The sequence below is a fragment of the Rhea pennata genome, chromosome 4 (assembly GCF_028389875.1).
Source record: "Rhea pennata isolate bPtePen1 chromosome 4, bPtePen1.pri, whole genome shotgun sequence".
Classification (NCBI taxonomy): domain Eukaryota; kingdom Metazoa; phylum Chordata; class Aves; order Rheiformes; family Rheidae; genus Rhea; species Rhea pennata.
The window spans coordinates 3,130,348-3,274,526 of record NC_084666.1 but is presented as its reverse complement, the minus strand read 5'-3'; the positions used below and the strand labels follow the sequence as shown (position 1 = coordinate 3,274,526).

The 144,179-nt window shown below is 44.0% G+C and overlaps 2 protein-coding genes across 2 annotated transcripts; both read right to left on the bottom strand.

Moving 5' to 3' along the window:
* Window positions 1-45,778: 45,778 nt before the first annotated feature.
* On the bottom strand, window positions 45,779-54,122 carry LOC134139890 (5-hydroxytryptamine receptor 7-like). Its single transcript, XM_062574672.1, has 2 exons — window positions 53,614-54,122; window positions 45,779-46,550 (listed from the first exon to the last, which is right to left on the bottom strand). Exons 1-2 carry the CDS (start codon window positions 54,120-54,122, stop codon window positions 45,779-45,781), a joined length of 1,281 nt encoding a protein of 426 aa, XP_062430656.1.
* A 10,537-nt stretch (window positions 54,123-64,659) lies between these two features.
* SLC4A11 (solute carrier family 4 member 11) lies at window positions 64,660-137,120 on the bottom strand. Its single transcript, XM_062574489.1, has 18 exons — window positions 136,778-137,120; window positions 126,524-126,570; window positions 121,266-121,497; window positions 119,941-120,022; window positions 111,265-111,388; window positions 107,876-108,082; window positions 102,828-102,912; window positions 94,994-95,119; window positions 94,188-94,301; window positions 93,122-93,254; window positions 92,743-92,816; window positions 88,160-88,409; window positions 87,256-87,362; window positions 85,958-86,126; window positions 82,405-82,578; window positions 77,311-77,506; window positions 75,087-75,256; window positions 64,660-71,596 (listed from the first exon to the last, which is right to left on the bottom strand). The coding sequence occupies exons 1-18, from the start codon at window positions 137,118-137,120 to the stop codon at window positions 71,533-71,535; spliced, it is 2,697 nt and encodes an 898-aa protein (XP_062430473.1). The 3' UTR covers window positions 64,660-71,532.
* Between the last annotated feature and the right edge of the window lie 7,059 nt (window positions 137,121-144,179).

Here is a 144,179-nt window from a genome sequence, read left to right as displayed (position 1 = left end):
AAAAAAGGAGGCTAGGGCTCTTGATAGAAGAACTGACTTTTTCCCATCTCCTGTCACACCCAGGGAGACATTTTCATGATGATTTGCTTATGTACAGGTTTCTGTATTTATGTATGAATTACATATTTCTATTCTAACAACCCATTTTCCTGCTACTGAAAGAGACAGCGAATCCTGAATGTTGACTAACCGATCAAAAGGAGTTAGGAGCCATGGCCCAACCTTTCAGAGCAGGCTGCAAGACTTTTCTTTGCAGTGTGCTTTGAGATCCCTAGAACAGGCCAGGGGAGGGAGACAGTAAATGTACTTGGCTAGTTGCCAATGTGGAGTATGAACTCACCTCTTGTTGTTGCTAGTGCTTCTTTTAGCTGAGATTCCAACCCAAAACCTTGATTTTTTGCAGTCCAGTAAACTCTAGTTCACTTTGAGGGGCAACTTTCAGCCACCCTCTCTAAAGAAGCAGGCACTTAAAATAATAATTTGGGCTTAAAGATTTCATAGATAAATAGCTGTTTCTGTGGGACATCTTCATGCTGTTGCTTGTCACTGTTATGTGCGATGCCCATCTCTCTAGTTTGGGGAGAGAGATCCTCAGTCACCTTCCAGATGCTGATCCATTGCTGAGCCCTGGAATCACTGTGACTGCTCGTCTCAAAACCAGAAAGGATCAAAGAAGCCTGCAGCCATGAATGAAAGCATTTGTAGACCTTTACACGTGACTCTCTATTTGCCACCCTTTGAAAGCTCATGAAGCCTAAGGCACAGTTATCCTAGACAAGTCCTACCTAAGTGTCCTCTCTTCAGCCTTAGTAGCACTCTCCTCTCTTAAAAAGGAGGAGAAATAAGGACACGCAAAAAGCTTGCAGCTTTGGGAGCTGCATTCAGGTGCCCAAGGCTCTGTGCCATGTTTAGGCTTCTCCAGCAAGCAGTGAGGACCTTCCTTTGTCTCGTGCCCTCTCCTTGCTTCCCCACAGGGTTCATGCTCCCTTGGTCACTTGAGGTCTGGACGTGGTCTCATGTCTGATCAGTCCTCCTGTGGAAACTGCTTTTCATCTGCAGGCAAGCTCTGCCAAAGCACAGACATCTATATTTCACTTCAGCTGCCCCAAGCTGGCAGTGCCTGGAGATCTTTCTTTTGACTGATAGCTATTCATGACCAACATGGGAAGAAAGGTTGACCTTCAGATATGAATAGTCTACAGAACAGTTCATCCTTCTTGGTCCTTCCATATCAAAGAGACTTGGAACAACACCTCAGGACCTGCTTTGAAAACTCCCTGCAAAGGGAAACGTTCCTAATTTATCAATGCCAAACTGATCATGCTTCATTTTGAAGACATTCCTCCAATCCTGGCTCCTGGCTCCTGGCTGAGCTGCAGGGTCTATTAGCACATTACACAGGCTGATCCAATGTCATCACCAGCTCAGAAAGATGCAATAGTTTTCTCTTTCCTCTTAGCGTCACACCTCAGGGCCCAGGTTTCCAAAGCACTGAGCATCTGCCGAGCCTATTAGTGCCAGTGGGAGCTACTGGCACTTTGCCTTGTTGAGAATTGGGCCCATTTAATATGACTCAACTGAAATTAAAAATTAGCCAGAAAGGTAGAGCTGAGTTGGAAGATTTGAGCTGTTCTGCCTTTATATTAATTCTGGCCACGCATATCCTCGCAATGTTACAAATGCTATTTTACAGATTGCGGCAGGCAGAGACACATGCGCATCTGATTTGCACAGTAATACAACAGACAAAGGGAAGGCTGGGTCACACTGTCCCCCAAAAGAAAACGTTGTTCCAAATGACTCAGCAGTGTCCTAGAGATCAGCTTTATCTATTTATATAGTTACTCTGGCTGGCATCCATGAATCACTGCTAATAGCAAGGGGTTGCATAATTGTGAGGAAGATGCTTTTGTGATGGCTTTAACCAAAGAAAATACATCTATTTTGGCTTGTGTCTATGAATAGGTACCCTGCTCTGCTCTCTGAATTTGCAAACCACAGATACTACTGAAAATAAAGTATGATTGACAGGTATAACCTGATTAGCATATACAAATTGCTATGGCCTTTCTCCAAGCAATCATTTGTACAAATTGTTTCTTCTATCTCATATCTGAAAAGAAACAGAGCTATTAGGTAAGTCAAGACTTTAAAAGAGTCTGCATATGGCTAATGCTCATGCCATCTCATTTCACACCCTTTTGAATGTTCAGCTTTTTTCTGAGCAATATCTTTTTCCCCTCCTTAAGAAAAAGGGCAAAAAACATGGGCTTTGAGTGAAGACGTGCTTTTCCCCTTAAGAAAATTCTTGCTTTTCCTTTTTTCACATTTTTTTTTTGTTACAGCAACTGTTCCTAAAATATTTGCTCATTGTGGTTTTCAAACAGATGAAAAATTTCTATAACAATTTGGAATATATATTTTTTAAATCACATCAAAATGGAAAAAGAGGCTTGCAAGAGAAAGAAAACCTTGCATGATGAGAAGTGCTTCAGAGTGGGCTGGGATTAATCCTCCTTCTTCCCCTCCGTTTTCAAGCCAGGAATAGGTTTTGTGGTATTTTCGGAGTATATTACTGCACGTTCCTCTTAAGACATTTGATATTGTCAGTCATGAGGGTTCAAGCCATAAGTCAAATATACCGAACAATCGAGAGCAGCTTCAAAGACATGCAAGCCCCCGTCACTCCAGACAAGCACAATTTGGCTTTTTTGCTTTGCTTTCTGCACACAGATCCTGGAGACTCTATTCTTGCACCATTCCCTGTAACATGAGCATTTGGCCACTGTTATTTATATGGTAGCAAAGGTTCCCATGACTCCAGAAGCCAGGGATTTGAGACACTCTGAAGACCTTGCCGGTCACTACAGGCCGTAGAAGGGTCAACCAGAGAGTGAGTCAATGAGACTTCTGTTACTGACTCCTTTTGAGCGAGGGCATCTCTCCGGGAATTTTATCCTACCCAATTTAATTACAATAACAGCAGCACTTTGTAAAACAGCCTACCCAAATTTCGTAGACTTTTGAATTGATAATTAGGCATTTTAACTCTGGTTGTGAATACCAGACCGAGTTCTGGCTGCAGCCATAATTAAAAACATCTCACAGCAGGATAAATAAATAATTCCCTTTTAAGTCTGAGGCCATTTTGTGCCTCAGACTCTGACGGGCTGCAGGAGGGCTGGTGTGTGGGAGAGGCGTGATAACTCTGCCTCGATGAGATAAGCAGAAGAGAAGCAATATGCATCTTCTGATGCGGTACGAACCACAGGCCTTTCTGAGTTCTGCAAACTTTCTGGCCAGAATTGCTTTCCTTTTTCTACACTCTCTCAGAGATAAATTTTTCTTTCCTGGTCTATTCTCTGGAGGCTTAAGTAAGTAGAATGTGTGTGAGGGTGTGGGTTGGTGAGAGGAAGAGGCAATATTAGAGAGCCAGGGCAAGTATGTCACTTCAACATGATTATCATCTTCTGTTTATGTAGCAGCATCGCATGGTGCTATCTGTCTCAAAATCATAGGTCATTTTCCAGTACCACCACTGCATGGGAAGAGGTGAGGTCACAGATTTGCTACTTGATTTTCCTGTGGCAGAGGAAATCAGTGCAGAACCAATGCGGAAATAACATATGGAAATTTTAGATCTTCCTAAAGGGCTCTTTCTAGCCATGACATTTTTGCCAATAATATAGCCAATAGTATAAAATCATTGACAATGGTGTTTTCAGTTAAAAAAAAAGATTACTGGTCCAACATGTAGTGAGGTGGGGCAGGTTAGTATCACAGTGAGCCACAGAGGCAAAGGTATTTTGGACTTTGTTTTGGAAACAAGGGAAAAGGTTTTAGAGACCATGACAGAAAATGATCTTTGAACAAATGTTCATTTGTCAATTCAGATCAAGTTAGGTAATGAAAACAAAGCAAGACCACAAACTTAAGGTTAACTTTAAGGTTTTTTGAAGGCTCAAGAAGTCAGTAAGACCATAAACAGGTTTTACGTGCTGGAAACTCTCTGAAAATGGGTATCCAGGTGACATTAGAGACTCCACTGAAGAGATCAGCACTTTGGAAGGGTTACAGGGAGTATATGGGATCTAGAGATGGGGAATATAAGTGAAGGAGTCTCCCAATGTCACTCTGAAAGGCTCAGAGCAGTCTCTCGGAGGGCTAGTAGAAGAACAGCTACAAACCAAACAAGGGTGAAACCAGCTGAACTGGACTTGGGAAACTAAGGCCCTAAGGAATAAAAACAGGAACAAGCCAGACTGTTGCAGAGGTGCCATCAGAAGTGATCTGTGCAGCTACAGGTCTGCTAGCCCAACTTTGATCACTTGGGGGGAGCAGTGCTCAGGCTGGAAGGGGTGCTGGTGGGAGTAAGAGGGATGGAGAAGAAGCCTCAGGAGAAGAAGCCACTCAATCACAGCTTTAATCTGGCGCAAGCTGGGGTGAACACAAAGAGGAAGGTTTCCATCACATATTGCTGGCAGCTCTGTCACCAGAGTGGTTTGAAGTAACCAGGTAATAGATGCATAACCCACAGAACCTGCAATCTGCAGTTTCAAATACCTGGTCTTGCAGAAAATGGTGCTGTGACAAACATCATTCTTCTACCCAGAAGAGAAAAAGCCACAAAAACATACCTCTTGCCACAGGGAAAGATAGGAAACCAGAGCTGTTGCCAAAGTCTAAAGGACGGCATTTAGCGAGAACATCCAGTTATCTGAGGAAGTGGATCACTCTCTGTGCTATGCAAGGAACCAGACTTCCCTGGAAATCACACAAGGCCTGCTTATCTCTGTGGAAATTTCATTCATGATCATACACCTGGTGACTGACCAAAGCCAGTGGTTTTGAGCAAGACACGCGAAGCAGGCACGTAAAGGAGGTTTTCCACGACGGCAAGATGCTCTCCCTCGCAGGCTAGCTATAAAGCTGAGCAGATCTCCAAAGGATGGCAATTCTAGTCCTTTATGTGCTAATTAATCCTAGAACACAGTACCTGTGTGTTTAGCTGGCTGTGGGATTGGTGGGAAGAGGACACAATCTCCCGAGCTGCTGAAAGCATTGACAGAGGTTGGTCATTGATGCTTTGTGCCCAGATCTAAAGGGACTGGTATCATCCTAAGCCTTTCTTGTGGGCTGGAAGTACATGCTCACTCTCCTGCAATATTAATACCTTGCTACGGATCCCGAGGAGTATCTGCTCGCTTGATCATTATAATTAATAATAACACCATGCTGCAGGGGAAAAGACTTGGCTAAATGCTTTCAATTGTTAATGACTCAGACCTTAAGGCTTAATTCATCCTATTCCCTGCTTGTTAATTAAAGGCACTCAGTCTCTCATTGTGTCAGCCAGATTAAGAAGAGGAGATACAGAACAGCTGTTACTGCCATGGCAGGGAAATTAAATAAAAGTTATCTCAGCCCTGGACACCCTGGGAACAGGGATTGCTGTGGACAGTAGTTTGCTTCATCTGACTGACTGCAAAGATGGAAAATGTGCAATGTGGTGATAAACGTCTTTTCTGAGCTTCTTATGTCTTTTTCTTTACAACCCAGAGATTATGGTTATAGCTAGATTTCTGCTCCGATTCCTTGATAGCCAGAAATTATTTATTTTGCAGCTGTCACGTTGTATTTGTCACATGTAGCACTCTGCTACTTTGTCTGCCTGAAATATCCTGGGGTTTTATACCTGAGTTAACGTTCTCTGCAGTTCTCTTAGAAATGCAATGAAAACAAGAATAATTGTGTTTATTAGAATTCATACTGAAGTTTTTCTGCCAAGGGGTAGAAGAGTTCAGGACCAGGTGGGATGGTTTCCAGGTAGAAAAAGAGTCAAATGACAAAATCAATATATCTCTAAGCATAGGTCATTTATTTGCAGCAGTGCTGGAACCAGGATGGTTGTACAGCAAGTGAAAACTGTCCTTTTATAGCATTCAACTGGATCATAACTTCCCTGATCCAGGATAGAATTCTACCTAAGATCCACTTAAATTGCAAAATTACTCTAGTTAGAAAAGTTAGGGTAGAAACCAAAGTCTCCATCAGTTGACAACACCTCCCTTGCCTCCCATTCAGTGTAACATCATACAGTTTTATTCCTCCCAACCATGTAGTGGTTTTGTGCAGAAGCCAAGATGTTCTTGAGTAAGGGAAGATTTAGTCAATCCCTCTAGGAAAAATATGTAAATAAGGAAGGTTTGGCATGGAGACAAAATGACAGCATGTTCCTTGGGCAGTGAACAGAGGAGAAAAAAATCCCAATAAAGTTATTTTTCTCTGCTTGAAAAAATAGTGCTTTCATGTTAGGTTGAAAATATCCTTCTGGTATTCTCATATCTCCAAAGTAGCTTGGAAATGAAAGCAGCTTTGCAGAAAGGGTTTCTGAGGAGAATTTGTAGCAGTTTGAATTATCTCCCTCAGTCCTGCCTGGATTCAGGCAAAATTTGTAATTTCTGCTGAAGAAGTTAAATTCTGCTCAGGGATGTGAACCTGCCTCCTATCCCCTGCTGCCATGGGAGAAGCAAAGTGCCTTTCCCCTTTAGAAGCAAAAAACCACAAGACAAATCGATTCATCCTGTAGCACTTGGAGGGGAAAGAAAAAGTTTTTAAATCTCCACACATTTCACAAGACACAATTTCTACAGTTTAACTTACCTCCGTACAGCAAGTGCTACTTAAAATGAACTCAGAGCAGCAAGAACCATATTTTATTGTTGATGAAGTCTGTTAGAGGAGACACAAGCTTAGGGATTTCAGTGACTTTCTCTTCTCCATCTGTTACTATGTCTGACAAGTCATAGGACGCTGTTATCTCTAAGACCTTTTCCTTGTGTGACCTTTAATTGAAATTTTGGCTGGTCACCTGGTTCAAAAGTTATTAGGAGAGGAAAAGGACAAACAGATGGACAGAGACCTCACCCAAATGTTTTTTCTGCATTTCTTTTTAAAGGACAAAACAAAAAAGATCAATGTTTGTATTGTTTTAAATTGATCTGAATGCACACATGTGCAGTATTGCCTATGCCTACAGCCAACCAGTGTGTAGGAATCTTCAACTTTCTTTGATTTAGTTTTATCACTCTGTATAAATAGCTTTAATTTAGAAGAGACCTTTCTTATCAAAAACTCAGTCATGATTTGATGCTGTATACCACATTTTAAATTCATGCCAGCCATCAAAAAGGTTTTCTTGGGTGCAATCTCATAAATACATGAGAATCAAATCCAAAGTGTCTTTCAGTCCAGCATTTTGCAAACAATACACAAGGCAAATACAGGGACCCTTGAGTAAAACAACTGGTGAACATATCCCAAGGGAAGATTGTTTGGGCTATGAAGATGATGGGAGGGCTGGAGCATCTGCCCTATGAGGAAAGGCTGCGAGAGCTGGGGCTGTTCAGCCTGGGGAAGAGAAGACTGAGAGGGGATCTTATCAGTGTCGACAAATACCTTGAGGGATGGTGTCAAGGGGATGGGGACAAACTCTTTTCAGTTGTCCCATGTGAAAGGACTAGAGACAATGGGCACAAACTGAACCACAGGAAGTTCCGCCTGAACGTGAGGGGGAATTTCTTTACTGTGAGGATGCCAGAACACTGGAACAGGTTACCTCGGGAGATTGTGGAGTCTCCTTCTCTGGAGATATTCAAAGCCCACCTAGATGCAACCTCATCTAACATGCTCTAGGTGACCCTGCTTGAGCAGGGAGATTCAACTAGATGGTCTCCAGAGGTCCCTTCCAACCTCAGCCATTGTGTGATTCTGTGTGATTCTGTGATCTGGAGAAATCAGGGAGTTCAGTGGAGCTCTGATGGGCATACAGGGGTTAAAAGGAAAGTCAGGATCCTATTTAAGAGCTTTTACACCAATCACACAACTCAAAGGTCCTTTTCCTGAGGCATAGAAGTACAGGAAGAAATGAGAGTGACCTAATTTTCTTTATCTGCCTTTCCATAAGAACAACCTCAGTGGCCGGGGGGGTGGGGGAGAAGCAAAAAAGCCTCCCCACTCTAAGCCTCCTCCAGACTTAAGGGTTGACGACTTTTAGTGATGAAGCCAGAAGGATGCTTATCCTGTACCTGAGCATTTGGGACATGTGTGTGAGGGAAGACTTTGGCGAGTGGGTATCTCCCAGCCAGGCAGGCTCTGAATGGGAAGCAGTTGGACTGCTGAGGTATTGGAGCACCAGGGTGGCCTGGGACCTCCTGCATTAGAGCACCTCTTTAAGGGTTGCAGGATGCTGCATTTGTGGGTGGCAGCAGTTTTGTGTGGTCAGGATTCTTGATTTCCCCCAGTGGTGGAGCTAGGACCAGGCGAGAGGCAGACCTCAGAGCCACAGACCCAGTCTTCCCTCTTCCACTTCAAGATCTGCAAGCAAGTGATTGTTTAATGGAAAATGTGTAACCAGATGGGCAAAGATAACCCAAGTACACAGCTGAATCTTGTCTGAGAGCCAGTTCAGCAGAGCCCTGAAAAGCACCCCGGGAACCCAAGCCTTTTCCATACACAAACACAAGTCTCTTTTGGAGACAGACAAACTTTGGGGACAAGAAGGAACTGATAAAAATCCAGGGCAACTATGCTGAGGGAAGTACTGTCAGAAGTCAAACCATACCTCAGTTTTCCTAGGGACCCAGTCTCCTCAAAATACTGTGAGGCACTTCTGCAAGCAGTTGCTGAGGTGATACAAGCTGTCTGCAGCTAAATGGGACCTCCAGACCTTTGAAGCTCCAGTCCTACTGTCCCAAGTGTATTCTCAGGTCCACCACAACCAAACAGATGATGCTTCTCAGAGCACTGTAACAGACATATGTACATGTGACATGGGAGGACAGATGGAAACCCATCTTGCTCACCAAACCCCCAGCCCAATGTGGAGATAAAGCAGCCTCCCTCTTCAAACACAGCAGTTCTGGACCCGTAAAATGGTGCTTGGCAATTCACTCCCCATCCAGCGTCATGTCATCCACATGATTCATTGCCGGCACTCATGTTTTTAGTGTGCCATGAAAAGCAGATGTTCCAATCAAATAGTTCCACTAAAGCCCCCAACACTTTTGTATTTTCAGTCATTATAGCATCAGGAATGCATTCTGCACAGCTGTTTTAGTACATTACAGGGTGGAAAAGAAATTGAAGAGAAAGGAGGATTTCTTTAAAGATTTTGAGTGCAAGAGAAAGACATGCAGAATTTAAGAGAAAGCAAGATATATGAATGTGTAAGGGAGATCCAGGCATGATCTCGCAGTCATCTCACTCTGGCATTGTAGATTGGTGGCCAGCTAGCCTTGGTCCCCAAAATGACACAAAATAAGGAGGCAGAGCATCACAGGTTAACACTCCATTTAAATTTTCCTAAGAGTGAAATCCATAATCATGTTCAGCAAGTGCCAGGAGGGGTTTATGTTCAGCGTGGGGCTCTTTGCACCTCTGTCCTGAAGGACTTAGATCAAAGAGGCAGGGAGGACTGCCACCTCTTTGCAAGAAGTGCCGAGGGACTTCCTGCAGTTGCAAGTAATATGATGGGGAAGCCATCACATCAGCTCTTGTAATGGGCAAGATACCACCACTCCTATTCTCTGCACTTCAGCCTCTTTCTCCCTTGCCCTGGGAATATCCATGACAGACCATGCGTGACCAGACAAACTAACCAATGCTATCTGACTTGGGCATCTTGGAAGAGAAGGTTGTGAAGGCACGGAGAATTGCATGAAATCAGACTGATGAGAACAGGAATTGAGACATGACAGTTTGGTGCTGGGCTCTTTTACCTGCCTTGGACCGAGAATAGATGAGCAGAAATGCAGTCTTGGAAGAGATCCTGGTCCAATGCATGCTAAAGGCACACACCAGGACAGTTTAGGTCCTATGTAAAGTTGCGAGAAGAGGAGTCCCTCTGCTCTCCTCCAAGAGAAAGGTTTGCAGAAAAGATTGTTTCAAATGTGTTCAGTGAGCTCTGAAGAACATGGGCTGTTTCTAAACTGCTCCTGTTGGAGCAGGCACAGGGAGACGCAGGAGAACAGAGGAAAAAGACAACCCATCTCTTAAAGGCCAGCTTGTTTTGGGGGACAGACCCCTGAAACACCGCATTTGCTGGACTGAAACACTTTCAGAAGCAATCTAGAATTGCTCACAGCTTATGTGCCATGAGATATGAGAGAGGATGACTTCAGAAATCCACTCATCCTCCCTCATACATCACTGCATTCATCTTAAATACTTTACCACAGTGGTCCTGAGTTCCCAGTACTGTGGGAATCCCTGGGGCACGAGAAAGCATGAGGAAGGAAAGAAGTTGTTTTACCACCATTATACAATTCTCTCGAGGCCTCTTTTGCATTCGCCTCATTGTCTCTGTTGTAAATATTTCTAGGGAAAGAAAGAATGTCACCTTCTTCAGGACAAACTCTCCCCTTGCGAGAAAGAAAAGCCCTGAAGGGCAGGGAGTCTGTCTGAGGAGCCGGATGCTATTATGCCTGTAGAGAACTTGCAGTGCCTCAGGCATGCAAAGAAGAGCAGTCTCTGCTAAGTGATGGTTTCGGTAATTGCTGAGCAGCTTTTCCCCTTCACTGCGCTTCTGAGGTTTGGCAGCAGCACTGGGTGGAGATCACAGTTTTTCCTCTGGAAGTTCAGAGTGAGGTTTTGCTTTGCTGAAGGATGAAAAAGCAGAAAGTTTCCCCGTGGAATGAATGTCCTGCGGAAAGACCAGCCTGGAAATGCTTTTAAACAACTTCTTTCTGATAGTATTTAACTGCCACTAAGAGATATACCCTAATATAATAATACTGACATCAAATGAGTGTGATAAAACCCAGAAGCAAATAACTTCCAAGTGGAAGTTGTCCCTCATTTCATTTTATGGATCCAAACATTTCCAGGGGAAAGCCATCTTTTTTATTATTATTATTATTATTATTATTACCCTCCCCACGTTGAACATTTGCAGTGTTTCCTTTGAAAGCCTGTGATGAACCCAAACCATTCCCCAAAGAGAAACAGATCCAGGAAAAATGATTTCAAGCAGCTTTAGCTAGGAAGCTTGATAATCCAGTTACCATACTTGGCTCCATCACACACAACCCCTGGCACTCAAAAACAGAGCAAGAGCCCAGCAAAGAGCAGGTTCAGAGTAGTTAGGAGAACATATACGCTTGTATCCAGCCCAGTGAAAGACAGTATGGGCTACTTAAGTGACAAACTCACCTTTTTTTTTTTTTTTTTTTTTTTTGTTTTGTTTCCTGGTCCCTCTTCTACATTTCTGTTCCCCAGCATTATGGTCTGGAGGCAGGAAGTTGCAGCCTAGACAGTTGCAGTTTTTTTCAGCAAGCTAAAGGAAGAGGAGATGCTGTTTTACACATGAAGATGTACATACTTGCTGTACAGCCCAGGAGGAGAAGAAAGGTGGATGAAGGTAAAAGTGGAAAGAAACACATAGGGATGTGGCTGGCTAGAGCTCAGACATCATGACAGAAGGTGTTTTTTCAAGCAATTAGCAGAAGCATCCAAAGCAAGGATTAGTGGAAATGGGAGTCCTTGGGCATATTAGCATTTACTGACCACTTTAATCGAATGGCTGACAGAATCAGCTGCTCCGGAAAGGACTGACCAGGTTATCGCTTCAGAGACTTGGCCTGGGTCTCCTTTGGTCCTGTGTAACAGTGCAAAGATATGTTTATTGCTGCTGTGTGTTTGATGGACTATAACATGGTGTCTGTGCTACCTGGGTGTGGCGTTAAGGTGCTCGAGGTAGTTTTGAGTGCAAAGTGGCTGGAATGGAGGTGGAGGGCTTTGCAGGAAGCCAAATCTGCTGTGGTATCATTTGTCCTGCCCAGTAACAGTCACTGAAGGTCCCATCTCCTGAACCACATGCATGTGAGTTTGTCTCCAGAGGAACTGGCTGTCTTACTATAAAAAAAAAAAAAACACCCAGGGAGTGAAATAACATAAAGGCAATATGGGCAACTGAGGACCCAGCTCTCTGGTCTTCTCCTAAGTTACCTTTGGAGTTAGATGAACCTTTTAAATTATCTGGGCACCTGTTGGTAAAACGATCTAGCAGGATTTTGACAAACCCTTCTTCTCAATCTCCAGGCCAAACAATGGAGATATTTGGGCTGGCCTGTATTAGCTGCTCCTACTGCAGGGTGGAGGTGAGCAGCCTGGGCTGTCCTACAAGACACAGAGGACTGTCATTGACTTCATGCTGGACCAGTCTTGGCTGGAGTTCGTTGTCCAGACTCAGGTCCCTCCTACTGAAATGGAGTTAGAGAAACTGAACAGTCTGTTCGGATGGGAACAAGACTAATACATCTAGAAAGCACAGACAATGAGGAAAGGTTAAAGTGAGCTGGGCTAACTTATTTTAGAAGAGAAGTGTCTAGGAGGTACAGAAAAGATCAACTTCCTAGTACCTAAAGCATTGTGACATGTAGGACTGACTGAATGCTCTTGACATCCACAAAGGAAAAGCAGGACAGCTGAATTCAGAAAAAAAAAAAAGAAAAAAAAATAGCCTAGGAGTTAGGAAACAGTCAAGTCTGGGAAAGGCTTGGATTTGGCTCTGAATATTTAAGGCCTTCTCTGGGAATAGGAGTCAGAAACAGGTTTGGCAAAAACTTACAAGGGATAGTCTAGGAATTGGGCTTGCCTCTGAGCAGACACTGCAGTCCTTTCTTCCAGTCCTGCAGATCTCCTGTGGTGAGAAGCGCTATCTGACAAGCTTATCTTGTGGTCACTTGTTTTTAGTAAAGGAGATGCCATTTCCCCTCCTGCTCCGTTTCAATGCCAGCCATATGCAGTTAATATCAGCCCACAGATTCAGGGCTGACAGTGGGGGCAAACTGTACTGCTCTCAGCTCTCAGAGGAGCACTTCCATCCCAGCAAGAAACCAGAGTGCACAGATGCCTCTTCTGGGCCGTCCAGATGGTTGAGTTATGCAAAAGGCATAAAGAAAGCTCATAGCCTACAGCAGCTTTCAAGTGACCAAATTTATCTAGAGAAAACAATATTCTTTGTAAACCCACTTGATGAAAAATACATCCTTAGAGCAGGGTGAAAAGGAGGAAGAATCTCTGACTCTTCTATACTGCAGATGTTCCAGCCGTGCAAACATTTTGGAATTAGACCACCATACAGTTAGCACTCACCACCGGAGACTCCACTTTTCTACCCCAAGCTCTGCATTCTAGACAGCTTGCCAAGTGATATATGGCAGCTAGCTCATGGGACGCTGCTCCTAATCACCTTTTCTAGAGGGAAAGCACTCGCTCAAGATGGGCAATGACATTGCAAATCAAGGAGAATGTGGGTTGATCTCACCAAGGGAGATGGGCAAAAATAGGTGTCTGAAACTTACTATAGCAGAAATGGCATCTTTGGTGTCCAAATGCTTATCAGACACAGTAAAGAGATGACCTGGAGATATTCATAGAAACACTGAGTGAATGGGACCTCTGTAGGTCTCTAATCCAACCTCATGCTTGAAGTGGGACTTTGCCAGCTCTAGACCAGGTTGGCTAAGGCTTTGTCGCAGTCTTGAAAACCTCCAAGGATACAGAGCCCACCAACTTCCTGGCAACCTAAAATATGAGTCATGGTGGTGTCCTCAATGGCCACAAGATTTTTCATTTTCCACTGACTTGTCCTTGGTTCGGACGCCCCCATGTCTTCATGGAAAGGAGTCACACTAGCACTGTAATTTAAAAGCAGGTGATAAATCTTGATGGTGAAATTGGCCTCTCCCATGGACCTGCTTTTAAAATAAATGATAACAATATACCTAAACATTCCCTACCTGTCTAATTTTTAGAAGGACTTATATTTAAATTTATTAGTGCTGTGATCAATAGTGAGGTGAGGAGGGTGGTGCAACTCTATTCAGCAGTGTGTTGTGTCATGAATAATCCAAAAAGCATTTAAAAATATGCAGAAACAGAGCTTTGGAATCTCCTAACTTATATATTTAAGTGTCTTCTGCATAAAATATTCCTCATTAAAAAGTCATTTCAAGTTCCCTTCTCTGAAAGCTTTTGAATGTAAGCTTTATTTTACACAAAGCAGCATTTTCCACAGGAAAAAAATATGGCATTTCAGCAAAAGATGTCCAGCCAGCTCCCATGTCGAATCTCATCTGAATGACTGATGTGCCACAAAGTGCATTCCTGTCTGCAATGAAATGCATGTAACTGAATTTACTTTTACAGAAGAGAAAGGACTTGTTAACTATGCAAAGGTGACTTAATAGTTAGCTTTTGTGAGGGAATCTTGACTATTAGAGTGTAGACTCAGAATACAGGTGCTCCTTGTGAAATGTCGAATGCTTTTGTGCTTACAGGGCTCCTAATATAAATGAGGACAGGGCTGCTGATGGTAAGTTAGGACTTTCACTTCTGAATCTGGCAGCAGGCAACGAATGAAGAAGTGCATGAAATGGAAAAGACAGGAACGTTCCTTTTCAGAAAGGAGGGGAGAACCTCTGAAGATGTGAGGTTTCAGAGCGTGCCAGTTTGAAGCAAAGCCACAGGAGTCTTATTTGATGTGAGCAGACTCATCCTACTGATGCACTTAAAAGGGAGATAGAAAAATAACAGTCTGGTCACTCCCACTTTAAATTATGCATCTTCCATATGCTGACTAGAGCACAGGCATGCGTACAGTAACCGTTGTGCTTAAAATAACCTCCTTGCTGCATCTTATGGAGACGTTTTGCACATCTCTGATTTGCCCAGTCCAAGCTCTCCTAGTTCATCTCCCTGACCTCCCTTCAGGTAAAGCTTTGCTGTGGTTTGACCATCTCCAGGCGTAGGCCAGGCCAGCCAAGATGCTGTCATGGCAATGAACACTGACCCTTCTTTCAGCCCATTTACATCCTTTCCTTTGTCTGTTCCAAGAGGCCTTTTCTACTGCACAGAGGACCTGTCGATACAAGACCCCTAAACCTTCCTGAGGGATCAGAACGCACCACACTGTGTTTAATTTCAGAAGACTCTGTTCCCTAGGCCACAGGACTCCTTGCAATAGGTCTTGATACCCTCAGGAGATGACTGCAGCCAAGCCTGACTTCCCACCTGAGCAGCTCAGACCAGCCCTGGATGCAGGTGCAGGAGTGTTGGATCCATAGTTCACTGGAGCAGAGCCAGGGGTTAGCATTTGAGGAGGACTCCTAACTTACTCAGGTCACTTACAGACAGCTCTCACATCCCTGCCAGACATTTCCCACCAAATTGAACATGTTCAATTTTTTGCCTCCTTCTTTGAGCTTTAAATCAATTCTGTCAGCTCCTTAATTATTTTAATTTTTCTTCTTTCTCCAAATCTCACAGATATATATTATATATAGGGTATAGGCTTAAAAAAGAAAGCTCCTACTATGCCCTTGCCTGTGAAATACTACCAGAAAAATGTATGTATTTCATCTCTGCCTTTCATTTTTCCAGACATTTTTTTTTGCTTTGAAGAAGCTTGAAACTGTAATAGGCTGATGGCTACACTCCAATTTTATTGATTAAGAGAGCGGTCAAGCTCTTCAGTGCCTTAGAATATATCCAGAAATGGGAGCAGGTGAATTATTGCCTTTTTTTCCTGTGAAGAGAAGGAGAGGAGGAAAGTAAGACCTACAACTGGGAGTTTAAAAGACAAGCTTACCCCTGTCCAAATTCCAATTGGCATGAAGTCCTAACTTAGGGAAGAATCACTGATAATTTTAGTGGCTCGGCACAGCATAGGATTGAATCATTTACAAACAGTGCAAAGCTCACTCTAAAGCATCCCTACTTTAACAAGAGGAGAGCAGAGAAGGAAAGCAAGTGGGAGCACTTTTCTGAAGTTTTACTCAAAAGCTAAGTGCTGAGAATAGAAATCATGTCTCTTCCTAACCAGTGCCATCCTCACCAGTGGCTTCTTGTCAATGCATTTTAGAAGAAAAGGCAAAGATCCCTCAGAATAAAGGAAGCACTGAAGGCTGCAAGATCTGATGGAACCAAAGACTGTGAAGCTCCAGCCAGACAGTAGGACAAATGCCCCATGTCCGTTGCTGGCTTTCTTATGCAAGACCAGCTCCTTACAATCCCTGGCAGCTCCTGGAACAGCTGAGTTACTCCCTAAAAAGATCGTAGGGTCACAGGATCTTAGGATCATCCAGCCAACCTCTTGCTCAAAGCAGCCTCAGCTACAATGTTAGACCGGGTTAATCAGGGCTTTATCCAGTCTGGTCTTGAAAACCTCCAAGTCTGGAGATTGCACAGTCTCTCTGAGAAGCCTGTTGCACTGCTTGGCTGACCTTGTGGTGGAAAATTTTTACCTTCTATCCACTCTGAATCTCACATTTGACTCAAAGGAATCACTAGTGGGTGCGAATGCAAAGGGATCACCATCAAAGCTGGGCTTTTTGGAACTGGACAAATTTAGTAATGCTAATCTTTCTCCAAGCAAGAGGCAGATTTGATGTGGGATTACAGTCTACAGGTACCTTCAAACTTGAGGCAAAGAGGAGGAGTAAAGCTTGGATGCAAACAGAGTGGAGGTCTCACTCTTGATTTCCACCACCATGTCTTTCCCTGTCCCCCCATCCCATACATCACTGGGGGGAGGTGTGGCTTTGTACCAAAACTCAGTACCTTTTGCCTTCAAGAAGATGAGGAACATTTTTGAAATCATGATTGTGATGAGCAATAGATCACTCCAGATTGCAAGATGAGTCTGTGAGAAGTCAGAAGACTTTGCTCCTTCTCCGTTGTAATTGTGGCAGTGATCACTGCTGCGGAGTGTTTCTGTGCCATCTTTCAATCAGACTTTCAACCAGTTCAAGGCTGTCCTAAGCTTTAGAAAACTGCCATTTCCAATCCTCTGCACTTAATAATGAGTGATGCTTGCTTTTCTGATATACATCATGAAACTTGGGTCTTGACAGGATTAATGCACTATAAAAAGGACTCAAGACCTTCACTGAGGCAAGATGTTCTTTTAATGTATCAACATGAATGAGCTGATGTGGGGCCAGTTTTGGAGGAATTAGAAATACTTAAATGAAAAGAAGTTTAGTGAAGAAAAATAGCAGCAACAACAAAATGAATAAGCAATGGTAGAAAGTAAGCTATGAAGAATTTTTTTCGTCTATAAATATGCTTATGTCAATAGTTGGATGAGAGTTAGCAATATTAACATATATTTGAAAGCTGTGAACTCCATAGGAAAATAGATATTTGGGTACAATAAACTAAAGGAGATTACTGTGATAGCTAAACAACTTGTAGCAGCTAAAATGCTACAAGAAAGCAAAGAAGTAAAGGGATATTCTTCTTCTTCCTACTTATCTTTTTATATGATGAGTTTTAAGTTATATTATCCCCATTAAATTCAAGAGACTTTGCCAAGGGGTTTTCATCTGTTCTGTGGGGATCTAAACTACCATTTCAAGGTATGATGTTTCCCAAAGCATTTTTTGCAGTATGAACAATACACAATCCTTCCAGGAGAGCAAAGATCTTAGCATCTTTGTGACAGAAGGTGATTCATTCTTGCGAAATATTCTGACCTCTACATCTCCTTGTTCTTTCTCACTTCTCTATTTGCACATCTTTTCTTTTTCTGTACTTTTGTTTTAGTCAGAATTTAATAACTCTTATTTTAAGAACTGTGAAAAGAGTATGTATTGAGTCATGAGAAATCTGTCACCTAAGTAGCTTTCCTAATACCAAAATATTTTTAAAATTTTATTAGTATTGGTATTTATAGGAATCAATATTTGCCACAGCTCCACATCGTATGTTCTGACTGTATACAACTTGTGAGGGTACCTGCTTGTTTTTTACGTACACAGGTAGCACAATGAGATCAGGAATCTAAATATTCACCCTGGCTTGGGCTTACTCTGCTCTCTTCATTTCTCTCCGTTGATTTCAACATGATTTGGGTCAAACCCCCGTGAAGCCCTTGGGATCTGAGTGCTACGGATTGAGTACTCAGATCATATTAAAACTGTTTAAAATTAAGCAATACACAGCAATAAACTGGCTATGCAACTTTAACATCAGTAGTCAAGAAGCGTTGCAGAGTACAATTTCATTGATTTCAGTGGAATTATGTCACGCATTAATTTGAGCCAAAACCACAATATATATTTCAGTGCTTCTGAAAACCCCTTTGGAATTTATTCTCCAGTGGAGGTTCCATTAAAAGAAAAAGACACTAATTTTAACCATTGACCAGAATATATTGTAACACATCTGAATGGGGAGATTACAAAAGATCTTACTAGAGATGGACCTTTTGATATGTGGTAGAAAGGCTGCTGGAAACAAGGGAACAATTCAAGAGTTATTAGGTTAGAGCACCTAGGGGCATTAAAATCACTGTATTATGGTGAGCTTGGACTGTCGTTATGCCCGTTATATACAGCTGAGAGAGACTTGCAGAAGAAGCTCCACTTAAGAAATAGATATAATATTTTTGCAGCTGGTGACAAGAGAGCCTTCACAAATTTTAGATAAGCTCACTTGGAGGGAACAAAGGCTGCTAAAGTGAGTCGAGCTCACTCTTCAGTAGTCATGACAACACTTTAAAGAACTCACAGTTTAAAGAAGAAAGAGAAATAAATACTGGTTGGAGACACAAAGCAATCCATTATTGCTCATACATTATATCTAACCATCTGGACAGTTCTGAAGTTATGAAGTCAATGCTTGGTGGCATCCTGGAGGCCAGACAGTATACAATATATCACACTGGAAGTCAAAGCTCAGCAGCTACCAGGCAAAGGTAGTGCTGCACGTTGTCACAAGTGATGCAGAGGGTCCAGTGGTTGGAGTTCATGGCGTTACGGACTAGCCACAAAGCAGTGAGAGAGATGAGCACCAGCCCCTTCCAGCTCTTCACCTGGGTCATTCTGGGAGATGTTACTGCCCCTATAGTTGCATCAGAGGAGCAAAGTGGATATCCTCAGATGCTTCAGGGCAAAGTCTGGGGGATAAGTTTGCACTGCTGCAGGAGCTGGCACAAGCAGAGCAGTCAGACTTTGCACTGAGTAGGATGAGAAATGCCCAGCATGCTCCACCCTGCTGTGCCTGTGCTGAGAAGGGCAGGTTCTGACCATGACATGGCTACAGGCAACTAGAGGACAGGAATATCATAAATGACTGCAACCACTTGCTAAATGGAAGAGCTTCGGTGCAAGTGTTTGTCTTGTGAGTCACATCTGCTTTTTGAAAGTCTGTTTCCCTTCTTTCCATTCCCTGAGGAAGTTTGATAGTATTTTATTAGGTTTTATTATTATTATTATTTTGGATGTAATAGCTGCCCTCCAGCTACATCTCTTCTTTGCTTCTTTTCCAGACAGTCCATTACACTGCTAATAACTGGAGTAAGTCAGAATCCTCCCTGGACACTGATGGACCACTGGAAGACACAGACACTCCATGGCAGGGGAAAAGCATGTGACATTGACAGTGTCAGTGCCTGGATTGCTTTTGCAGCCACCATATGGGTTCAGCAAGGCAGGACGCAGTCTAGTGTACCCTGTGCTCTCCTGAATATGTGTCTATACAGGCCAGAGGGACAGGAATTGAGGTGACAACTACAGAGGAGCTGAGGTGAGATTCATCTGGCAGATTTAAACACAGGCACATACTGAGAGATTCAGCACATCCTAAAAGACCTTGAGCTGTTTACCCATGCAGAAGTGTCTGAGCAACCTCAACATCTGCAGGGGGCCTGCAGATAAAATGCAGGACTTTTGGGAGAGTGATACTCATTAGAGTGGCAGCTGGAAAGCAGGAGAGTTACCCCAGAGCATCTCAAATGCTCCCTTTTCCTGCATATGTGCACAACCTTCAGGGCTGGGTGCCCAGGCACTGCTTTCTCCCTTTGCTTTTACTCCAAGAAAGCCATAATGGGGTCCTGTGCCTGGATTTTGTGAATAGAGAGGTCTGCCATGTCTTAGAGGAAAATGCCTGCTTTAACTGCATGTCCAACTCCTTCTTACATCTCTCAGCCCAGTCTATGTGCCAGGGCTGTTACCTGAGTAACTCCTGAGGAATAATTTTCTAGCTCTGAGTAGATGACTAAATAATCAACCACATCCAGCCTAGTGCTTATCTTTCTCCAAGAAGCCACATCTGGTACATGGCTGGGATAACGTTCCCAAGCTCTGGGATAGCTTACAGACATAAAGCACTGAAATCTCCTTTTCCATGCCCTGCAAACTCCCCAGATGTAACCACCACTTCTGTTGACATAAATTGTATTTACTATTGTATTCATCTAGAACAAGAAATCTTGATTAATTCCAAAATATATAATCACAGTGGATTTTAATCTATTCCTTAGTCAAACAAACAAAGCTTGCCTGTCCTTGGGAGTCAGCAAAGTTTGTCTTTGGGAGAAAGTCTTAGTACCAGGACAGGCTGTACATGGAGGTAATTTTCATCACCATGCTGAAAACTAAAGAGAATTATTGCCTTTAACTGTGCAGGAAATTGAGATTTCAACACAGTTTGGTTTCAAATAGGATCAAGTCTTCTAGTGTCAAACTTACCCACTGACAAAAATGTGAAAGTCCAACAGCCCATTCCATCAGCCCAACAGAAATTTTCCCTATTTTACTCAAAGTAAAATGTTTCATTTCAATTTCAGTCCTTTTTACATTTTTCTCTGCAGCATGTAGAAAGAAAATACAGTAAATGAGTAGATTTGCAATTCTATAGCGTTTCACATAATAATATGCAGCAACAAGAAAATAACCGATGTAAGGAAAGGCATAGTTAGAGGCATTTTAATTTCTCAATTTGACCACCAGAGAGTATGGCCATGTCACACAGGGAGAGAAGGAAAGAGAAAGCGTGTGAGTTTGTTTTAGGACTGGTGCAGTCACAAGCGCGCTCTCGATAGCATTGGGGTTAGTTATCTGACCCAGTGGCATTTTGAAGAGCTCCTAGTGAGTCAAGTTTGCAGCATCTAAGCCTGCAGTATCAGAACAGCAATGCTCCCAGTTGCATCATTTTGAAGTCATGAAAAGCTTTCACCATTTCACTTCAGTTACTGGCCCACATCAGCTTTCCAGGCAATAAGAAGTTCCTGGGGGATGGATTTGGTGTGCTATGAATAACTTGTGCTGCTCTTTTCATATCTGATCATCTGCTCTTTATATTCAGCTTAGACCAGGTACCCCTCAATGCTGGCTACCACCAGGAGTTTGGTATCATCATTCTTGTTGCATCTCCATAACTGTTCCTTCTGATCATTGACTAACATGCTGGAGTCTCCATCTGGGAAGACTTCTTCATGCTCTACCAAATCCCAGACCAGCAGGGCCTGCTCTGACCTTTGGCTGTGTTTGGGTGAGCTGGTCAGTGCACCAGCTGGGCCTTTGCTACTGCCCGAATGGTTTCACAGTCCAGCAGGACACTATTCAGACACCCAGTATCATCCAGGGTGAGCTGGGGCTTGAGGTAACTCTGCAGGATTTGACACTGAGAGAAGACTCATGTACCTCTGGAGAGACGGGGGGCTGGGAGAAGGCCTGGCCCACTTTCTATCTCTGTTGATGGCACTGTCTGGAGTTTCAATGAGCCATCAGAGGTACCTCAGCAGCTATCTCACATGTAGGTGTCAACATAGAGACCCCTAAATGGAGGTGTTTTCAGCTTGAGGTTGCTCCCACTGTTTCATGCCTTGTCAAACCTGAGAAAGAGAAAGGTTGAAGTCTGTAGAGTTACCTAGATGCCAGCTTCACCAGTCTCTGCTCAGGGACTTCAGGTACTGGGGCTACATGAGAGATTTTGCAACCACAGTCCTATCCTGACAGCCCTGAGGTTGTTTTACTTGGCAGACAACAAAAATGACATTAACGTAAGGCTGCTGTAGGTAACCCATCTGCCATTCTGTTCATCTTCACCTTCCCTGGTAAAAATCCCAAACTTGTATGTTAACCAACAGGGAAAAAAAAATGTGTATTAGATTTTCCTATCAGTACAACTGCTGTTTTTGCTTGGGGCTTGACAGCACAGCTCTGTGCCAGCTTCATGGGACTCTTCATGTGTTAAACAATAAAGAAAAGCCTTGATTTTGTTCAAACTGATTTTTAGGCAGCACTGAACCATTTCCCACTTTAGGTCTTCTCACTTCTCTCCTTGACTCCCCCCCTGTGCTCAGACCACTGACAAGATATGTTGAGCATTTGCTGGGATCGTCATTCTAAGAGTAGGTGAGATCGTAGGAGCACACACTGGTTTGGAAGAGGGGATATTTCTGGAGCCGTAGCCTTTCTGATGCTTTTATTTAAGTGACTGGGCAAAGCATTTGGAAGAGGAGTTAATGGCCTAAAGTCTGTCAAACTTCACTGACAAATCTAAATAGCATAAGAAAATACCTGTTTTTTTCCTGGATTTGAGGCACGGCAGTAATAAAGACCACACCAAATCAGCCCTGATCGTATTTCCCCCCCCCCCCATAACTACTTATGCCAGTGCAAATGGCAAATACTGTGGAAGTTCATCCCTCTTTCCTGTTCTATAATCCAATGTAAAATACAGTTAAATGAGTGACTAGAAGCTGTTTTGAATCCTGCTTTGATACTCAAGGAAAGTAGAGAGAGAGGTGGGAAATATGCTGAAGCAGATCAGTGATGAATTTAGCGCCTCTGATTGCCCTGAGCAGTGTTAAGGAAACGCAGGCAAACCTACAAGGGCCACCTCAGAGAACCTGGCCTTCCTGAGGTGTCTCCTTAGGACAGAGTGCTTGTGGCCAAGATAAACTTGCTCACAAGGAAGATTTTAAGAAATACCATCAGTGGATGTGAGTCAATGGATCAATCATGTATTTCAGTGGGATTGGAGGTCGGCTAGTGCAGAGATTTATATGCTCCCTCTTGCAGTGCATTCTGCATCCCATGGGATGCCTGTCCTTGTGTCTTTGTGTCTAACTGAAACACTCTGTCCTTAGAGCTCTCCGATACCTTTGCTCCAAGACAACGAGGCAGTGAGTCCGCAGGTTCACTTTGCATTGCATAAAAGCTCTGCAGAACCAAACAGAAGGGAGGTAGCAGGTTGGACAGGTAAAACAAAGTGAATTTTATCACAGCTCCCCGCTTTCTCCCAGCCCTTCTGTGTGGGATCCTGCCAACCCACCCCAATTCCCTGCATCATGCTTGAAGAACAGATGAAACCACCATACTTTGCAGTCCTCAGCAGCCACTGCTCTGCCTTGGGTTGCATGTAAATTACCAGAGGATTTATTTCCAAATACCTTTATTAGTGAAGGGCTGCAGATAATGAGCAGGAAGAGCACTAGCTTTATTAGTTTTAAGTTGGTTGCCCATTTAAATTTGTTGCCTTTCAAGTACATGAAATTTTTCAACATAGAGCAAGTGGTGGACAGCAAGACTCAATCCTTTTAGCTGCAACTGCTCGTTATTTTGCCTACTTTCATCAAATCTCCTTTCCCAGCAGCTGTGGGTTGTTCATGCCCAGGTTCCCTGATCCCCAGGGCTCTTCAAACCTTCACTGACTTTTGGCATCCATCTCCAGATTATGTCGCCAGCTCGGTTAAGAATCTGATTTGAATATTGTTTTATCACACTCTGCTTCTCAGACAGCATTGAGTCAGCTTTAAAACAACACAGTGTGTAGCTCCCAGTTAATTATAGTCATAAAATGTAATTTACCCCACTGAAAGGAAATACTTTGAATCTGGAGGACTTATTGCTGCCAGACACCAGTTCCTGTTTGGGGTTTTGTTTTCCCCTATTATCACATGGGACATGAGACTAGAGAGAGGATTTTCAGACTGTGGGATTACAAATCAATAAAAACATACAGTGTCCAGTCTAGCCCTAACGCATGGGTGATCAGAGTGATGATGTTCTGCAATCAAGTGTTCCACATACTAGTAGTACAGTCCTCAGGAAAGATGAAAGAAACTGCATTATTATGAAGTTGGCATTTTAGAGGGGCCTGCAGGTTGCTTGAGATGTCTTTGGGAAACGCCAAACTCTTTAGACACCCATCCTCCCTTCAGCGGGGCTTTGCTCAGTCCCTAGAGGAGATCCTTCAGAGAGCCAGTGTTTTCTCCCTTTCAGCCTTCTGTGGAGGAGATCAACTACAGGAGCCACATCCTTGCAGATTGGCCCTCCCTCAAACAGCTCACAGTGCAAGGAGCTGCATCGTGGTAGTGGTGTCCTTACCACATCATTGTAGGAAAAATTATCTGTATTGTGAGCAAGGAATCCTCCATTAAATACATCTCATTAAATGAATCCATTTCATTAAAACATCTGATGATCTGAAAGTTGGAAGCAGACAGAACTGGGTCGTTTGGCATTGGGCCAGAAAAGATTTTTCCTGTCTACAGGAGTGTCATCCAAATTGTTCCCATTTCAAAATGGTAGAGGGGCAAGATCTGCCCCTTGTCCTGTATGCTAGTGAAACAGGACCAAAGTATGAGCTCACAACCCAGGTGCTGGGATACTTCCTGGCACAGTCTCCTCCATGCCAAACAGACAGAGGGCTGTTCGGGTACCTATCGGGGATGGAGCAGGCCAGGCACAATGGCTAGGAGCAGGACAGATGAAACCACCATGCTTTGTAGGGCTGGGAGGAGAAAGAATTTAGCTGGTGGATGCAAGTTAGGGTGCTTGCTCTCAGGATCAGAGACCATGGTGCTCTTCAGTGTAGAGGTAACTATTGGAAATGACCCAAGTACAAGACTCAGTTATTCTAGGAACATTTGCACGTGTGAGAGTCTCTCTCCCATTGTCCAGAAGAAGATTTCTGGCCAGAAACCAGGTCTGAGCTTAACATAAAAGGTTCAGGGTTGCATGGCTCAGCATTTTCTTACTGAGACGTTGCCTTGGATGACTGCCCAGACATGGAGAGACAACTGGGGAGGAGCTTGGTGGAGCATATGCAGTGGAGCTGCAGCCACAGCAACCCACTGTCTTCTTCAAGCATGGGGGGGAACTTTGTAGTCTGCTTCCGCTAGATGTAATGTGTGGGAGCAAGTTGGAATATTTAGGGAAAGCCCAGTGGGAATGACTAATCTTGGAGGGGGAAACGTCCCAACAGCGTTTGAGGTGTCTGGGAAGGGCAAGAGCAATGTGGATATGCTTTGCTGATAGTAGAGCGCATAACTAAATCCCCTGTGCTGACCTCTTTCCTTGCTCCTCACTACTGAACAAAGAAACTCGTCCACCTGGTTTTTAGCAGATTTCATGTGAAATTTAAGTGCTCTTGGGTTTCTTCACATCAGAGTCCCCTGGAGCTGTGGGGAGGAAGACCTGTGTATGATGTGTTTTAATTTATCTGGCCAGATGCTCTTTGACACTGGGACAGTGAATTTGATCTTATCTAAACTCTTCTCTGGATTCTCTCTCTAGTTTCACTCTAGGACTGATGAATGGCAGTGAGTGGAAAAGCAGCTGTACCAGGACTATCTGACTCAGCTTTGGAGACAGAGACTGGGCAGGAAAAAAAAGGCTCTGTACAGCACGATCCTCCTGCTGTTGTATCTTCCCAGCCTCCAGCATGTAAAGACTGAACTACCTGTCAATTAGCCTGTCATGATAAAAATCAGTTTATCAATGATGCCAACTGCTTCATGGCAAGCAGTGGGCTGCCTCCAAGTCTCAGATGGACACACACCACCTTTGCTTCCGAAAGGATGCTGCGAATGCACGGCAAGGCAAGGGTGTCCAAACTGCCAGCCTGCTGGTCCTGTCCTTAGCATGGTGCCATCCACGCTGAGGACTGGACGGGACAGGCCTTGGTTGGCGGGTGCTCCCTGAAGGGAGGTGTGCAAGGTGCTGTGTGTGGAGGCGTTGTGCTTCCAGCCTTGCCGTGCCTGGTGTGGGAGCAGCTTGGTGTGGGCACGGGAATCTGCGAGCTGCCTCCAGATCCCCTCTTCGTTTCCATTCCTTGTGATCAGATTATTAGCGACGCGGCAAGGAAATGCTCAGCTGCCTGTACCTGCTGCGGGATGTGATATCATTGTGATTTCCCAGGGAAGTAAAAACACTTAAAAGAGTAAAGCCCATTGCATTCAATATTTTATCAGGCTTCCACTTCCCTTCTTTAATGTAATATTAGGAGATGGGAAGCATTAACATTTCTGCAGGAAGGACTCTAAACGTGTGGATACCAAAGGGAAAGAAAAGTCCCCCACAAGCCATGGAGGGACAGGCAGATATGAGCAGAAACAACAAGGAAAAACAGAAACTCCGTTGAAGCATTGTCAAGCTTCTCTTGCCTTTGCTTATTTTAGTGAAGGGGAGTTTGAAGTTCTCCATTTCCTGGGTGTGTTACAGAAGCAGCAGAGTCCAAACACATGCTTTTAATGAAGCTTATATAAATTTGTGTATGTTTATATTTAGCAAAACAGATTTAGGAGCACTATTAAAGCATCAGACGAGGCGTAGAAAAGTGCTGGTGCAGAGTTTTCTGCCACTGTTATTTTTTAGCTTCCTCCCACCATTTTCAAAGACAAGAGTCTGTTTCTCTTGCCAGTTTCCCTTCAAAACAAATGATTTTGAAGACTCTTTTATTGCTAAATGCTGCTGAAGCATCTCACACAGTTGTAGCTCTATTGCACCACATCCCCATTCTTTTTTTTGTGAGCAAACAGGTGCAATTCAGTGCATTTTTTAGTTTACTTTAACATAGACACTTGCATCTTGTCAGCTGAAAGTTTCCCAATTCCACTGACCGACCTTGGTTCAGAAAGTTGGGAGCTTTGAAGGCCAAAGAAAGGACAGACCTGCAGTGTGGATGTTGAGGGCACAGGACATGCCTCAGCCCAGGGAAAGTAGGTGGGGGAGAACGTCAAACCTGGCATGGCCTGCTGAAGGACGGTGCCTAATCCTGTGTTTGCAGCTGCAGTGCAAGAGCAGAGGCTAGTGGCTGAGTGCAGTGACCATCATCTTTTCTGGAGCCCTGCCGATTCCCCCAAAAGCGGGAGGGTTGATGTCTGAAGTCCACAGCAGAAGAATATATAGAGAAGCAGGAAAATTCATGGATGCCAGGACAAGGAGTGTGGCTGGCCTCAAGGTTCTCTTCTATTGCAAGGGAAAGCTGGCTGATTAACCATGCTCATTAATCTAAGGCAGATGTACAGTGCATTGCCTACTGTCCATGAGGATGCCATTGCAATCTGTGGGTATGCTGCTGGGAGGAGTATTGATTTACAGAGTGAGTGTGCTTGCACCGGGATGGATGAAGGAGAAATGAAGCAAGACCCCACAACTCTGCAGGGACCTGTGTGGGGCAAAGTCCCACCTGCATCCCAGAGAGGTGAGCAGGGCATCGTGAGGATGGCAGATTTCTACCCTGTCCTTTATTTGTGTCAGCCAAGGATTCCTCAGCTATGTTTGGCTCTGCTTAGACATCCCTGAAAGTCAACAGATGGGGGAAGCCAAAGAATAGAGATAAGCACCTCAGCAAGCCATCGACAGAAGATGCTTGGGAGCCCCATGTCTCCTGACACCCTGTCCCATCTTCTTTAAAATATTTCTTATTCACCTCAGTTGTATTTTTATTAAAAAGTGAGCCAGATTTAGGGTTGACCACCATTATGCATTGATGCAGCTGTCACCCTAGGTGCATCACAGTTGCCCCCACAATGTGTTGAGTGTGGGGTGGCAAGCCCTGAAGAGTTCAGCATAGGACCATCCTGTCAATGTGCCTGAGACAGAGCTATCATCTCAGGCTATTCCCTACCAAATCTGCATCATGGAGCCATTGACCCCCCCTCAGTAGCACCCCTGGGACAGGGTTTCCAAGGAGGGAAAGGTGGTCCCAGGTCACCTGCAAGGGCAAGACCTCCAGATGACAGCAGAGAACGGGATGGAGGAGGAAGAGGCTGGTGGGCTATGTCCTCCCACCTCGGTGGCTGTCACAGCCTTACCCCTGGATGAAGGGCAGGCATCACCTGCTGCCACATCCTCCTATAGACAGTTTTGAGCAAACTTGTCCTTATCAGAAAAGACTGGAAGTCCTTTGTACACATGAGAGGATTCACACTGAACACAGCTACCAGGTTTGAGACTGAGCATCCCCTTCTCTGCCTACAAATATACCCCTCACCTCCAAAAAGAGTAACAAAACAATGTAGTTCAGCTGGACATAGTGAAACAGCAACATCCATCTATTTCCTGTCTGCCTTTTACATCACTGCAAGGCCAAATTCCTGCCAAACAGATAGATAGCCAGCAGATGGGGGTCTAACTTCTTGTCTGCATGATTTAACAGGCTGCAGAAGCACTGCATGAGAAAAACACAGCTGCTTTCCTTGAACTCAGTCTAAGCTAGCCACTAGGTCTCAAGTTTTCCTCAGGGATCCCACATAGAGAGAGTCCTGAAAATTGTGAAAAAAGACCTATATATTGCCAAGCAAGCATGATGATTATTATTTTTTTCCAGGAACTAACCATCTGTTTTACCAACATCCTTTTTAATGCACTTCAGGGAGAAGGCTCACAGAAGCTCTGTGTTAGTAAATCACCACCGTGAAGCTGAGCATTTTATCCAGATTTTGGCTGGAAGGATGTGACACAAGGAGCAAGGAAATGTGATTCCCCAAAATCCATTAATTAGGCAGGCTTGCTGATCAGGGAGTTTTGTTTCTGGCACAGCTTTGTATCCTGCCATAGCTGTTGGCTGCACCTGACACCATTCCTCCCAGCAAGGACTTCAGAGGCCCAGCTCAGCATTACAAAAGTAGCCTGTTAATGGCTGTAGCTGGTCATCTCCACTTTGCCTCTGATTGTTTCCAGCTCCTCTGGAGCAGCCCATGGTCCAGCTGGATCAGTCACTCTGATGGGGCTATCTGAAATGCAGAAGCCCTAGAAAAACAGCTATGAGCAGCTTCATTGCATCTGCCATGCCATGAACATGTTGGATTCGTGATATTTGAAGGCATCCCAATTTCTGATCAGTGTTTTCTTGGGGAGAAAGGGACAATCTGAAAGAGTCATTTGAGTGGGCATCTGGAAGACAGGCCCTGGACACTGGAGTCTTCTTACTTAATCAAAAATGTCTTTGGAAGAAGTTGGCTTTTCCAACCACTGGCGTTTGGATGTATTCTCACATGCCTCAGTGATACTGTTGCATGTGGTGGCACAGGGATAGGAAACCAGAAACCTCTTATGACTGACAGATTCACAGCATTTTTAACTAAATGCTGAACCTCACTTGAACTTTCAGCTGTAGCTTCTGTTCTCTTCAACATAAAGTGAATCTAAATCTCCACAATTTAAGGTGCTGGAGGAGGGAGACATTTCTGGAAGAGGACTGCTCATTCTGTTGAACAGCAATACTGCTTTAGGAGTTTTAGTCACATGAAAAAAGACTACAGCCAAAGACCAACGGAAAAGCTGGAAACACAGCCTGAACCAGTCTGCCTGAGAACTGCATTTGCCCCCTTCCTTAGTGTTGGCATCTCCAACCCAACGAAGCTGGGCACTGTTACCATAGACCAGATGTGTAAAGTTAATGCTATGTAAAGGATATAAGACAACAGGAGATAAGTCAGGCCAAAGCTCTCTATGTAGATATTTCACCTGAGCTTTTGCAAAATTACAAGCATGCGCAGATGCTATCTGGGCAATGTGTGATTAGCAGTAAGAGGGTCTCAGCACGGCCGGCAGCTACAGCTGGTCTCATGGTGGCTCAGAGCTAACACTTGCGCCTGCCAAAGTGAGAGGGACTGCTTCAGAAAGGCACCCTGTGAAAGCATTGTCCTCTAGGACAAGTACCAGGAGCTCCAGAGTCACAGAGGATACTGTTGAGAAGAGAGACATTTTTCTGCTTTTCTGTCACTCATCAGCCTCTAGACAAGACGATTATCCTACTAATTGCTGGCCAGGCATCAGTGTGATGCTCGTTTACCAACATATGCCTCTCCAGCTGATGGCTAGATAAACCCCACTTGATGCCCAGTGCGAGCCGGCTGTGGTGGTTGAGAAGGGAAGGAGCTGGGAGACTGCTGAGTGCATTGATCAGGGGATGGTACATATTAATGCATCCGGCTCCTGGCATGTTGGTGGGACCTGCTAATCCAAGTTTACATTTTAAACAGAGAATAGGAACTTCCAAGCGAGAGGATTTATATGCAAGGACTTAACAGTTAAATTTATTCATGGCTAGACTGAGGAGCCGAGAGTTATTAAGGCATGAAATTGTGCCAGTCAATTAAAGTGTCAGTCACAGCCAGGCTCATTTAGAATAGCTGCTTTAATCCTGAGAAAGGAACAGTTTTTTGGCCTAGTGAGAGAGCACATTGACTTGAAGTTGGTTTTAGTGAAATAACTGTTCCTCAGTTAGTGTTCAAAGATTTGCCAACTTTTTTTTTTCTGCTGCGCTCCTGCTATCATTCCAAGGTGACATAGAATCACAGAATAACAGAATGTTTGATGTTGGAACGGACCTCTGGAGATCATCTAATCCACTTCCTCTGTTCAGGCAGGGTTACCTAGAGCACATTGCACAGGATCGCCTCCAGGTGAGTTTTAAATATCTGCAGAGAAAGAGACTCCACAACCTCTCTGGGCAACCTGGTCCAGCGCTCCGTCACTCTCACAGGGAAGAAATTCCCCCTCACAGTCAGGCGGAACTGCCTGTGCTTCAATTTCTGCCCATTGCCTCTTGTCCTGTCACACGGGACAACTGAAAAGAGTTTGGCCCCGTCCACTTGACACCCTCCCTTCAGGTACTTGTACGCATTGATCAGATCCCCCCTCAGTCTTCTCTTCCCCAGGCTGAACAGGCCCAGCTCTCGCAGCCGTTCCTCACAGGGCAGGTGCTCCAGCCCTCGGATCAGCCTCGTAGCCCTATGCTGGACTCTCTCCAGTAGCTCCCGGTCTCTCTTGTAGTGGGGAGCCCAGAACTCGACACAGGACTCGAGATGAGGCCTCCCCAGGGCTGAGTAGAGGGGCAGGATCACCTCCCTCAACTTGCTGGCAACACTCTTCCTAATGCACCCCAGGAGACCATTGGCTTTGTTGGCCACAAGGGCACATTGCTGGCTCATGGTCAGCCTGTCATCCACCAGCACTCCTAGCTCCTTCTCTGCAGAGCTGCTCTCCCAAGGGTCAGCCCCCAGCTTGTCCTGGTGCCTAGGGTTATTTCTCTCTAGGTGCAGAACCCTGCACTTGCCCTTGTTGAACCTCAGGAGGTTCCTCTCCGCTCAGCTCTCCAGCCTGTCCAGGTCTCTCTGAATGGCAGCACAGCCCTCAGGTGTGTCAGCCACTCCTCCCAGCTTGATAGCATCAGCAAACTTGCTGAGGATGCACTCTGTGCCTTCATCCAGGTCATTGAGGAAGAAGTTGAACAGGATGGGAGCCAGTACTGAGCCCGGGGGACACCACTAGCCACAGGCCTCCAACTAGACTCCATGCCACTGATGACAACCCTCTGAGCTCTGCCGTTCAGCCAGTTCTCAATCCACCTCACTGTCCACTCATCTAACCCACACTTCCTGAGCCTATCTAGGAGGATGTTATGGGAGACAGTGTCAAAAGCCTTGCTGAAGTCAAGGTACACAACGTCCACTGCTCTCCCCTCGTCTACCCAGCCAGTCACTCCATCATAGAAGGCCATCAGATTGGTTAAGCAGCATTTCCCCTTGGTGAATCCATGCTGACTACTCCTGATCACCTTCTTTTCCTTCATATGTCTGGAAATGACATCCAGAACGAGCTGTTCCATCATCTGTCTAGGGATGGAGGTGAGGCTGACTGGCCTATAGTTGCCTGGGTCCTTCTTTTTGCCCTTTTTGAAGACAGGAGTTACATTGGCTTTCTTCCTGTCCCCAGGCACCTCTCCAGTTCTCCATGACCTTTCAAAGACGACGCAGGGTGGCCTAGCAATAACATCCACCAGCTCCCTCAGTACTCATGGGTGCATCCCATCTGGGTCCATGGATTTGTGGATGTCAGGTTTGCCTAAATGATCTCTAACCCAATCCTCCTCTACCAAGGGAAAGTCTTCCTTGCTCCAGACTTTCTCTCCAGGCTCTGGGATTCCTGGGGGCTGCCTCAGCAGTGAAGACTGAAGCAAAGAAGGCATTCAGTAACTCTGCCTTCTCTGTATGCTTCGTCACCAAGGCACGCACTCCATCATAGAATTGCAGGATCACAGAATGGGTAAGGTTGGAAGAGACCTCTGGAGATGATCTAGTCCACCCTGTCCACCCCCCTGCTCAAGCAGGGTCACCTAGAGCATGTTAGACAGGATCACATTCAGGCAGTCTTTGAAGCAGGCTTTTGAATATCTTCTGAATATTATTCCTTCTAACTTATAAAGATGTACCACTCTTGAGCTTCGAGGAAGTGATTCTTGAATATTAACCAGTGCTCTTGGACTACCTTTCATTTTAGGGCCTTAACCCATAGGATTCCTCCAAGTAGTCCCTGGAAGAGGCCAAAGTTTGCTCTCCTGAAGCCCAGAGTTGCCATTCTACTTATTACCCTACTTTCTCCAAACAGGAGCCTGACCTCCACCATCTCTGACATGTGCTAGGCTGAAGTAGAGACAGATGCTATCTGAGCTGGAGTAACCTTTCTGGGCTACACAGCAAACAGAAAAAAAAATCGTATGAAAACTGATCAAAGGCATTTAAACTGGCAAGTATCAGAGCTTTGGGATGCCTTTTGCTTTTAAGCATATAACAGATTCTTATTTTTCTTAAACTCAGCAATTAGATTATTCTGCTTGTCAGTACGTGCAACATGTGCTTGTTTTATTTGCTCTTAAAACCTGCTTTTTTTTTTTCTTTTGCTCTTGGCTTAAATCCCAGACTGTCGACTGCATTAGTGATATGTTTTAACGAATGATGACTGTCCTTTGGCCCTAAGTAAAGTATAACTAAATAGAGCAAGTCACATACCTGACCGTAATGAATGTTCAGTTAGGAGAAACATCTCCCAGGGGTAATTTACTTCAGAGATGAGTCTGGGCCTAGGTGCTCAGTATGAGCTCTTATTTCTTGTCCACCAAAGCTCACGGTACAGAGTAAAAATGCCCTCATATACATACATATACGTACATACACATAGCCTCTCTTGAGGTAGAGGGGTAACAGGAGCTCAGAGAGCCAAATCACTTGGCCAAGCTTGCACTGTAAGCCGTGGAGGTTGGTAGGGAGTCCAGGTGTCCTTCCAATTTGTTTGTACACTTCATTCTCATTAGAGACATGTAGCAGGTATTTTACTCAAGCTGGAAGTATTTTAAAGGTGGAGGCTGCTTTGGGAGCTGTTTCCAGCAACGAAGCAATGGGATGAGAGTCAGCAAGGTTGTTGGGAGAGAAGAGGTGGTGGCTGACTTGCCTTTGTGATCATTTTTACTTAATTTCATAGCATATATGGGACCTTAAGACCTTTCCTGAAAGTGCTCTCTGCAGAAAAGAAGAGTTCCTGGTCTCCCACTGGATGTGTGCAGCAAGTTTTTCTCCTCAGGGATCTCTCCTATGCTGGGTGCATGCAGAGCCCTACTGGAAAGGTATCACCAATGACAACAGTATCCAGTAAAGCAGTAAATTTAAGTAAATTGACTTGAAATTCTAATTCTCAGGGCCACAGAGTTGTCAGGGACAACCCAGATGATCAGGCTTCACATGTGTACACTGGCTGGAAGCTAAAGTGAAAATACAGATGTAAGTCCATCCCTTCCTTGTGCATTACTTGAGATCTTGGGAAGGCCACATATTGTAGTGTGCACGCTCTTTTCATTGTCGATGTCCAGCAAAAGGGGTCAAACCAGAGCAGTTGAAGGTGAGGGGAAAAAGTGTTTATTTTATAAGAGGAGACAGAAAAGTCTTGTCTCATCCCACCAGTGTAAGCTAAGATATCATATGGTTGCTCTCTATAAGTATCCTGAGCAGGGAGTGTGAAAGGTAAGTGCTAGAAAGAGCGACCATTTAATAAAAAGTTCTTGTGGAAAAACTAGAAACTGCACAGACGTTGGCTGTGAACAGATCCAGGCTGGGCCTGAGAGGAGAGATCTTGGGCACTGCAGCTGTGAGGGTCTGAAAAGTTCCCAAACTGGCATAACACAAGGGAATTTATTCTTCAGATTGGCCTTGATACACCTGTGAAACGGGTTATATAGAAAGGTGTCTGTGAAGACCCAGGAGGTCCCTCTAGTCCTCTACCCCTGCCTCTATAATGAAGATAATGGCACTTCAAGCCTTGCAGGGGAATGAGAGACTAAGTACATTACAGAGGGAGGTGACTGGAGCATTGTATATACCTGAGACAGTTACATCTAGCTGTAATTTGCAGTATTAAAACAAGCCTATTTAATTACCAGGCTACAGACTATTTTTTCCTGTTCCCACCTGCCGTGAGATATCGTGAGAAAAAAAATAGCACATGTGCAAAGAGAGTCTTAATAAAAAGACTTTGGAAAAATGTAAGTGAGTCTCATCTCTGTAGGTATCAAGGTAACTTTTTTTGGTAACAAGAGGAAATTTTCCAAGGCTGGCTGTTTGATTTATTGCCCAGATCCTAAACTGGAACATTTCTATCTTTGTTTTGGTTTTAAGAACAGAAGTACTAAGCATAAGAAGTCCACATCATTTTTCATTTTGTTGATAGATGGTTTGACAGCCAAGAGACTTGTCGCTATTATCTCTTTTTTTTCCCATCAGTTATTTTTGTAGGACATTGGTGAGGGGGAGGGGAGGAGAATTGTACTTTCCATCAGCTGGTGGCATTGTGTCAGTCAGAGATTTTTTTTTTAATCACAACTAACATCTTATCAGCTTTTGAAAAGCTGTGATATTTTTGAAATGTCACAGACATATGGTCTTTGTGGCATTCAAAACTTCACATGGGTATTTTTAATCACTGGCTTAAAGTAAGGTTCCTTCCACTACCTGATTTTGGATGACCTTGTTTGAATCTGATCTCACTCTCCTAGGTGAACTGTGAACCTGATTTCTTAGATCAGTGAGGCCAAAGAAGCTAAGTTTGCAAGCAAAGAGACTTAAGCTGAAAAAACAGAGTCATAGCTTCTGGGTCAATGCATTGTCGAAGGGAGGCCTGACATCCCATAGTTCCTTAGAGTGCATTTGCATGGCCCACTAAGCATTTGCACACCAGTCACATTCAAATTAAATTATGAGCTTACTCCAAATGACCAATTCAGCCCAAGATCTTGAGCTGTGCAAAGAGGGGAAAGCCAATATATTTGACCAAAACTCCCTCTTTGTGTATCACAGTATAGAAGTAGGTGGACGTGCACCTGGATAGGAGGCCCAGTGTGTAGAAGCTATTGCAGGATGGACATTATAATCTGGTGCATTGGTTTTATTCCAGGTCCAACCTTTGAGAGCACTGAAGTGCTCACAATTTTCCGGTTAAGAACTCATCTTAGTTATTTCTCTCTGTTCTTCTGTGGCCTTTACTAGCCTGGAGATGTTCAACCCGTTTTATTGTCTGATTTTAATGATGTCATTGACACAGGAATCACAGAAATCACGGAATGGTTGAGGTTGGGAAGGACCTCCAGAGATCAGCTACTCCAACCTCCTGCTCAAGCAGGGTCACCTAGAGCACATTGCACAGGACAGTGTCTGGACGGCTTTTGAACATCTCCAAGGATGGAGACTCCACAACCTCTCTGGGCAACCTGGTCCAGTGCTCAGTCACTCTTACAGTAAGGATGGTTTTCCTCATGTTCAGACAGAACTGCCTGTGTTTTAGTTTGTACCTGTTGCCTCTCAGCCTATCACTGGGCACCACTTAGAAGAGTCTGGCCCCCATCCTGTTCACATCCTCTCTTCAGATACCTACACAAGTTGATAAGATCACCCCCGAGCCTTCTCTTCTCCAGGCTGAACTGGCCCAGCTCTCTCAGCCTTTCCTCATGTGAGAGATGCTCCAGTCCCTTAATCATTTTAGTAGCCTTCCTCTGGACTCACTCCAGTAGCTCCATGTCTCTCTCCTATTGAGGGGCCCAGAGCTGAAAGACACAGTCCATGGCAGTTACTCTATATGTGGGATTTCTGAATCATCATTAGCCAGTTATGCTAAGTTTTTTGACTCAGCTTTCTAATACATATCTCCTGCTCCAGCTATGGTTTAGCTACACATAGGTGTGGTAGGATCCATCCATTCAGATGCAGATACCTCTAGTGTAGACATCTGCTCTGAGTGAGTTCCTGTGCCTGGAAAGAAATGATCAATTTATGGTAGAATTAGTCTCCTCTGACAGTAAACATCTATGTTTTGTCAGCAGAATCACTTTAAAAGTATTTATTTCTCCCCAGTGATGACAACAGAAGCATTGTGTGACTAGCTCAAACACAGGGAGGGATTCAAAATGGGTGACATGAGTCCATTTGCTCCCCTGGTCCACAGAGAATTTTAAATTAAACCTTGATGAAGACAAGTGTTTTGGTCAATCTGGGCACCGGAGGAGCTGGTGGAGATAAACTGTATGTCTTGGACTGCTGAGGTATGTGAATGCATCCTTGGTAAATCCTGTGAAAGGTAAAAGAAACCTGTTTTCTAGCCAGTCTTGTTCATATTCTTACATATCCTGAAAGAAATCCAAGGAGAAGTAGTAATTTATGCCTAGAGACAGTCCGCTACAAAGTTTAGATCCTAAAATGCTCTCCTGTGAATAGGCTGTGGGAAGTGATGTCTCTATCAGGCTGTGCTGTGACCCAGAAGAAGAAGGGGAGTGTGGGCTCATCAAAGAAGTACAGCTTCTGCCCTTTAGCTCCTTTTTACCCTGCTGATCAGTGCTCTGCCAGCCCTGCCCATGTGGATTGCCTGAACTGTGTTCTAAATTCTCGAATGAGGGAGTGCACTCCACCACAGGAGCTGTGAGTTAAGAGCAGGTTGTGGCTGATATCTGGGCAAGTCACAGTATGAGAGTAACTAACTTGGATGCACAACATGTGCATGCAAATTCTTATACAGGGAGGTTGCCAGAAGAATATCTCCCCAGGCTTTAAGTGCCCTAAATATTGTCTTGTGAAATTATCCATCAAAGCGCAGACTGTTCTGAGTAGCAATCATCATACGGAAATGGCCGTGCCTAAGAGATTCTGGCCTTTAAAATTGAACAGAATCCTTTTTGTCATTTGTTAAAAAGTCTCTCTGGAGTAGGAGAAGGAATAATTCTCCCCCTCCCCCTTCCCTCTTCCTGCCTCCGTTTGGTGATTTAGGAGAACGGATGATAGAATTCAAGCCTAATAGTGGGATCATGCTGATGTATTATTTTACTCTGTATCTGATGGCTGTACTGCTTTATTCTTCCCTGAGCTTAGTAGTATTACTAGTAGTTCATCTTTGGTGATTTGTCTTTCCTTGAAGCTTTTTTAAGAAAATAAATTAGTGAGTGTCATAAAATATATGTGCTATATGAAAAAAAAAATAGAGGAGGAAAGGTGCTATATCACACTGATTTCCAAAAGCAACACACATCCTGAGTTGTTATTTACTTCATTTTCTTTCCCTTATCTTTGGTTCTTGCGTTATTTTCTCACAGCAACATTTCTGCTTTCTCTATGGCATTGCTCTTACTCCTGCTAACATTTTTCCAACCACAGATGTAAACAGAACCCTGGATTTTTTCTGGAAGCGGTATTATTGGGTGCTTTTTATTAGAAAGAAACCTTACATTGTAAATTAGTGGGAAGGGAGAACTCTGAATTCATTCTTCAAGGGTCCTTGGGCTAAAATCTGACATTCACAGAGATACTCCGGGTAGAACCAGCTCTCATCACTGTATTAGATGCCCAAGAGAGAGAAATGTTTTTTTTCCTTTAGCGTTTTTTAATGTTCCCATTGTTAAACTAAGGACTCATCATCATTAGACATTTCTACTCAGTTTCATTTAATTCTCAGCTGAAAAGCTGAAAGAAGTAAGATGATGGTGGAGGAACACAGTAAACCAAATGTTAGGAGATCGATCTCCCAATGGGTTTGATAAGTAACATGTTATTTTGACGTCAAGACACATTTGTGTGTGGTGGGCAATTGAGTCTGTACCTACTGGGGACAGATGCCCCATTGGTGGTTGTACCAGCAATAATTTTCTTTTCCCAGGCTGCATGAACAGCTCCTTACAGGGACAGGCACTGCCTGTAACCATCCGCTTCATGGCCATTTAGAAGGAAATTTAGGAGGGTCCCCTGTACCTCTGGGACCACGTGCCTGCAAGTACCATTTAACACACCAGTCTGCTTGCACGTTGGACTTGCTCTTGCTAAAGGCTGCTGTCATTTTGATGTCTTTTGAAGACATGATAGAGGAGTTACTCCTGAGAAGTGACAGCACTAAATGCTGATTAGTGTCTCAAAGGAGCCAGATAGTCAGCCAGAGCTGTTTTCTTCGAGCAGCATCAGCTTCCATATGTAGCTCAGATTTTTTGACAATGCTGTAGAGAAGCTGTATTTGGAAAGAGTGTGGTTCGTTATGAAGAACATCTTTTCTGCCTTTAAATGCCACCCCCTCATGCCTCCGCAAGCTCTGTTTAAAGATCCCAGGATATTCCTTTCTAAAGTAATTAAGAGGTGACCTGCACGCTCCTGTCCAATTCGTACCTGGAGGTTACCAGATCCTCAACTAGGACATCTTGAAATGGGGAGGAGCACAGCAATGTGAAGTAAGAGATCAATGGAAACCACAGTCCAAGTAACCCATGTGCTGCCTTACTAGGACATTGCAAGACCATATCCGTAGTCAGTTACCGCTTCTCACTTGAGGGAGGACATCTGCCAGGCTAGTGGCTGCATTTCTTCTGGGTATGCTCTCACCAGGCACATGACGTAACCTGTTGTCCAAAGCTTTGGTCTGTGACTGAAGTGACAGAGGCATTTCAGGATCGCAAAATGTCCATTTGGTGCTCAGATCATCTGCACCCAAACAGAGAAGTCACAGGCTTAGAGCAGAGTCCTTGTGGGCTGTGCTAATCGTTCACAAGCATGTGGCCACGCTGTCACAGAGTGTCTGGAGTTCGGCCACCCTCTTCCTCCCTCCTCTCCTAATTACTGCATTAACAGACAGTTGGCTGTGTTAAAAGGGTCAGAAATCTGAACCTAGGAGTGGCAGAGAGGCTGAAAAAGAGGTTCCGGATAATACAGCTTTTAGACAGCTTTTCTCTGCACCAATAAAGAGTTAATGTTCGTTATCTTTTGCATAGGCTGGAGTAAGTTTCCAGCCATCTATTAACACCGCACATGCATGCCACACACGCACATATTTTAGCCTATAAAGATTTTGCTGTTTTTTTTTTAATTGCTTGAGCAATTATTTGGCAAGTTCTGCAGTGGCAGATGAGTCCTGCTGCTGTCCAAGGTACGTGTGTCTGGCGGAGGAGCAGGGAAAATCTACAGTGAGGGCAGCCTGCTCAGATCTGAGCCTGAGCTTATCTCCGCTGGGCTGGGCTGAGGCTGCCCTGGTGGAGGGCAGGTTCAGGGGCTTAGGCTCCACACTTCGGTGGGAGAAACACAAGCAGAGTTAGCACGTAAATCCCGGGGACTAAGCCTCGCTGTATGAACAGAGATCACGGTGTCGGTGATCATGCCTCCAGGACGGGCTGTTGTTGCTACTTGCCCACCCAAGCAATGTTTTCCTCCAGCACTTAGAGGAAAAGGGCCTCAATCTCACTTTTTGAACATCCTCCTCTATCACATCAGATATCCAACCCTCTGCTAGTTCGGGGTATAGCGAGAGATCCTCTTCTGCTCAGACCGAGATGCCACGCCATGTGGCACCTCCACCTTCTCCATATCCCCTGCTGAGGGATCCTGCTCATGTCCATCATGTGCTAGACAGTAGTAGTGAATCCTACTCTGGTCTGGTTATCTCAACCTATGAGCTGTTCCTCACACTCTGGGGCAAGCTACTTCCCAAGATCTCCTGAGCTCACATACTCTGTTGCAGAGTCACAGCTAGTTTCCATATGGATAATAATAAGACCTTTTCCCAGGCCATTTTTCCACTGGAGATGTTATCTTTTTTCCTTTTTTAAGAGAGATGTATTACTTTTGTCTCAGGGAAGCAGATATCTCAAATAGGAAACGAAAACAGTCCAGATGGAAATTTTGGTGCTGCAGCACTGCACTCTGGCCCTTGCCCTTACGTGGGGTTGTTGTTATATGAGGTTGTCCCAGACACAAGACTTGGCATTTGTCTGCAGAAATGCAGCCCTTTGGGGGTTATTTTGAGGTTTGCATGGAAAATACGTCTGAGTAGGGAAATTTCCTGAGCTAAAAATAGTTGGAGATTGTGAAAGTAATGGTGCAGGGGGGAAAGTGAAACAAGACTCACTTTGTTCTCATATTCTTCCCCAGGCATCTTCTTATGTGTGTTGCTGGAGAAGGACTGACAGGCTGAGAAGACATTTGATCTGACCCACTGTGGCCCCTTTTTATTCTTAACATAGGCTCTTAACTGTTCTATGATTTGTAAATGTATGTTGGCAGCTAAAACAACTCATAATAGGTGTTGTAACATCTTTCTTTACACCCAGACACCTCAGTCTACTCTGCTTTGCAAGGCTGGAAGAGGTGTCTGAGAGACATGGACACCCCAAAACTCCTGGTACCTCGGAGGACTGAAGGGAGGAATAAGACAGAGTATAAACTGTCTGTAAAACAGTACCTGGCCTGGAGAGGGTGAAGTGGAAAGAGTCACTCATTCTCCTTTCTAATGAAAGGATTAGTCAATATCTAATGAGAGAAGCAGGTGGCAGGTTCAGAATGAATGAAAGGAGATAATCTTTACCTTGACTGTGGGACCAGCCTGAGCAGAGATGAACAACACGGTGAGTTTGCTGAGTTGTCCATGCCAATTTCCAGTGTGTGTCCCAGGAAAATGCCAACTTCAGAGAACTTCAGAGATGTTTTGCACTCTTTGGGAAGAGAGATTCAGGCTTTTACTGCCTTGGGCTTTTCGTCATGTCTCTAGCTGATCTCTGACTGTGTTTGCTCAACATTGCTATCAAAAATTTCCAAACCTCAGCTGGGGTGGCCTTAGGGGGTTTGTCACAAATGTCCTCTCTCCCAGATCACTTGTGTGTGTGTTTCTGTACATATTTCCTCTGCACTTGGAGTGGAATAAAAGGCTGACTTGAGACCTACTCATTTTCTGCCTGAATTACCTCAGTTTTCTCTGCCTGAGGCTCCTGATTCTTTTCCACTGCATTGCTGCTAGTCTTCTGGGAAGCAGTCATTGCCTGTGAAGGTTTCTCTTGTCCTCCTAAATTGATACTTAGTGAGCTTCAATTTTGTCTAACTGCAAACTCTTACTGGGCTAACTTCTCTTAAATCTTCATGTAGTTTAGTTAAACACTTGAGTGAGTACTCTTAAATCCATTTTTAAATGGCTCAGATTTAATTTAAGCCATTCTTGACAGATGCCAAACGGCAATGTGATTCTTTTCTGACTTTAAAAAAATGAAAAGTTTTTTCAGTGTGATTTAGTGATGCATATACAAGAATCTTGACTGGCTTACCTAAATTTTTCATGCTTATTTGTGCGCAGAAAAGGCCTTGATTTCTTTGGCTGCGCATCATTGTTTTATTTAACCTAAATGCAATCTAACCTTGGAAAGATTAAAAGGCAAGAGTTTAAGCTGATGTCAGCACAGTTCAGGACAATAACTACTGGAATAATCAAGCAAGTTATCTCATTATTTTTTAAGCAAAAATGTTTTGTTTCAACAAAGTTATCATGTTTAGATGTTTTCAGATGCAAAGTTTTGGAATTGCTCCTGGGAACAAAGATTTTCTTTTAGAAGAGGTCTACAACTGAAAAGGAAAATATAAGAAAAAAAGTGAGCAAATAATCATAGGGTGAAATGGAATTCCAGGGCAAACAAAAGACTGCTTTTTAAGACCAATTATTTCATTTGACCCTTAACTTACAGGATCATCTAGATCATTGATTTTGGATCATCCAACATTATATTTTTTCCTCTACACTTTTTTCCTCCAGAAGGCTCATCAAACCCAGAAATCTAGTATTCACAAGACTTCATCTGAAAGGCTCAATCACTGTTTCATAACTCTTCTACAAACTATTTTTAAGCCATGCTAGAAATACCAACGGAATAGAGATGTTAAAGAAAATTAAACAAGATTGCAAATTTTGAAGGTAGGTTAAGAACTTGTAATACACAAAATAAGTAAAACCATGTCACTATAACCTTATGCATATATATATGTATATATATATATATTACAGCAGGACAAACCAAGCTGTTGTGTTATGTGCTGAATGTGAAATGTGCTGTCTGGGGCCTTTCACATCTAGACAAGTTGGTCTGAATTAGCAGCTGGTTAGTTTGAATCCAGACAGTGCAGTCAAAAGGGCACCATTAGCTCCATGGCAGAGAAGGAGCCAGGGGAGCCCAAGGGGGCAATTGGACCCTGAAGCAACTACATGTCCCCGTGGCAGGCCAGCACCAGAGACCAGCTGCTGCTAAAATGCTGTGACAGGACAGGCAAGGACCCAAGTGTTTTCTGCAAGAAGAAGGGTTGTTTTTGATAAGCAGGGCTTGAGATGGGAAGTCAAACTGTGCCCTGGAGACATGGGTGTGGAGACTTATTGGGAGGGCTTGGAAGCAGAGGCAGCATGAGGAACTGCAGATGAGCTGGAGAAGGGTAACTACCAGCAGGTGCACTATGGTGAGCGTGCACCAAGATGGGAAAACGGAGAGCTTGTGGCAAGGTGTAGTACAGGTCCATGCAGTGGAGATGTAAAAGTGAAACAACAGGGATCTACTCATATGCTTTATCCTGCCTCAAAGTGTCCCTGAGGTCTCTGGTTTACAGGACACAAGACCATGAGGCATCTCAGAGAGCCCATTGGAGTGAACATGGGCAGTGACATTCCTCCTTGGTAGAAAGGAGCAGGACAAGCTGTGACTGCTGGCAAACGGCATAGTTCAGCAGGGCTTTGCTGGTGGTCCAAGACAAGCAGCACAGGAATATATACCTATACATATACATACATATACATACATATACATATATATATATGTATATATATATATATGACTGTTGGGATGCCTTACAGCCTCTGAGACTGTCAGTGCTAGGGACGGACCATGACCACAAAATATGCAACGCTCTGCTTTCAGCAGACACGCTGGCTCTGCAACAGGAGACTCAGGCAGCCATGTACACACCAACGCACGACCACAGGTAGGAAACTACGGGAGACAGAAAGCTGTTAATCATCTTAGTACAATCATTTTTCTAGTCTCCAAAGAGCTCCTAGGTAGGATAGCAGGTGAAACAGAGCTCCAGGTTAACCTCAGGAATCCGTCTTGACTAGGCCCTCATTAAAATCTCTCTGCTCTCTGATCTTTAAGCAATGCCTCCTAGACAGACCCACACAACAGCTACAGCAACCTCCCTGCTCCCATCTCCAGCTCTAGCTCCAGTTCTGAGGATGTGAGCTTGGAGAACAGCAGAATGCCACCCTGTTCCTGTCCAACCACTCTCAGTCCCTTGGGACATTCCCAGTTGGCTTGAGCCAATTATCCTGATCATTTGGAAACTTGCTGTGAATGAGCAGGCTAAACTGGAAATCCTGTTGGATATCTCAAGAAAAAACAAGTGGAAAAGCAATAGAAGAGAAATGTCTTTAAAAGGAGGAAAAGAGAAGAATAAAAGATTTTACACAAGTCCTGAGGCAAGCCAAGACATCCAACAGCCAGCTTAGATATGTGTTTTTGGACGTGTGCTGTATGACCTTGCAAGGGATGGGCAGATGGGTGGAAGAGGCAATGCAAGACCTGCCTGGATCCAACGCAACACTACTGGACCCCATTCTCAGTCTTACATCAATGCTTACCATGGAAGCACCATGCAGGATCACTCCAGAGAAAAACATCCTGAACACAAACTCTGTTGCTATCAGGTAGCATAATCTCCATGCTCATAGTATTCACAATAAAACTGATAAACTGAAGTCAGAGAGGTGAGACATCACCTCTATTTAACAGTAAAAGGGAGCGAACACTAGAGATTGTCCAAAGAAGAGCTGAGATATGTCTTCCTTGTGCCTATGCACAGTGGTCATACGCGGCAGAGAAGCCTAGGCAAACACTTCTGGGAAGGCAGAAGTAGATTCGATCCTGGTTTGGGAGAGACAGATGGACTAGGTGACCTCCTGATGATCTTTTCCCATCTTACACTCATTGTTATCTCCAGAAGGTTCTATCATCTACATGCACAAAAGAAGCTCACAGCAATGACCTTGGCCAGGTGAATCTCCTCTGCACACTGGGTGAGTGCTATGTTTTTGTATTTCAGACATGCCCTTTTTTACTGAAACCGTCTTTTTCTCAGGAAATCTCTGAGCCAGAAGTTCTGTGAGGCTGAGGGAGTGCTGCAGAAAGCATCATCCTGTGCTTTTCCTGGTCTTGCACCTTTCCTGGTGCAAGAGACAGGACATAGGGCTAGATAGACTGACTCAACCTACTACCACCAGTCTTACGGTCCTGTTTGGTAAAGAACATCTGAAGTGATAGACGAGTTCATGGGCTAGAAAGCACCTTCCTTAGCCTCAATCTGAACAGTGTTGCTTTAAGAAGGAAAGTCAGATAGGAGAGGTTCAAATAACTAACCCCATGGAGCAGATATCGTCTACAGATAGGTGAGGGTTTGTGTAAGTGCAAAGCAGGGCTGATGCAATGCAGGTGGTCAGGAACAGAGAAGACGCCTGGAGGAGAACGAGTCTTGCCACCACATAAATATGTAGACACACTTTAAAGCCACATTTAAAGCCCAAATGCCCAAAGAATCTACACTGAAATAAGGAAACTAGACTTTTTTTCTTTTTCTTTTTTCTTTTTTTTTTTTTTTTTTTTTAAGAAAGGATACTAGTGTATTTTTTTCAAGCTTGCTGGATATCATATTGAAGCACTGTAAAGCTGTCAGAGAAATTATATACTCTTTTCTGTTGTCAACCAAAGCGTGCTTTTATGGAATCAATTAGCCACAAATTATGAACACACATCACTTGTCTGAGAATGAATTACAGTACAACCCAATAAACATAACAGTCTTTGCTCACTGGTCATCTCCCTGATGAGGAGCTCATCAGATTTTTCTACCCAACCATAAAGAAAAACTTCGTATTTGTTCGTGTTTCATTCTGCAAGCATGCCTCTTTCAAGTGCTGTAGTGCTACAGTGTTAGGGGAAGAGGGTCATTGGTATTACTGCTCTGACGTGCAAACCTGGAATTGAGCTTAGTGTGAAAAATGCAATTAAATCAGTGGAAACAGTTCATATAAGCTGGGAGGGTATGGGTGCATGTTCTACAATGGCGCTTGTAGCTGCTGTCATATCTGATAGAGAAGTGCAGCCAGTGTCATCTTTACATGGTGCTTCATGTGCTCCCTCCACAGACCTTAGAGCCCTTTGCAAAGGTGGAGAGTCACAGTCTGAAGTAGTTTGTGGGTTTTTTTTGTTTGGATTTTTTTTTTACAGATGGGGAAACTGAGGCACAGAAAGGTAGTGTGACTTGCCCACAGTCCTGAGGCAGTTGGTGGTAAGTCTTGGACCACCTGGTCTCGCTCACAGCTGCTCAGCTCCCACCTGGGAAGCGTTAGGAAGGAAGGGTTGCCCACTTGTTCCCGCCGAGGGCAAGGGGAACTGAAGCTGCTCCTAGGGTGACGGAATGGGTGGTACGCTGAGCGGCGATGTCTGGCTGAGGAGCAGTGGCACACATGCCAGCCCCAAGAGGCAAGAGAAGCAAGGAACCTGAAATGGAGAGGCAGGAATTCACTGGTTAGGCACTAAGCTAGAGGACACGGCTCTACAGGATGCATTCGTGCCTCTCTGTGGCTTTCAGGGCCTCGTGCATACTGGCGGCGGAGAGTCTCCTGTTGATGTTCCTGTATCTGCACCTCAGGAGGTTCCAGAAAGTAGTCCTCAAGTCTCGGTTAAAGAAAGCATAAATCAAGGGGTTGATGAGCGAGTTGGTGTATCCCAGCCAGAGCAGAGTCCGCTCTAGTCGCAGAGGCATGCAGCTACATCGGATGCCGCAAATAAAAGGTCGAGCTGTTGACATCAGGAAGAATGGAAACCAGCAAAACGTAAATGCCCCCACAATAATGCCAAGGGTCCTGGCTGCTTTTTGCTCCCTTTTGAAGATGGAAATATTCTTTCGGTCTTGCCGGAGCAGTTTGGAGAGCGTGGCGCACTCCTCCACTGCTTTGGTGCGCTTGGAGCTGTGGTGGCTCCGGCTGGAGGCCTCCAGGCAGTAAACACCCTCCTCTTCGTAGTGCTTGGGGAAGTTCATGAATCGGTGTTTCTCGGCACTGACCTTGGCAGCTTTGTAGATCCGGCTGTACATGACAAGCATGACTGCCATGGGGATGTAGAAGGCAACCCCCGTGGAGTAGACCGTGTACCCAAAGTCCTGGCTGATGAGACAGACTCTTTCCACGGTAACATTCTTGGCCCAGCCAAAAAGGGGGGGAAGTGTAATAGAAGCAGACAGGAGCCAAACAATGAAGACCATTTTGGCCATCAGCTTCCCATTTTGTCTCACGGGGTATGTCAGTGGCCGAGTGATCCCCAGATACCTGGAAAAAAGAAGAGTTTCAAAGCTTATGAGGGTCACAAGGTGTGGGTGTTTTGGATTGGTGTTGGGTGATTTTCACTCCTAAGCAGCTATTAGTGCTTCTCCACAGGAGATTTTCAGCCTGGTGAGAGAAAGAAATTCCCCAAATGAGAACTTTCCTGGGGACAAGCAGTTGCAGTGTCATCTGTGAAATGGTATTTCACAGCCCTTCAGCTCTTGCCTAAATGCCCTGTTTTAACTGTTCTCTGAAGCTTTCTTGCAACTACCTCATGCATGACTGATGTGGTCTAGTTGCTGAGTGCAGTCTTGGTTCGGGGGGGGGGGAGGAAGTGCTTTAAAAACTTAATTTTCCACCAAAACTATTTTTTTACAGACAAAATGCAACAGCTTCCAGCTGTGGCAGGTAACTCACTCTAGCCTGTTCTCCTCCCAGGAAAAGAGAATGGTGATCTATGAACTCGCACTTGCACCACAAAATGTCAGAAGTGACTCCTGATGAAGCAAGTAGACTCATACCACTGCTTAACAGAGTAGGAAGGACAAAGTCATTCTCTTATTTGGCCAAGGAAGAGATCACCTTTCAGAAACTCAGGAATGAAATTGAAACCTGCAGCTCAAGTGCACCTGAGGCAATGTGCAAGGCAGCAGCAATTCACCTTTGGGAAGTGAACATAACAGACTTGAGGATGAGTCTGCAGAGGTGCAGAAAACAAAGCTGCTGATCAGGTGGTGGACCGTGGTGCAAAACTAACAGCTGTTAATTCACACCCCTTTTCAGCCGATTGACTGGATGATTGCGTCTTGAATCACTAATGCCCATTTGAAACACCACAGTCAATAGCACAGTTCACTCATCTCTGGCTATTCTGCAAAAATCAGTACAAACCTAAATGTTCCTGCAACATCTACTGGAAATAACCTCTGGAAACCAAGACAGGAGTGAGTGCCAGCTGCAGCAGCTGCCCCTCTACAAGGCCAAAAGCTCCTGAAGCAACTGTGTCCAGCCCTCCACGAGGAATAAAATGAGAGGAACGCCAGCTGGGAGATCCCAAAAGCATGTGGTGACCCATGGGTTCGCAAATCCTGATGGTCAGAGTTATTCCTTCTTATTAGCCTGATTGAAAAGAGCTGGAGTCTGCAACAACTGACCATCTCCTGGTCAGACTATGACATGTGATTTTGAAATTTCTCAGTCTTGACTGAGAACATTTATGGGACTAAAAACTGTGTCAGGTGCTAGTTGGAAAATTGTAATTGTACAGTGATAAATTGGTAGTTGGCCATCGTCCGTCAAAGATCCCACTGAGAACTTCTGCCTCCTATTCAGTCTCAAACAGCCTAGCAATAACCTCCAGCTGTCACATGGATTATTTTTGGGTTACAGCCTCCTTGATTCAAACACTGCCTGCTGTCAGGAATTTGTAGGCATTTTTAGGCAGGATCAAGTTACCTCTGAATTGTCTTGGATAAACTGGGTCAATCCAGAGGGGAAGTCAGGACAGCATCTATATAGACACTTTTTGCTCGAAGCTTTTTCAAGAAAGAAAAGGCCTTTTTTTGCCCAAAGGAAAATTTCTGCGGAGAATTTTTACCTTTATTGAATTATTATTTTATCCAACAATCAGTCTTATTGTAGCTATTAGAAGATTTTTGTTCCCTGATTTTTTTCCTGGTCCAGTTCTTCCCCCAAGTGTGGAAGACAATGAAAATAAATAAAATAAAAACAAACAAACAAACAAAAAACTGTCCTAGCCCTCAAACTCCTAAATAAAGTGAAGCCCAAAGTATTCTCCCTTGAATAATAAATAAAATACATTTGATTTTATTCACTGAATTATACTTTTTAAATTTTCTTTTTCTTCAGCTGGTCCTAGTCGCACACACAAAAGTGAAACAACGCATAGCCACTTGTGCTCCTTGGATATCCAGCAGTGGTACAGGCTGCAAGATGACATTTGTGGAGGTTAAGGCAGCGCAACCTCTCAAGAAGGGACTTTTCAGCCCATCAGCCTATGGGTTCATCACTCCTCTCCCTCACCCTTTCCCAAAACACTTAGATGAATGAGGCAGCAGGGCTGGTTTTGGTGCTGTACTTCCAAAAAGCATCATCTCCTCCTTACTGCCTGGGCTGCACACAGTGAGGATGAGAAGCAGTGAAAGATCAGGGTGTGGAGGAATGGGTGGGAGCAATCCCATTCAGCTGACCAGGGTGGAGGGAGGCAGCTGGACGCCCCTCCTGCTATAGGAAATGGCTGCTGTGTCCTCCAGGCTGGGAGACTCACTCCATCTCCAGTACAAAAGATCTTCCCTAAAGATCTTTTGATGGCCTAAAGAGGCCATCTCTGTGACATGGAGCTGGTGTTTGCAGGGCTGGGAGCAGCCGGAGTCCATCTCGTACCAGCCTGTCCTGCATCCTCTAGGGAGGACAGCAGAGGAGAAGGTGTGGAGCTGGGAACCCAGACGCAGACCCCATTCCTCTTTTCTTACACCCACCAGTATGTTAATAACCAACAGCATCTGCTTTTTTTGGGGTTGCCTCAAGGTGTTTAGAAAGGGGTTGGAGAGCACAGCTTCTAAAAAACATGACAGTGCCAATCTCCAAGTTCAGCACCCAAAATCACTTCTCTGGTATATCCAGGCCAGGAATTTCTCAAACTAATATATGTTGTGTAATATCCTTTTTTTAATGCTATTATTAGGTTTTCTTTAGAAGCCGATACACTTGGGATTTGCTGAGAACTTCAAGGAATTTATACGCTAGGCGAGCAAAACGCACAGTGACAAGATTTAAAAAGCAGGCAAAGATGACACATTTCATCTGCGGGTGCCTTGTGCAGTTGGTGCTGGAGGAAACGGGGCCGTTTTGAGGTTTTTGCTTATAATGCTGGTGAAAGCGGGAAGACCTCAAAATAGGCCAGGCAGCGCAGGAGGCTGGATTGCACAGACATGCACAGAAATTCAAATCGAATTTGCCTGCTTTGATTTTGTTGCTGTTGTTGTTATTAATCAAGTTTAGCTGTAATCAGGTAACACAAGTCAGTTCCCAGAATAGCGATTTACCAGCAGTTTGTGTGACATGGCAGGAGCCCTCTCATCACAGAGCTGGTTGTGCAAAACCTTTCCAAAGCAGAACCAAAACCTTTCCAAAGGAAAACCAAACTGCCCCCCTCTGCTCTCTCCATTTGGCAGCTGAAGAACCAGACGAGACCTGGCTTGTGCGGGTCAACTGGACCTGAAGGAGCCCTGAACTGAGGTCTCCTGGACCCTCCTGCTTCACCACACTCCCATACTTTCCCTGGGCCAAATTTAAGCTGTACACCTGGCTTCTGACACTGTGCTAGCCCCATCCTGCTGGAGGACGGGTCACCTCTAGCTGAAGGTTGTGGAGGGCAGCTGGAGGCTGTGACTGCTGGAAAAAACGTAGCTGGGTTCATTTGCCCATGCCTTAAGCCAGGGATGATGGGAACATCCTGGAGAGCTGTTCAGCTCGCTGGAGATAACTGCATTTCTGTAATAACTGAGGCCCTACCTGGCTCGAGGCACGTTTGGATGAAGGACATGGGAAGGGGAATCCAAAAAACAGCTGCTGAGGCTTCGTCCTGCTGGCTCTCGTGGGTTTCCTTTCTACCGGAGATGATGCCAATCTAGAGCACATCTGTCTGATTTCAGGTAGGAAACGCTTGCAGGGAGAAAGGGAGATCCCAGAGTGGCTGCCCGGGAAACAGCTGGAGATATTTTTCCCCTACTAGGGAAACTTAGAGCCACTTGGGGATTTGGAGTGTGTGTGGGGGTGTCTTTTATCAGCTGCTTGGTATTTTTACAAATGGTTTCATCAAAAGCTGAATGGCCCAAAGGCTTTTTGTTTGGTTTTGGGCAGTGAAGAATCTACAACATTGGCAGACTTTTATATAAGGCAAATGTGGGCGCGAGATGGACATTTCTAGCATTTTTCTTTTTTGATTTAGAAGAAAATCAATCAATCAAAACCCCTTCAAAAGAGATTATTTCTACCAGCTTCAATCAAGAGGCTTTTAGAAAGTGCTCTGCATTAATAATCAATAATAACAGCCTGCATTTTAACAGTACCTGTCATCTTGGGCAAACCAATCATCTTTTATATATATGCTAAGCAAAGTCTGAGGATACTTCAGCTGTCAATAAAAACACAACCTCATCTTTGGTGGAGACAGGCAGCTGCCTGAAGGTGATGACCAGGTCAGCAGTCGGGCTGGACTAAAAGAAATATTTATATTTCTTTGAACAGACCAAGGAAAGGAAACACTACTGCTGGCCCTCTTCCTTCTTATGGGAGGGGAGGAACAGCTAAAATTGCCACTGGTAGAAAATTTGGTTAAACCCTCAGCTGAGATGCACAGGCAGGTTATGGCTTTCAGAGCATTTCGGGCTCACTGTGGACTCTGCCATGCTTTTGCTCTGGCTTTGCAGTCAGCTCTAATTTGCACCAGGCTAGAAGTGGAAATATTTGCTTTTGTATATGCTTCATCGGGGAGAATAGTAGAAAAATCCTGTCCAGAGCACCCCAGGGCTGGTGGAAAATGGAAATCCAGACATAGTAACATCCAGGAGTGAAGTGATGACCCCAGAGATAACCAAAGGGGAAGAGGGACTTGAGGGTTAGCCTACACTAGTGATGGCCAGTGAGGGGCTGTTGCACCCTGAGGACATGCCCAGATCAAGGCCAGCAGTGCAGAAGTGGAGCAAGGGACCTCCGGAGATGAGGGGCCTCAAGAGAGGTGTCAGATGGGAACTGGTTCACTGCAAACAGCCGCTCCCACCTCTCCTGGGGTTCGGTCTTCAGACCTCATTTTGCTCAAATTACTACCTTTGCTCCTTTTCCCCACCTCAAAATACTTTTCAGGCAATTCTCCACTTGCTGCTCAACTTCCCAATCAGGTGTTTGGCTTGGTGGGGGGATGAAAGGCTGAGAGGAAACGGTGCCCCCGCAGCCTGGTCGGGCTCCCGGTGTGGTATCATCCCTGTGTTAAAGCACTGCAAGATGCCTGCAGCGGAGCAGAGAGGTACTCGGGAGCTGCATGAGATGGGGACATGGGTGACGGCCCCATGGGAGGGATTTTCCCTCCCTGCAAATTGGTGCTGGCAGCACATGTTTAGCCGAGGGGCCTGGAGCTGTCACGCTCCTTCACATCCCAAACCCGGCAAAGCTTGTCCTCGGTGACTCGTGTGGAGAAGCTCCCGCAGCTTAATGGGAGGTTACTCGGGAGCAAAAGGCCTCGCTCCTGGTTGTGAGAGCCCCCGTGGCGAGGTGATCAGCCCGTACCACTCTGAGCAGCCTCAAGGCTGCTCCCGCTGCAGCTGGGGATTTCAGATGCGACCCCCTGCCCACCCTACGTGCAGTGACGGCTTCCCCAGTGACCCCCCTGTAGGCGCCCAGCACCAGCCAGGATTTGGCCTCGGCCCAGCAGGAGGAAGCACTTCTTGGGTCCCCAAAGCCACGTGCCCCTTCCTATTTCAGAGGTGAAAGATGAGAAGCCAACACCAACCCTGGCCACCTGCCCTGTGGGGCTCTCAAGGTTCTTGTCTGCTACATCAGTGCTGAAATTGGACTAGAGAGAAGAGATTAAGAAATGGAATAAATTGCAGTAATTTTCATTAAAGGTTTGTCATTTTTGTTTGCATGTCTTGAAGAGCATTCCCTCTTGCTGTGGTAAGGAAAAATGAGAGGAGAGGAGAAGGGAAAATTTTCAGAGCAAAGCCATTCCCATTAACATGTGGGTAGCTGGTACCTCACTGCTTCTCTGCACCTCACCCACCGAGAGGAAACATTCATATATCCCACTCCGACATTTGAGCTCTTTCCTCTAACAGATGTAGACTTTTCTTCTGTCTGTACTGAATACATCTGATTTTTAGGAAGAGGCTTTTTCTCAAAACCAAGCAAAAAGTCCAGCAGCAGAGCAGGACCCCTCCACGTGGTCTGTGGGTGACTGTTTTCTCACCAGCACCATCGAGCTGATCGGGGCAGGGAGCAGAGGGTGACTTTATCTCTGCACGAGGGCACTTGGCTCTGCTCCAGAGCATTTGTTGCTGCTTATTTCTTTGGGTTAATGTCAGTTTAGCTGCAGCTGGCTTTTCCCCAAACTTCCTGCTTTTCCACCTGCCCCCCCCCCCCAAGGTGGGTGGGTGGCTGGGGTGGTCAAGGAGTCACCATGGCTGGGATGGGGCAGTCGGGGGGGCCTCCTGGGTGGCTCTACCTCCTGGTGCTGGGGTCTGACACGCAACACGGACCACCTTGCCCCCTTCATGGAGCTGCTCATCACAAACCAGCCCAGAGTAAACCCGGATCGACCTCCCGAGAAAGCCAGCGCGCATGTCAGCGCTGGATCCGGCCCACCGGCTCATCAGCACAGTGTCCCTTCTGACGCAGGCAGCTATAATTAGACCCACGGGGGTGCTGACTTGCCCGAGCCTCACCGCCTTGCGAGACGGGCTCAGCCTTTCCCTTCCCTTCAGCCAAGCACGGGGGCTCAAGCCAGCACAACCGTGCTCATGCAGGCTCTGGGCTAAAACAGGATTTTCCGGGATTTAGGATGGAGTGAGGGGGAGGTATTGCCATCCTTAGCTAACACAGAAGTCCAGGGCTCTGCAGAGCATCGCATGGGACTGGGCTCACCATCTCCCAATGGCCAGATTTTTCAAAGTGCCTGTGGTTTTTTTGTTGTATGTAATAATCATATGATCAAGCCTCCTCTCACAGAGCTGGGGATGGGCAAAGGTTGGGTGGCAGGTTCATGCTCTAGGCTCTGCTCCTCAAGCCACGGACGAACAATATGAATCAGCTGCCTGGAGGAGGACTAAAGAAGTAACTTAAGGAAGTTACTCAAGAAAGCAACTTAAGCTCAGCTCCTCCAAAGGTACTGGGGCATCTAGTTTATATAGCCCTCAGCCACCCTGTTCACCTGCAAAAGACATGCAGCAGTTTTCACTCAACAGGGAAAATCATTCTGGTGGCCCTCAGTCTCCAGGACTGCCCCTGTGTTTGAGCCCACCTCAACACATGTAGCCGGTGCCTCAGCCTCCCTTACCTGTCCACGCTGATGATGCACAAGGTCATGATGGAGGCGGTGCAACACATAACGTCCATGGCGATAAACACATTGCAAAACACCTTCCCAAAGAGCCATTCGCCTCCCACTAAATCCGTGATGGTCACGAAAGGCATGACAGCGAAGGCCACCGAAAGGTCGGCTGCTGCTAGGGACACTACCAAGTAGTTGGAAGGCTGCCGGAGCTTCTTGACGATGCACACGGAGATGATGACCAGGCCGTTGCCAGCAATGGTCATTAGGATGATGATGGAGAGCACCACTCCGATGACAATCTTCTCCGTGTCCCCATAGAGCAGGATCTCCTCGCCGCAGTCCGTCACGTTGGTGAGGTTGGAGGGTGGCAGCTCTGGCTCAGCTGGGACGGAGGGTTCCTCAGTCATGAATGGATTTGGGAGCGGTTTCCAAGCCGGGTACTGCTGCTCTGCGTTCTCCACAAAGAGAAGATGGTGCTCCAGAAACCGGCTGGGGCTGGCCCTTAGCAACATGCTCTGAGCTTACCGCAGCGGGCACCGGCACCAGTTTTCTCCCAGCAATGACACCTCCAGTGACAAACCAGAACATTTTATCACAAATGAGCTAGGAAAATAAAGTACTCCCCTAACCCTGTCTCTTGCATCCCAAAGCTGCAGCTGGATCTCACGTGCTCAGTGAGAAGCAGCTTCCCAAGTCAGCTCAAAGACGCACAGTTTGCCAGAGGATGCTCGGAGAAAGCTCACCGCCACTTTTAAAGGAGCCCAAGCTGCCCGGTCCATCTGCGGTGGCTGCCTAATTGCCTACGTGCCTTTCCAGGAGGCTGGATAGTGGCAGTGGGTCATAACCGTCCGTATCGTTAGGCGTTGCTGCCAAGCTGTGCTGCTGCTCTTGCACTTCTCTTGTGCCTCTGTGCATTTAAATCACATGCAACTACATGCATACGCCTGTGCATGAATACACGAGTGTCAAGTGATGCTACAGATCAGATCCACAATTAGGTGCGTGCACATATCACCAGCTTTATCTTGTGCATGTGTTAAAGCACAAACTTGTAAGGCATAACTGCACATGCACGCATGCATGCGGCACGCCGCTACAACATGCAATGCGTGTGAATGCCCATACACAAGCAAAGCGCTGAGTTTCGGCTCGTAGTTTGAGCGCATGCATGCTGCTACATTGCATACCACCCCCTCCTCCCCACCCCCAGGTGCCCACTCACACGTGGGTGAGGGATGGGGCATCGCAGCCCCTGCCTAGAGCCGCCAGCATCGCAGCCCCACGCACGGGTAATACAGCCGGAGAGTTGCTACGGTGCGCCTGTCCCCAGCCCTCATCCCTATGCGGGGGCGGCACAGCCCCCTGCCCTCGTCACCGGCTGGGAAACTTTGGGGCAGGTCGGGTCTGCAGGGCTCAGCTCAGCCTGCGCAACCTGCATCCGCTGCTTGTGGTTTCCAAGGGAGTTTGGTTCAAAGCGGAGCACGGGTGCAACCCCCTCCTCTTTGCAACGCCTTCACATCCCCCCCCCCCTTCCCCACCCCGACCATCCCCAGGCTGAGGTGGCGGGGACCCCCGAGTTACCTGTGCCGAGTGGGCGAGACATCCTCCAGGCGAGCCCCTGTGAGCGCCGGGCGGGCGAGAAAGCAGAGAGCCACCCCCAGAGCATCCTTCTTCCCATCCCCGCCTCGACGGTCCCTCCTACCGCCCTCCCCTCGCCTCTCCCGGGCACGCACCCAGCTGCTCGCGGCGCTGCCCGAGCCCTGGCGGCCAGCAAAAATTTAGGGTGGGGGGTGGGTGGGGGGTAAGTGTCCTCACTCCTGCAAGGGGAGGAGGGAGGGCGAGTGCAAAGGCCGGGCACTGCAGCCCCGGCTCGGGGCGAGCGCGCTGCGGCCGCCTCGATGGGAAGGCTGGAAGTTGCCAAAACGCCTCGCTCCCACTGCGACCCGGCCGCGTTTCGCCTCTGCAGGTTGCCCAGCCTGTCCGGAGCCCCCGTCCCCGGGCGCTGCCTGGATTTCACCCGTTCACCCACCTCGTGATGGGTGGGTGAGGATTGCTGAGTGTGGGAATCAGAGGGGCAAAGAAAGGTTATTTTAGCAGTGCTCTTTCCCATTTTTTTTTCTTTAATGCATGTGGAGGGGATTATTTTGCAGGACAGGGTTTCTTTCCCAGCTCCATCCGCCCCCCCCCCCCCCCCCCATTCTTGCAGCTCTGCACCAGAGATCAGCAAACAGCTGGAGCCTGATCCCCAAAGAAGCATCTTATCCTAGTGAAATCAAAACAGGGAGCATGAACTAACCAGGCAGGAGCATGCGGTGCTTCGCATCCATTTCCCTCTGTGCCACACGTTCCACAGGTGCTTGGATGCTGGGATCTCGGTGGCGTGTAAACCCAAGGCATTAGGCAGCTGCTGTTTCACCCTTCCCTGGGCGAGGAAGAGGAGCGAAGCGTTCTCCAGCCTTGGTTGTTCTCAAGTGAGTTCCCAGGGAGCTCAGTCTGGGAGCGGTGCACTGCGTTACCCGAGGTTGGAGGCAGCACCACCTCGATGCTAGCTCCAAAAACTGCTCTGCAAGGAAAGCTCCAATGAGCTAAAACAGGGCTAGTGAGGTTGCACTTAACACTCTCACTTCTCTTTTGCTGCTCCAGCATCTCGGTGCGCGTGGGAGGCCAGCTAAAATAGCTGCCTTGCCAGAGCAGGGTGTGCTGGTAAATCCCTAAAGCTCTGTCTCTCCTGCTCTTTGCGTTATGGATGGGTTTTAGAGCCCTCTGCAAGAGGTCTCCAAGTCCTGCAATAGCTGCAGGCAGCAGAATGAACTTCACTCTCTCTCTTATCCCAGGTCTATTCCCATAGGATCTGGCCTTCATCTCCCTCCTTCCCAAAACCCGTTGTTAGGGGGACTGAGCTGCTCTGGTGGTTAGTGGAGTTGTGAAATCCCTGGAAAAAGCAAGGAGGGTGAGACACTGGCCAAGTTATGGGACATGCACTGAGCGGCTGGATGGCACGTTCTCTGTACCGCGTGATGGTGGCTTTCCAATCCAGGGAAGCTCACAACTGTTTTCCCATCATTCAGGAATTTCAAAGCCAAACCTTGTGGCTGCCAAAGGGCTGGATACCTAAGCTAAGTGGACCAGATGGAAATGGCTCGTGGGAAAACTGTTCTCCAAAGCATCTCCTCATCCTCTAAACTGGGATAGGTAAGTGCCCTTCAACAAAACAAAGCAAAATAAAACAAAAAAAAACCCCCAAAATACAAACAAAAAAACAGGGGGAGGGCTGCAGCAGGTAGAGCCAGGACCAAAAGAAATGACACAGATGGAGTTAAGATTTATCGCTATTTTTCTGAGCAGAATGAAAAAGCACCTAGGGAAACATCAGCTGCAAGAAATCTCCCTGTGAAGCACCTTGCCTTTATTAATGAGTCTCCATTCAGGCCAGCTGCAAAACTAAAATGTCCCAGTAGATACTGGAGAAGGGCACAGCATCTCATGTCTCTGTTTACAGCTACGGAGGGCCAACATGTGTTCTTCTGTCTGGAGAACAGACACGCAGTTGCCACACCATCACCTCCAGCTCAGTTTCCCCTCACCTTCAACACTAACCATCTCCTCCAACAACTCGAGTAACACTGAGCCGAACTCCGGGAGAAGCAGGCATTACCAAGCTCCCTGCCCTTCTTCACCCAGGGAAAGGTTGTTGGGGTGGACAGGAAGAAAAATACCATTTTTTTTTTATGAGGGAAGGCTTAAAAGTATTAATTAAACCTTCTCCCTAAAAACCTTAGTGTAGCATTTCTCTAAACCGTGGGCTGTGATGACCTTACAAAAATGCCTGCTCATGGGACCACCCTGGGAAGTGCTAATTGCTCTTAATGGTAATTAGGAGAGGAAATGGGGACTGGAGTTGCTGCTGGTGGCTCCTCTCCAGCCAAGCACCCCAAAACAAGGGTGCTGCCGTGGTCTACATTTTGGCCTTAGTTCTTGATAATTTATAGCAGGGAAATTTGTGCAAGCAGAATATTACTGCGCAGCAGTGGGAAGTACACTGCTTTTACTCATCTGTCTGCACAGGGACAGGAGATGAAATAAGTCCTCCTGCCATGTCAGCAAGGGACAGTATGAATCTTTGCCCAGATAAATTCTTCCATCTTCACATACAAAAAACCATTAAAGTGGCTATTCTACTAACTATTAATTGTTAATATTAAGCCCTATTAACTCTAATGGCAAGGTAATTGTCACAGTTCTCACAGTTATTAATATGCAAATTCTGAGAAATCTCATTAACTCCAAGGATCTTGACCGCTCGGTGCATTTAGGACTTGTCTCCAACAGCAATCCTCCTTGTATCGCAGCTGTTGACATTTTTCCCTCTGAGCAGGCAGAGCCTGTCCAGATGGGCCGCAGATAAAATTAATCACTCAACACTCCCTCTGCTTTCAAGGACCATTGCTAAGGGCTGCTCTTGTCTCTGGAGACATTCCCGACGAACTGGGCTGGTGTATCAACACTCTCTGATCCAGAAGAAAGAGGGGTTTAACCTATTTTCATAGCAGGTGACCAGTAATCCAGCTGCGTGCAGATGCAGTAGTGCTTAATCAGCTGTTTTGGTCAGGAATGATGATGCTTGAGGTGTCTCAAGGACCATGCAGGATCTTGTCTTCACTCCATGGACATGTGTCCTGCTTCGCTCCAGGGCTCCCACTTCCTTGGAGCAAACTGGCTGAAAGGCAGAGCTCAGAGAGTCGTCATCAGTGGCGTGGAGTCTAGTTGGAGGCCTGTGGCTAGTGGAGTCCCCCAGGGCTCAGTACTGGCTCCCATCCTGTTCAACTTCTTCCTCAATGACCTGGATGAGGGGACAGAGTGCCTCCTCAGCAAGTTTGCTGATGATCCCAAGCTGGCAGGAGTGGCTGATACACCAGAGGGCTGTGCTGCCATTCAGAGAGACCTGGACATGCTGGAGAGCTGGGCAGAGAGGAACCTCCTGAGGTTCAACAAGGGCAAGTGCAGGGTCTTGCACCTAGGGAAAAATAACCCTAGGCACCAGCACAAGCTGGGGGCTGACCTAGAGAGCAGCTCTGCAGAGAAGGACCTGGGAGTGCTGGTGGATGACAAGCTGACCATGAGCCAGCAATGTGCCCTTGTGGCCAAGAATGCCAATGGTCTCCTGGGGTGCATTAGGAAGAGTATTGGCAGCAAGTTAAGGGAGGTGATCCTGCCCCTCTCCTCAGCCCTGGGGAGGCCTCATCTCGAGTCCTGTGTCGAGTTCTGGGCTCCCCAGTACAGGAGAGACCTGGAGCTACTGGAGAAAGTCCAGCATAGGGCTACGAGGCTGATCCGAGGGCTGGAGCACCTGCCCTGTGAGGAACGGCTGCGAGAGCTGGGCCTGTTCAGCCTGGGGAAGAGAAGGCTGAGGGGGGATCTGATCAATGTGTACAAGTACCTGAAGGGAGGGTGTCAAGGGGATGGGGACAAACTCTTTTCAGTTGTCCAATGCAACCCTGTCTAACATGGTTCAGGTGACCCTGCTGAGCATGGAGGTTGGACTAGATGATCTCCAGAGGTCCCTTCCAACCTAGTCCAGTGTCCCCTTGACAGCCTCCCTTCAAGTACTTGTGCACATTGATCAGATCCCCCCTCAGCCTTCTCTTCCCCAGGCTGAAGAGGCCCAGCTCTCGCAGCCGTTCCTCACAGGGCAGGTGCTCCAGCCCTCGGATCAGCCTCGTAGCCCTATGCTGGACTTTCTCCAGTAGCTCCAGGTCTCTCCTGTACTGGGGAGCCCAGAACTCGACACAGGACTCGAGATGAGGCCTCCCCAGGGCTGAGGAGAGGAAAGGACAAGAGGGAATGGGCACAAACTTAACCACAGGAAGTTCTGCCTGAGTACGAGGGGGAATTTCTTCCCTGTGAGAGTGACAGCGCAATGGACCAGGTTGCCCAGAGAGGTTGTGGAGTCTCCTTCTCTGGAGATCTTCAAGGCCCACCTGGATGCAACCCTGTCTAACATGCTCTAGGTGACCATGCTGAGCAGGGAGGTTGGACTAGATGATCTCCAGAGGCCTCTTCCAACCTCACCCATTCTGTGAGTCTGTGAGCTCACCAACAGCCCCATCTCCTCCTGATGAGCATTGGAGCTCCCCAGAGATACTGAAGCACCAAGCACCATCTTGGTGTGGTAGGAACACAGTACCTAGGAGATGCATGAAGCAAACCATATTGCTGCCCTGGTCTTGTGAGCTTTGGAGGAAAAACCATGCTGAGGTAAAACATATGGCAGGATCAGCTTCTTTGTCTTTCATTTTCTAGCCCAGCCTCCTCACTGATGAAATATTCTATACAAATACAGAATATGGGAAACTGACTTCTTACATAAACCCACCAGCTGGATGGGGTCCCCATCACCTGGGGAGGTGACCAGCCCATACATGGTGAGTGGATGCTCCCTGATCCCTAGAGGGATCAGGGGACTGGACTGACAGTGGCGACATTCGTGGCTGAAGGATTTCAGTGAAGGGGGGGGTCCAACTAGCAGAGTGTTTTCCACATCAAATCTTTTTTTCATGCAAGGAAAAGCAAATGCAGATGTGGGCGTTGAACAATCTACCTGTGAGTGTACCTGAATTCTCAGCACCGGGGATTTAAATTTTTTTTTCTACTGGACCAAAACAATCAGAAAAAAAGAGAAAGTTTTTGACTGCTTACTTACAGAAACACCTCATGAATTTTGCTCTTTGAACAGATCATTTAAATTTCTTTGCTACTGCAAATCTTACAGAGCACTTAAAGCCCCATCTATAATTATTTTATTCCCAGGAAAATGAATGTACAGTTTAATTGCTTGCAAATGCTGCATCTCTCTCCTCGGGTCTTTTGGAAGATCCTCTAAAATGCATGCAGATTTCTACGTTCAACTGGAGAGCAGAAATTGGGAGCCTTGTGGAAAAAAAAAAAATCCTATCCAAAGGGAAATTTCAAGTAGCTCTACCTGAAAAGATGCATTTAGTGAGCAGAAATGGGTACTAAGGGTGTCAAGGAGAGCCAGCCGCGCTCCCTCTGCTGGAGTGAGCGCGGCCACGCAGATTTCAGTGTTTAAATCACTAACGAGCAGCAGTTAGGAAAGGAAGCTCCAAGTGTTCACGCAGCTAAAGCCACCCGCGCAGGGATGACCGGCTGCAGCTGTCCGGCTCTCCTGGGGACACGGTTCAGCAGCAAGGTGCAAAGGGCAGCGTGAAATTGCTGGAAATGAAACCCGTGAAGCATCCCGCTGGCCTGCAGGGTCCCGTCAACCCTGAAGGGTCAAAGCTGCCCATGGCGGGTTCCTGCCTGCTGAAGGGTTTTGGTGACGCTGGGGGGTCAGTACAAAGTCTGAAACTGTGGAGGAAAAGGTGAAAAATCAGCTGTCTAGCTGGGGTTTCTGACACAAACCCCCTCAAACCCACAGCCCCTTGGGGATGCAGCTGAGAAGGGGCAGTGACCAATTTGTCATTTTTATGAGCAAATCTGTATTGTTGAAGTACATTTTCTCAACGTGGTGATGAAGTACTGGCTATGCAGCATTTCCACTCACGGCCCTCCCCGCTCTCCTGTCCCTGGGCATCCCCAGGGATCCACCATCTCCATGGGTCTGGGTACAGGCAGTCTGGTATTAAATACACAGCGAGGTTGCCCACCTCAACATGTAGCTCTTGAGTTTGCACCCAAACTTGAGAGAGAAAGAAACGCATGGTGCAGAGCAAGCTCTCCTGACTGCACCACCTAGAAGTGGTGAGGATGAAGCCCTGGAGAGGCTGCTGGGAACAGGCGAGGTTGTTTGGAGACATTATGGCAAACTTAGTGCTGGAAACGTGAGCTGTGACTGCAGGCACGTGCATACGGTGCTTTGGCTTACAGCGTGGTCAGAGCAAACCACTGAAGAAAAACAGCACTGCAGCCTCCATCAGTCCACAGGACTGCCTGTTGGTGTGAAAGTTGCATTAACACAAACATCTTCTGCTCAGGATTCAGGGTCTGGCTAATCTCTCATCAACCCGCACATGCACCAGCTACCGATTTTGAGCCTGATATTCCCAGAGCTCGATGCTGAAGCGACCAGGCAAACATCCTTCAGGGTGGTGGTGTGCACAGGCCCTTTGGCACCTGCTGGTGGGTTAAGCTGGTGGAGCAAATTGTCCGGGTCCAAAGATGAAAACCCTCCTTGTCTTCTTTTGTCTGTCCCCTAGATGGCACCTGCTCTCAGCAGATTAAATCGCTGATGAAAAAACAGCATGCTTTGGTGCCTCGGAAGGCTCAGGGCTGCAAACAACTGCTTGCTGGAGAAAACACACACTTCCTCCCCCTCAAAAAAGCTATCCCCCCCCCCCAAAAAAAAAGACAGCAAATAAAAGGTCTTCTGCTTCTTACACCAGGTGTTTTTCATACCAGATCCCTGGCCAGCTACAGCATTTTTGCCACTTTCCTTCTCAGCCTGTCCCTTGGTGCTCAGCCCCGCCAAAACACTGCAGACAGCAGCTAAGGGGCCCTTTCCCACCCGCCTTGCCACAGTGACAGTGGCAGTCTGCAGCTCTGCTGTGTTGGGATAGTGTCTTGGTCCCTGGAGGGATCCTGCAGGGATGGGATGCACATACTACGGAGGAAGATACCTGCTCCCTCCACTTGCTGCTTTAAATCAAAGCAGGACAGCAAGAAGGGACTCAGGCTGAAAAACTCTTGTCTGCTTTGGAGAGGCTGAGGAAAAGCTAGATAAAACTGTGGGAAACATTCCCTTGCTCTGCACCTGCCATTGCACAAACGAAAACCAGCACCAGGAGAGCTAGAGAGCACATCCTCAGGGCCTGGTGGCTCTTCAAACGGTTTATCTGTGTTGCTCTTTGCCAGTGATGTTTAACCCCCTCCGACAAAGCTCCTGGCAGTGTCCTGTGTTTGCATCCTAAGGGGAGGAAGGATGGACACGGCTCCATCTGACTTCTTCCATCGCAAGCTCTGAGCCACAGCGAACACTTAAAGTGCTAAAGACATTTGAAGCGTCTATTTTTAGTCATCTCCTTTGAGCAGGGGCACTTCTCACCTCGCAAGGCTATGGTAGCGCCAGGCTAGAGTTGCAGACAAAGGTCTATCAGCCAAAACCAGACACAGCAGCAGCCAGGAGGAGACACATGCTAGATGCTCAGAGCCACTCTCCTGCCCGCCCCATCTCCGCTCCCTGGAGCCCATCCTGAGGAACGTGGCTTTGCAAGAACTGCTGCAGTTGGGGACTCCACAGGCAGCTCCTGGGAGCAGCCGGCACTGTGGGACCTCAGAGTGAGATTCCACAGGAGGGCAGCTCTTGGGTTATGGCCACAGGCTGAAAGAAGGCAGCTGCCATGGGGGGGGGGGGGGGGGGGGGGGGAAGATCACAGGTTTCCCTGTGGAGCTGCTGAATTAGCAACAGGACTTCAAGCTCTGCCAGGCAAAGGGACTGCATCTGTCAGGTCACAGCTGGCTTTGCCTCCCCCTGCCTCCCGAGCCCAGATGTCCACCTTTCATGCCATCATCCTTCCCCAGCATCACCCACAATGCCAGGGGAACCTGCATGCTTCAGAGGTTTTGGTTGTCAGACCCTAAAATCTATGTTAAATTCCCCACGTTTCTGCAGTCCCACATTCCCCCTGAGGTTCCTATGAAACTTTCTTAGAAAGGTGCACAACCATTTCTTACCATCTTGGGACCTCCTGCCCTAAAGGTTTGCCCAGACCAGGGCAGCCCTGGGGAGGAACATACTCCTCCTTTGTGGACACCTTGCCAGAGGTTTTCCAGATGTCTAAGGTGGTTGTCTCATATCTGCAGTGTCACTTATAGATACCACAAAAAGATGTTTAGCACCCATCGCACTCTTCCCCCAAGCTTTTTCCTGCCTGGAAGTAGGGGTAGAGCAACCCTTGCACTGGTTGGAGGAATTCCATTCCTGGTTCCTTGCACCTGGGGGTACATATGATCTTGCTGTGAAGGGAACCACAAAACACCTGCTTGAAGGCAGCACAGAGCTGCAGAAAGGGCTTGTGAAACTCCCTCCCTGCCCCCAGGTCCTGCTTCACACTGTTACAAAGAGGATGCCATGAAGTTGGTGCAGCAAAGTCAGTTTGAGCGCTCCCTGTGGGCATCTTCATCAGCTTAGGGTTCAACACACTTTGAAGGTGTCCAGCCAGCTCCACACTGCAGCTCAGTCCTGCAAACTTGGGGCTGTCCTATGCTAGTAAACCCTCCAAAGGGAGCACCATAATGGACCATTTCCAGGACCAGGACAGCCTCATACAGTCTGCCACCAAGGTTAACACACCTCAAGCCTCCTCAAAGGCTGCATAGACATTGCTAAGCCTTCAGCTATGGGGGTACACTACATAGTCAAAGAGCCCTTGGAACAGCTTTCAGCTATAAGCAAGGTAGCATCTATTTGGCATTCACATGCATGCAACATGGTGCTCTTATTATGGTAGCTCATACTTCTGGCAAGGAGTCATCTACCAACTAGAGGCGTTTCGTGCTTTGAACTCATTCGGTCCAGGGGCAAGTAGTGATGCTGTTCCTTAAAGCAAATCATCCTCAGGCTCCTGCATGACACTAGCTCACTAGAGTTCTGGGCTCATCTCTAATTTGGATTACTCTGAGGAAGTCAGAGCCACCCTGACAAAGTTAGCCATGTACAGGTTCTCTCAAGTGCACCGTGTCAGGTAAAAGGTACATTTATTTCTCATTCATCCCCATTAAGGCATAGAGGAATTCCGTTTCTGGCTATTCAGATTCCTACCTGTGAGACAACATGTCTTTATATTCACAGTTCAGATACTCAAGTGTTACAACAATTGGGGAATACAAACTATCTCAACTACAGGACTCACCACCAGCCACCACAGAAATACGCACACGTGCATTAGGATAGTCCAAGCTCTTTTAGGAGCTGAAGGTTAAATGAAAGACACTGATCAGGCACAAAGTAGAAATATATAAACAGTATATTTCTTTTTATTTTATTTTTTTAAATACAGAGTTCCTTATACAACAAAGGAATTCCCTTTCCCCCCCAAACACCCCAAGCAATTCTTATCAAAAGAAACCATTCACTGTAAAATCAACACTAGATAGAGGCATGCGCTTTAGGAGCATATTTAGCAAGTGCAATATCTATAGGCCATATCGCCATAAATAGGAACATATGTTTTCCTCACTTAAAATAGTTCCCTGGCAATCTGTGACAGAAACCTCTTGTTCAAATACAGAAATATTAACCAATTACATTCCATGTGACATGTAGAAAAATAAACCCACCGCTGCTCTTGTCCCAGCACAGTACAGACTGCCCAAGCTCTGCAGCTCTGCTAGCGTTAGCTGGCACAGAAAACAGGACACAGGATTTAGATGAGATGATTCTGTCTCAGGAGGAGGAGAAACCTCCCCTCTTGCCACCTACTCACAGCTTATCCTGCATTTACACTCCCCCTGAGAAAGCAGAGGTGAAAAACAGTCTTTTAGGTCCCAGCTCCTTCCCTGGGTCAGACAGAGGCAAAGGGGATTTAGTCTGCACAGCGTAACTTCCAGGAGCAAGTACTTTAGAGTAAGGGTCTTTGAACAAGACAATCCCCGTTTTCTGGAGTAAACACAGTATGGGAATGAAGTACAATTGCACATTAGTGAAGAGAAAAGGGAGAACTTGGAGCTGAACATTTCCTTAAAAAAAAAAAATCCAGAGCACTAAATCACCTCTTAACATATCAGAGCATCTCTACCAGATGCAAGATGCTGAAATGCTCAAGGGCTCAAAAGTGAGATGAGATTCTCCCATTCCCACAGCTGCCATGCCTCACAGCTGAATTATGTTTTCTCCTGCAGGAACAGATGCATCCACACTTAGACCTGCCAGGCCTCTTTAGACCAAGAGAGGTGAATACCTCTAACACACTTCTAGCTGCCACAGCTTCCAGATATGGGTGCTTAAAACCGGGCTCCTAGTTCCACCATATGGCACCTGAAGTCCTAGAGATGCTAGGTACCCCACTCATACCTGTGCAGGCAGAAGAAAGCTCAGTATATTCAGCAATAAAGATTTGAACACTTAGCCTATTCCTGTAACCTGGAACTCCACTGGGGAGTGAGTTTAAATCCATGGCTCTGGTCTCAAAAACTCCAGGTTAATAGAAAGGTGTCTAATGTGACTCAAGGTAAGTAGTTCACTGAGATGAATGTACACTGCATGAACTCAGCGGTGCTGCCCTGATGTCAATCAACCACCTCCTGAAAAGAGATCACCTGCAAAACAGGACACGGTCAGTGCACAGAAGGCCACACCTTCTGTCCTTGCCATCTTCTGTGGAAGCCAGCACAGCCATGCCATGTCGCTATCACTTGTACAGACACTTGCACAAACCACCTAACTCATTCAATCATGTGAAACTTGTCAAAACTAGATGCTTGGAAAAGGTGTGCTGGGACACAAATTGTTGCTGATATGCACAGCAAGAACCAACCTTAGCCCTTCAGCAAGCCTCAAGTACTGAAACCAATACTCCAGCTGTTGAATTTGATATGCTGCTTTTTCTTCAAAGCCCTGTTCATATAACAAATAAGTTACAGCCAGAGCGCTCTTGTTTGCATGTTTAAAGCAAAAAGCCAGCATATCTCCTCCTTGACCCGAGCTAATTTAATCACAAATTGAGCTGCTCTTTCCAACTCCTTGCCATTTTGTTCCTTTTTGGGGATCCCACCTGAGGCAGAGGGATGCTGATGGTCTGATTTATTGCAGCACCAGGAGTCTGCCATAAAGATGACTGTATGAGATGCTGCGTACATCCCCTCTTCTGCTCTGAGAACAGATTTCAGCTCTCGAAGCAAGCAACTCTACACAGCAGAGATGCAGATGGGGAACAGAAGGCAGCATGTCCCGCAGGACACTTAATATTTAATGCAGCATCAGAACTGTGCCAAGTGATCCAAGCTCATGTGAAGTTTTCTACAAGGAAAAGAGATACAGCCAAAGATTGTCTTAGTTTGAAAAGAACACACACAAAGGCTGAAGAGAAAAGTGCTAATTTGTATTTCTAAAGCATGTACTCTGGCAACTGCCTAGTCTGTCTGCTCTTTACACAATATTGATGGCTCATTCTTTGCAACCAGATCTGCAGCCAGTAGTGTAATGGACAGGGCTTGGTACTTAAATGCCTTAATTAGATATGAAAACAATTAGAGAGGACTATTCTCTAACATCCACAGGCCTCTGCACAGATAGAAAATTAGGCAAACCCATCCCATTATGTCTATTTAAGTTGTTTTGGAAGCTTGACAGATGAAAAAAGGACAGCCCAACTGAAACACTGCGCCATAAAGTAATCATCTAAAGAGATTCAGAAGACAGTGCAACTGTATTGCAATTACGAATCCTTCATAATTACCTATTATGGCAAAGTGAGCCTCAAGAGAGCAACTGCTGCCATGCCACTGCTCAGACACAGGCTCAAGTTCTCTAGAGGGGAATAAAAAAATAATAAAAATAAGCTAGGCATTTTGGCAGTATTTCAGTGATGGAGTAGAGTCAGCATCCAGAAAAGGGCATGCTGCTATAAGCCCAGGGACTGGGGGAAAGAGCAGGGTCAGGAGATGACACAGTAAATAGCCTGAACTGAAGTTTGGGGAATGAACATAAGCAATGAGTTTGAGCCAACCTTGAGTGTTACCTTCAAGGTAAATGGCAACACTCTGAAGGGCAGACACAGAACACAGTGAAGAAAAAGTGCTTGACCAAGGAACAACATAAGTGTGGCAACAGATATAGTAGAAACATGCCCAGCTGAACACAGGGTGGAAAACTAAGTGCTTTGGGTGATATGACAGATCTCAGGTCCATTTTTCATTGGAAACCTGAAAAACCCCTTCTTCCTGCATCCCTCACCCCCCTAAAGTGATCTCTAGATATTTCCAGCTTTGACCAACATCATGTTTCTTCAAGGATTGTTCAGAGAACAGTTCAGCAGCAGGTTTTCAAGCAGCCAAACGCAATATGAAGTAGTTTACAAAACAGTTCGTCTGTTGCCAGAGCTGAGGGTATTTTGGGGACGATAGCTTGACCTATGGTACACAGAAACATGACCAGCTATCCTATTTGTTTTCAGAGTATCTTAATTCACAAAGTTTATCAGGGATTGTGTATCATGTCCCACAGTTATTGAATTCCTCTTGAAGCTTTTCACCAGATGGCACCTCTGAAGCAAACCAGTTGAATTTATTTATTCCATCCCCATTCCCTTGGCAGTGATGCATATCCAACTTGGGTTTGACATCTATTAATAGCTTCAAAGTTGACACCACAGAATTTGAGGGGGTGGTTGTTTAACTGAAGTTGTCAGATTTGCTTTCTAAGCAATACAGAAAGTGCTATGTTGCTTGTTCAGCAGTCCGTATTTCACCAGGTTTCCTTGATTTACATGGAGAAACATATTTCCATACATAGTGTGTCAACAGAATTTTTGAAGGCAACAAAATAAGTCTGATCAACAAAACTACTCAGGTATAAATCCCATTTTAAATGTCAAGCTAACTTCTACCTCCTACAATCAGTGCAAGGATCAGAAACTACAGATTTGAGGAGAAATTTACCATATCCCCAGTTTCTGGTATTTTTGGCAACTGTCAAAGGTAGCTTCCAAAATTCACTCATTTCAGAAGTATTTTACTACCTTGTGTTTCCAGGTGAACATGGGCTCACTTAACAGCAATTAATATCTTTCAAATCCAATTCTTTGGCAATATTTATACATAACATTGTGCGTCTATAAAGAGCTTATAATAAAATTTTACATTCTAACCGTCTCAACCTTCACAGAAATATTAAAGTGCTGAATTAACTCTGTGAACAAACTCCTTCACTAGGTAAGCCTACTTGCTGAAAAGGCCTACACGTAAATCAACAAAAGTAGACACAAGAGAAAAGATATTTATGAGAAATCCTCTGTGGAATCACTACAATCCCTCATGAGTCATATATGATCCAAGAGGCATCAAGTCATCTGTATTTCCCTACTACCCATATACTGAAACATGAGTCAAAACATTCAACCTGTCTAAAGTCAGCACAGCTTTTCCCAAGCTGTGCTGATTTTCCAAATCAGTTGATTCTTTGGCCTGTGATTTTTGTAGAAAGAAACATCCTGCAAAACAATCCTACTGACACTACAAAGAAAACATAAACACTAAAGTCACACTGATAAAGCAAAGTTCTAGCAGTTATTTATCCCCCTCATCATGACAGCCCAAGCTATCTGGGTTTTAAATCAGATCATTTACCAGTATTTGACAGTACTCAAGATTGATGTTTGTTTTCAAAGAGGCTTGAAAATGTGGGCATTTTTTGGTTCTTCCAAGAGTACCCATCTAAAAACTATTTCCTCTGGAAAGACCTGCACATTGTTACTTCTGTTTGCCAAAAGCTCAGGCACCAAGAACGCATCACCTGGACACCCGCATTTATTAGTTCACTCAATCTGAAGATGTCATTTTCCATTCAAGGACTTTGTTAATCCTTTGGCATCCAGCTAAAAGCACATATTTTAAATCATCATACCTTTGCATTCCCTGTCTTATGACACGTATCCAACTGTTTGCTGTCATTTGTCGTCTTTGTTTACTGAAGATCAGACATACATTCACCATCTCCACCCCAAATCCTGTCTCCCAACAGGGTCTACACATAGACCCTGACAAAAGCTATTAGTGATCTCATCATGAATCTGACTCAAAAGCTAGAAAACACTGACCAAGATGCTTAGAAATCACATACTGGTTTACATCTGTCTGTCGTGCAACATACTGGACATGGCATGAGTTACCTCTCCCACATCCAAGACTGAAAGGCAAGTGCTTGGCGTTACCTTCTTTGGTGGCCACCCTGATGCACAGCCTTCTCAACAGCCCCGCAAGAGTTGGCTGGTGGAATAGGAGGGTCATGATTCCAAGGTCACACAGTGCTGCTTTGCTTGCTCAGAAAGTTGAGATCTCTCCAGCAATTGATCTGTGTCAAATACATTAACCATAGCCAGAAGGGCACGTTCTTAGGAAGACTGACTGCTCCCTTTCATTAAATATCAATTAAAGATTAAGAGGTTTTCAGCAAAAACTGAAAATTTCATTCTTGATACATGGGTTAAAACTGTAGGTGACTATATTACGATGAAGTAATAATCTGATATTTTGTGCTAATACACCAAGTCTTCAGTGGTTTGAATCTGGTTTGGTTTCAGCATATTCTTCTCTCATTAAAGTTGGTCCTTTCCACCATGTAGAAAACACCTAATCACTGGTGCACAATGCTGGCAAGACTTTGCACCATTCTCTGGGTAAGCAACTGGCAAAAATATTCTGTGCTAATCCATCATATTTGCTTTTCATTTTACATTCCCCTTTCCTCCTTTCTGCTGTTTTGAAAGTTCATTATCTTCAGAGCTCCATCTTAACACTTTACCTGTGATCTGTAGTGTGCAAAGGGAGAGCACTGAATTCAAAGACAGCTTGTTTCACAGTACTTCAAATAAGAAAACTGACCATAGTACAAGCACAACTAAACAAACTGAAATATAAAGACAGCAGAAGTTAGATTCATCCAGAAATATAATATAATGTCTGGGAGCACGGAAAAAACAGAAGATTAGCTACAAAACAGTGAAATGACTAACAACTATTGATTAGGCAAGAGGAAACTTTCATTACATGCTGTACATTAAAATTAAATGCAAAATTTACATGTTGGAGCATCAAGACAGAATGATAGTTTCAAAAGCTATGGGAAGAAAGCAAAAAAACTCAAATAAAGCAACATATGAACAAAAACAGTAACTGAGCAGCTTCAAAATAGGGAAAAAGTGACCATATCTCAAATGAGAAAAAGCAGCACTGAAGCAAAGAACAAGTAGATGGTCAAGACATCACAGGTAACACTGATTGCACAAAACACTTTTGATATTTTGAAAGAATCTGGCCTATTCGTATATCTATGCAAAATATATACACAAATCCATATGTATATATGTACACATAGGCACTACTTCACGTATGTATATGCAATCATTAACACAACTGCACTTTGACAAATCTCAGCATCTGACTCCGTGCAAGTGGAACATTGCAGTTGTGCAAAACCACACTTTCATATTTGATTGTTGAGCAGTAATGGTAGAAAGATTCAAAGTAATTCCCAAATAGCTTAGACCCAGATGCAGTTTCATCAGCATCACTACGAGACCGCAACCCCTGAACATTTCCAACTCCTCTGTAGGAATTAAGTACTCATCCAAAGCTGTGGATTTTATCAGTCTAAATTAAACCAGTTTCCAACCCTTCCATTACTCAGTCTGAAGAGATGGTCACACCTCTCCTGACATCAGTGGCTTAACCACAAGGCCATTCCATCTGGAATACCAATTTAGGAATACTGGACACACAGGAAACTGAATTCAAAGGCCAGAACAGTACTGTCATTCTGTAAAAGAAGGGTCAGCTGCTGTCCTTTCACATCAATAGTGTTACGGAAAAAAAGAGGGATGTGGTGCATAAAAAAGGGATTCCCTCCACCCCTCAAACAAGGGAATATGTGACAACTCTAGGAATGCATGCTCCAACTTATGGACATGCTGATCTTTGGGGTTTCCAGTTTTGGAATGTAGAAAGTAACATTTCCATAAAGCTTGCTTGCCTCAAAGCTCTGAAGAGCACTGGCCTCCAAGTCCAAGGCTGTTTTGGTCTGACACTTCAACGCTCCATTGGTCTTTAGTATTTGTGCATTACCAATGCCATATTAGAGCAGAAAGTGGTGAAAGAAAGAACTGCAGATAGATTGTTCTACGCTTCAGCAAAGCCACCCTGTCCTTTCAACTCCAAAAGAGTCATCTTCATGGTTTTGTGCGCGGCGGATCCAATTCAATGCTCTGCATCCATAGCATCTAAGTACTTGGCTTCAATGATCCTAGGGAGTAAGTTATACCTAAGATTGAACCAAAGAGACAGCATTAGTGCCTGGTTATTACTGTGTAACATTTTGCTTGTTCTTAGCCTCTCAGATGAATTTGTTCAAGGCCATAGATGCAGATTCACCCAGTTGGAGCAAAGGCGAGGAGAACAATGAAAACCCACTAATTCTGCAAGCAAATACAGCATTTATGGAAGTAGCAGTACAGAGCTCCTTCTGCAGCAAACCTCTCCATGTCTGTCAGGGAGGAAAGAGATTGTCTTTCCTCCCACAGCAGAGAATTGCTTTCCAAGGGCACTCTATTACAAGGTGGTCTGGAAGGAAGTACCAAAAACGTATATTCTCATTTGACCCACAGCTGTGCTCCTGCTTTGTACAGGGCATGTAGATATCTGCCTCCCTGCCTGTTCCCAGTTTGCATGTGGATGAGTTGCTTGGACAAGAATCACCATTTATAAGCAATTTCTGATTTCTTCAATACTCCCCCTGCAGTTCCCCCCCCCCCCCCAAAAAAAAAAAAAAAAACCTTACCTAACACAGCTTTGCACTCATTATGACACTGCCAACACCAGGCATTCAGAGTTCACAGGAGAAACTCTCCTCCAAAGTTAAGAGGCTGCCTCAAAGGCCATGATACACAGGTTATTTGACTTACAGGCTCTCAGTCCTTCAGGTGCCCAGTTCTCCCCACAAGGGCATTTTAATAAGCACCCCAAGAGCTCTGCAGCCTTTTGAGAAGTAGAAATGCATCAGCAAGACTTGTTCACAGCAAAAGGCTAAGCAGGCTGTAACATTCAGCCCTCCAGCTGCTGGCAAAGCTCCATCTCTACCTGGTGTGTCTGGCTTTCATTGGATTATAAAGACAGCAATTCTTACTTTTGTTTTGCAAGAATACCCTCATGACATAATGTATTTGAGTGAGAAAAAGCACTACAGCTGTATGCTATTAAATCCTATTGCATACTTATAGTTTGACACTTCATTTGCATAACAAGGAAGTTCTTCAGCTGTTGAAACAGGACAGAGCATTAGAAAGCCAGTTTAAGACTTGGAAGAGCCTTTTCAATACTGGAAAAAGGCATCTCAAACAGCACTTAGTACTGAGAAACACCAGAATTTCCTCAAATTGATCTGTGATGAAACAAAATTATTAGAGAACCATAAGAACTTGAAAAGAATTTTCCCCACTTCTTCGAACACTAAAAATACTCCTTGGAGCAGGGATTAGATAGTAACCAAAAACTAGCCATTCCAAAGCTCTGAATCAAAAGCAGGAATTGGGCATAGCTGTAGAGATCACATTTCCTCCTAACAGGCTACTCTACTGAAATATGAAGTAGTCTTTGAAATCCAGCATCTTTTATGTTGATGTTACACCAGTGGAAAAAGATGGTGCCTCATTTCATCTCTTCTACTCTGCTTAGCCTATCAAAAGTGCCAAACCTTTATTGAAGCGTCATTAACTACAGTTCTTTACATCATGGTGCTACCTTCTCAGCTGAAGCCCACAAACACTACCCAAGGGCAGCAGAAGTCAGAATGAAGGGAAGCTGAATGCATATTTTTGTACTGTGCCAGGTACACACATCATGACCTCCCTGAAGTAGCAGGGCTGATTATCCAGACAGCAGAAAAGCTTGCTCAGGAAAGAAGTGTAACTTAAAGAGCTGATACAACCTTTCGTGTTAAAATGTGTGTATAATAATATATACATATGGCACCACTGAATAGTCTAGTTCTCTGCTAAACATTCAGGTACCGAATGTAATAACAGGCTAAGTCAGTGTTGAGTGCTGTGCCAACCACAGCTTGGCTTTATTGGACTGCTCTGTTTGGAGATCTGCAGTTCCCACAGGAGTCAGTCATCCACCACTGCACACAATCCAAGTGTTTGCCAGCCATTTAACCACTTGTCCAAAGTGATGCCTATGTGAAGGGTGGGTGAGTGACTGCTACCATAGACCAAACTGAGTATTCCTGTTTCAAGATTTTGTTTATGGCTTGCAAAGCATCTTGGGTATGCTTCTTTTTTCTTTTTTTAAAAAAAAGCCTTCTGTGCTTGAAAAAACAAACCACCACACAAAATCCCACCACTCACAAAACAAAGATACTCAGCTGAATCCTGCTACATTCCATTAGTAATGGAATACTAACTCCATTACTCTTACATAAAAATTCACCCTTCAAATACCTCAGCAAAAAAGGAAGTCAATCCCACAGCCAGACCATGAGCTCCCCCATCCTCACATTAAACACATCCCACAGCAGCAGGACAATTCTCCCTGCCAGCTCCCCTAGAAATCCTCATGCTTGCTGCTGCTGCCTAGCTCAGATTTTCTACAAGCTTTGGCTGAGCAAGCAATTTCTCTCAGAAAAGCAAAATAGTAAAGGAGTACCAAGAACAGTATAGATACTTGGGCTAAGTCGTATTGCTAATGAATATTTAGTCAACTGTTTTTTTCAGATACTCATCTGCAAAACCCAGACCAATTAGCTCTAACCTGATCCAGTTGGAAGCCATTGTAGTTTTGATATGTGCTTTTGCTTCAGAAAGAGGTAGACCCATTTTTACCACTCAAGAAAAACTTTACAATACCTGCCTTTGAAGATTATCACAATAGCCCTGAACTTTCATTCAGATCACACTGAAAGACTGAGATTGCAAGTTCAAAGACAACCAGATACTGCTGGACACTATACTGGCCTAAAAATAACCAAAGGGACTGGAGACAGATCTGCTCTTTCCAAGATCTTATTATGGCTTCTCATTATATCTAAAGAATGGATAGCATGAATGATTTAACCGGAGAATGATGGGCAGTCATTGTTTAATGAACACTCAGGAACAAACTAATGTAATTTCTCAGTGACTCTCTCCCAACACTGCAAGATATTGCAGGATCCTCCCAGTTTGAGGGAGGATATATTTTAAGACTAAATGGGGCCAATTCCATCTGACTGTGATCATTAGCTATGGTACTCAGCAGTGCATGAGTTCTGCAAGGTCACTACATCCCAATACATTCCCATACAAGACAGCAATCCCTTGCTTACTCTCACACAGCATGAAATGCCTAGTTCTGCTTTGAGTACGGATCCTAGAAAGCCATTTCGCAAATCAAAAAGGAACAACATCAAACACCTAGAGAGGAGGCTCAGACTGCAGCTTCCCAGGAAGAACAAACATCTCTGAAGCACTACAACAGGAGACCTATTCACCTTTCCACTAGCTGGAAGAGAGCAGTATCTGCCAGCTCATATCCCTTTGCAGAGCCCAGCATAGCAGAGATCACAGACTCTCCCCAGTGCCTCCTCAAGCCAGACCAGCTGATGAAGAGCTGAGAAGTCCAGTGAAGGTCATCACCCACTCCCAGAATACAGTTACTCAGAAAACTACCATGTATCCTTCTGGGACTGCTCAGACTTTTTGAAGTCCAACCCTGAAGACAAAAAGCAGGGGACACCAGCAAAATGTAGCCAGGCTTTGTCATGAAGAGCTTCATACCTGATTGGGATCATTCCTATCATAATGAGTGGGAAGATCATCTTCATATAGGGCAGTGGTGACATGCCAAACCCACAGAGGATGAGGAGCTGCAGGACCTGCAAGCCTGTGAAATAGTGAATCTTCCTCTGGGGCACTCTGCGGATGTAATGTGTCGGAGGATAAGCAGTCTGAGAAGGAAAGAGTTACACATTAGACACAGAGCAACTTGGACTTGAGACTGCAGAATACAGTGCAGGCTTTTGAATGTAAGAGTTAAGGATGTTGGATTTACACACACTTTTTGCATTACACTCTGTGCATCAACATCAGTTCTTGTTACATTCAGTCACCAAACACAGGGTTGATAGGGTTAAAGCAAGTGCCTTAAACCATAGCACTGGCAGCAACAACACACAGATGATGACTGGGCATTAGAAACCTAGAGGAAGAAAACACCCACTCCACACAGCTAAGATTGCCTTGGGAGTGTCTGGAGTGCAAGAAAATGTCTTGATAAATACAGTAATGAGATTCCCCTGAGTAGGATTATCAGAGCTTTGCAGCAACACATGAAGTGCCTGTAGGGGGGTGGTGGTAAGCAGATGTGTTGGGTGTTGAGACTACTAGATGGTTTCTCTACCCTGAAACTCAACTTATTATTTCATAGCCTTCTGACCTCTGCCGATCAGACCCAACACTCGCACTCATGGTCCGCTGTCCTGCCTGAACCCTTACAGGGAACCGGATTCAGGAGATAATAGGAGACGCTGTACTCAAGATTGCTTATACTCATATACTCATATACTCTCACTTACTTGAGAAAAAGAGGGAGGAAAATGATATTAGTAGGCTAAATATTGCTTGTGGTTTAAACCGACAGTTTCTTGCTCATGTCTGAGCACAGGCTTTGACTCATTGTCTATACATCAACGAATAGTATGAGCGACTGTCTACTAGCACTGATATAGACTCAACGGATTTCAGACTATGCCATGACTCATTAAAAGGTTTCCAGAAAGGGGAGACACCCATATTTGAGAAAATTTAATTTTTCAAACTGAAGCTTGGAAAATTCCAATCATCATTTCTATTAAAACCAAAAGTAATATTCCACATACACCAGTAACTATTCATTCTTCATTCAAAAATTGACATGACAAAAGTAATCTTTCCTTAGATTTCACAGTTCTAACCACTGGGATGTAATATTAGAGATCAAGAAAGATTAGCAGAGGAGCAGAGCCAAATATTGGGCTTATTAAGCCCTTGACCCTTGTTACATAACAGAAGGTGAGCTGGAGATTCATTACTGCTCTCAGATACTGCCTGAACTGCAAACTAATACCTTCTCTCCACTTGTAACAGACTGCTCAAAAGCAGATCTTGCAGATTTGTTTTCATCCCACATCAGAAGGGTTTCAATAATGCAAGTCATTGTTTTGACTAAAGAACTATCATGTGGAATTTAACAAGTCAAAAATGAAACTGGAAGACAAAGAAATGACCTGTTCTGAAGCTTTGTTTGGGAAAAAAAGAGATCACTATTTGCTGACATTATTATTTTTAATAAGGTGCATGTGCTCTGCAGCTGACAAATCACAGTGGGTTTTTAAGACTTAGAAATCCCTACATTCAGCAGGCAACAGTTATTTTAAAAAGGCATTATCTGAATGTTTGCTTGGTTTGTATTCTACACAGTTTAGGGGATGTCTTCATTGGAGGAAGCTATTCTTGCTCACTCATCTTTGCCTGCTGGAGAAAGGGGCTCCAGAGTTCTTGTGAGTAGACTAAGAATTATCTGAGACACTGCTCTGAACAAGAAAACCCTAAAGCTTTCAAGGCAGTAAAATGCAGGAAACAATCTGTGCAGAATGAGAAAAGCAGCAGTGTTTCTATGAACAGTTCAGCCACCACCTTTTGAATCCAATAATCATACCAACTCTGGTTGTTAATATTGCATCACTCATTTGTCTGCTTTAATGACAGATTTTTCTTGCTCATGTCTCAGGGGCAAGCCAAGCTAAACCAGAGACATCAAGTTTCACTTCCTGTCTGCACAGAAAAGGGAAAGTTATACATAAGGTGCAGGTAGCAGGTGAAAATCAATCTCCTAGGAATGTGACTTCAGGGGTAATCCAGTTCGCAGCACTGCTAGCTCCCAGCATTAGCTCCTTGTTGGGCTTAGGGCACCTCAACCTAGGTACCTGTTCTTTCAGCAGGAGAGCCACCTCAACCTAGGTACCTGTTCTTTCAGCAGGAGAGCCACCCTCTCAAAGAGCTGGTTCCCATCTATGGAAGTCAGCGCGATGTATAAGAAAAGGCCGTAGAGGACTGGCTTCGGGATCCACTGAAGAGGGAAAGGGAGGAGCAAGAACGAGAGGCCAACCAAGAAGTTAGCCACGAGGCTTGTCAGTCGGGTCTCCTTCACACTCACAATCCTGGAGACATAGAGGAGAGAAATAAGGTGAGGTTAATAATCACGGACTACTTAATTCTGAGGCCATCCAGGGCACATGCCACCCATAAAGGAAAGCTCATCTCTCCTGCACTGAGATCAGCATTTCCGGCCCTGTGCTGACACTGAGAAGCCAGAGCTCTTGGACCCAGGCCAAACAACACTTAATCCACAACTCAAACAGAGCAGCTGGAAAAATGCCAAATTCCCCCCCCCTCTATTTTCTCCAAAGCTGCACAGATCCTATTCTGAACTGTATTACCCTATAAAACTGATTCAGTTCAGCACACTGAAGAGGAGAAAAAAAAAAAGGAGCAAGAATCCTCTTTCTGAGCATTAATTCTTCCCTTGATTTACCTAGTGCATATGCAATTGGCTTTTATCCAAAAAAGCTCAGTAACTTCCACAGGAACTAAAGAACCTCTTGTTTGAGAGAGGAAAAAAGTCACACTCTTGACAAAGTCAGCATTTTTGATGTATGCAAGGATCTCCCTGTTTATATGGGGGGAATGCCAAGATCACTATGCAGGGAGTTAGAAGTTTAATTCTGCCGTGGATTATAGCAGTTGTGCTGCAAATTGCTTATTACCATGCAAAACATGTAATTAATTAATGCAAATTTTCCAGAGTTGACAGACCACATTCTTTTTTTCCACCTCCAGGGTTTTAAAAAGAGACACACTGACAGGAAATCAAGAAATCATGTAGTAACTTTCAGAGTCTGCTTTGGAGGTGCAGGAGGAGATGATTGTTGTTTTCTTTTTTTAATTTCAATTAAACTTGTGAGCATCTCATTCTAGTTTGAGGAAACTACTAGAAACAAGAGGAAAGAAAAACCTCTCAAGGCTACCACAAACAGAAAAAGAGGCATTCTGGTATACAACTGAGAAAATAAATCCACCAACTCAGTGGATAATCTCTAGCGAGTAAATCCCCCTAATATCAATAGAAATAAGCTTGTTTGCAGACTGCTTTAGTAACATCTAGTGGTCTCACTCTCTGGATATGAAACCTCATATTCCAAATTAACCCTCAAGATACCCAGTTTTAAGACCCAACAGAATGTATTTTTTTATGTATGCAGTGCTGGGACTTTGTAATCCCTTCTGCCCTAAAGATGACTGCCAGCTGCTTGCATTAAATTCTTGCAATATTAAGTTTTCCAGAGTACTGCTTCGGTTAGGTTGAACTTCAAATCTCTCATATTTGTACATTAACAGACGTAATGAAGTTGTGGGGAGACAGAGGAAGAAGTCTTCCACGCCGCCTCTATTCAGAGAGAAAGTATAACAGCCTGAAGACTTTCAAGATTTGGGTAACATGGTAGAACACTAGCTGTCACAAGACCTAAGCAACAGCAGTCAAACATTGCAAATGGAGTGCAAAGTGTTGAGGACAACATTTAAATTCCTTGGTCAGTAATGAAGAATGTAGTCGTTACCCAGCCTTACCAAAATGCATAGAAGAGACACTGAGGGTATTAACCTCTAAGTAACCCCCACCCCCTCCACCCCCAGGTAGATTTAAATAGCAGAAACCACAGCCTTTCTACTTCCAAACAGGCTTTGCCCGGATCCGATGTCCAGAGGTTCCTGCCAATCCCTGGAGAACCCGGGGGAGAGACGAGCAGTTCTTTCCATTGTGTTATCTGCAGACTATTCTTGTCAGCTCTGGAAGCATTAGAACTTCAGTTAGATGGATATAACGTGGCATCATTTTCACAGCCTCCAAGCTTGGATCAGTGCAGAACAGAGGTCTCAGACGACAGAGCCAAGCAAGCTTAAAGCACAAATGCTAGGCTAATTCAGACTTATCCAATAGCCTAGTAAGGAAGAGTCCAGCCACTTCAGAGTGAGCAGAACCACCAGGCTTTTGCCTTTTAGAGCCTCTCAAATGACACAGTAAACAGAAGGGAAAGGAAGCACTGATTAATTTAGCCCTGCCCAGGTACTGCAAGCATTCCCCTAGCTTTGTCATTGTGCAAGCTACAGATGAAGCATTTGAGGCAAAAATCAAAGCTTTTTCTGGGGAAGCTCATGATTTGCAAGCACCAGTCTAAGCGATCACAAGTCCGCTAAGTTACTCAACAAGTGATGCAAAAATTAGGATCAAAATTAGGTATGAAATCATCACATTTCAATCAGATACAAGTGTGCAGGAATGGGACAACTCAGAGCAGCAGCTCTTTGGTAATGGAGTGTGTTTTTTTTTTTTTTTTGTTTTTTGTTTTTTTTTTGTTTTTTTTTTTTGCCTGTGACCTCCTAGGGACAGAGGAAACACAGGAGAGTTTTTGATCACATACAAGTATGACGGCTGCTGCTTCCACTCCTGCTAATGCTACTTATTTGAAGCATCCTGAAACTTCTCACCAGAACTTTATTACAATTGCTCATAATTCACCAAACTAATCTTTGAGGTGAATTTCACAGGCTAGCCTCCATTCTCAGACTGGTCTTCTAATTTGCCCCCTTGCCTTAAGATATTTTAGCAAGTTTACTGTTAGAAGAGGGAATGACAGGGTCTGCCACTGTTCTTGTTTCAAGGGTAAGGACATAAAGGGCGGTCATGTTAAGTCAATAGACAAAATCTGGAAATTCAAACATGTTCAAGAACCTGGTTTGGCCCTTGAGGAAATAGCTCTATAAAGCTTGTGCAGTAATGGAAATAAAATAATTATGGGAGACTGAAGAGCCTAAGCCAGGCTCATTTCCCCCAGAAGCTTTCAAATACAGATAGCATGGGATTAGCCATTCCCTACTTCATATGTATGCCTGATGACAGCCTACATAGGGATCCCAAGGTCGGCCCACACTGAACTCAAGTGGGTAGTCTACAAGGGAGGCTAACATTTTGCTTTTGTTGTGATAGAACTTTATTCTTGTTTATATCGTTATGCTCACTGAGCACTTTGCTTTAAGTGCCAGAAACCAAGCCAGTACTGACAGAACTCTTGATTTTCTAACTGTGCTTCAGTTTTCAGCAAAGCTGGCTAAGAAAAGAAAAACAACATTGCACAGAGGCTCCTGTTTATAGTTCAGAGAACAAGCAGCTTGCATTTCAAAGGGAGCTCAAATAATGAGGGGAGTACTGACTCCTTTGCTCCCCCCCACACCAACCAGTTCTGAACGCTCATCTATGTACCTGCTTGCCTTCAGCAAAGCACAAGCACTCCCATAAGGGAATTCCACCTAGCACAGTTAAACAGGGCATCTCTCCATCCTTTGAGGATAATCAACAGAGGCAAGTCTATGTTAACAAGGGCCAAAAAGACTTCCCATGCCATTTTTGACCATTTGGGTGAAGCAGCAGACAGTAAGAACAGAAGAAAAGCCTTCATAAAGGCAGGGAACTGTGCTTTGTCAGTGAGAAGTAATCAGAGTGCAAAATAGAGACAGTGGGTGACAAGGCGGGAGATGCCATCAGATACTTAAAAAACAACTAAGAATGGAAGATGTCACAGGGAGGCTTGACACATGGCTATCAAAGGGTAAATTCTCTATCTCAAAGAGAAAAGACATCTCAGCAAATCTCAGATTCATAAGCAACGACAGGGATTAAAATCCTAGAGAGTTGTTTACAACTCTAAAGATTTTTTTTTTGAGGCAGCATAGAGCATTTATTCAAGGTAGAGATACAGTTACGGAAGGACTTTAATACCAACAAACACTAATGGGAATATCAGCACAAGGGGCTGATCTCCCAGGAAAAGGCTGCAAAAGCACTGCAAGAAACAGCAGGGCTCAGTTGTTCCTAGATGTGATGGGTGAAGCTTGTCCATTGCTGACAACAAGCAGCCGTGCCAGGCTGGACTGTGTCAGTAGGCAGAGAGAACAGTATAAAAACAAGATTGAAATTAAAAGGCAGAGCAGCTCTATTCCCCCAAAGTAAATGACCATTAGTCTCATTTTTGATAAGTGACAACTCTGAAAATGGAAACAAAGTCAGGATAATTAAAACTAATGGAATGCAAGGGGAAGTTACCACTTCTGAGGTAAAAGCACTGAAGTGTAATGTACTGAGATCAAATAGACCAGACAATCTCTATTCTGGAGGAGTTTTCATGAGAAATGAGACTTTTTTAAAAAAGAAATAGGTCTCTGATAAAAGACAGTACTGGACAGCTCTGAGAACAGCAAAAACCTGTTCTTAAAGAGAAAAGCAGGATCTGAGTGTGGTTGTGTGTGATCTGTGGTTTCAGACACTTTTGAAAGATGCCATGGATGCTCTGAAATAAAGCTGCATTTTTTCTGCCCTTTGTAATAACCACCAGGCAGGTTTCAGGCAATGAATCAGATGGGATGTTTTCTGGCAAGAACATCTGGAAAGATCTGGTGAGAATCTAGCCAAAACATCTCCTTAGCCTTCCACAGGGAGAAACCTAACAAAAGGTCCTTAGCCAACGCTCTTCCAGAAGGCAAGTTGCACCAGAAGGGGCCAACTGTCTCCCAGAGTGCCGCCGTTCACTGACCACAAAAAATTTGTGGCTCTTTTAAAACAGGTGCCTTGGTAAGAGGGATGAAGCTGGGTCACAGGCTAAGCTGTGCTAGCTGAGGTGCTTTTGAGTGCATCTTCCCTTCCTCCTTCATGCTGTGGGTCTTTGCAAGGAGACAGGCTTCTCAACCACATATCCCACTGTATCCAAAGGGCTAGGAAACAGCAAATCAAACCCAAGACAGGGCTAGACAGCTTTGTGGTTATAGGACATCCCCTCCACTCCAGCTATAGCTGTATTGGCAGGCTCAGCTCAACTGCTGCAAGCTGGATTAGAGGCTAATTCCTGTAACATGAAATTTAAGCCCATCTCAACCACGCACCAGGAAAAAAGGAACTTAATGCTACATCCATCTTTACTCTGCTGTGGACATGTCACCTCTTACTTACGTCTCATAGATGTGTCCATTTTCTACCCTCTCCTCCACGTATGCCAGAGCACGGACATGCATTGGGGAATGAGGGAAGGCAGCGTGAATCCACGGCAGACCGAAGATAGACAGCCCAGTGTTGATCAGCGCAACAAGCAGGAGGTCCCAGTGATAGGCTGTTCCCTTCACCAACCTGAAACAGAGTTGGTTAACAGAAGTTTTTAGCATTTTTAATAGTAACAGAGCCACCTTTGCTGAAACTGTGCTTGAATGCTAAATACATTCCACATGCAGCGTGATTTCACATGCTTTATAGTCTGCATTATGTGAAAGTGACAGGTAGTGAAACTTGATAGTTACTCTGAGAGAAGACTAACTCCTCAAAAGAACAATCCTGAGCAGAAAGGCAAGCCACAACCTATGAAAATTTCATCAGTATTTTGCTGCTACAGTTATTGCAGTGTCCACTCACAAATATATCTGCTGTCAGAGTCCACAAAGGCAGTAGCTAGAGATCTGGGCATGGGTTGCAGAAGTACAGACACTGAAGTTTCCCAGCCTTCTTGCTTTTAATCCTTATATCCATGCTTCCCCACAAGCAGACCCAGAAGTAGTTGAACCCATGTTCTTACAGAGTAACCCACCACAATTACGTAAGTGTTACTGCACAGTAAGAAAATAGAACATGAATTCATTAATCTTCATCTTCTCTTTGATGGTCAACCAAGGAGACACGCTCCTAACTTTGGCGGACACAAGGTAGCTTCCCACTTTGTTAGGGGAGATGGAACTTAGCAGCCTTCAAAGACTTGGCCATTTCTCATTCACTGTGTAAGGAGTATTAGAGAGCAGCTGCTAACACTTCAGTGCATCTAGCTTAACCTTACCATTTTTGCAAAGCCTCTATCCTTCGTGAACATGCCCAGTTGATACCAACTGCTCAGATGCTTTGAGTAAAGTTTAGAAAAGCCCTAGTGAAGGATTTAACTCTCAAACTTTGAGAGCCAAGCTAGAGTTCTACAGTCTTGTTCCTGCCCCTAGACATCAGAGCACAGAAGGCCACTGAGCTCACCCTGATGCAACAGCCACAGGGCTCACAGATCTGTGAACTGATCATCAGGCATAGTCAACTAGAAAGGCAGCTCAGGCAGATTTAGGTGGGTTAATCCCATCTAAGCAGGCTAAACTCAGTACCTATGAGCCATCTGAGATGACCTACGACATTAGTTACATGGGGCTAGAAGATATGGACCTAGGACACAAAGGATCTTATGAGATATCCTGGGTATCTCAAGGGCAAAACTTGGGCAACAGGCATCTTGGGTGGAATTCAAATTTAGAACAAGAGGACTTACCTCACAGGAAGCATCTGCCTCCATTGACAGAAGAGGCGATAGGGTGACTAGATTATAGAGATGTCTTCATTGCAACATCTCTGAAGCTGAAAGATGCTGGCAGGAAGGGTGAGACTTAGCATGGTTGTAGACATGCTTCCTGCATTGGCTCATGCTTTGAAAGCACAGCCCAAGCTCACATGTTGTCTTCTCAGGGCAAAAGCACCTCCAGCATCCCCAGAGGATTCCCTTATTGTGTGATTGCCCTGTCTACCCTTTTTGGAGGGCTTTACACATAAAGGCCATGCATCTAGTACTAGCATCATTTTAGTTCCCCTGGGATATTGTTTGGTCTCAGCACTCTTGCAGCACTGACCATGTGTGGAATATAACTGCTCTGAGCAGTGGATGGGATCTGAGCTTGTCTAGCTCAACATACAGAACAAGAGCTCCATTCTGCCTTATGTTGGATTATATCCACACTGCCCAATCAACTCAATGTTTCCTTTGACTATCCCATATGCTTTGCATTGATTACTCTTCAGCAAAGCATATGAGTGTACCTTGAGCAAGAATTATCTTTTCCTCAGTTATTCTCCAGAAAGAAATCATTACATTTGGTAGAACACTAATAAGCATGCTTTCCATTTGGCTTAGATAGCTAATGTATAACTACATTGCATATGGCCCACAATATTTGCATACTATGATGGTACCATAAACAGAAGATGTCAGATCCTAGCTTTTCTTCTCTACAAAACTATGCTCTGATACCTGATCAAGCACAAGCTCAGCCCCATTTACAGCATTATGAAAAATTATGAAGAATACATTATGAACTGTTATGGAGAATATTACAAAAACTACAAAGAATATTTTATATTCCAGTGGGATACTAGTGGAAAAACAAAAGTTTTAAAAAAAACCCATGTAAGGAAAGAGATGACCCGTTTAGATTAGATTATGCAACATTCTGCTTAAAGGGAATAGTCAAGATAAGAAAATTCAAGTGGTCAAAGAAAACCAAAGTAGTATAACCAAATTTTGAGCTCGTCTTCTCTCCCCCAACTCAATGCAACTTCAGTTACAATAATGAGAATGTTAATGTATGCTTATGCAAGGAGAACCCTCCCACACATTACATTAAGAAAAAATCCTGAGATATGGTAGCTCCCCTGAAAAAAGTCATATACATTCATTCTTGATACCATATCTGATGGCAGCTGGTACAAAAACTTCAAAGGGAATATTTTAATGCCATAACATCTTGGCTCAAGTCTGCACATAAATCAAGCCTATCAGATAAAAGCAAAAATACATTAGACACACTGTTGTACTCTGCTCCCATCTTCCAGATTAGACACAAACAGCTCCAAACACTTCTTTTCTGATGTTCAAGTGCAACACATGATCCTATGACATCAGTATGGGCGACTGACTTAACATGAAATTCTCTGTACTCCAAGAGCAACATAAGCAACTGCATCAGTCAAACTCTAAACAGCTGGAGGTACATGCATACAAAATATCTATGTAATATTCCCACAGGAGGCTGAGGTGATCCGGTCATTGCTGTTCTGTATTTTTGACTTATTGCCACACTACCAGCCTTTGGACATGATAGGGAGTTAAACAAGAGTTGCTTTTATCTGCCTCAAGAGAAGTTCTGAAGAACAGACACTGACTATCTTTTCTGATCCAAACTAGCTGCGGACAATGTTATCAGCCTGAAGGGGATTTACTGGAGGAAAAGTGGGGGAAACATGGTAGAACAATAACAAAAAGAATTCTCGTATCAGCTAAGTTGTCATTGACTCGCACTGAATCAGTCAACTCATGTGTTGTATTTTGAATCTATGAAATTTTTCCTGTAAAAGCAGCACACACAAATTCAGCTGCAGATTATTCCCAGTAGCATGCAGCAGAAGACTAAGCACAGCAGGACCTGGAATAAGATAGCATTTTGGAGAGACCAAACCCAGGCACCTCCTGTAGATTAATATATTGTCACATTTGACTACTGCTTTTCAGTCAACTGGATTTCAGCAGTAAAAATGGAAAACAAAGACCCATAGTAGTTCCCACTGAGCAATGCAGAGGTGCAAACATCGCCTCATCTGGATTACCCATTTGGAATGGGTATCCCATTTGGATTACTAAAAACACCAGCAACAGTGGTGCTGGGAACATGCTCAAGACTTGCCCTCAGTAGAGGGAGAGGTGTGCCAAAAGCATTACCTGTTCTCTGGAGCATTTGTGAGCGAGGCCACAATGTTCTGCTCTATGAAGAACAGCATCGAGAGGAGGAATCCCAGCCCCATGGCGCTCATCACCGACCCGATGGAGAGGGACCGGACCGGGGCCAGCACGAACAAGCTCTCGGACGGGTTGTAGTTAAATTTGGACACTGGAAAGAGGAGGGGAATGATGTTAAGCTGTACCTTCTTATCCAACTATCAGCATGGAGTTGAGTCATGTTTTCCTATGCCATGAACTGAGGAACCAACACAGCAAACAAGGCATGATGTTCTCCAGCCCACAGGAGTCAGAAGGCCATGGAAAATAGGCCCATCCAGCTTTTAGGTTACTCTGCTCTCTTAAGCCTTGGATATCACCCTGATTTGACAGATCATGGCTAGTTCTAGTGAAGTGTTGTGCACATTTGAGGAAAAAAGGAAGCTCATTTCCCACAAATAAGGTATTTTTGGATTAGAAACTCTTAATTCTAACCAAATATAGGCTCCTCCTGCTCAGTTAATTTACTCATGGAGGATTTTCAAAGCTTGCCCTTATCCAAAAGCTGTGCGAGGCACTTCAGTATAAATGCGCCCCTTTCCGCCACTGGAAGAAATCCATCACTAGGGACAAATTGCACATGGCCATGCATCATTTTGCAATCCAACTGGATGGAATGACCATCAGAAAAAAGTAATTTCTTTTGTTTCCATACGTTTCCTCACATCACCCACTCACGTCATCACAGGACAATGCAATTCCTGTCCCCATTATCACTTCCTGATATGGAAAAGTTGATCTATTTGGCCAATGAATAGTGTATCATTTTTAGATTTCCTCGTGCAACTTAGAACTGCCCAGATGCTCTGAACCATTTCGCCTAAATTAGGAAAACGTAAACTGAGGACAAAGAGGACAGACTGGGATCATCAACCCTACGTCTGTACAACTGGCAAAGCTTCCTGCCTAATTACCCTGCCCTTTGTTCTTCGCCAGAAACTGTTGATCCCCTTCATTTTAAGAAACATATTTTAGATAACATTCAAGACAGGCTCGAACAATTTTTCTAGAGGAAAACCACACACACACACTTTAGTCCCATTTGATTAGGGTTTTGAATGATTTAAATCTAATAAGCAAGGAAACCAGGGTCTTTTTAAGGAACAAAAAAAGGAACACAGCATTTTAAAAATTACACAGAGGAGCCAAGATTTTAAATTAAAAAAACACTGCCAAGAAGTTCTCTTTTTCATATGACTTAAGTACCTTCCCCCAGAATTTCAGAAAACAAGATAACTTACTTTCTATTTCCTTGAAGATATAGGAGCCCACAACAGAGAAAGTCAAAACTGAAATCGGTAAGGCACAGTCAGACAGAATTTCACGGACTCTTGCGTGCAAATATGGGCTGCAATTTGAAAACAAAGAAATCCTCATCAACATCACACTGATGGCACAACTGCTCAAACTAGATAGTGTTAACACTAACAAATGAGTATTCAGTCCAATGTTGCCATTCTAGAGAGATGCTGGGAGTGAAGAATTAGCCTTTAATTCAGCCTCGAGTTCTTGGGAAGCTAGTCTTTGAAGGTTGATGAAAATAAGCAAAACTCAAAAAAAAAAAAAAAAAACCCAAGAAACTAAGATGCAGGCTAGAAAAAAGAGAGTCCTCCAGCACCAGTGTATTTGTGCCTAATTTCCACTTTTGCTCAACTGCTTTTTCAAGCATTTCAAGTGAAGAGTTTTAAAGACAACAGGAGTAAGACCCACATTAGAGTTGGGCATATAGCTTCACTGTACTCTTGGGAGTTTTCTTCCTAGTAAACCTTCCAACATTAGTGTTGATTTTGCCCTTGTCCCCTCCCATCCCCCCAAAATGAATCAATGCCTAATTCAAGAAAGTTACAAGAGTTTGTGTGAAAAGTGTGGTTCACTCAAAGCTTTCTCAGAAAAGAATTGTGACACTGTATCCAATACAGAGGGGCATCTTCCAGTGACTGGACATTTTGTTCTGCTATTAACAATATGCACCATACCACCAGGTGCCCAGTCAAGTTCATCTCTGGCTTTGGCTTCCATTTCAGCTAATGGAAGAATTCCACCTGACCGCTAGTGGTTCAAACCCTAATTTTGGACCCCAGTGCAATTTTTCATGAGTCATATGAAATAATCAGTATTCTGAACTCTAAGACTAAAGCAACTCACCTTTTCTTAAACTGATAGAGCGTATGACCAAGCCAAAGGGTACCCAACATCAACATGAGACTAAGGACGGCAGTTTCACGTCCATAATGCACATCATGAGTGCCTGTTTGATTCTCTAGGGACATGGATCTGCTCACTGATGAATTCATCAAGAAGGTGGTATTGATGCCGAGGCTTGGAATAGCATCAATTCGTGCTTTTTCCAAGTAACTCTCTCCTGTGCGCCCATGGTAGTAATATTTCTTAAAAACTGTACAAACAACCAACAGGCAAGCATTAGGATAGGTTTGTGACAATCAAAACAACTAAAATAATGTGGTTCGTTCTTGCTTGATCATGCAGTATTAACGTTCAGCTTTACCATGTTTATAGCTCTGCCCCTCAAACCAGTGAATACTCAGGAGAGCTGTTTTTCTTAAAGCCAGTGCTTTACAAATTTATTTTTCAGTTACTTCAACAGGTGAAAGTTGCACTGATTTTAAGCACTAGTTTTGAACTGCACAGTCTTACAGTGCTCACTGTTTATATGACTTAGCCCAGCACTGGAATTACTGCTCTGAAATACAAATTCATGTAAAACACATTCTTTCTGTAGCCTGCTAAATAATTCACATCAGGATTTCTGAAAATAACAGGTAAGCTGCCCCAGACCTTAAGTGGACTCTATATCTATAGAAAGACAACTTAGTGTTTATGATATGCAAAACCTGGCAGAACATTTAGATTTTTACTGCAAATAGCTGCATAGCATAATTAACCTGTAAAAGGTTAACTTTTGCCAAGATTGTCCTCTTTAGACAATAGTTCAGGAATCTGAAACTTAGACTGCAGTGCTCCTGGTTAACACCCCCACACCTCCATCCAGCTTCTGAAAACCCCAATCCCCTCACCTTTTTCATCAGCAACTACAGGGAAAACAGGCAGAACGAAGTCTAAACATTCTTGCAAAGCACAACTGATGCTTGCAGCCATCTTTGATGTGGCAGAACCAGAGTTTGGGTTACTACTCCTGATGTAAAATATCCTACGTTTAGCCCCACGGCTTAAGAGTAAAAGCCCTTCCCGTGGCCCCTGCGTACCATCCGTTTTTTAAAGGAGTCTAGACATTCGACAAAGGGATAGAGTCGATGGGGCGTTAAGGTCACAAGACGACACCTGTTATTTCACATTCAATACCTCTGTATATAAATTCAAACATCATTGAGGAACATTCATGGTTAAAGCTCTACCTTTTCCATCTGCTCTGAGGCAGCTAGAAACAAGGAGATAATTGCATTTTTAATCATGAGAAAGCTTCCTCCAGTGAGGAACTATCCCATTATCAACTCCGTTAGCACCATGTGTATTCTATATCGCGTGACACAGGCAAGGTCATGCTGTTATTTCCTCCCTTCATCCTCACAGCTGTGTCCAACCAAGCAGTACACCCACGCCTCGTTTGCAGAAAGGTAAGCTGAGGCACAGGCACTGCTGCGAGCAGCACACCAGCATAAAACAGGTTGTTTGAGGACTGGCAGTTTCCTGCTCTGAACATTAAAGGACACTTTTGTCATAACAAAAAACAACAGTAGTGGGGGTATTTCCTGAGGATTAACAGCTGGCCAGGACTGAAAACCTGTTCAGTCTCAACTGCTCTTAAGTATTACTAAGTCCAAAGACATGCACAATTACTGAGCATATGATAAACCGACAGCACACTGCTGTCCAGCTATACAGGATAAGTTTTCATGCCTTTTTACTCACTTGAAACCAAATCTAAGTACAGTTTTGATTCTTTTGGGGGTTCTAAACCCCCCACTTTAAGCAGTGCAGCCAAGAGATTTAGGATCGAGCACCTCTTCGGTGCATTGCATTTAGGCCTGACCTCAGCTACCTACATTACATTTCAGTCTACAACTCAGCTCACACCGCTTAAACTAGGTAGGTTGTTCCACTCAGTCCAGGTCTGGGGAAACCTTTCCAACTTAGTTACCATTTTAGTTACTGCAATGAGAACATAACAAGATGGCTAGGAAGGACCTTTGTCCCACACCAAGGAGTTCCTATAAAAATATTAAATTCCTGCAAATTGTTTTCTTAATAACTAAGCTAAGTGAATCTTATTGCCCAAATTCAAAGAGCACTGCAAAGCAGGTGGTACTCTCCCCAAGACACAGCTATCCTCAAGCAGAGCGTGCGTTCAAGTTCCCTCCAACAATATTAGCTTGTGTTGTTTGCTTCAGCCAGTTCATAGCTGTTTCCTGGAGAGTGCAAATGTCAAGATCAAACAAACACAGCTTAGGTGGCTGGGCTGCAAGCCGAAAGCAGTGTCACTGGGACAGTGAGAATGAACACGTCCAAATTCTTTTATGGTATCGCATCGCTCCCCCCTTTTTTCCTGCACGTGTACAGGTACCTTGCAGATCAATGCCGTGAACAATCTGAGGAAAACTCAGCTGAGAGCAGCATGTCCCTAGCACTGCTAAGGAGGCCTGAACCTCACTGTCAGCTGGCTAGCTAACAGGATGCCATCTGACCACATGGAGAAGGTAAACTTTCTCCTCCTATAACTGCTCAAACCAAGTTTTGAGTGGAAAGAAGAGATAGCAGCAGCAAGTATTACCTCCTGCTACAAAACGAGACCAGGAGAAAAGTTGGGAGCACTGCTTGGGGCCATGGAGAAACCAGTCATGAAAGGCTGGATTGCATGGCTAGGTTGCTTGGCTCCCAGTCCTTCAGCCCTGTCTGCTCTGACAGTGTCACTGGACTTCTCTGCTTGAATGTGAGCACCGAAAGGGTTTCGAAGTCCTACTTCTGTCATTCTGGGCTCCTCCAGCATTTTGCTGCTGAAGCTCTACCACACTTGCTGCCCACCAATGCCTGCTCAGGCAGTGTACCCAAGCGATCGGTGCTCCTGTGGAAGTCAGAAGGTGCACAGTCAGCAAGCGAGGCAGGATATTATCAGAGGAAAAACTGTTCCTAAATGTTAAGGGCAAGTCCCTTGGCAAAAATGGTTCAAAGAACAAAGTTCTGTCCCCATCTCTACCATGGAACTCACATGACACCAGGCAAATTATTTGGGATAAACCCTGAGCCTGCCAGCATCTTCACCCTACTGTGTCTGAAGCCCAATTTGACCTGGCCTCTCAATTGTTATGTTGAACAGTCACAGATGCAGCTCAAGTCAACAAGAACTGGCAAACAACTATTACCACTGTTCCCCATAAACTCAAACTCATCTCTATCCAAGTACAAGGGAGAATTACACTAACTACTTCTAGGCTCTTCCATCCCAACTACAACACTCAAAATATTACTTAAACACTCCTGAAAGTCTGGCAGCCAAGATCAACAGATGCTTTGTGCCTCTAACTCGCATCCCCAGGCCATTCTACAGGAAGGCATCTCTCTGCCTCACAAAAGCACTGTGACCTTTTGTAACTTTTAGAGCCCTTGAATGTTTTGGTGAGCAACACCTTAGTGCCCCAGGGAAATGGTTCAGTGCATCCAGAACAGGGTACTAATAGCACATACCAAGTAAACAGATCTACATATTGAGCACTGAGAAGGCAAAATATTGCAGAACAGTTTATCCTTCTCTATCTTGGAAAGGTATTTGAAAAACACAGGTGTTCTGCAGGGAAAAAAATGATTACACAATCAAAGCATATACCCAAGAAGCCAATTAAGGATGCTCAATAAAGTCAGGAAACATTTCACTTAACTGCTTTGCAGTATTAAACCTCTTTAAAGGTGGTGTCTTTACAAAGCACTGACAAGAGCCAATTCCAATGATCAGGAAAATGAAGGTTTTGCTCAGCATGGTTAGGTACGTCATGAAGGATTCCAGGCGATAGCCCGGACAGTGGCTTCCGGACAACTAGTCATAAAACAAGGAATGTAGACTTGACCCATTCCTTGTCAGGACGAGCAGAAAGACTGCCATCTGCATGACATTTCTGCTAGTGGTTTTTATCCTCAAAAATACCTCCTGCAATCGCTGATCAGGAAGCTGCCACAAATTAGTGCATTAAACCTCAATTATTCTCAAAGGTGTAGATCTAGAAGTTGGGCCACAAACTCGGACCAAGAGTTGGAAATGGCAGAATTGCTTTAGGGCCATGCTGGCAGGCCTCATCATTCTTACACTGCCTTACAGGAGAAGCCTCTGAGCTTAAAAAAATTGGGTAGTCTCAACCCATCCTCAGCTCCCCTTTGTATATGGCCACAGATTTAATAATCTGATGAGAAAAGGTCTGACATGCAGGCACCACATTAAATCAGACTGCATTTTTGGTCAAGAACCTAGGTGGCTCAGCAAGACAGATTAGTATCAGGGAAAGACTTTCATAGCACCATTAATACGGGTTGTCCATTTGGTAAGTTAAGACCTTAACTAACAAAAATTAGAGCTCATAGGAATTATACATATCCAAGTAAACTGCTGGCACAAGGCTTCTTCAGTCTCATGCACTTTGACCTTTTTCTGAAGACTGAATGAATATGAAACAAGCAGGCATCACAAGTATTTTCAGCCTCACATTTCCCTTTAACAACTAAGTTAAGCAGAGATCTGAACAGAAGAACACTATTGCAAGACTTACCTTTAGCAATGCCTTTGATGGCATCAAACACAAAGGTAATGGATATAAAGAGTGCAATTATTTCTTCTGTTGACCTGTGGAAAAATCCCATGAATTAATATAGCTATTAGCAGAATCTGCATTCAACTCCATTCTAAGGAAATCAGCATATTCATGCATTGACATGAAAATACACAATTCTAGCCAGACTCCAACTTGGGAAACAACCCGGTGAATCTTTTAAAGCTTCTTTCAAGCTAGAACAATAAGCTGAAATATTAGCCTCAGCTCGTAAAATACATTTTTGTAGCAAGTTTATAATTAAGGAGCTTGTTGGAATGTATAATTTTTCCATTTTCTGAATAATCTGATCAAAACATGACTTCTTGAAAATAGCTACCTTTTAAAGAGCTTCATCAGAAGACTGAAATTAAAAAGGGAGTACACCACAAGGAAAAAGCTGTTCCACAGTCCAATCCAGGCATAGAAAGCACTAAAATCCAAGTGGTAGTCATCACAAATTCCTCGGATGACTGCAAAAAAGAATGAAACATTCATGTCAGATTAAGTTTTTGTCATTGCCATCAAATAGATACGAATCTCAGAATGGTAAAAAGAGCCATTTCAAGACTGAGCCCTGCTGCATCATCCTATTCAATGGATATAAGCAAATTAGAGTCAGGAATCATCCTGAGCACTAAATAATGCTTGCGATGGAGTAATGCTGGTCAGATCCCACACATTCTCCTCATGCCTATGTGCACGGAAAAGACACTAGACCAATCCAAACAAATTTTTCTACAACCTCTAGAGACAGAGTGACCAGCACTTGGAAAACATTCTCTCACGCTGTTCAAAGTGTCTCTTCTAGAGAGTAAGGCCATGAAATCAGCTCCTGAAAGTTACCATACTGGACCCTACTGGTATTTCACTGTGCTGTTGATCAAGGGTTTTCTTATTTACTTTTGCACTACACAGTCATTGTATTGCTGGGTAAGAGATCGTGTCTCAAAGCTCCCAAACTAGCCAGAGATCATCTGACTTTTTCTGGAGATACTAATTGAAGTTTTCCTTCATAGCTCTGGCTCAAAATTCAGCTTGCAACCACAGCTGGAAATCCACCTATCACATCTACCACTCAGTAAAGAATCCTTGTTTCAAGACTCTTATCCTCAAGGTGACTAAATACAAACACACGAGAAAACCAGATGAAAAGTTTCCTCCCTGAAGCAGAAGAAATGCTTACTCTCATGGAATTGTTTTTCTGTACAAGACGATTCCATTAGATACCAATGTTCTTTAAGTCTGCATCAGATTCCTCCCTTCTCCCTCAGCACCAGAAGCAGCCCAGATTTTTTAAACAAAAGCAACTAAAGCTGTCACAGGATTGTATAGTTCTTGTACAAAGTCTCATCCCACTAATTACAATCACACCAACCCCCAACATACATATTTAGTAAACTTACCATTAATGTAGAGTGCTAAAGGAGCTGTAGTTAGGAGTACAACTAAAGGCTGCCCTGAAAACAGTGCATAAAGCAGCCCTCCAATACACTGGCCAACTATTGTCTTCTGCACATCTACAATTGGAAAGGATGGTAAGCACAGTTTTTAAGCAATATCACTGACCAAGAAACATTGTATTCATGGGGCATGACAGCCACCCGCTAATGACTTATAGCAATATTTAAAGGTGAGACATTCCAAGAATAAGTAATGATCCTTTCCCAGCAAACTTGCGCCAATAGTTTAGGATGCAGTCAAGATCTGCAGATGTTAAACTTTAAAAGTAACTTTTTAAAACTACAAAGCCTTAAGCCAGCTTCATGGAGACCTTCAGAACAAAATTTCAACCAAGAGTCCTATGAACTGTAATAACAGCTTAAATGGCTTCAGTGCCACAGCCGGGACAGCACAAGGCATCATGCACCATATCAACTGCTTGGATATTGGCAATCAAATTCAGATCAAAGGCAGAGCAGCCACCAGGAAAAAATTGCAGGCAATGCCTGCACAGCTATAAAATGCAGAATTATTAAAAAATAGTATACCTCTATCTTTCAGTCCGATAATACTATGAAAAGCATGTTTAGTTTTCCAACTCATCTAAAAAAGTCAACAATATACTAGTGAGAAAGGCCTTTGGTGATATTTACTTCAAAAAAAAAAAAAAAAAAAACACTAAACTATCAAAGTTTTATGTGACCAGAGAGATCTAACCAAACTGAATACATGAGATCCTAAAACAGATGCACAAAATGCATAAACTTACCAATAGCTCCTCTGGTGTTTTCATCATTAAGTGACCCAAATGCAATAGATGGAAGGAGGCAGGCAAAATACAGAAAAATCATGGTTGTGATATATTTTCCTATAGCCTTGTTGTTTCCAATAACACCTAGCATAAACCAAAACAAAAGCAGTGTTAGTACTGCACACCTCTCTAGCATTAAAACACTACTCAGCTGCCACATCTGCCATTAGTTCTTTCAATGCTAAAAGGCAGAAATGTAAATTCAGTCTATGCTTTCATGTAAAAGAATGCTTGGATACATGGTCTATAAGCAGCATATACATGAACAGCATTGATGCAGCAGCTAGGAAGTTCTCTAGGCAGGGAAAATTATTAATATACAAAGCATCTTGCCACATATCTCCCTCTAGGAAACATTGACAGATATTCTTGGCAAGGAGAGAAGTGATTCAGGAAAAGAAAGTGAACTGGAGATAAAGTAAGAACTGCTAAAAACCTAAAGGTAGAATAATTTTTATCTGAGGGATATAGGGGGGAGGGGAAGGGAAAGTCTTTAACATACAGGTAATTTTGAACATTTGCTTTTGCACAACCACTTTTGTTCATCTGAAACCAGAACTGAAAGCATAAACATGCCACCAGACTGTTTCAACAGATGTTTCTGCCATCATCAAGACAGGAAATACTGGAAATCTTTTGTTAGGCTTTGCCAACCCCCAAAATTTGGAAGATGATCAAAGCAGAGGCCCTAAGTTTAGGATTTATAAACATTTCCCCCCCCCCCCATTCACCTTTCTAATACCATCTTCATAGGTATTCTGTGCTATGCCCCTAACTAGCTTTGTGATGCTTGCTTGTCTTTTCAACTCATGATGCTCTGGGCAGGAAAACATGAAGTATTTCATTCTTCCCCTGGGCAGAAATCTGAGGTTATAGGCTTGAATCAATAACGTGCTATGCTGAGCCAATTAGTGCTAGCAGACTTACAATAACAAATAGCACAGGAGGTCAGGAATGCATACATTAGTTTTGCTTTAAAAATGTCCTTTTGAAAAAATGGCTTTTCTTTTCCATCCACTCACCCTCTTTCACCTCCATCAAAAAAGGCCAAAACAAAAAGTACCCGGAAAGGGAATTAAAGTATCATAACATCAATTTAAGGGCCTCTGAAGTAGTTTCCCTTCTCTTTCCTGTTTTCAGGCTGATATCCATCCTCAGTGAGCTCTTATCACATTGCAAAAAAAATGCAAGATGATACTGCCCAAGATGAACGAGTAGTTTCACTGAACAGCCTCCGTGGAATATAGAGCAGACAAGCCTCCTTTTCAAAAACCCTTGTAACAGCCTTTGCTGTACCTGTGCTGCCATGCTTGATGGTGCCCTCTCCATGGGGGCTCTTGGGCAGATGTGGTGTTGCTCAGTTCCTTTTTCTGGAAGTTAACCCAACAGTCAACTCCCATGCAACATCTGACCCTACTCTCAAATGCCCCCATCAAGCCTTTGCTGGCATCAGTCCATTGCCTAGCGAGCTAGGCTTCAGTGAATTGAATCAGAGAAGGAACAGCATCACATCCAAGACTCTTGATACAACATGAAAAAAAATCTGAGTATTATCACAACAGTGACTGTATCGCTGGTGTGAAAAACCAATTCATGACTTTGGGATCTTATCTAACATCTGTTTTCTGCATCATCTGCAGCGCAGAGATAAGGACATCTAGGAGGACAATCCCCCAAATCAGATGGTTTTCAGTGATCAGCTGGCCAGATGAGGAGGACTGCAATAGCTCTTATTTGCAGTCATGAGGAACAGGCATGTATAGGATTTCTCATGCTCAGCATCCTTGAGAAAAAAAAAGGAGGTTGAAACATCACAGGAGACATCAAGCATAGAAATGTGAGCCTGACCTTCCAGGAGTCATGGGACCAGTTGCTGTAAGACAGATTCCTTTCAGTTTATTGTGAAGATTCAGAAACCACAGACCACATTCCTAACCACTCTTGGCAACCACACAGTCTGAAATTTACTTCTTGCAGATGAAAAGTTCTCTTGAGAGCTCAAGTCCAACAGCTGTCGGCTCCTCCCTCACACTCCCAAGTGCCCAGAGACCTTTAGAGAAGATGAAAGACTTGGCAGAGCCAACAGCAGACAAAGCAGTAGTTTTAAGAGCAGAGATTGTCACATCCTTGTCCGAGTACTCCACAAAGCTCTGCTTTTTGGACAAAGGACTCTTTCTTAGGAAGGTCAGAGGCAGCAACGCTTGAAATCTTTGAAAGCGTTCTTGAAAAAACAGAACGTAACAAGCAACTAGAATAAGAAACGTTAAAAAGGTCAACTCTCATTTGCCAAGCATAGAGTGGTTTGTAAGAGATGAGGTGCTTCCTAAGAGACATGCAGGTAGATAAGCCATATTAAGAGACAGTGGGAGGACAGGAAAAGCCTTAAAGTTTCAGTTTCAATCCTCAAAGCAAGCATTACAGCAGAGTCATCGCTGATTGCAGAGATCCTTATGCAATAGGGCTGAGCTTAAGTCTTCCAGTTCAAGCAGTTATTCTTTCATTCCATAATTTGCTGGATAAGATCTGAGGAACAGAGTCCTTTCCGGCAGGCACTGAAACTCACTTTGTAAAGCAGACAATAGCTATAGCAAATTGAACATACCCTTTCATAAACACAATCACTCCTTAATTATAGAATTTGCTCACGACTTTAACGGAGTCCTATAAACTCATCTGACACTACCACTAAACTCTAGCAATCACAATATATTTTGCCTTCTTAAAGCAAACATCTGGATAAATACTTTCAAGGTTTATTTGCAATCCAGAGATTGACACTACTTAATTTAAAAGAAGGTGGGCTGCATTATGACAGTATTTCATTTGCAGCAGGCTCATAAAGCCTTTGAAAAATGTGTCACTAACTGCACAATGTAAATTTGTAGCACAGAGTCAACTCAGTCCAGCTGTGAAATTTGAGTAGCTATTACAGATAAACATCCCTTGAAATTAAGGTACATCTACACATTGAAATGGGAAGTAATAATGTTTAGTATGACACTTCTATTTTACTTGATTTTTGAAAAGTCTTAGTTTTTAAGGAAGATTTTAGTCTGAGAACACTAGAACATTACTGGCCTTATTTTCATTGATATTCTACATCAATAAGTTAATGACCAAGAGACTCAGCAGCTGGGACAAGAGTTCCTTAAACTTACTAATTGTACATTTACTGAATCAAAATTGAGACAGATGTTCTGTGAAATGTCAAACTATTAATGTTCTTCCCCAATTCTCTAAAATAGCTAACACAAAACAAGTTTAATTATAGTGATACACACCACACTATCAAGGCCACATCTATTAAAACACTTTTTTTTTTTTTTTTTTTTGGAAAACCCATGCCTTTCAATGGTCACAGTAAGGACAGATGTTCATAGGTTTTAACTCAAAAAAAGCCAAGAGTTTCAAACTTCTGATAAAGCTTTCAAGTTAGGCTTTTATGTGTTAGTAGCTGCTGGACTCTTTCCAATTTTCTTAATATGAACAGAAGACTAGTCTTCCAAAGTACTGTGAAGAGTAAATCCCCAAGTACAACAGATGAGACTTAAAGAATTCAGCCAGAAAAGGAAATCCCCTCTTACTGATTTTTGAGCAGAGAAACCATGTATACGCCCAGACCTGAAGTTTGAAGAAACAAAAATCAAGGACCCAGAGCTTCAGCTTCTTTCCTCATTTCTTTCAGTCCATTTCCCATGAACTGCTATTCTCTTGGAAGCATATACACATTAGAAAGAAAAAGATGCTTTTATGCATTTCCCCGCAAAAAAAAAGGGGGGGGCTTAGAATAGATCTGTGATGTCATCTGTCATGATGCCCCAAAACACCCAACAAATTAGTCCTCAGTTGGCTTTGAACCTTTACACCAAGGTGACATTCAGGAAGGATGGACTGCAGAGTGATAGAAGAGCTCCCTCCATCATCTAATGTAGGGCAAGAGAGGCCCAGCAGAAGGGAGAAAGGGCATCTCTAATTTATTCTCTGCTCACAAAACTGCAGTCCTGCTAAATAAGGCAGCCAGAGCAGACAGGTCAGGAAAGGTTCAGGATACACTGCAGCAGAGCCACAATCAACATTTCTGCAGCTTTAAGTCCCATGCTACTCAAGTGGCCAGTAAAACAAAGCTTGCCTGGCAAATCACATTCAACCCCCTACCTCTAAGCCCTTCTCTCTAGCCATGCCCACATTACAGGGCACTTCAGAGACCTCCCCTCTGCAAACCACCAGCACCACCAAGGCAGGCTGACTTTGCTAGTAGATGTGTGTGCACTATTTGCAGGAGCTGGTTACAGACCCTCTGCAGGACCAAGGACAGAGAAATTTGCATTTCCAGTTGAGCTACTCGTACATCAAGATGTGCTGAGGACAACAGTGGGGGAAGAGGACTTGCAGTAAGTCTCAACTCTCCTTTCAGACTGGGGGAGAGAGAAGTGAAACATCCAAACCTAGAAAGGATCTAGTGTTGAGGCTCACCATAAAACCTGCCAGACACCTCAAAATTTCCCGCCTATTCCAGACACTACATACATAAACATTTATGGTGTATTCCTCTGTGTTGTAGCAGGAAAATTGCAAAGAGTTGCAGGAAACTTGTAGCAGAGCTCAGGCAGATTCTGCATCCTCATTCAAATCAGTCTCAAAATTTCAAAGTTTCAGGAAGCTCCTAGCAATCATTCTGGTTTGAAAGAGTATTAACATAAATACAGAAGCGTCCTCTGGCTATTGACAGGCTCAGGACGAAGTGCTGCGAAAAAGCTTTTCAAGAAAGCAGAATCTCATAAACAAGGTTTGTAGCCATTAATAGGAGACTGCACAAATGGTCTTAATCCCAACTTTAAAAGAAAGTTACAAGTTCTTAGGTTGAGTACGATTCAATTTTTAATCTTCAGATGCTCCTGCTATACCTATTACAAGACACAAGTCTTGCAGCAAGAGCTTAGAAAGCTCTTCCTTGATCCCTGCCCATTCAGTTGTGGAAGTGAAAAACAAAGTAAAACAATTTCTACAATCTAAAGCAGACCTAAGCTTGACAAGTTTCTAACTTGAAGGGAAAAGCAACAACAAAAACAATCCAAAACACAAGTTAGATGACTCCTTTTTCCTTCCCAAGTTATGAAGGCTAAGGACAGTTTAATCATCAACTTGGCTTTACATAAGACCAGCCACACAAGAGTCCAACTGACAAAACACTTGTTGGCACTTTAAAAGCTTTGCTATTTTATCGCTCTGCTTTTAATCAGTTTGTCTAAACCAAAACCCCAGGATGCTTCTCAGTTTGAAAATTTAGAGACTCCAAACATTTTTTAAAAAGCATCCTTGTAACTCAAATCTTTGTTGATGCATGTGGTTGTCTGGAGAGCAGATATTTGGATAGCTCAAGTTTCCAGTGTTCTGGTACATTGCTGCTTTGAGATGGTCCAGGAATTTCACATTCCTGATTACCTTCATTTTTGGTGGTTTACAGCAGATGCTTAACACTCCATGTGGTTTTCATTCCATAAAGATCCATAAAGAATTCATCTTTCTTTGATTTCTGTGAAGCAGTACATACTAACTTTTTTTTAAATCCTCCTTTCCTATTCTTCATGAAAGGACACAACCGCTATAAGTCAAGCGCTTCACACTGAGCTGCAGTACTTTGAGTTTGTCTCTAGTTCTCCAGAAATTGTAGTGATGCCCAAACATCTTTTAATATACTTTGACATTTTATTCCAAAACAATCTTCCAGAATATTTGTCACATTAAATTCTCAGTATAACAGTATTTCATCACTTCAGTGCAGATGCAAGTTAGAGGAAGACTAGAAGCAATTACAAGTTAATCAATCCACACACTTTAAGCTAAGCCTCACCTGCTGTATAAACAGGTTCCTAGGAGTCCTCTGGGGAAAGCTTGCTAGCTTGGTCACAGATGATTATCTCAGGGCTGAGTTAGGCATGCACAGGTTACTTAGGATGTCTGCAGACTTGCAACATATATTCCCAACTAGCAGGACCGTGGCATGACACATTCATGCCTGCAAACCCGTTACTGCTGTACTCAATGTTGACAGCCATAGGCAGGCCAAGACGATAATGCAGGTGAATTGCCATAGTGTGCTACTCCCTGAAGATGACTCTTGCAGCACTTTCCTTCTGAACTGCTTAACTATCCCTTTAAAATAAATAGTTTGACACCAACAGCCCGACAAAGCAATAGCCATGGAGATGAAACATCCTTAACCTATTCCAGAGACGCGTCAATTAGGGGCTCAAGTTCCATGCCAGATCCAAGGTTAACCATGCACAAGCCATGAAATATTTTTTTCAGGCTCCTCGCTGCTAACCTGAAAATAACTTCTTGTCCCCTTTCCTCCAAAGGACATGCCCTCAGGCCATAGAGAATTTAGCTTTAAGGGCTCAGCATCAAACGGAACATGCCCTCCTTCCACCTCAAGTATCTTTGAAACAGCTTCATTCCAGCAGTTACAAAGCACCTAGAGAAAGCATCCAGTACTCAATCACCACACTCAGTGAGCAACTCAGCCTGTTTTATTCTCCCTGGAGTAGATGTTCAAGACTTACAAAACACTGTGGACCACTGACTGCAAAACATGTCATATTGGGTGAAGTTGCCACCTCCTAGCCAACAAAGTTGGCTTTGCATGTGAAGTGACCACCCCGAGACACAGAGCTCACCACCTCCCCTAGACAGACAAAGCATCTCCTCCCATGCAGCAGCAGACTTCTGCGCTCCTTCACTGGCAAAGCAGTTCATGCCAAAATAGATGAGATGAGGACACATCTGAATTCCAACCATGTTGACTCTCAGCTTAGCATGAGCTTAAGCTGCTGAGGAAGACTGCTTTGCACTGACACTTGTCTCTAAACAGGGTTTGGGCATGCATCTTGTTTTCTCATGGCAACTCTGAGGGCGATAACCCACTCTGAGGCACAGGGAAAAGTGTGTGGATGATCACATCTTGAGCTATGGAGAATTTATGAGCCAGAACATGCTTGACAGAGCCCCAGGATTCTCCCTGCCTATTCCATACATTACTATTTTATGCAGACTTTTTGGTTTTGATTCCAGACACCTTAATATACTAACAATGAATATATTAAACTCCCAAATAAGCTGTAAGATACTGAATGTGCTTTGATGTCAGACTGAGGCTTTGTAACTGTGGTTTGCCCTGAAGATTCTTTATCACCTTTAAACTTTTACTTTCAAAAATTAAGTGGAAAGGGAGAAAGTGACTTAAAATTGACATGACCATAAGGGGAGCTACGTAAAGCCTGAAACCAGCTCCATATAAACACTGCATTGCTGCATCTGTGCTCTCACTACAGCAGGCAAAGTTATACTTTGTTTTTAAAAAGAACCAAACTGAAGTGACTGCAGCTCAGGCTTTGTATGAGCATTCTCAACTCCCACAGCATCACCCCAATTGCTATTAGCACTGGCTTGCAAATATAGCAGGAAGGGCCTATTGGGCAACTGCTGACTAATTAGATTGCAATGAGTTGGATCTGTGTCTGCACATGGCAATAATCAATCCATCTGAACACCTCTTTGCTTAATGAAAATTAAAAACATCTACACACAGCTAACATCTTATTAAGGGAACACTGCAAGCTTCTCAACTATAATATGCCATTTTGCCTATTTATAGACTTTTATCAACATTTTTATGAGAAATAAAAGTGCTATTACACATATCAAAGCACATTCAATGCACACTGTAAACAGGACATTGTATCACAAAAATTCAAAATCAGGCCAATGCTTCCATAAACATTAGCCAACATACCGTCAGTGAAGTCCAAAGCGTACACTGGAAATCTTCGTGCAATGTCATCAGAAATCCCCTTGCCAACATTGAGAAACTCATGCAACTAAAGAAAGGAAGGAAGTACTGTGTCAGTTTAAAGGCTCATGTATTGTTAGAGATTAATCTCCTTATTCAATACTGATAGGAGCAAAACTGGTCATTTTGAATAGGGCATTCAAATCAGATTTTCTAATGATAATAAAATATTCTTCATACTTCAATAGCAATTATATCCTCAGAAGCACTGGAAAAAAAAGTCCTCAAACTACTATATTCTCCCTTCCCTCCCTGCTCCCCCTCCTCATTCATATTCCTGTTTCACAGGTGAGGGAGTCTATATAGAACATGGAAGCGACTTTCCAAGATCACCCTTGGCCAATGATATGATTCAATTCCAGGTACTGTGTTGATGCTGTGGATATCTAAGCGTTACCCATTGGGTTAGAGCTGCCTTGCCATCCCTCCTGTCAAGATCACCTTCTTCAGATCCCACCATGCAAACTTTCCCAAATTCATGCAAAAATTCAGGAAGGGAATCTCTATGAAGTGCTCTCTTCCTCAAGATCTCCACAAAGGGGAAAGACCTCAAACCAAAATAGTAAGGAAACTGTCTACACCTCAAGCTCCACTAGAAGGGAATATGCTAGAATGACTTCAGATAACCAAGTCTTAACTTCTGTCCATAAACAAAACAAAAACACCACACAGAGCAAGATTGCTCTGAAGGGGTTCCAAAAACTTGACACATTCCCTTTCATTTTCTTGTTTGGGGACCTGCAAGGTGCAGCTATTCGTTTACAAGATCTGATGTGTGCCACAGGCAATACAAAGCTTTTTAGAAATATGTAAGAGCTGTTACTGACTTGCAGCCTCCAAATTCTCACTAGATTAAGGAAAACACATTGAAAGCATCAGCAATGCTTGCAAATGAGGTAACTGCCAACATTTTTTTTTTTTTTTGGCCATCTTCAACTCTGAGAATAAATACTACTCAATCAAATGCACTTTAACAGCATTAAACATCCCAACACAACTCTCATGGAGTATTTCATGTTTATTGCAGACCTGGACATAGAATATGCACAACCTGTGCTGGAGGGTGTAACAGGAAAGAAAAAAACCACCCCACAGATCCAGTACCTATGCCGATAAATCAGCTCATAGCACAGACCCATCTTTCTAACTCTTTGCCTGGCTTATGTGCTGGGAAGTCTGACAAACTACTGCTTCATAAGGGACTTAATGCTACTGTTCATTTAACAGGTTATACACAGCCTCATCTTTCCTCATGGGACTCACCTGCCTTACAATGCCTGGAAGTTCAGAGCCATATCACAAAGCAAAACCTCAAACCAACATCAGAAAACAACATCCCTCCATTAGAGGCAATATACCCCCGCCAGAGCAATCAATTTCAGGTGCAAAAGATCACTCAGAAAACAGATTCCTTTCTCAGTCATTATCATGTCTCAATCAATTCTGTTTCCATTAGCATGTTGTCAACACACTTGCACTTCAAGTCTCTACCCTAAACAACTGAGAGGAAAGCAGACACCACTGCATACATCCATTTTAAGAATCTGGGAAAACTGAACTCAAAGTGCATCTGCCTTTGCCCAAACGTACCTATTGGTTTAACAGTGATTTTTTTTTTGCTCCCCACCACCTCCCAGAAAAATACATTCCTAGGAGAACGAGTCAGACCAAATCACAACAGTTTTAATGAGCGATATGTTTACTCATCTCCAGCAGCATGCAGTAGGGAATGATGCTCAGTGTAGCTCACCATCAGGGAAAGAAATGACTGCAGGTGCATGCTTGCTGCTGGCCTTGGCCTGAACACTGGGTGGGCAGAAAGAAGCACACTGCCCTCATTGCAGGCAGCAGTAACTGCACAAGAAAATACACACTACTCATCATCTTGCCCTGCAAAGCATGTTGAGGGAATGTGAAAGAAGGCAAGTTAATGGGTTATGTCTGAGACACCTGCTCTCTCAAACAGCTATTTCACCTGTGTGCAAGAGTGAGGTCAAGCAGCACTCACCAGTTTCTAGAGATAGACAAGTTTGTGAGAAACACCAGGGAAAACTTTCTTCTTATGAGGAAATCCTCCTCTTACCTCCTTCTCTGCTTTATTAAAGCAGACAGTAAACTTCTTTACCAACTTCTAACATTACTGCCCTTCAGATTGTGTCCTCATTGTTTCACTATCCCAGACATACTCCAGTCTGGCTTTTGCTTTCTGCTCCCTGAGCTCGTGCCTCACAACATTTTCAATGATCTTGGCAAGCAAAATGCTCACTTTCTTCTTACTCTCCCAGCAACTGAGGCTGCATGGGAGTAAATGAGGAAATGTCTTGACTGTCATCCCTTAGTTTTTTCCTTCCCCTCAATCTGAGGAAAGCTTAGCTGGTCTTCCTTTCTTTAGTGGTGGCACTTCTCACAGCCCTATCCGTAGCCCTTTCAGGGCAATATGATGGTAATGGGTGGCTTGCTCTAGAATGTCTCTTTCCCAGAGCTGCATCCCCCCGTCAGGCCAAAGTCTGATTAGACTTAGGAAACCACAGATCATGTACACAATACAACCTGCTCCAAGCTCCTATTCTCCTCTTCTGCAAGTCCTTCTAGTACTGTGTTCTGCCTACTAGAGGGGGTAGAAAGCAGCAAAAAAGAGCACAAAAAATGAAACCAATTTGCTCAAAATTTATGAAACCTCTGCTTTCCGTTTTACAAAGTCCTTCAAATCTATTGGTTGGGTCAAAGCAAGAGTCTAAGCACTGAGTTACACAAACAAAACATCTGATCAAGCATCACCAACCCCTTTTCTCAGCCCTCATCTAAAATAGTAGAGGGTTATATGATTTTCACATGGCACATTGCCACACAACCCTCTTGCTGATAGGATCCTCTCCAGCAAATCCACACCTGTCATGCATGCAGGTATAACATGGCCACAAACTGCAGCTAGAAAGCATCAAAACTGTTAGGGGGCCTTCTCTACTAAGAAAATCAAGTGACTCAGTAAGATGACTTCAGACTGACATATAATTATGTTTGCAAGCATTATTTAGGTCTTGCCTAAATTGCCATCGAAGATAAGCCAAAGCAGACTTACAGTTTGCTTGAATGCACAGCACAGTATACAACTGTCTCCTATCCCCTTAAACATTTTAGTAGAGGTGAAAATAAGCACTTATAGAACCACCTCACCACATGCATGGTGTTTGAGGCCTATTTCTCTCCTGTCTCTGCAGGATAAGTAGAAAAAAGGAAGCAGAAAGTAGATCTGAACACTACCAATAGACTTTACTCTCAATGGCTCCCTTTCAGGGGGGCTCGCTTGTATAATACAGTAGCTCCAGGGTATTTGTTTCACTTGGGAGGTGGTTTGCAGGTTGTAATTACACCCTGGTCTCTTGCAAGTTACTTACCACATTAGATGCTTCCTTTCTTGCAATTTATCTCACAGATCAGGCAAAGAGGGAGGACTGCTGGAGACTCATGGAGCTCATACGAGCTGACGAATGCAGAATGACCCCATATTAACCTCACTTCTCCAGGCAAAGCTTTGTTTGCCAAGAACATGGAAAGATATCTCCATACCCCCTCTTAAGATCTATACTGGCAAAACTACTTGGGGCAGCAGGAGCATATTCTTCCAAGAGGCATCAGAAAACATTTACTACCATGCCTGCATCTCCTGAGACTGAAAGATAAAACATCTATAAAAACAAGGACTGACCGAGTAAGACTAAGAACAGCCATTACCAAGGACAAGCACTAAAAAAATGGGCACCACAATTTACAGGACTGTTTCAGAGAAGTTGAAGGTCTGCCTGGTCAAGACTTCTTGCCAAGCTAGACATAAGGAATACCATTTCTTACAGCCAATACCTATCAGGTCAGCATGGAAAACAGTTTTCCCACTCACAGAATCAGATACCAGAAACCCCTATATAGGCTGGGGGGAAAGTTTTTTTTTTTTTTTTTTTTTTTTTTAAAGCAGAAGACCAAGCTGTCCTGAAGAGGCAGGGCTATTACTCTACTAGCAATTCCTTGGAGGTACTAAGATCAAAGTGTTAAACCTGCTTCACTTCCATAGCATTGCTGCAGTAAGTCCAAATATCACCACTCTGAATGACTGCCTTTGAAGAACATTTCAGGACTTGTCGTGCAAACTTAAGAGTGAGCAGGTATATGGATTGGCAAAGTTCAAGCCACTACCTATAAGGGAGGGTACTCTGCTGAGAAAAAGACGGGCTTTACTCATTTCCAGATGCGCAAATCAAACTCTTAATTCCACTCCACAAGAAGAGTGGTAAGTTATTAGCTGCCACACCATATGCAACCTAAAGCATTAGTTATTTGTAATTCATGGACAAGAGTAGTAGGCTAGAGATAGCACAAATCATTTTTTTTCCAGGTATGTTGCTTGGTTAAAGAATGAATTCATGAACAGAAAAGAAATCTAGTGGCCAATACACAGGAATTTCAAGAAAGCTGAGTTACAGCATTTCCCTCAAACTTCAGAGTAGAAAGCCAGGATATTTTATAGAGCTACAGATTCAAACAACAAGAAAACAGGCAAAGTACTGAGAAGCATCTTTCAACCGAAATTACTGTGTGGGGACAGCCAAGAAGTGTTTTGACTGTAGGAAAGACAAGCAGCAGCTTCCTGACACTTCTTCCGACTGTAAGGATTTAATAGCTTGTATTGACAAAGCACAACAATCCATTAATCCCACCCTAAACTAGGCATCCAGAAACAAAGTCTTGCAACCATTTCAACCCCCTCCTAATCTCTGTTCTGTCAACGCTTGCAGTTTTGAAGTGTCTTCCTTAGATTTATGGCAGGTGTTGGACAACAGGAACATGCAGCAACCATTTGTAGAAACCTCAGTATGTAGAGCTTGTTAGGAGGGTCTGATGGACAGCAAAACTGCTTTGTCTCCTTACCCAAACACCCTTGCATTTATGCATTTAGGCAACACCGCAGCAGAAAGGCAGGAGATGTTGGCCAGTCTTACCTTGAGCGGCCTAGGGCTGTGCGACTTATGCCCGTCGCTCTTTGCTGAGGGTCTCTGATGCACCACTGTGAGCAAGTGGCGTTGGTGGACTAAGGCTTCCTTGAACTCCTCTTCAGTTTTGGTTTCTAGAAGTTTCTGCCGAAAGGTTATGTCTGAAAACATTGTGGCAAAGGTCCGACCCACTTCCGTGGCTGTTTTGGTACTTTTCTGAGGAGAGGATGCAGCAAGAAAAGAAAGATAAAAAGAGTTAAGCTTTTTTTTCCCTCCTCTCCCCAAAACATTTCTTTCACTCCCAGAAGGGAAAGCCGCTGGTTTGCCCCTTCCAGTACCACTCTCTGAAAAACAAGCCATCCTGCTAACCAGCTTTCAGGACCCCAGAGGTTCCCAGGGGAGAATAGCACATGTGGAAGTTGTTCCAGACTTGAACATACCAACCACAGCAGGAGCTTGGTACGTGTGTTGACACACAGGCCCCAAGCAGAAGCGTGGATCAGTCTTTCTCTGTTGACTTACCAGGACACAAGCCAAAGCCCAATCATGCTGAGCATACATTTTATCCCCTCAGGGCTAAGACCAAATAAATAAGGGTCCTTTCTATCCTACAGTGTCTCATGTTCTACTGCTACTGTGGTGCAAAGACACAGTAGTCAAGGCTCCTGCAGGTGTCTGGATGTATTTTCCAGAAGCCTGGGATTATTATGTACATCTGCTTCATCAGCTTTATGTTTTCTGGGCATTAAAACCCAATTTGGTTGGTTTCTCTGGGGCAATTCTGGCAGCAGAAGTGGAGATTTAGAGCTCTCAGCTAAAGTAGCTACTGGCAGAGGGAAAAAGCAGAGGAAGTAACCAGCTGAGCATGCATACAAGTAGCACTGCATGTCTTCACCAAATGTTTGGAAAAGGCAGGAGACTTAAAAGCATGAAAAAAGTACCCATTCACAGGCTTTAACACTTCTGCAAGCTACAGGCCTGATATCTGAGGGTGCAGCTTAAGCAGCAAATACCACTTTCCCATTACTCCAAGCACTACAAAGGCAACAATAAAGGAGACAGAGTTCTCTGTCCTCACATAAAACAGCTAAGTCCATGCTCTATAAATCCCGACCCGCTCAGTTCCTTGCACCACTTTGGTCAGGGCAGAAATAACTGCCAAGGCAGTTTCTAAACTGCACAGAATCAAAGCTAAGATTAAAGACCTGCTTCTGATGCAAATGTTTTAAACATCCTCCCTTTGCCACACTCAACAGCCTTTACAGGAACTGCTAGAGACACCCAAATAATCACCCTCCTTTGGAAAGCCTCCAAGCTCCTAGCATAACTGTGGAAAGTAATAGTGTACATTATTGATCTGAATAAGTTTTCACAATTCACAACAAAGCAGATGAACCATTTGTTCACGAACACAACCAAATTCAGTGCTGCTTGAAGCATAGGCTTGGACACAAGTGGCACTGTACTAGTCTCAGTCATCCTTTAAACACTAGTTTCTCATCACTCGTGCTGATCTGCCTCCTCTCCATCACCTTCTCCTCCTTCTATCACAGCCAATGATACTTCAGACACGCTCACCAAAACACCTTCAATTTTAACTTCCAGAAAACATTTGGATTTGATGACTATGGAACTTGTTTGGAGTGCTTTTAAGCTTGATCCACTCAGATCAAACCAGCCTGGATTTGTCAGAAGAGGAAAGGGTAAAGGCTTCTTATTTAACCTCTGAGAGGCAATCTCCTTGGGCTGAGTGCAAAAAGTTGCTTCAAGTTGCCCAGTACCGCTCACTGTTTTCCCACTGTAACCTGCCTTTCCCAGAGATTAACAGTTTGGAGGAGGAAGAAAGATTAATAGAATCAAGTTTTTCTATTCATCCTCTATGTTGAAGACCACTGAAGAACTATATTCATTAGCACAACAGATGCTCATTTTCTGTTCCCCTCCCCACCACCCTCCAGTAAGGCTCATTTAATCTGTTACTGTCAGTAGGTTAATTATTTTAACTGCTGTACCAGAAATGCGTAGAGCTGGCTAGATCAACTCATTTAAAGTAAAGCATATTGGCAAGTGCAACTCTGCTTGGCCTCCACTCCCTTTCCTTAATTTGATGCTGTCCATTAAAATTGCACACTTTCATGATACAAGCGGATGCAGAGCTGTTTGCTGGATGCTTTGCACATAGCTGGCTAGAGATAAGGTAAGTGACATACAATGAAAGATCAATGCAACTGTGAGCCCGTTCAGTTGTTTGCTTGCTGCTATTCATAGGGGACATCAATATGTTTCCAGTCTGTAGGGTTTAAGATTCTTGCCAAAAGCATTGAACCACTCAGTCTGGAAAGATCTGCCAAAAATCCTGGGAAATAAGGAAACATCAGTATTTCCATTTAAACAAGGGTGGTGGTAGAGGGAGGAAGACGGACAGACCAGACTAGAAGGTCTCAGGGTCACATGGATAGCATTGAGAAGCAGGAAATTCAATCCAGATCTCTCACATTTCAGACAGGGTCCCCAGACAGCTTAAGTGTGAAAAGGTCTTGAGCTTTGAACCACTCAGCCATTAGTTAGCCAGACACACACACACGACTTGATCAAGTCTGTCCCAGTGCTTTCTATAGAATAGAAATGGTGATCCCCAACTGACCTTAACATCCCTCGATGCAGTGAATGTGTTACCAGGTCATTTGCTGGTTGTTTTGCATGTAGACAGTGCCAAGTACATCTGAGCAAGTTTAACCTTCTTGCTCAGGGTAACAACAGCCGTAAAGATGCATCCACAAGGACCTCGGTACAGCATAACCTTACATGGCTCCCAACCAGCCTCTCACATACTGCAATAGAGCTCACCATACCACATCTCCCTGTTGGCTAAATCAGTGTGTCTATACCTGCTGCAACTGCATCTACACTGTAGCACATAGTTCAGTCAAGAGGGTTTTACTGGTAAAGAACCCAGACCTTCAATGTGGAGCATCAGCTGCAGACCCCCAAAAAGACCATTTACAAGGATGACTTTAACTAGGAACAGCATTCTTTACCTCCAAAAAAATGGTAAAGCTGGAGAAAGAAAAATCTGCAAGTAATCACATGTAGTAATCAGACTGTAGTATTAGCAAGAGTTGAGCACATGGAGACTACAGACACTTGACCTGCGGTATTCCCCACCATGTCATGGGAGAGACCATTCCCCAGTATGAGACAAGGGTGCAGTTCATTGTAATCTATCCCTCACACACTGTTAAAACACAATCTTGAAAACTGTTGGGGAAATCTCAGGCCTTGTCACATCCTTCTGTGTCTAAAAATAGCAGGTCATCGTTAACCCGAAGAGAAAATTAAGGAAAAGCAATCCTGGGAGAATCCTCTCAAGTACCAGAGCAAACAAGAGCAATACTCACCATTTTAGGAGGAGCCAGAACTAATATCACAAATCTCACTTCACAGGAATTTTCACCCCAATTCTGAGGCCTCTCCAGACGGCTGATGCAAACATGACGTCGCTGAAGAGACTTTATAGTGCAACTGTCAAAGGAGAGAGCATGATTCTCTTAAACCTTCCATATCAGGAGAGAGCAAGGTGTTTCATAATGTCTATAAAGAGACATTTCAGTTTGAGAAACAAGATGGTCTTAGCTGTGAAAGGCTCACTTAAGTCCTTAACAGTGACTTTAAATTACTTTCACCCAATTAGCACTTTTACAGAACTTGACCTTCATGCTTTTATGGGAAATAGCTTTCAAAATTAAAAGGCTCCTTATCTCTTCCCCATCTGCTTTTTAACAGCTGAAAAAGAGGCAAGAACATAACCTGTACTTGCAGTGCTGCAGGAGCTCCTGCCAAAGGGTCCTCTTAAAAAAAAAAAAAAACAAAAAAAACCAAAAAACCACTAAGCACCTAAATGAATTGTAAACACTTCACACTTCCAAAAGCACTTTGGGAGAAAAGATGAAATGAAAACCTAAAGTTAAGGCAAGATGCCAAACCAACACGTTCCCATTTCTTTGTGCCTTGGGCAGATCTATCAATATCTGTTTCAATGTCTTTCCCCTTTTGCTGCTCTCAGGTGTTTTCCCCTGTTAAGGCTGGATTAGAGACTAAGCTGACCTTCATGCTTAAGGCCTAGGTAGGCTGTAGCAGGCTGAATTACTGCTCAGGTGTAAGTGTTCAGCTGGAATCCAGGCAACTGCATTAGGCATGGAAAGGCCATTTCATTAAGCAGGACTCCCATGACCAAGACCAGTGATTTGAAGTTAAGACCATCTTTGGATGCCATGAAAGACCATGTCTATCTCCACACTGACATTTCAACAAAGCTGTGATTCAAGGAACCATAATTTTTTTTCCCTATTGGAAACTCAGGAAAAGTAGCACTGTGACTTGGTGCAGTTGCACAATGCCATGGCAGCAGCAGGAGGTTAAAGCCAGCCTGGACTGCAGCCCTTTCATTCCTGTAAAAGCCTCCTAATACTTCACACCTCTTCTAGAAAGCACTGGTGAAACAGGTACATGGGTTTTTGCCTAGAAACACTAAAGGAGATAGAAAGTACCTGTTTTCCCTCCCAAGATGGCTTTCTTTGTGGTTCAAAAAAAAAAAAAAAAAAAAAAAAAGTTAAGTTACGTTCATTCCTTTTTCATCCAGCAAACACTATTACAGTCAATAAGTCACTTAATTTCTCCAAAATTATGGCACATCTCATTCCTTCCAAGATGCATTCTCAAGCCCCTGCACCCTGAAGGGCATTGCAGCAATGCATGCTATTTTCTAAGAAAGTTTCTTTCCGGTAGGTGGTCAGGAAGTCATTTGACTCATGCAAGTTAATCTGACAAAGGCACTTGTTAGAAAGGGGAACTTCCAAACAGCTTTATTGGCATACTACAGGCTATGAGCAAGACAACAGTATTTCATAGTTTTCTTAATTCCCCTCTACCATGGCCCTTTTACCTTTTTCTACTCAATTCAGCCTTGGAAGAGAGGGAGAAAAAAAGTTAAAAGGCAAATCTTAAAGTTAGAAGTAAATCTCCTCTGAAGTGATTGAAAATACAGTCCAAGCTAACCTCTTCTCCAGGCATTAAAAATGCCTGCTGTTTGGAGACTACTGTCAATACTTGATTTAGTTCAGGATCTGCAACAGTCCTTGTCCTTCCTTCCCAAATAAGGGAATAAGCACAGTCAACATCAATTTTCTACCATCAACACTACCATCAATTTATGGTAGCAGTTCTGCTGTGGCTGGGCAGCATGCAAGTTACCTCATGTTACAGCTGAGCAAGATGATAGGGGCAGACGCATTAACTCTGGGCTTTGGACAAACAGGAGAACCATAAAGTTGACAAATACTTTGATAAAGATGGATGAAAGTAAGATGACCGATAAACTGCATGAACAGGGCAGTGAATAGTTAATGCAGTATTAGGAAAATGCCCCATTTGTAGTCTGCTCTGTTTGTTCCCAGCATTTTCATTCCTCAGCTTTTGAGGTCACTACGCAAGTTATTTGAGGATGGCTTTTCTAGGCATTTTGAGTATTACTACTATTCTGGAGAGGGCCAGAACCAGATATGGATACCTGCTACACAGACTGCACTAACACTTTCCAGACCCCAGCTTGTCTACAAATCAGGTAGCATGTGATCTAGCAAGAAACTCTATTGAACTGCAAAATGCAGCCAGAAAGAGGCGTACTACAGGGCAAGCACTGGTCACGTTAGCACACGTGCCAGCGCTGGAAGTGGGGAGGGACACCAAGGCATGCAGGTGAACAAAAGCTGGTACCTGTTGCACAGGTACAAGCTACCACCCACCTCTCAGGGATGCTGGCTGGTAGTACCTCTGTGAGGTTCCTATTTGCCTGGTCCTGCCACATTTGAGTAAACTCAAGAACTGATATATCACACACAAAAAAAGAAATTTCAGCTTGCTCTTACCTGATACGTAGATACCAGCACACAGAAACCCCTCGCCCCTTACTACTGTAAGCTAAGTCATGATGCAATATAGCTATTTGGATTATATAGGACTATAATTATACAGGACTATCCATTCCTCAGACTAGAGCTCTGCAGCTAGCTCTCTCTGGAGTGGTATGCTTTAGCTCCAATAAGTTATTTCCAAGTCATTGTGCTTTCAAGAGATGACAGTACCACCACCACTGTCAATCCACAAGGGACAATATTGCTTCAGCTTTAAGAGATTCTTGAGCTGAGGGGAGGAAAGTAACTCCTTTCAAAGGTTATTCTTTATCTCTGGCCTGCCACTTCTCTCTAGAAACATTCTCAATGCTCTTTGCAGCAACCCCACCCTTTCTGTTTTTCTAAACAAGCAATCTGCATTTCCCTCATCTTGAAGGAGTGGGAACCTGAGCAATACGAGCATCTCGTAGTGCTTATGCAATACTGAAAGATCTAGCAACACTGAGCACATTCACAGGACACCAGGAAACCCTCTACCATCATTATGCTTTTATATCTGGAACAGTTTTATCCACAGAGCTGAGTTTGAGATTTCAAAACTATTCACAAGACTGTGGATTAAAGAGATCTTTCCACAGTTCCTTCCAGTTTTTCTGGAAAGAGCTTTATTGGCACTGACATGCACATCTAAATCCCAATATTACTTACACCCATAAAATTGGCTGTTGACCACTGAAGATTGTATAGGGCAACAAGGGATGCAATCTAAGTCAATATAGTTGTATAAATCTGGCTGAGTCAGTTTATCAAGAGTCAGAATGAAACCAGGTTTAAGGAAGTGCAACTGAGAACAGCTCTGAGGCATCTTTGCATGGATGAATGGAACAGAGAAGCAAAGCCCGGGGAAGAACAGTCTCATCCGTGCGGGGCTTGGTCTCACTCTGCTAAATGCCTTTGTCCAAGCAAAAAGCGATCTCTACTTTCAGTGCCACGTCAGGTCAGTTCTGCCCAGGTGTAATTCCACATCACACAAGCTTTACTATAAACTTAAGCTGACAGCTTAGATTCATCTGCTCCTTGGTCCAAACTCTGTTCCCACTGTTTTGATGCCACATGCGGATACATTATAACTAGAATATAAATTCCTGCCAGACTTGTGCAAATATCTGTAGAAGACAAACCTTTAGTTCACATGGAGAAACTGCAAGCTATTGAACATTTCAGGTAGAAGTTGCCATATCTCCAGCCTAAAATTGAGATTCTTTTTCCAAATAGAGCAGCTGTCTTCAAGTAGCACTTACATTCCCCCCTTAAAAAAATCCTAAAATACCTATGGCCAAAATGAAACTCTGGACAAGACAGACATTTTTGGCTGACCTTAAAAAAAAAAAAAAAACAAACAAGTTTTACCAAAGCCTGCAAGTTCCCTTTTGGTTTGAACTAAGTTTGGTTCTTTCTGGTTTGGCCAGAAAGCTGAAAAAATTTTTTACTCAGTATTAGTTACATAAGAAAATGCTGGACTATGGTTTAATGACATACCAGGTTGTATTTTCAGCAGTTTTATTTTGATCCTCCAGTAATTAAATTCATTAAAAGGCAGTTTCAGTTACAGCACCCATTTCTGCTTTGCTATCCTTTTTGCTTTGCGGGCTGCACATCTAGCAGCATTCAGCATGGCATTCAGATGGTGAGAACAGGCAGCGCTCCACTGAAATCACTGATACATCGAGTCACACACGCCGAAGATCTGACCTACGCCCAAGATGTTATCGGAGTAATAACACATTTCTCAAACAAATCATAAAAAGGGTCAAATTATGGAGACCCAAGAGAAACAGAAACCCTCTTTAAACAGGGCAAGAAAGGAAGTTAATTCAGAAACAAATTATCCCCTGCAGTAAGAAAAAATGCCCAGTAGAGGTAATCAGCTAGCCAGCCTTTTCCTGTCCCAATGCAGAACAATGACACTTCTTGTTCTCGCACGCTGCAAATAAATCTTCCTCCGTGAACGAGCTCCAGGCACACGCTTCCAGATACCAGAATCCGCAAGCGAGAAATTAACTTTTGACCAGCAGGACCCTTCACCAGGGCACCAACAGCTCAGCATACAGCATTTTCAGCAAGACATGGCAAAATCACTCCAAGCTAGATATTGTTTGGAATTGCTAAAGGCACTCTGCTGAACTCTTAAAAACACTCATCTTCTCTAGCAGTTAATTTCTAAGGGAATTGGGGAGAAAGTATTTCCTACAGGCAAATACACAGCGGAGAACCTCCTCCCTCCCTCCACACTCACTGCAGGCACTGAACCAAGGCACCCTTCTCACCAACAGCTCTCCTCTGGGGACTCAAATTCCCAATTAAGGGTTTGAATTTGAGAACTCCCTTCCATAACAGGGCAGCTGCAAGAGCTTCAGCTGTGCAACATTAAGTGAGACAGGCTAAGAAGAGTACTATGAGCACCTGTATTTTTAATTCTTTGAACACAAAGGAGGCTTGGGAGGTTACATTTGCAAGCTTTGGGAAAGAGGCTCTTGTTTGTAGAACTTCAAATTCTGTAATCAGTTCTGCTAAAGGATAATATTTGTAACAGTTGGATTACTTAATTCCCTAACACCATCCCCTTTTATTTGAAAGGGGCACTTTGAGGAATAGTTACTGAAATACTACATTTGAAATCTATTCAACACCTAAAACAGCAGCATTATGGCTTTTTCTACAGTTTGGAACACATACCTCAAGGTCCAATTTTTCAAACATGCTAGAAAGTCTTTGCTTCTACTTTTTAGAGATGTATTAGTAATTTGTTCCACACAATGATCATTTCTACGTGAAAACCGAGAAATCACTACACTTAAATGTTAATTCAGACAGCAGTTTTGCTTAATGCCCATTATAACCTCACACTTCCTGTTTTTGAAAAGCTACCTGGGTTTTTTGCATTATGCTCCTCCACAGGAACCACTGCAACGACACACAATATCAGAATAAGCAATTTTATATCAGCACAGACCACATGAACCACTAAACTACTCTCTTTGCTTGCAGAGAGGCTTTTCCCCTCCTTTGCCTGTTACAGCAGCTTTAGCAAATTAGCTGAACATACTGGAGATAAGTCCACTGCCAATCTATGTGCCTTATCAATGTAATCAAAAAAAGTAGCTCTTCAGCTACTCAGTACAGTCTTGAAGCAGCTTGCCTTCCCCTCCCCTTTTTTCTTCTCCCAAACTTTTGGGAAAAAGAAAGTTATATATCCCAGTGATAAGACTATAGCTCAGAGGTAGTACTGCCCTAGGAGTTCCATTCAACTCAGACAGCATTTATTAAATAACCCACACAGCTGCTATTGCTCCTAGGAAGACACTGAGGAGAGATATGCACTAGCAGTCAGTTGACAGATACTTTAACATTCTCAGCATTAGGGGCCCTTCTTTCCACCCAAGGGAAAAAGGGAAAAAAAAAAAGGAAAGAAAAAGCTGTGCAAGAAAAAAAACTAATACTCTCACATAAGGGCTCCTTCCCCATCCCTTCCAATTCAGACATGCAAAGCATCCAGTCTACCCTCCTCAGGCTCTCGGTCATGGTGGCCTTGGCTGGTTCCTAGGAAACTCAAGCACTTTCCTAGTAGTATGTGTACCTGCTGCAGTCACTGCACCCTGAGGGGTACCGACATGCCTTCCACAAACCAAGTTAAACTTGAATTAGCCCCCCAAACTTGAGTCATAAGCCTGATCTTCAGACTAAGCTCTTCAATTCCCCAGTGACTTACTCTGTCATGTGGACAGAGCCCAGATCTGCATGGGAAATCTACCTTGGTGGTGGTTCAATAAACCTGAAATTTTTTGTGAGGGAGTCAACTCCAGCAGAAGCAGAACAACAGTTTCACCCTAGTTTCTCCCTACCCCCCAGCTCTTCCTGCTGAAGACGAGCATGGAGTGAGTCCTTTGTCCGGCAGCAAGGAGAGAGGGGCCGAATTTGTGTTTCCATTAGAAATGCACTTCTGCTAGGAGCCTATGCAAAACCTGCCAAGAATCCTACATAAGTTTTTCCTTTACGGATTGAAGCTTAGGCATTAACATTCTCCCTTAAAATCAAGGCAGAAACAGCACTACCAAAGCTATGCTTCTTCCTCATTAATATACTCCTATCATGATACTCAAGCCTATCTTAGTCATTATGAATAAGTAGTTACAGTGCACACAAAACACAGCAGTGCTAATCTATGTTCTTTGCTAAACTTTTAAAGTGCCAGGATAAAGAACAGCATAGAGAAAAGTTAAGGGTTCTTCCCACTTATATAGGAAAACAATCTTTAATCAATAAAGCTTCCTTTTACTTCAGAGCTTTAGAAGTGTTTTGCAATCTGATTTAAGGAAATAGGTAACATCTAAAAATATCATTCTCAATCTGTTGCACAATAGCTACAGCAGAAACAGTACAATAATTAGATAATTATATTTAATAACTCATCACTGCTTTCCCACCACACTATTCTCTTCGGAGTAACATGAGGAAGAAATGGGAAAATTCTGCACAAGACACCTTCAGGCTGTAAACTTGTTTTTCAAATCATGTGTTGTGAAAGCTACTATTACTCACATGGATATATTCAAAGCCTTGGCTCACTTTCTACAGAAAGGTTGAAATTATGCTCTTAAACTTCGCATATATAATCACAGCACTTGTATCATGACCTCTAGAAGCACGCTGTTACAAAGTCAACAGCTCAAAACCCTGAGGTTGAAGATACCAAGGAACAGTCATTCCCCCACCTCCAAGGCTCTCCCCTTCTTCCAGTATAGTTTCCCGACATTCAACTTGGATTTTTAAATTTAAACAATTAAGATCCTACATTCACCTCCAGACATTTGGACAAAAATTCAATTTATGGCAAGATTAGATTAGGGATGGGGAAAACAGTTTTTCAGTGAGAAGCTCCCACCCTCTGCCTTTCCCAGAGTAGCATGCACCTACACTTATTGCCCCAGTCCTGTTTATAGCATCCAAAGGGAGAACACCGCACAAAACCACTCTCGATTGACTGGCAGAAAAAGACTATTTTGCTATATGAACAGATTCTCATGTGTAAGGTGTTCCGTAAATCCCAAGTGTACAAAGCTGACCATAGTGTACAGACTCATTACATGGTTTGCTTATTTCATAGAACAGAGCCCTGATGTGCAATAGTCACCTTTTAACAGAGATCACATCTTTTTATTCCGTAAGAGCCGAAACAAAAAAAAGATCTACAAGGCAGAATAATTTGTTTGCTCTGGCCATAAGCAGAGGGTAGAAAAAGCAGTGCTAGGAAAAAAGCTATTGTGACAGTTGTCCTAGCAAACTGGCTGTGAAGGCTACATTATGCACACACCCCTAGAGCCCTAAGGCTCCTATCGAACATACATTAAATCCTGGAGAAATTACTAGGATATTTCTTGACAACTTGACTTTGAGACTACATATGCATAAAGAAGACAGAAGACAAATTACCCTTCTTTGGTTGGCCCAGTGACTCACCTGGGAAGCAGCAGTTTGGCTTACCCAGCCAGACTGACTCTGGCAAAATTACTTCAAAGTGTAGCAAATCAGTTTTGGTGAAGCAGTAGCTGGAGCGGGGGCAAAGCCATCCTGCCTTATAAATCCCAGGTGACAGAGTCCTTTATCTTAAGGGTCTGCTCCAATGTTTAACAATATTGGCAGTTAGTCAGAAGCCTCATTAGTATCTGAATTTGACTCCAATCTCCAGTCACCAAGTTTAGATGTTTTTCAAAGGGCCTAAAAAGCCTTTTGATACAAAGGTCTCTGTCCTCAGAGTGAGCTGAGTCCACAAATTCCCTTGTCCTTCTCAGAAGTCCTTCATTAATGTTTCTCAGTACATAGCATTTTCAGGCCGAATTTTTTCAGCATTTTGCTGTTAACACCAGATTCAGATAAAACTTCAGCAGCTTAATGCCATGCACAGGCTGTGGCCATCTCTGCCTATGCTGCTCCTTTCCCATCTGCAAAACAGAGGTCTGATGCAGAGATACTGATCCCACAGACCAGGACAGATGGCCAGATAGGGTATTCCCACCTTGACTTTCAAGAGCATATTCTGGAGCACTGTTCTTCCACACAGCAAGAGAAGTTTTGAGCAGGATTTTGCTAATTAATCTAGGTACTTACATGATACAGAGCCAGGACTGCTGATACTGCACCCCTGTGACTGTTGCTGTGACCCCTTGAATCGTATCTGATAGGAGATGGACTAAGCAGGGAGGGAAAAAAAAAGAAATATTGAAAGTCTGTTTATTTGTTCTACAATAACATTTCCTTTCAGACTGAAGCTAAGCGCTAATACTAAGCATACTTATTTATCTACTTACTGGATTGATGCAAGGGTGGGGGGGTGTGACAACAGGGGAAGATGGAAACCATTTGACTTGATGCTTCTGAACTGTCCTTAATCTTTCACAGCTTGAAAAAGGAGCTGTTTTCTCCTAACCTCACCTTGCCACAGTATTAGGTTATTAGATTAACATTATTCAACACATACAGACAGGACTTGGAGATTTCCTCTTCTGACTCCCCTGCCCTCTCTCCCTGCTTTGTAATTACTGTCCTCACAGGTCATTTTATGGAACTGCTCATTTTTTATTTATTGGCAGAAAGCCTAAGTTAATGAGATAAATGCAAAGCTCAAAAGACAGGCAGCAAGTAGTAACCAAAGCATGAACATGCTTACTACATGCTCAGGATTTGACATATCTGATAAAAACAATCATTCAGGCTGTGACAGTTACATTTGAGGTGCGATTTGCGTGTTTGTTTATTCATTCCTGTTGGCTCTGGAACATCATGGGTGCCTACAGAGAGACAATGCTTAGTTAAGCTTCTTTGCATCTTGGGCTAGAGGGTAGCATTTTAATCTATTCTATGACATTCGCTTGTAGCTTAGGTTGACACTTCAACCAACAACATTGGCTAGGGCTGCTCCAGTATTGAATTTCTGGAGGAAAACAAAGAACTTCTCACTACTTCCAATTGACTGGAAGCAGTATGAAGGCTCAGCCCTCCCCACCCAATTACTCTATATGAGGCAGATGGTCAAAGTGGTCAACATTCCCAGCCTATGTGAATTCAGATGGAGAATCACAAGGCAAAAGGAGCCATTTCTGAATGGACACCAACAAGTGCCTCTTAAGAGCATCAGCCACTTGCCTAAGGATAATGACATCAGATTAATGGGTACAGACAGACAACACACTCCACTGCTAGAGACTCCCCCCCTCTGGAGAATACCCACATCTGATTTTAGTGAGACAGACCCCACTAAAGTATAAAACCCCAGAGACAAGATTTAGTCCAAGTGACACATAAACAAACCCCTAATGTGACATGCAACATGCAAGTCTGAGGACCATGCAGTAGCAAGTGTTCAACACACCACCAATGAAAAGGTTGACAAAAAAAACACACAGTAATCTGCAGGCAAATGAAGAGTTAGTTACCATTCCCTTCTCGAGGGGTCCCTGAATCTGTGAATAAAGTGCTCATGATTTTTTCAAAGTTGCAGCTTGGCTCCATGTTATCAGGGTCTTCAGCAAAATGTTTCAACATCTCTCTAAGAACATCATCCAAGGAGGTTGCGGTTTCATCAAGGATGATGCTGGCTCTGGCCAAGAATCCATCCAGGTCTCGGTGGGCTCTGACTTCCTCCTCAAAATTCTTTAGCTTCAGGTACTGCATAAAGAGGAGGTCAGAACATTAGACAGTCTTATACAATACCTAACTGCTAAGAACTAGGATCTGTATAGTTCCCAAGAACAAATTCACAAAAAAAATTTTGTTCTGATTACCACCAAACCAAATATTCTGGAATCATTTTCCCGGTCCAGATTAAGAGTTTTACATGATATTACTACAACATTGAGGGCCTCATTTTCAAGGTTTATGCTAATTTAGTCACCATAGGTGAATGCCTTAGATACCATCTAAACCCCAATGTAGAAAGCTGAACTAACAAAATTAGTTCGTCACTTAGGATAAAGCACACAAGTTAATCTAAAATCATAAATGCTTAAGGTATCTTTTAGAGGTCTCTCTTGGTTTAAGTAATTCATGATGTTTGTAACATAGGAAAAGTTATTTGAAGAAATATACATTGAGCTCAGCATCATGAAGAGTTACTAACATGCACCTCTGCATCCAAAACTAGCTCTTCTCAAACTAGGAGCTATCTCGCTGCCCTCCCAGTTAGGGAATCTGGAGAGGGAGATATAAGGACTGTGAAAAGGGGATGAAGTATACAGTGTTCCCTATCCTCTCCCATCCCCAGTTCCACTCCCAAAGAAATTCTTGTCTTTTTGATTCAAAGCTAAACATTATGTGTAATGTGTGACAGGAGATAGCAGAAGATAGATGACAGAGGCTGACACAGTCTCAACTCTGCTGATTCCCTCTGCTGTCACAGTCACAGGTTGTAGACCTCTAGAGATAGGAAAACAGTCATGCTATATATATACATACATACATTAGTGTCATTTCCTTTCTGCATTTGTCACCTGTGAAGTTTAATTCAATTAAATTACAACATGTCATTCCCATTCAGAGTTTCTGGAAATTCATACATGCAGTTAGCACTCACAGTAGCTGTCAAAAGTGACCAATTGTCTTCCTTCAACAGTTTGAGACTGAATGCAGAGATGAGATTTAGACTTCATTATATGGATCTTAAGTCTCGCTGAAAATCAGCGAGACTTGAGTTCATTATGTTGAAGAAGAGATTTCAAAAGATGCATTTATGGTCCTGAGCAACCTACTTCAGGTGACCCTTCTTGAGCAGCCAGGTTGAACCAGATGACCTCCAGAGGTCCCTTTCAACCAAAACTATTCTGAGATTTAAGCACCTGGCTCTCCATAAGCTCTGTAAAGACCAAGCTTTGAATTCCTTTTACAAATTTCAGTCTAAGTTGCTTCTATGACTAGGAGCTTGGCACATTCCTCCCATGTTACTAAACTGTCCCAGAGCCTGAGCCAAAAGATTCCCTCCTCTCACACATACCCCCCTCTACAATTTCCATTTATAGCCTAGACACAGCAAAGAATGCTAACATCTCACTAATTACTGTAATTATCAAGGCAACTATCAAGTTGTCAGTACATATCCATTGCAATTAACACTGTTTTACTTTACATCAATCATTTCTTGCACAGTGCAGTGGAGACAGAGGAGTCTCTCAAGGATTTTAGCTCCTTCCCCCAAGCCTTTGTTGCCATCTGTTCTTAGGAAAAGAGACAGTGAAATAATTACATTACAAATCCCAACTAAATGAGGCCACATAAGTGACCGAATCTTAGGTTGTCACTGCACAGGAACAGATTAAAAACACCTATGACCAGCAGGAACTGTAACGGTTACAGCAGCAGCTGTAACAGGTATTTGCGGGGTCACCACATGACCAGCAACCATCTCAGAGAAGGTAACTTGTTTCAGGAAAACAGCTCATCTCACATGCAGAGCCCAACCTGAGATGTAGGTTCAAAGAGCAGAGGCCAAAGGACCTAGAGAGGATTTAACAATGTGGATAGCACAGATGGTAGCCAAGGAGATAGTGAGAGGATTAAGTGCCAGTCTGCCACAGAGGTGGCCTCATGGGTACCACCGTGCTAGGGAGGTAACAAAACAAAGCAGTGGCTTCATGCCACCAGCTTCTCCCATGCACAACAGACACCCCAAATACCAGGAGTGTAAAGGGGAAAGGGATGACAAATGAATCAGACACCTTTAAGTACAGGATTGACCTGCACATCTCAGTCAACATCAGTCCTCCAGCATGCTGTGCAAGTCTGCATCACTGGCCTGATGGGAGTGCCTCTCCAACACCTTCTGCCTCAGAGAAAGCAGTGACAGCAGCAATCCCATTCCTTGTGTGAGGTGGGGTTCAGAGTTTGACAGGCTGTCAGCAGTTTACTGCTTATCATAACAATTTGGCCCCAGCTTTGCTAAAGATTTCCGGCAATGAATTGGGTAAGTCATTTTCTAGACCTCAGCTCTGTTCTTTCTCCCTGCTCCTGAACAGGAGTCCTTCCTGACACGTCCATAACACGGGAAGATACGCACATTAAACATTGCGAGGCAGCTTGCTAACATAGGAGGATATAAATACATTTTTCTCTAGCTGAGATACTAAGAGAATTAGTTGGAAGTGCTGGTACAGCAACACCTGGGAGATAACTGAAACAGAACGTACTCTCCAGTTAGGACACTCACTGGTTTAGAGAGAAATTAATGACTGCTCATTCACAAATATTTTTGGTTAGATAGTCAAATCACACCAGGATATGCAATGCTGGAATCTGCTTAGCAAAAAAAGCCAAGACAGCTACCTAACAGTAGTTTTAACAGAGCCAAGTATCCACAAGTGCAAGGCCCCATGCTTCTATTACAGCGGGAAGAACACAGGCTATTGAGCTTACAGAAATAAGAACACATTGAAACAGCCTCCCTCACCTCAGGCAGGCAAGTCTACCAGCCAAACACTACAGCCAAAGGTGTAAGCTTGACCCATACAAAATAAAGCTTTCAAACACTCAAGAAAGTCCAAAAGGTTAGTTATCTGCTGGGCTGCTGCTCTGGATCACATCTATTTCCAGACTTTACAAGCAAACTGCAAGAAGGTGCACCAAATTGTGTTGTCCCAAGCACAACTCCACCTTTGCTGCTGTCAGACACTCAGGGCAGTTTCCTCAGAAACCCATTCAGATGGGGATTAAACAGTTCAAACTGACAGCAGCCTCTCTAGCTTTCTTGTTCTTGTACCTACCAAGTGCAATGGTAGAAACATGCCCAATACACGGATTGATCTGCGGATGCACATGTTTCTTATGTCTCTCTGGGAGCAGCCAGAGATGGCGACACTCCAGTGGGGCAACATCTCCCCTACAAAGCTTCCAAGTTCTACCACTTTTTCTAGTGATTTCCCCTTCCTAGTCACCTGGAGCCATCTCACCAACAACTCAAACTTGTGTCCTAGCTAAGTAGGGCAGTCCCACATCTTCCCCCCCCACAAGGCTACTCCAACTGATCTTGCCATCCTGTTGCTCCTCTGTCCCAGAGTCTATGCAGGGCTACCTCCATCTAGGGCAGAGGACAGCAATGCGTCACCTCTGAATGCATTATCCACAGATATTCTGAAGATACAAACAGTAGAACCTCCCTTCCAAAAAAGTCTTTGTGCACAAAATCCTCCTAACTCCTCAGTGCAGGACTAGCTCTATATAGTCAGCATGGGAATGGTTTGATTGAAAACATACATCTCTGTAGGTGCCTCCAGTCCCTAGTTTCCTTCATATTCAAAGTACACAGTTCCACTTGTCCTCCCTGGAGGACAAAATTGGCAGTATATCTTTTCACAAACCTAGCTAAAGCAGGATAGCTCTGGTATTTGTTGCTCAACAGCACACTAAAACACTTAAGCATGAATTACATGCCAAAAAAGCAAGAATCCTTCAAATCTGAAAAGAAACCAGAAGAGCCACTTGTGTTAGCACCTCCCATCTATTTCCTGTCAGATTTAGAGTCTACATTTGTATTTAGAGTTTGCATTATAAGTGACCAAGTTCTTGTATTACTTTAGATTTCATGTATAAAACTCAAAGCAGCTTGGGTAGTAGTCTCATTGTAAATTTGTCTTGATTAATACTTCAGTTCCTGAGAGTGGTTGCCAGGAACTGGCAGAATAGTTAGAGCTTTTATGACTTATCAAATATTATATTTAGATTACAAACAAACCACAACCTTTTCTTTTGGGGGGGGGGGGGGGAATTTAATTCTCCTAGAAGCATTTACGCATTTACCTCCTAGTAATAACTCAGTTTGCTGAAATACCTTCCCATACTTCGAGCATGTATGTTGGCTTAGAGGCCTAGAAACAAAGCAGAGCTGACAAGGATTCCCTCAACCCCATGGCTTTGGTGCAGAGCTTTACAAACCCAAATTACAACCTTTGAAGAAACCTACAATAGTTTACTTGCCAGGATCAGTGATGCAAAGTTTTCATGCAGATAGTTGGGCCCTCCAACCAGTGTACTGGGCAAGAGGTAGGACAACTTTAAAAGCACTACAAGCCATGCCTCAAAACCCAGAAAAAACCCAAGATTGAAACTCACATTAAGCATCAATCCATTGCTACTGCTGCATGCTTTTAGCATATTTTTGTATTTGGAGGTTTGTGGTAATATCACCAATACAAGGCTTTTGCATTTCTGTCTTATCATTATCAATTTAGGTCAAGAGTAAGCATAAACTAAACTCCGTTTCACAATCGTCCTTTCAGGTTGCATGTTTCCAGGGAGTTCATTCCCGCTTAACCTTGTGAAGGCAGATCTGATTAGCTAGGATAAACAGGAAACCAAATCATAGCAATGTCTACTGGCTGTTTTTGTTTTAGGCTCAAGACAAGCTAAGTAGCCTGAATCTCTGTGGTGTATCCTTGCATCCCTTCACAGGTAGCTGCAGAAAAGAATGATGAATTAATGTGCCAAGGAATTGTTTGGGACAGAAAACAGTGGAACAATCACAGTTACAAAGTAGTTGTTTGGAAAACAAACACCACGTGGCTTTCAAGATTTAAATGAAGGTAGAAGGATTTAGGAAAGAGGCATTAATGTATTCTGTTCATGCCAGAAAATAACCACCACACCCTCCAAGTACTTCAAGATTCTTCACTACAAAAAAATTTGTTCATTATTTATAATTCCTACTTACCTTTCTGGATGTGTGTAACAACACGCAGCCAGCACTTTCATTTTCAACTGAAAAAAAATTGAGGAAATGTTACTATCACAGGTACCTGACAGGCAGCAGGAATCAAGCAGAAGTCTCAGAACAAGATGAAAGTTTGTTCTCTTGGCAACACATGATCTCTGGAGAAAAGCAGATTTTTATATTTCCAGTTTTGGAAACTGGAACTAAGCACAGAAGCAGCCTTTTGTATTATCATCTGATCAGCTGTGCTTTTTTGTTCTTCAGTTTTTGTTTCGTTTTTAACTATTTCATATGTATTTTTACTCTTTGCTCCCCTCTTGAATAGGAGACCCTCATAGGACTCCTAATCCTTTAGGCAATCATTTAATCCCATGCATTGCTGTTTGACAGACTGAGGCTAAAATTGCATGAGTCATCCTCGTGCAGAGCCCATTCTCATACTCATCAAAAATTCAACAGTAGCAGCCAGGCACTTCCAAGGGAGAAGGCTGCAAGAAGTCACACGCAGCAACTTGAAGATGAGCACATTAATGTCCTGTCAACTCACCATACTGCCTCCATAAATCTAACTGTAAAGTAACAGAGCTCTTAAGAAAGAAAAATTGGTGTTTAGAAACTATTAAGTGTCACTTAATATGTAGCTAAATTATAAGGACATGGGTACCCAGTAAGTTCCTGTTGCAGACTTCTAAGCATCCAAGTTAATATTTTCCTCAGGATGTCTATGAAGCATTTTGAGTGAAAGCTAAAAATAGTCTTAAAAATAGCCCAGTTTTTGCCACAGGTGAAGGCAGTACAGAGTCATTGAAAAAAGTTTTTGGAGTATTGCTAGTACCACATACCGATGTCTGTCCCCAAAGGTATGGTTTGTGCATCCTTTCTGGAAGCCCTCATCTTCGCACCCTACCAAAATTATACAGGAAGTGTATGAACAGTTTTCATTCAAATGAATGTAGTGACAGCATGGAAAAAACCACTGAAGACCAGAAACCTTTCCACAGGCCAAGCTGTGGAAAAGTACAGAGATGTAACACACAGTTGCAGATATTCTGGGGAAGTTTTCCCTTCCTTTCTCTATCAGCACTTCCAAAGCCTAACGTGTAAGAACTGCTGCAATCCCATTTCACAGGCTCACCCCACAGGCAGACACCCATGAGCCTCATCCGCTACCTCTCAAGAAATAAGCTGCCTGCAGATGCAGTTCAGCCACATGCAGAATGACAACAGTAGAGCTCCCCCCCCACCAAAAAAAAAAAAAAAAAAAGGCAATAACTGCACATGGAAAGGTGCAAAGTTCCCCCTCCCTTAAAGTCATGTCCGCATTTAAGTTAAAAAGGCTAGAACTTAAACAGGGAATAGAGTTGACTCTGCAGTCATTCCCCCATAAAACAGTCTAAGATGGTTTGGAGGGTGTGGTATGTCACACAGCTTCTCCTAAGGTTTGCTTCATGCTGTACATGCAATTAAAAATCACTAGACAAGCCTGCGTGGTGCAAGTCACCAGTTATTACTGCTTTTGACACATCCTTTGGAAAACACAAGCTGTTTTACCTTGAAAGCACTATATTTTTTTTTTTTTTTTAAAAAAGGCAAGCACACAGCTAAACCAGAAACATCAGGCATTTTCCTCAGGCTTTTACATTTGTAGTTCTCCAATGCTCACTTACTCAATTTGCAGCTTAATTACATATGCAGAAGTATGCTGGAAGATTTAGAAGCCATAAATATTCATGCAAGAGAAAACATGCTTTTGTTCTTCAGCTTTTGCAAGAAACTGTTCTGGAAACAAGAAATACCCACAACCCTGAACAATAAGGAGCAAGTGCTAAAAACAGATATCTGCAATCTGTCCTTCACTCCACTCTTACAGATACACACAGACACAGTAGAAACTCATGCTGTCCTTTTATCACACAGCATCTCCCTTGGTTCTTATCAGTTTGAAGTGCATACCAGTCCCCTCTGACAGCACTCAAGTACTCATCTCGGATGAGCTCTCAGGGCTGCTTTATCAGCACAAGCAAAAACATGTAATTACATCTGTTGGACCAGTTGGGAACTTTCAAAGTTCCCCCCAAAAGCCATTTGGGGCATGACAACTTTTAGAAGGCCTAATCCATCATTCTATCCAAGCAACGTGCCACCTCAGTCCCAAAGGAAGGAGACCGATAGATATCATCAGCCCAGTCAGGCTATGATCTCAGAGGTGCGCTGGAGGGTTTATAACATGACTAATGAGCAATAGCAAACAGAATGTGGAAACAGCCTTAAGTGCCTTTTTACCTGGCTTATGAGCTACCTGTTTGCCTACCACAGGGGGATCCCACTAGGCAAGACAAAGTAAAACCATGCAGGAGGTCACCAATGGCGTATCCACTGAGACACAGTTGGGCAAAAGCCTGCCAGGAACCAATACCACCTCCCTCCTTGCTTTTTTCACAACTCTCTCTTTCCTGGCATTCCCACTGCTTCTCTTCAAGTTTGGAGGGACTTGAAAATAGTGACCACATTCACCCTTCCACACTATGGGGAAAAGGGGCAATAGAAAAATATGAATTCACCCTCAACTGACAACAGGGAAGCATCTACAGATGAACATCAGCATGTATTACTGCCAGGCATAATAATCCTGACTTTCAGGTACAAAACTGGTTAATAAAATCATACTGAAACAGAACGAAGGGGTTGGGGACATATAATATTGTCATTTCTGTTTTCTGTAGTCCTCCTTGCTAGAGGACAAAACACTGCAAAAGTCTATTTTAGGCAAGGTTGCTAGTTCTGAGCCTTTTATTGTCTCATCCTCACGCATAGTTAAAAGGAGAGCTGCTAGTAGGGTCTGATCTTATCTGTTAGGCTATGCTCCAGGTTCTGTCCAGAGGAAAACCAAAAAGTCAGCAACACATCTCAGATGCTCCCTGGAGCCTACATCAAGGTAACACACACACACACACACACACACACACACACTAATTTTCTAAGCATACACACACAAGTATGCAGTATTACTGAATACACTGCAAGTGGTTCACAAACTTCATTTTTTAGCCACCATGACAAATTGCCAACATTAGATTTGCTCTTACAGCCTCACGTCAGCACTCAGAGCCCTGGCAGTGCACCATGGCATGCCTCCATTTTTTCTTTCCCACTGTTTGCAGCAGAGCAGGGCCAGTCAGCTTCTAGATACTAACAAAGTGATTTAATACTTGGAAGCAAGAAATGCAGTGGGAAATTTCTCTGCTGTACCCCAAAGCAGTTTCATCCTAACTAGCCTTTACATAAAATTGCTGAGCACAACAACCCATAGAAATATAGTCCTCTACTTGTTTTTTTTCTTTCTCTTTAGATGAAGAAATTCACAGCATTTCCTATACAAAGATAGACCTGAAAACCTCATGAAAGTCATAAGCCAAAGTTTAAACCTTTTCACTTTCTGCCTGAGAAATCTTGCCTCACTTGCATTTCCTTTTATGCTCCTTCCTCATACAGGTCCCCAGTGCTGCCCTTAACACCTAGGACAACCAAAAAGTCTTTGGAGTGAACCAGCTCTGTGATAGCACAGAGGATAAGGTCATATTTTCTTTAGGATAGGTAGAAAGAGAATAGGAACTCTTCATCTCTACAGATGTCAGTGAAAGTTGCTTTAGATCTGTATGCAACCCCCAGCACATCAGGGTAGCAAAACAGGCTAATACATCAGATAATACTACATTAGCACTTCTATGTTTTTCTCAGGAAAAAAACCCACTAAGAATCAAGTTGAGTGTAAGTCTTTCAAGGTTTTTATGAAAAAGCCATTCTATCTGGACATCAGCAGTTTCTCCAGGGCCCTGAGCAAATCTAAACTTTACCTGCTTATGTTAGACCACATTGTAAACAGCAGAACTGTTCTGCTTTTAGAATCTTGTGCCTTGAAAGACACACACAGCACAGGAGGAGCTTGTTAGCAGCAGCAGAGATGATGCTAGCTCTTCACTGGTGATAAGGGATTGCATGAGCAGGATCAAGTGCGTTGGTGGCCTGGCTGCTCCAAGCCTGGGCTTACCCTCACTGAACTTTAGGCTAGAAAACTATGCTTATAGCCCAGCTATCCCACGTTCCCACAATAAGAGCAGTAGGCTGAACTGCCCCTTAATGAAGGGCCTCCACCAAGCAGAAAGTCTAAAACCAGCCAGGTTCATCCCTCTTAAATGGACTGTCACACTGACGACAGCTAGGAATCTGCAGCTAGCTGTAAGTTTTTGAAGCAGGTTGGAAAGGGGCAAGCAGGAGGGGAAGGAAAGCCTCACCTGAAAAATACTCAGCACAGATGTCGCAACAGTCCGGCAGGTGGAGAATTATCGGCTCACACCACTTTTGGGCCATTGCTGAGGGATTGGAAAAAGACAAACTACATAGACTGACCAGGGCTCTTGCTCAAAATCAGGGACTAGATAAGAGCATCGAGCACTGTAGCACTCAACACTCCCACAACACCTCAAACACACACACACAAGAGCAAATTCAGTTTTAAAATAAAAAGAGCAGTAGCTTTTAGGGAAAAGAGGGCAGGGCAAAGACTTATTTTGTTGCATGCCAACTGGACCCTAAGCAGGTGTTGGGCAGCAAAACCTTGGGGATAGGTCCCCCAAAGCAAACCCAGTGTGAAGAGCCTAGCACAGAGAATGCTACCTTCGTGCATAAACGCCTGCATTACCCTCGCTCCCCTCCTCCTCCATTCACTTAACAAACATCGCTTTGAAAACACCCTAATCAGGAAATTCAGACGGAGGCCACCCCCCCCACAAAACACAATCGGTGTATCCACTTTCCATTAGAGTATAGGAAGCTTTAAGAGTCCAACATCCCACACTGACATCAAACTGCTAAAATAGGAGTTATCAGATGGAACGCATGGGTCAGTATTGTGCCTCAAGACATAAAAAGGACCTTGGTATTAATGTGAGGAAATGTGACTATTGTATGCAGAGTGATACCCATTCAGGCCCAGACCACTTGTCTCTGGACACTACTCTCTCTGGAATATCCTTGGCGCCAGCATCTAACATTTCTCCTCATCCCCTTAAAAAGTTATCTCCACAGCGGCTGGGCTGTGAGTTAGAAAGCAGTGTTTTGCTAGTAGCAGCTGTGGGTGTGCACGTGCATGCCTCTGGAGCAGACAGCAGGAAACTGTTGATTCTCTGTATCTAGGAATGATCAATTGTCCAGAGGGTGGAACAGGCTTTAATTTCTTGTGAAGCATAAATTGTGTTCCATTATTCCCCCCCAAAGCCACATCCTGCCTTCCAATTGGTTTTTCACTAGCAATCAGGATTCTTCCTCCCCTTCCCCCCCCCGCCCCAAACCCTTTCAAACACCTTTCTACAGCTAGTCACCGATACAAGGCTGTAAGTGGCAGCACACACTACAAAGTGTTTAGCGGCTATAGCTGCTAAAGCTGGACCTAAGTTCACGAAAAATTGTGCAAACCCCTCTATTGCAACTTGGCGTGGGGGAAGAGATGGTGGCTTTGCCAGAGACATCTTAAAAAACGTCCTAAGGCATGAGAATAAGGGCCAAACTATAATCAGTCACAGAACTATATTCAAAGGAAGCTGCCAAGTTTTGCGCTGCTTTGGGATGCCTGTGCTGGAGGACCACTGCTCTCCAGTTTGAGACAGGGGTCCCTCCTCTGCTGATCAAGGCACCAGGACCAATCGCAAGATTGGGTCCTTGGTTGCCTTAGATCCACTGCAACCAGTTAAGCTTGCAATGGGAAGCCTGCTAGATTTCAGGCCCAGTCTGAACCAAATCTTCATGTTGCTGTATTCACTTGCAGGGATTCATTTCAAAATGTTCCACAGATAAAGCTGGAACTAACAGGTTAAACCCCATATAGTTAGATGCTTCTGTAACAGGCTGAGAGGATGCAGGTATATACACCGGCAGCCTGGGCTCCAGGGGGATTTATGCAAAGCCTACACAAATTTTATTTCTCTATCTTTTATGTATTTTATTTATATTAATGCTAAGACAAAAGGGTTAACACACTTCTAGAGAGAAGGGAAAAGAAAAACAGTTGTGAGGCCAGGTTAGGGAACTGGCAGAGATGTAAGAAAGGGGATGAGAGGGAAAAAGGACTTCATTTGGGACAGGAATGCTGTACCAACTCCTGCAAGAATACAGGCAATGGGGCATAGGTTTGGTGAGTTTTACTTGTACATATTTACTGTGGCTGCTCCTAAGGCTCAAGCTTAAAGCAAGACCCTAAAGATGATCATCTCTCCTATGAATGTCCTACAGACTCTCACCATGACCCATCTCTTTGAGAACAGCTGTCTCCTGAAAACTTGAGTTTTGCTTAAACGCTTGTTTTAGGTACAAGTCTCTCAATAAACCACTCCAAAGCAGACAAGCAATCCCAAGCCTTAAAGCATGCAGTTTCCAAAAAAAAAAATATACATATATATATATATATATACACACACACACACACACACACTTTGAGTGGAGCTACCAACACTTGCTGAAGATGGAATTCTCCCCACCAAAAACCTAATCTAGGAGGCTCACAGACAGAATTAAATAAGAAGCCTTATCTGCTACCACAAGGAAGCAATGAAACACTAAGGACAAAGGACTCAAGTGTCAAAACCAAGAAGCATTTTAATGTCTGAGCATCTGTGCTGATTTGGGCTCAATATGCAATCTAACAGCAGTCCATGTTAATTAAAAACAAGATAGGCCATACCTTAACCTTCACATTTCTTGAAGCTATCCCTTTTACATACATCTGCGCACACAGCCCAACACTTTATGACAACAGATAATTGTCAGTTATAGGCCATGCTATGTTTTGTTGGCTCAATGTTGAATCCCACACAGAGATCTCTTAAAAACAGAATTATAGCTAAGTGCATCTAATTATGCTTGTAGTAAGCTGTTCATCCATCATATGGAGATTAACAGCTCGACAAGTTGATAACAGAGCTGCCACCAAGTCTGTAACTCCACTTATGTTGCCTGCCAGCACCTGTTCCCTGTGCTACCAAATCCCAAGGCGCATTTGCTAGCTCCATGCTCAAAAGCAGGTAGCAACCTCACAGCAGCTTGCCAGAGAAGGTCTCTTGCAGGAAACAGTTTGGACATGATATAAAGCAAGGGAAAGAAAGAACTATGGTGACCAGAATAGGCATACAGAGGCTTACAGATACGTCATAACTATTTATCATTTCAAGTTGCCTTATAGGTGTTTTTTCCTGCTGGAGATTGAGCAATTGTATTTTAAGCACTGAGGGCCAGTGGTCAGTCACTCTCCAAACGCACAGCATCCATCCGGCCCCAGGCTGTTTTAGTAGAGGGTTGCATGACACATGCCCTAAGTCATTTGGCACAAGAAGGCCCTTCAGCTCATAGCCTTCATCCAACTTGGAGAAAGCAAGAAAATGAAATGGGGAACAAAAAAAAAAAAAAAAAAAAAACTTCCACACTTACTATTCCACTGTTTAAACAGTGCCAGTCTGATGCAGTAGGATTTTGGTGCACACTCCTAACTCCCCTGGGAGCTGGGAAGTAATCTGTTTTTGTAGGGTCTTGATTGCCTGGACAGAGCAGTTGTTTTTTTTTTTTTTTTTTTTTTTTTTACTCCACAGGCTTAGGGACAACCACTGCAAGTGCTCAGCTAGGAACTCAAATTCTGAATACAAAATAAAACATCTGGAGAGCAGCAGCAGTGCAAGGACATTTGAGAGCTGCCCCCTTGCATAGTTAAGTGAGGAGCAGTATCCCTAGAAGTACCTCAGTCATGAGGTATAAGCCTCATTTCTGAGAAGAGCTTGGGAAGAGCTAAAAAAGACTAAGAAGCATTTTTGTTTTTCTTCCCTAAGTGATTCTAGCAGTTTAAGCTAGTTCCATTAGAAGAGCTAGAAGAGCTCATCTCAGTCACTTTCAACCATCTGAAATCAGCTCTCCCAGAGAATCAACTATATTCCTCCACATCCAGAGACTGGTTTGGCATATATAAAGTCAACTCTGGAAGATAATTCATCAGCCAAGCTACCTTTGAGGAAGTGGTGAAAGCCTGGAAGACTCAAGCACCTGAAGTCTGAAGAATCCCATGCCTGATTCTTGTGAAGAAAGAGTTTTGGCTGGCCAGCCCATTTTGATGCTGCTTGTAGGGGGGAGGCAGGTGGTAGGCAGGCCTTTACTTCACACCTGTCCTCTTAGAGAGTTTGGGCTAGATTCTGCCTGAAGGCAGATTTTGAAACCTACATCCCTGTTTGAAAAGAGGACTCCACTTTAGAAGTCCATTTTTCATTAAACATCTCAAACATCTCAGCTAAAAAAAAAAAAAAACACACAACTAATACCAGCAGACATCACTGCTTGAGGGAAATAAGGAAGCCTTTTTTGTCCTGTTTTGAGTAGAAGGGAAAACATTCATAACAAGCTTAAGAGAACAACAAGATAGCTCCTTCAAACAGAAGAATCCACAGCACTCGCATTCCTCATCCCCAAACAATGCACCCCACGGCATTAAGCCCAGACTTGTCATAGAGTACAGTTACCCTCAAGTCTTTCAATTAAGATGGAATTTGTAAAACTGCAAGCTTGAAAAAAAATCACTACATATTATTCCAAATTAAAGCCACCATTCACATTCAGAACATAGACTTCAAGATAGTCAAGCACAAGTCTGTGTCTGTTTTACATTGTTGTTTCCAACAATTGCTTGTTGTGGATTAATCAGGATCTGATTACAATCTAAAAGTAACCTCTACTAAACTTTAACACCTCTCCAAGTATAACCCAGAACCCTCACATTTAATTTCCAAAACAGTTAGTGCCTACATTTTTAAGACTGCCTCCTGCAGCTGGCATGAAACCAAGGCTTCTGGCTTGTCCCAAGGCTGTATTTTCCTAGGCACATACTGTTAACACTAGGTTTATTTGCTCCTCTCCTTCACCATTTAGCACAGGAATAGCAGAACATTAAAACCATAGGCCAGGGTCAAGCACAGCCTCAAGAACAGCCTAGGGATTTTATTCCTTGACAGCTTAGTTTAGCTGCTCTGCAGTCCCCTCATCTCACAGCTCTGCATGCAATATGGCCAGCTGCAAATGCCATCCTCCAAGTCCTCTTCTGCTTGTAGCAGGCACAGATGTCACCAACACGTTTTTGCAGGGAGTTTGGCACTCGGGCCCTAACCTGGAGCAGGCAGATTTACATTTGTAACCAGAGCGTAATACAACATCGTATTGCCGATTACACCAAAAAACAATCTAGCTGCAACACTGGATGCCCCTACGTGATCAATGTTCACACTTTAATGGATGAACTGGCCAATTTGGGGCTAAGCAGCCTTCTGGCCAGCACCAAAAGCAGATCAGGCTTTGCTCAAAGCACGTTTTTCTGGGGGTCGTGCCTCCCCAAGGAGTTCGTTTACTGATACGAACGCAAAGCCAGGCTGGCCCCGAGGTGGGTCACCTGAATGTGAAGCTGACCTCCACCAGGCCACTTCCTTCCCCTCTTTTAATACCCATCAAATACAGCAGGACTGAGCACACGCACCCAAGACCATCAAACACGAGGCATAAAAACAGCTTCAAAATGCCTGATACGCTTGCTTCACTTATTTCTTTACTATTTTTACCCCCCGTTTGTTTTCTTTTCCAGCTGCTGGAGACCAGCAACAACCCTGGATAAACCTGCAGGCCTGACTCCACAAACCTAAAGCCTGTTTTTTTAAAAAAACAAAAACCCTCAATTCCAAGCGTTTTCCAAAGCCCCAGAAAACGCAGTTGCGTTAGAGCTACTTAGAGGGACTCCCCGCAACACACACCGCTCAGCAAGACACCGGTTTTGCTGTAAAAACAGCTCCTCGGGCCCGCGGCAGCGACCGCCAGGCCGCGACAGCGCCGCTCGGCCCCTCCCCCCGGCCGTCTCCCACCTCGCAGTTTTCCGGCGGGATCCCCGTTTCACACACCGCTTTTCCTCCTGCCTCCCTCTTTCTGAGGGAAAAAAAGTGGGGGGAAAACCCCCAATAAAACCCCAGGAGGCTTCACACGGGGGGGGGGGCTGAAGCTCAGGAAGCCTCCTTTCAGTCTTTTTTTAACAGCGATTTTCTAGGGCACTTTTGGAAAAATTTCTCTGGAAAAAAAAAATAAATAAATAAACCTTGTACCTGTGCCAGCTACACCATCAGCCACTTTATGTTTTTGTGTGTTTTAATCCCCCCCTATTTGCCCCGAGAGCTGCTGCATGCGACTCACCAGCGACGTTGGGCGGCACCTCCAGGTTGACGTTGACGAAGAAGCGGATGCTGTCGCCCGAGACGATGGAGGAGTTCACGGTGTCGAAGAGCTCCTCGCCCCCCGCCTCCTCCTTGGCCTCGCAGCCATCGTCCGTGTCACATTTGAGGTACCCTGTGGGTGAGAAGATGGTGGAAGGGGAGGAGGAGGAGGAGATCAGCATAGTGTCAGTCCCACCATGTCCAGAGACCCGCAGTGAAGTTGGGGTGGGCGACACAGTGCCAAGTGCTACCCCTGCACCAGGGAGAGGAGCCCCACCAATGTGGGAGGCTCCATGGGGCTTGGTGGCCCAAAGTCCACCCATCAAGCATAAAATCCCCATTCAAGGGATATACTGGTAGGAAATGGTTTAGGATGTGTTAGGACTCAACTAGGAGAGCATGGACAAAAACCTCTAGGTTTTCCTCCGCTTCTTTTCAGAAGCATGAGGGACACAGAGGTCACAACACCATGACCATCCCACCAAGTCAAGCACACAGCTTGCAGATCCACACAGGGTGGACATCTCACTAACACCAAACCACCTCGATGAAGGCCGTGACATCAAAGCAAGAGCTGCGTTTTGGCCTCAGCCCACCCACTTCCCCTCAAACTCCACTTATTCACCAGCTCAGGTTACTAGCACTGCAGTCATTTTCCACCCAACTTCACAACTCAAAACTGAGGAAGGAGGTTTCCAAGGAGACACCTGATACAGGCAGACTTAGCACTCCTGGTGGATAGGTCGGAGTGGGCAGCAACACCAAGAAAGCTAGACAAGTTTGTTAATTACTATGGACAATTCTTTATCCTTCCACAGCACTTGTAATTACAGCTTAACCTAGCCTTTTTCCAACAGCAAGCTAGCACACTGCAATGTTTTATTCTGAAGCAGCTGGAGGACTCTGAGTGTTCATGTATCATGTTTAATTAGAAGAATTAGAGACATTATAGAATGTCAATTTTTACATTACTAGAATTATTCAGCAGCTTCTACCCATTTTCTGACAAGTCTTTTATGCCCTAATTTGAAGCAGGAGGAATATATTTCATTAGCTTGCTTTAGGCACTGTACCAAAATGAAAAGGATGAGTTCCAAGACAGACTTGAATGGAAACTCTAAAATATTGATGAGTTTTTTTTTTTTTTTTTTTTTTTTTAAGCCTCATACAAGCAGATGTAGATGCAACAGCACCAAAAGCAGCAGTTAAAAGTAATGCACATTCTTGACGGGATATCAAGCCGACTGCTTGACACTGCAAAAACAAGCCCTGAGCAGAGAAGCCACAAACAGGAACTCGATGAACCAGGATACAGACTGCAACGCTTCCTGCTACAAGCTACGTCCTGACATTTGTACTTGTCCCCAAGTGCTGACTAATAACACACAGTTGGCATCTGAGGACTCTAGCCTGTCCCAGGGTACAGAACATTCAAGCCTTCAACTAACTTCTGCTCTAAACTGCTTATCCAAGGCAGGGAGAATCCCAGCAAAAACTCAGCTTGTTTCCCCTTCCCCACCCTCTACCTGCCAAACAGCCACCAAAACACACAGAACATGCTGCCCTCCCCTGTGGGTGGAGTCTAGGCAGTTTTTTCATCTCTGCAAGGCAGAAACTGGATTAAAGCACCCAAACAGAACACAGACGTCATGCCACAGTAGGCACCATCTAAAGAGGTGTCTCCTCTGGGTGGCAGTCACTCAAGGACAAATGACCCATTCCCAGTCCTCCCCTTGCCATCCTTGTAAGCCATGTAGGATTTGCATCTAAAAATACCTTTGGAGGAGGTGACAGTGGTTATTTAACAAAGAAAATGGAGCATTAGCCTGGTGGCTCTGGCAAAGCCACCCCTCCAAGCAGCCTTGGCCCATCCATCGTCATGATGGCTGGATGCATTTTTCTCATCCCTAACCCCAGCTAGCCTGACTGGCACAGAAGTCACCTGTTCTAGCTTGAATCACTGATTTCCCCCAGCTGTAGACAACACCAGCTGCCCCTGCAGATATTGTCACTGTTCACAAGTCTTGGTATTAGTTGAACTCCCTTACACACCACAGTGAATCAGGCCTCAGTAACTCACAGCAGTGCCCATGGGGGCAGACAGGGATGCCCACCACTACCTGACCTTTTAATCTTAGGCATATGCAGGATGGTAGCTCCAAGCAAGCTGTCACAACAGGTCTGCACATCTCCCTTTTTCCTCCTTAGAAACTCAGACAAAAAGGCATGTGGGGGCTGAACTGAAATGGTTTTAGCACAATACTGTTTTATCCCAGCTGTAGGGCTGGCAGTTGAGTTTTTCCAGCATCCCAATGCTATTAAGATGCAGATAGGTAAGAGCCAATCCAGAAGGTTATCCATTTGCTTCCCAAGCCTTCTGCAACTGGCTTAATGAAGAAGTGGCAGCAGTGGTTCCTGAAAACAAAGTGAACTGGAGACAGGGGTGGGGGAAAACAGTGCAGGAGCTGGAAGAAGGGCAAGGGTGGAGTAAGATCACAGGGTTGGGCAGAGGTCAGCGAGGACTCTGGCAAGGGAAGCATCCTCAGTTCCTCCCTCTTTAGGGGAGGAAAGAGCAGAACAAAAGGCAGCCGAGCGGTGCGTCCCTTGGGCAAGGGACGAACAAAACACTCGCATTGCAAATAATCCTGAACCTGGGCTATACAGGAACTGAGCTCCCAGTCAGGTGTCTGCTTTGTCACTGAACTACCTCAAAGCTTTGAGCCACTCCTATTTTGAAACCTCCAGCCTGTGACTCTTATCAGGCATTTTAAAATTCAAGTGACTCGCTCCTGTCAAGTGTGGGTCACCTCAGAAGTTTAGAAAACAGAACGAAACACCCACCACACACAACTAACTGAACTGCCTCCTGTGTGCCTGGCAGATGCCCTTTCCCTTCACTTTGAACAGGGTTTGACAGCCACTTCTGGCAACAGTTTTCCCCCCATCCCCAGGGATAGCTGAGTGTCACTCCTATGCTGCTGGACTACCACAGATGCTGTGGGCAACAGCAGAATCTGTTCAGATCCCCTGAAGGTTTGATCTGTGTGCTAAAGCACTTTGGAGCAGGATCTGTTGTAGACATTGCATAATTTGGCTGCCTTCAGATACTTGTATTTGTGAACTGATAAATATTGATCAGATTTCCATATGGAGGAGCAGCTTGGCAGCACTTTTTAGCTTGTGCTATGAACAGGGAGGGGGAGAGGTGAAACACCTTTGCATATTGCCTGAAATTGGCTGGGAGAAGGATTCTGCTATAAGATCAAAGGTAGTGACCCCCATGTATATTATTGCAGACTTCTGTCTTCACTCAAAGCCAGCATTTACCTAAGTGCTATGAGATACACCATAGTAGCAAGTCAGACTTCTGATCAGTGTCCCTTCAAACTGAGCTATCATCATTTTGTCTATAGCAAAATTTTTGCTAAGTACCAGATAATGGCTTTTTTCCAGAGGGAGCCCTTGGAAGAAGTCACAGGCACTACGGCACTGCTAACATCTTCTCTTTGCTTGGCACTAAGTTTCATGGATAGCAAGTCATACATACAGCTATAGACCAGCCTTGTGTTGCGAGTCATCCTACAGGGATTAACTCCATCAGCAGAGTACTGTCCTGGAAGAAATAGTTCCCATAGCAAATAAGAATGAAATGAAAAAAAGCTGTCTGTATGCACACATGCAGTTTACAGCTAGAGAGAGGCAACGGTGCAACCTCACAAGTGAGAGCGCACAGGATTACAAGAAGCTGCCAAAGTCAGAACTAAGTTAAGGCTGGCTGAGCAAGATGGACACAGCCCTCCTGCACCTTGAAGTTCTGATCCTATGAGCAGGATGACCCCCTAACTCCCTTTGTATGCAAGGCACAAAGGGCACAAGGCCAAGGATTGCAGGAGATTTGCAGCTGCAGACAAACCTGGCACCCTCATTCAGTGCTGCAGCATTAAAGGACACTCAGGAAATAAAACACACCCCTCACAATGGGCAGCCAGAAGTAGTGGAGGTCCTGACCCTAAGTCTTGTGCCTCAGCCCACTATCTGTAATGTGAAAGTAAACAACCCTCATTATCAGGTGCTAGAAAGAGAAATGGAAGTTTTTTTCCCTCTCAAAAGCAGTGCACTTGGAATAATTCCTTGTCCATTAACTCATCCCTAAAGTTGAAGTCTCAATGAGGTGCTTTAGATACCTAGCTTGTCCTTCAGTGAGCCTCAACAAACCTCAAGACTTTTCTGTCAGGCTTTGGAACAGGACTGAACCACCTCAGCCTCGTTATCACACTTTACAGGAGAAGCAGAGAGTAGCTGCTCGTTTCACATGTGCCATCTGAGCTTGTGCAAGAACCCACAAGCCCAGACACAGGGGCAGGGTGTACCACAGGACTACACCTTTTGCAACTCATGCCTGGCTCAAGTCTGTCTTGTTCCCCCAGTCTTGCTGTTACTCCCACCACCTCCAGCTTCTTCACATCCTGTTCCCTCACTACCCTCAAGTCCTGCCACTAACAACTCACCCAACCTGGGCAAGATGCTTCCCTGCAGCTCTTTTGCTTCTAAGCTGTGTTTTAATAGCCCTGGGCTCTCATAGGAAGGGTGGCAAAGTGAGCTGCAGAAGCTGAAGGTGGTATTACCTCTTCCAGCTCTGCCTTAGCAGTATCTGACAGCTGCAGCAATAAAAATCTACAGAGTAATGGTTACAAGGAAACATCACTTCAACCCCACACACTCTCCAGAAAAGCTTGATTGCTCTGTGGGAGCAGCACTTGCAGCACAGGGGCTCTAGACCTCTCCAAGGAAGCCAAAATCTTTAACTGTCAAGCTATGCCTCCAAGGAGAACCAAAGCTCAACTCTTGATGAAAACTGACAGGAAAGATGACAGGAAAGATGCTCATAAGTCCTTCTCTCAAACTTTTGAGCAGCACCCTATTCAGCAGAGATAGAAAAACAAACCATGCAAAAAACCTTTCTTGGGCTCTCCTTCTAAGGAGAAAGCTATTTTGGCTGAAAGAATAGCCCACAGTAGAGTGGTTGAACATACAAAATCCTAGTCCTAAGCAGTTAGGCTAGCAGAAGTCAGCAGCTGAGGGGGGGAAGCCAAAAACCCCAAACAACAACAAAACCCCCAAACCCTCAGTCTTCAGGATTCCTGAAGACCTCTCCCCCCCCCCCCCCAATCCTCCTGGCCCTCCAGCACAGGCATGGAAGGTCAGCAGCTCAGGGTGCTTTCAAAGGACATGAGCCAAATGCCCAATACCTTGGCCATGATAGTTTCAAATAGCAATGGCAGGTAACCTCACTTTGCTCATCGAAGTCTTAGAAATTCAGGCTGAGACACCATCTGTAACACCTTGCATCCCAGTTTATGAAGTTTGTGCCAGACAGAGCCCTAGTATAACATTTTGGTGTGCATTATAGGATGCCAAGTACTATATATTAACCAACATTTGCATCTGCAGGTGTGTGGGATAACCAGGTTAGGAGTAAAAATGCCTCTGTCCACACTGATGCATGCACAGCAAGGCAAAAGCCATATCTAAGGAGTTTTTCCAGCAGATCAGGCATTTCTCCTCCTAGCATTGTGTGATGTTTTACAGCTCTGAGCACATGCATGCTACATAAGGGGTTCTCATTCAGAAAAGTTTTCTGCTCTTTTAGTAGCAGTTGCATAGATGAGATGAAGGTACATATCCATGTAGCTGAACTAGCAGGACAAAGCTGATGAGCTTTCATCTCAGCTTTCCAAAGGCTGATTTCTGTCAAGTCTTAGAGCAGTTTGCTGGACTTCTGAAGGATCATATGTACTGCGTTAACACTACCAATACTCAAAGCAGTTATCTGAAAATACTAATTTTACCCTCAATTTCCAAGGCAGTCTAACAAGTCCAGAAAAATGTTCTCAATTATAGTACTTTTGCTTGCACAGCAATGCCTATTCCCCTCAGTCAAATCAACTGCCCCACAGCAGTTGGCAATTTCCTTAAAGCCTCAAAATCCAGAATCATGCGATAGCATCTGTTTAAGAAATTGTAGTTTCTCTCTCCCATGAATACTCTTTAAAAAGCCGGAAAGCAGAAATACAAGATTCTTTTGAACAGTTATGACTGGCAATTCAGCAAAAAAGCTAGCCATCTCCGGTTTAAGTGAGTTTCTAGGCACTGATCACAGGGAGCTGCAGGATAGCCGCTTTTAGTGGTTTTGCAAGAAAGCACTTGTGCTCACCCTGTCAAAACACAAGTGTAGCAGTAAGGCATTGCTCCTGTCGAATTCAGTAGCCCCAGTCACTTTCTCCTGGAGAAAGGAAAGGCTTCCCTTCCAGTATCACTGCTTTAGAGATGGTTGTCACTGAGCCTGATCCATTCAAAAGAAAAATCCAATCATTTACCTCCCTCTTACTGTTTCAAGCCAGCTGCCTCATGTAAGCCAAACAGCTTAGCTCCATGCTCTTCGTTGAGCACAGGGGTTTGCATTTTTAAGTTTCAGACCTATTTGTATCCACTTCCTCCAACAAATTACAGGTTAATTATGGAGGAACAACAGGTAAGGTAATGATACATACTCAATAGCTTTAAAGGCAAAAAAGCCCACCAGCTGGAATATAGGCATTGTCCAAAAGCCAGGTCTGGCTCTCTAAATACCCAGTAATTAGATACAATGCAATGTTAAGATACAAGACAGTACTAAGGTCTTCTGAGCAACAACCTAAGAACTAGTTACAATACCGGTATTAAGCTTCTTAAAAATCTTCATCTAATTTTCTCCACTCCTGCGGATTTCAGCTTGCTTTACCAAAAATAGACATTAAATTAAAAAAGGCATGAGTTTAATTAGCTTGAGCTAAAGTGATCAGCCCGAGCTGTAAGTTATCAGAAAGTGCACTCTGAGCGTTGCAGGCTTGTGGAATTGCTGCACCTCTCAGGGAAAACACCTGAATTCCCTACATTAGCTGAAAAGCAATCATGGGATTCCAGAGACCAGAAAGCACTTTATACAATCATCACCATTTGTTCAGTCTGCAGGATTCTAGAAACAGAGGTTTGAAGTCACACTCTGCACACACACCCCAAGGCAGGCTTCTGGTCACATCTCATACACTGATTTTGGAACAGTTAAACCAATTTTTGTGGGGAGACAATGAGACAAGTTATATGGACAGAACAGCCTCTCTTTTAGGCAAATGCTTGCTTAAATTTGCACCTACCTGTAGGGGTTAAACTTAAATAATCCAAGGAGGTTATTTCTTATCACAGTCTGAAAAGCAGTCACAAAAAAAAATCCCCTAAGAAATTACTCAGTGTCAGGGACAAAAAACAATTGCAGTGCTATAGCCACAGGGCAATACTCTCCAGAGGCTGCTATCAAGTCACATTTTGCAAGGCTGTCTCTCACA

What these genes read in the sequence shown, in the direction of transcription:
- LOC134139890 (XM_062574672.1), bottom strand. Translation starts at nt 54,122, where the DNA reads ATGTTGCTAAGGGCCAGCCCCAGCCGGTTTCTGGAGCACCATCTTCTC. An exon ending in TGCATCATCAGCGTGGACAG is followed by an intron (nt 46,551 to 53,613) that starts GTAAGGGAGGCT and finishes TCTTTTTTCCAG; the next exon opens with GTATCTGGGGATCACTCGGC.
- SLC4A11 (XM_062574489.1), bottom strand. Translation starts at nt 137,120, where the DNA reads ATGGGTGGACTTTGGGCCACCAAGCCCCATGGAGCCTCCCACATTGGT. An exon ending in CGCTTTGGACTTCACTGACG is followed by an intron (nt 95,120 to 102,827) that starts GTATGTTGGCTA and finishes GGTTTATGCTAG; the next exon opens with GTGTTATTGGAAACAACAAG. An exon ending in TTTAGCACTCTACATTAATG is followed by an intron (nt 93,255 to 94,187) that starts GTAAGTTTACTA and finishes TCTTTTTTGCAG; the next exon opens with TCATCCGAGGAATTTGTGAT.